Source organism: Kogia breviceps, chromosome 2, assembly GCF_026419965.1.
Source record: "Kogia breviceps isolate mKogBre1 chromosome 2, mKogBre1 haplotype 1, whole genome shotgun sequence".
NCBI lineage: Eukaryota > Metazoa > Chordata > Mammalia > Artiodactyla > Physeteridae > Kogia > Kogia breviceps.
Window position 1 is genome coordinate 94,772,152 of NC_081311.1, and position 144,179 is coordinate 94,916,330.

Sequence of the window (144,179 nt, forward strand, 5' to 3'; positions counted from 1 at the left end):
TAATGAAAAGAATCTGAAAAAGAATATGTACATATATATAACTGAATCACTTTGCTGTATGCTTGAAACTAACACATTGTAAATCAACTCTACTTTGATTTAAAAAAAAAGAAAGGAAGGAAAAGGGAGAGGGGGGAGGGAGGAGGAAAAGAAAGAAAGAAAGAAAGAAAGAAAGAAAGAAAGAAAGAAAGAAAGAAAGAAAGAAAGAAAGAAAGAAAGAAAGAAAGGAAGGAAGGAAGGAAGGAAGGAAGGAAGGAAGGAAGGAAGGAAGGAAGGAAGGAAGGAAGGAAGGAAGGAAGGAAGGAAAGGAAGGAAGGAATGGAGAGAGAAAGAAGAAAAATCACCAAGGGCTTTTGCTTTCTGCTTCCAGTCCTAGATGAAGGTCTTACTAATCCTCCCCTTCTGACCCCACCTGAGTGGAAGACCATGCACCCCTCTACTTGACAGCCGTAGCCTTAGCTTAAGGACTGTGTCTACTGTTTACCACCTCTCCTCTGGCAAAGAGTGTTCGGGAATTTAATAGACACTATCTCCTCCAGTCCTGTGACAGCCTTGTGAGGAAGATATTTGTGCTTCCATTTAACAGATAAGGAGACTGAGGCCCAAAGACAGGGAGGGACTTGCCCCCAGAGCACAGGAGCCTAAGGCAGTTCATTTCGACTCTTTTTTTTTTTTTTTTTTTTGCTTTATGTGGGCCTCTCACTGCCGCAGCCTCTCCCATCGCAGAGCACAGGCTCCGGACGCGCAGGCCCAGCGGCCATGGCTCACGGGCCCAGCCGCTCCGCGGCATGTGGGATCTTCCTGGACCGGGGCACGAAACCGTGTCCCCTGCATCGGCAGGCGGACCCCCAACCACTGCACCACCAGGGAAGCCCCAGTAAATTCAATGTGTAGATACATATTTGGATATATTTGTCCATAAATTCTTTTTTTTTTTTTTTTTTTTTCGGTATGCGGGCCTCTCACTGCTGTGGCCTCTCCCGTTGCGGAGCACAGGCTCTGGACGCGCAGGCCCAGCGGCCATGGCTCACGGGCCCAGCCGCTCCGCGGCATGTGGGATCTTCCTGGACCGGGGCACGAACCCGTGTCCCCTGCATCAGCAGGCGGACTCTCAACCACTGCGCCACCAGGGAAGCCCCATTTCAACTCTTGCTATCTGAAGACCGAGGCTGGGTAAGCTCTTGTCTCAAGTTTATTTCTCATTCAGCCCCAGCCTGGGTGACATCCATGCCGCTGGGACTCTGTTCCATCCAGAAAGGCTCCCCTTAGGCACTGCTGTCTGGGTCACTGCTACGGCCTTGTCCAGAGGTAGATGCCGAGCCTGGCTCTCCTGACTCAGTCTGGTCCACAGACCCTCAGTTGATTTCTTCTTACACACCATGTCCAGTCACTTAATCTCCTCATATGAAATATAGAGACAAAAATGTCTTCCCTATTCACTTCACCGTACAGCTCTAAGGCTCAAACACAGAAGGTGTGTGGGAAAGATTGAAAGCATCCTGCTACAGAATATTCAGGTGGAGCTTTCAAAGGTGATATTTACATGTAATAAACATCAGCTTCCAAAATCAGGGTGTAATACAGACCTCAATGTGACATTTCAAACTTGATGATGAGATCAAGCTACATAATTTGTTGTCAATGAAAATAGAAAAGAACCAAGAATAAATATTAAGAAATTTATTTTTTCAAACTTATGGTTACCAAAGGGGAAAGGAGGGAGGGATAAATCAGGAGTTTGGGATTAACATATACGCATGACTGTATATAAAATAGGTAACCAACAAGAACCTACTGTACAGCACAGGGAACTCTACTCAATACTCTGTAATGAAAAGAATCTAAAAAAGAGTGGGTATATGTATATGCATAACTGAGTCACTTTGCTGTACACTTGAAACTAACTCAACTCGGGAAGTCAAATATACTCCGGTTTAAAAAAAAAAGTTTATTTATTGAAGAAAGATTCCTTTAGAGGCAGTTACTGGGAACTAGCAGTATCACCCATCTGCACAGGGGAGGATAGAGGGGGGCCTCCCACTCACCCCAACAGCTAATGGGCTTTGCCACATGCTTCCTGACAATGGGAACAGAGCAAACCTGGCCGGACTCGTGCCTGGGAAACCTGAGGCCGACTGTGGTGGCAGAATCCAGTCCTGAGTCCGACTGTGGTGGCAGAATCCAGTCCTGAGTCTGGGAAGTGCGTGCAGATCACAGAGCAGATCAAAGCAAGGGAAGCCTGCGGGCCGAGATGAACTCGTGACAGAAATGTTGACGCTGGCTTGTCCTAAAATTGATCCTAAATGAAGGCCTGGGTGGGGGCTCAGCATGGAGACACAGAAGGGTGCACAGGCAGAAGCTGAGGAGTGAGTAGTGCAGCCTCTTTTATCTTTTTTGGAGGTACCGTGAGGCTTGTGGGATCTTAGTTTCCCAACCAGAGACCAAACTCGGACCCTTGGAAGTGAAAGAACTGAGTCCTAACCATTGGGCTGCCAGGGAATTCCCAGTGCATCCTCTTGATAGATAAGCATCTCCCAGGAAAGACGAGCCCAGCAAGGAGTCCCCCAAGATTCCACAGACATGCCCATGAGAACACCTGCTGGGCCAGAGAGCAGAGCCAGCTCCACGCAGCATAAGTCCAGTAAGGATGTCCCTATTCCTGACTTGCCTCTACCCCTACATCGCCACTGGTGGGAGCAGACACAGAAGCTGGGAAGTTAGTGAGGACAGGAACTGGCAACTGTGAGGCCGAACACAGCCCTTCCCTGGGGGCCAGTGTCCGCCGCAGGGCCCCTCCCTGGGCAGAGGTGGGGACCCTACATTAAATGAGGATCAAGCAAAACTGTAATTTGAAAAGATACATGTTTACAGCAGCACTATTTACAACAGCCAAGATGTGGAAACAATCTAAATACCCAATGACAGAGGAATGGATCAAGAAGATGTGGTACATATAAACAATGGAATACTACTCAGCCATAAAAAAGAATGAAATAATCCTATTTGCAGCAACATGGATGGACCTAGTGATGATCGTACTAAGTGAAGTGAGTCAGACAGAGAAAGACAAATACCATATGATATCACTTAGTTGTGGAAGCTAAAATTTGACACAAATGAACTTATTTATGAAATAGAAACAGACTCACACATAGAGAACAGACTTGTGGTTTCCAAGTGGGAGGGCGTATGGGGGAGGGAAGGATTGGGAGTTTGGGGTTAGCAGACGCACACTCTTTTGTTGAGAATGGATAAACAACAAGGTCCTACTGTAGAGCACAAGGAACTATATTCAATATCCTGTGATAAACCATAAAAGAAAAGACTGAAAAAGGATGTATGTATATATATGTGTGAATAACTGAATCACTTAGCTGTACAGCAGAAATTACCACAACATGGTAAATCAACTAACACACCATTGTAAAGCAATTATACTCCATAAAGATGTTAAAAAAAAAATAAAAAATAAAATAAATAAATAAATAAATAATTTTTAAAAAAATTCTGAGGTAGTGAAACAAGCCAGAAGAGCCTGACGAAAGCCACATTGGATGAGGGAGGTAGGGTAGGGATGCTCTACCCCACCTTTTTTTTTAACCATCCCATCGTTGGCCTGGCTTACTACTCAGGTCTCAGTCCAAATATCACCTCCTACAGGAAGCCTTCCTTGACATCCCCATGCTGATTTAAGTTGGCCTCCAAGGAGTTTGATAACAGAATCTCTTTGCTGTGCATGATTATTACACTGCATGCACTTGGCATATGTGTCCTCAGTGGACTATAAGCTCTCGGAAGGCAGGCTATGTCCTCATCACAGCTCTATCTCAGGTGCCAGATACTCAGTCTTCCAAAACCACTTCTATATAGTAGGACGGTAATAGTCTATCTCTCAGGGAATTCTTAATATAAAATGAGAAAATTAGTGTGAAGCACTTGGCATGGCATCTGACATAAAGGTAAAAACTTCATAAATGTCACCTATTTATTTTTATTATTAGTTAACACATTGTTGTGGAGTAGATGGGCGAATGGAAAAATTGGCATCACTATTGCAAATTGGGATACACACGCCATAAGGACAGCCTGGGGGCAGAGGTGAGATGCTGAAAATATGAGTTGTCGATGTCCTTTGCATCTGAATCGCTTTCTATTTTTGAGGCTCATGAGTTACCCAAACCTCATCCAAACTGGAACGTTCACCTCCGTCAAGCGTTTGTCTGCCACAGAGATTGATAGGACTTTGGAAATGCTGGCAGGAAAATGAAATTTCTAATTAACTAGAAAAAGTTGTCATATGTGCATGTGTAAAAAGGGCTTCAGATAAACACCTGCGTTATCTCATCCTCCCAGAAACTGGTCCCCAGCAAAGAGCTGCTTTGCTCCTGCATTTCAGCCCACATTGCTCCAGAATAAATCTATATCCTGGTGAAGATGTACTTGCGGCCCCCTTTCCTGTCTCATTTCTGGTTTTCCTCCTCCGGCATAATGTGCCCTGTGGTCAATGACTATCATCTTCCAACAGGTTCCCTCCCATCCCGGAAGGAGGGCTGGCCCATCCCCCTGTTAATCATGCAGGTGGCAAATAGATGCTTTGAGTGGTCCTGATGATAGTGAGAGGAAAATGTTATCAACCTTCTTTTGGAGACAGGAGGGGAGTTACTGGATGAGAAGCAACTCAGGGTATTGGGTCTCATTGGTGCAGAAAGAAGCCTGGGTGAAGGGAGATATGGGCCAGAAGAGCATCCTTTTGTGATCAAAATCCCAGCAACCTAAGACAGGTTGCCCAGGGTGTACAGAAGTGTAAACTGAAGCCCCAGCTGGTCAGGGGTGAATAAATGTTGGAAACACCAAATAACATTTTCGTGGCTGGTTTTTTATCAGCCATGACTGGTGTGAGAGCAGACTGACCTCATTTCACATCTCATTTCATTTGATGATCGTGACAACCACACAACATCAGGCTTATCCTTGTCCCCGTATGATGGGGAGAACTGATGAGGAAACTGAGGCTAAAAGAGGGTAAGGCCAAATCCAAACGGCTAATGAGTGAAATCTCAGGACACCACGGGCATCTTCTGCCATCAGAACACTAGGTATTTGACCCCGGGAGAGGAATATCTCAAAACAAAAGCTTCCACATTACTATGATGTCCTGGGTACATATCCAGAGAAAACTCTAATTCGAAGAAATACATGCACCCCAACGTTCACAACAGCACTATGTACAATAGCCAAGACATGGAAGCAACCTAAGTGTCCTTCAACAGATGAACAGATAAAGAAGATGTGGCACATACATACAATGGAATACTCCTCAGCCATAAAAAAGAATGAAATAATGCCATTTGCAGCAACATGGATGGACACAAAGATTATCATACTCAGCGAAGAAAGTCAGAAGGAAAAAGACAAATACCATATGACATCAGTTACATGTGGAATTTTTAATAAATGATACCAACGAACTTATTTACAAAACAGAAACAGACTCACAGACATAGAAAACAAACTTATGGTTACCAAAGGGGAAAGGTTGGGAGAAGGGATAAATTAGGAGTTTGGGATTAACATATACACAAGACTATGTATAAAATAAACAAGGACCTACTGTATAGCACAGGGAACTATACTTGATATCTTGTAATAACCTATAATGGAAACGAATATGAAAAAGAATGTGTATATATATAAAACTGAATCACTTTGCTATACACTTGAAACTAACACAACATTGTAAATTATACTTCCATTTAAAAAATAAAATAAAATATATATTTTTTAATTTCTATGAATGATACAGTTATGGTGAACCATCAGAGAAAAATGCAGAGTGTTTGGGACATTCTTTACTTTTGAAGTTGATATTAATGATGACGTTCATGTCTCCAAAACCCCGTCAGAGGCCAAATCCATCCAGGCACTGAGGCTGACACAACCCAGCTGTTCTTTGTTCTCTAACCTCTAAAACCCTAACCTCCATTTTTGTACAAACCTACATTCTTGCATTGGAACAAGCTGGAAAAGCCTGGTTAAAGCCGCACTGTGAGAGGATGGGCCAGGCTTCTCCCTTGTCTGGACCCTCTCTTAACATCTGAATCTAGAGACACCCCCAACCAAAGGACTTCTTTCTCTGGTTTGAGTTGAGCGCTCGGTTTCCTACACCTATTGGGGTGTCCTGCCTGTCTCCACTGAAAAAGGAAAGATGTTTTAAATGTCTTTTTGCAGGAAGGCACCCCTTTCAGACTGGGACCCGAGCTGCAGAGAAATGGCAGACTGCACAGAAACAAGATCCTACCTCCAGAGAACCTCAGAGTGATCATCCACATCCATTTATCCTCCCCCGCCAAGCATGAGGAGGATTTCCCTGCCCCATACGGTTAGACAGGACACACCTGCAGGCCAAGAATAGGGGTGACGAGCATCGTTTAACTCCTGTTGCAGACCCCCCAGCAGTGTCTTCCATATACCAGCTACCAGGAGCCCGGGTGTCTCAGATGGTACAGCTCTATGATTGTGGTGCTTCCATCAGCCTGGATGTGTGTCAGACTCTGGGGATGCATGACATTACACGTGTAGAGTGAGACATAGATAAAAGTTGGCTATGTTCCAAACTACGATTAGGTACCACCTCACACCAGTCAGAATGGCCATCATTAAAAAGTCTACAAATAATAAATGCTGGAGAGAGTGTGGAGAAAAGGGAACCCTCCTACACTGCTGGTGGGAATGTAAATTGGTGCAGCCACTATGGAGAACAGTGTGGAAGTTTCTCAAAAAATTAAAAATAGAGTGGCCATATGACCTAGCAATCCCATTCCTGGGCATATACCCAGACAAAACTCTAATTGGAAAAGAACATCCACCCCAACGTTCATAGAAGCACTACTTACAGTAGCCATGACATGGAAACAACGTAAATGTCCATCGACAGATGAATGGATAAAGAAGATGTGGTATATATATATACAATGGAATATTACTCAACTATAAAAAGGAATAAAATAATGCCATTTGCAGCAACATGGATGGACCTAAAGATTATCATACTAAGTGAAGTCAGACAGAGAGAGACAAACTTCATATGATATCACTTATATGTGGAATCTAAAATATGACACAAATGAACTTATTTATGAAACAGAAACAGACTCACAGACACAGAGAACATACTTGTGGTTGCCAAGGGGATGGGAAGGGGGTGGGGAAGGCATGGATTGGGAGTTTGGGGTTAGCAGATGCAAACTGTTATATAGAGAATGGACAAACAACCAGGTCCTACTGTACAGCACAGGGAACTATATTCAATACCCTGTAATAAAGCATAATGGAAAAGAATATGTATATACAGTGTGTGTGTATGTGTGTGTGTGTGTGTGTGTATACATATATATATATATATATATATATATATATAAATCACTTTGGTTTACACCAGAAATTAACACAGCATTGTAAATCAACTATACTTCAATAAAATAAAAATTTTTTTGAAGTTGATTATGTTAAGCTTAAGCATGGAGACTCGGGGCTTTTTGTTACTTCATTGTAGCCTGGCCTGGCTTGGCTAACATGATCCAGTGGGAGACCTTCTCCCAGGGGCCTCAGAGCCCAAGGATGTTCCCATGATGCCATTCCACATTCTCTGATATAAGAGCTACACAGACACCTGTAATATCAGTCAACACGTTAGGTGACTCATATTTACTATGCTTTGGTAGATGGAGCAGACAACAAGTTCTATCAAATGCAAGTAGTGAGAGCAAAGAGTAAGCTATAGACTTTTTATTCCTCAAGGCAGAGTTAATATTTATCAAGCATTTACTCTGTGCTAGATGTGTTGAGAGTATTATTGCTAATTCCAGCCATAAAGAATAGGTATCATAATCCCCATTTTGCATAGTGGGAAACTCTGGTTCATGGAGACTGGTTTATTCAAGGTCACACCTGGAAATAGGGCTGTAAATCCAGGCATCTCTGATTCCAAAGTGGTTTTTCACTACATGCCATGAGTCTGCCCACTCAATATTCTCTGAAAAAATGATAGATAAGAGATAGAATGTTTGATTAACCGTGCTCTCTGCCATCAGTAGTGGAGTCCAACTCAAAAAAAAAAAAGCTGTAAATGTGCAGGAAAAAGACACATCTCTCAAAAACAACAAGAGATTAAACTAAAAGCACATTGAGAGACACCACAGTGTTGTGGCTAGGATAGCAGGCTCAGCATTTAAAACCCAGGTTACTCTCACTCATGAGCTGTGTGACTTTGGGTAAGTTATTTGACCTCCAGATGCCTCTGTTTTCTTTGCAGAATGGCAATGAGATAGCGCCTGTGTCATTGGTTTTTTGTGAGGATTAAGTGAGCTAGTACAGGTCCAGGATGCAGAATAAAGGTCTGGCACAGAGCCAGGCCTCCAAGACTTTCCCTTCTGTATGAAAGCAGAGTGGAACGAGGGCCGCCAGTGCAGAGTGACCCCAGCCCATTGCTCGCAACGGGGAGCAGCCCATCTCCTCCTCCTCAGGACGCACCAAAACCCCTGCTCCTTGGAGAAAGGATGGATGGGAGGAACCATCTCATGCATGAAGTATAGCCCTTCTCTCCTTGCGAACTGAACCTTGTTTGGAACACGAGATGATTCTGTGCCCAAACCACTAGGCAACGTAAAATCAAGCCCAACTCTTGGTCCACGCTGCTCTTTCAGGGGAGCGCAGGACACAAGGCAGGGCTGGAAGCACACATGTCTGAGGGGCTGCAGGCCCACTTGTCTTTGTGGCCCCCAACCTGCTGTGCAGAGGCTGAGTGCAGTGCCCGCGCTTTCTCGGTTTCATTTTACACCAGTTTTTGCTTCTAGCTCTTCTCTCAAAAGTACCTCTTACCCTCGATTTGACGTGCTTGATGGCTGAGAAAACTTCGTTAGAATGGTATCATGATTATAAGAATAATACTTTGGGATTCTTCTTTTATTAGATTCTTCTTTTATTATTTATATTATCAGCTGAACCCAGTAGAACATGTCACAGATGACGAAGACCTTGAATTTGTATTCACAAATCTCACATTCATGCTGAGAAATCGGCAGGGCTGGCAGAGATGGACAGGAAGTGTCTATATTTTACAGATGAGGAAGCAGACAACTGCACATTCACTTGACTTGGCCAAGCCAATCAGTGAGACTAGCTGAGCAGCACAAGAATCCAAGTTCAATGACACAGAGTCCAAGGTGCACTTTTCAGTAATCATAAGAATGTTCCACAGGATCTGGAACCTCTAAGCCCCAGGAGTGCAGGAAATTGTTCTCTGCAGTATATGGATGTCCACTTGGAAGGAACTCAGTAAGTCTTTGTGGATTGAATGAATGAATGAATAAATAAATCCTTCAGAATGGAGGGAGTGAGCCACATGCAATGAAGCTGTGATGATGTAAAAAAATGTGTCATTCTTCTACCTGTGTACCCCACGGTGAGGGGTGGGCAGGGGGGAGGGATCCATTTCACATCCCTTTAAAATCATGAAAAGACCATTCCCTGGGTCTAATATGGTTCCTTTTAATTTATTTTATTAATATCTTTTTTGGACTGTAATTGCTTTACAATGGTGTGTTAGTTTCTGCTGTATAACAAAGTGAATCAGCTATACATATACATACATCACCATATCCCCTCTCTCTTGCCTCTCCCTGCCACCTTCCCTATCCCACCCCTCTAGGTGGTCACAAAGGACTGAACTGATCTTCCTGTGCTATGTGGCTGCTTCCCACTAGCTATCTATTTTACATTTGGTAGTGTACATATGTCCATGCCACTCTCTCCCTTCGTCCCAGCCTTCCCTTCTCCCGCCCTGTGTCCTCAAGTCTATTCTCTACATCTGTGCCTTTATTCCTGTTCTGCCCTTAGGCTCCTCAGAACATTTTTTTTTTTACATTCCATATATATGTGTTAGCATATGGTATTTTTTTTTCTCTTTCTGACTTACTTCACTCTGTATGACAGACTCTAGGTCCATCCACATCACTACAAAGAACTCAATTTCGTTTCTTTTTATAGCTGAGTAATATTCCATTGTATATATGTGCCACATCTTCTTTATCCCTTGATCAGTTGATGGACACTTAGGTTGCTTCCATGTCCTGGCTATTGTAAATAGAGCTGCAATGAACATTGTGGTACATGACTCTTTTTGAATTATGGTTTTCTCAGGGTATATGCCCAGTAGTGGGATTGCTGGGTCATATGGTAGTTCTATTTTTATTTTATTAAGGAACATCCATACTGTTCTCCATAGTGGCTGTATCAGTTTACATTCCCACCAAGAGTGCAAGAGGGTTCCCTCTTCTCACACCCTCTCCAGCATTTATTGTTTGTAGATTTTTTTGATGATGGCCATTCTGACTGGTGTGAGAAGATACCTCATTGTAGTTTTGATTTGCATTTCTCTGATGATTAGTGATGTTGACTATCCTTTCATGTGTTTGTTGGCAATCTGTATATCTTCCTTAGAGAAATGTCTATTTAGGTGTTCTGCCCATTTTTGGATTGGGTTGTTTGTTTTTTTGATATTGAGCTGCATGAGCTGCTTGTAAATTTTGAATTAATCCTTTGTCAGTTGTTTGTTTCTAAATATTTTCTCCCATTCGGAGGGTTGTCTTTTTATCTTGTTTATGGTTTCCTTTGCTGTGCAAAAGCTTTTAAGTTTCATTTGGTCCCATTTGTTTATTTTTGTTTTTATTTCCATTTCTCTATGAGGTGGGTCAAAAAAGATCTTGCTGTGATTAATGTCATAAAGTGTTCTGCCTATGTTTTCTTCTAAGAGTTTTATAGTGTCTGGCATTACATGTAGGTCTTTAATCCATTTTGAGTTTATTTTTGTGTATGGTGTTAAGGAGTGTTCTAATTTCATTCTTTTACATGTAGCTGTCCAGTTTTCTCAGCACCACTTAGTGAAGAGACTGTCCTTTCTCCATTGTATAGACTTGCCTCCTTTATCAAGCGTAAGTCGACCATATGTGTGTAGGTTTATCTACGGGCTTTCTATCCTTTTGCATTGATCTATATTTCTGTTTTTGTGCCAGTACCATACTGTCTTCATTACTGTAGCTTTGAAGTATAGGCTGAAGTCCGGGAGCCTGATTCCTCCAGCTCTGTTTTTCTTTCTCAAGATTGCTTTGGCTGTTTGGGGTCTTTTGTCTTTCCATACAAATTGTGCAATTTTTTGATCTAGTTCTGTGAAAAATGCCAGTGGTAGTTTGATAGGAATTGCATTGAACCTGTAGATTGCTTTGGGTAGTATAATCATTTTCACAATGTTGATTCTTCCAATCCAAGAATATGGTATATCTCTCCATCTGTGTGTATCATCTTTTATTTCTTTCAACAGTGTCTTATAGTTTTCTGCATACACAAGTCTTTTGTCTCCTTAGGTAGGTTTATTCGTAGTTATATTATTCATTTTGTTGCAATGTTAAATGAGAGTGTTTCCTTAATTTGTGTTTCAGATTTTTCATCATTAGTGTATAGGAATGCAAGAGATTTCTGTGCATTAATTTTGTATCAGGCTACTTTACCAAATTCATTGATTAGCTCTAGTAGTTTTCTGGTAGCATCTTTAGGATTCTCTATGTATAATATCATGTCATCTGCAAACAATGACAGTTTTACTTCATCTTTTCCTATTTGGACTCCTTTTATTTATTTTTCTTCTCTGATTGCTGTGGATAAAACTTCCAAAAGTATGTTTAATTATAGTGGGGAGAGTGGGCAACCTTGTCTTGTTCCTGATCTTAGTGGAAATGGTTTCAGTTTTTCACCATTGAGGATGATGTTGGCTGTGAGTTTGTCATATATGGTCTTAATTATGGTGAGGTAAGTTGCCTCTTTGCCTACTTTCTTCAGGGTTTTTATCATGAATGGTTATGAATTTTGTCAAAAGCTTTTTTTGCATCTATTGAGATGATCATACGGTTTTTCACCTTCAGTTTGTTAAGATGGTGTATCACATTGATTGATTTGTGTATATTGAAGAATACTTGCATTCCTGGGATAAACCACACTTGATCATGGGTATGATCTTTTTAATCCAACAGGAGTCTGTTTGCTAGTATTTTGTTGAGGATTTTTGCATCTATGTTCATTAGGATATTGGCCTGTAGTTTTCTTTTTTTTGTGATGTCTTGGTCTGGTTTTGGTATCAGGGTGATGGTGGCCTCGTAGAATGACTTAAGGAGTCTTCCTCTCTCTGCTATATTTTGGAAGAGTTTGAGAAGGATAGGTGTTAGCTCTTCTCTAAATGTCTGAAAGAATTCACCTGTGAAGCCATCTGGTACTGGGCTTTTGTTTTTTGGAAGATTTTTAATCACAGTTTCAATTTCAGTGCTTATGATTGGTCTGTTTATATTTTCTATTTCTTCCTGGTTCAGTCACGGAATAGTGTGCTTTTCTAAGAATTTGTCCATTTCTTCCAGGTTGTCCACTTTTTTGGCATAGAGTTGCTTGTAGTAATCTCTCATGATCCTTTGTATTTCTGCAGTGTCAGTTGTTCCATCTCCTTTTTCCTTTCTAATTATTTTGACTTGCGTCTTCTCCCCATTTTTCTTGATGAGTCTGGCAAATGGTTTATCTATTTTGTTTATCTTCTCAAAGAACCACCTTTTAGTATTATTGATATTTGCCCCTATAATTCGAATGTTGGTGCACTTAATGTTGTCCCAGAGGTCTCTGAGACTGTCCTCAATTCTTTTCATTCTTTCTTCTTTATTCTGCTCTGGAGTAGTTATTTCCAGTATTTTATATTCCAGGTCACTTATTCATTCTTCTGCCTCAGTTATTCTGCTATTGATCCTTTCTAGAGAATTTTTAATTTTATTTATTGTGCTGTTCATCATTTTTTTGTTGTTGTTTTTTATTTCTTTTATGTCCTTGTTAAACATTTCTTGTAATTTCTCCCTTCTATTTCCAAGATTTTGGATCATCTTTACTATCATTACTCTGAATTCTTTTTCAGGTAGACTGCTTATTTCCTCTTCATTTGTTTGATCTGATGGGTTTTTATTTTGCTCCTTCATCTGCTGTGTATTTCTCTGTCTTCTCATTTTGCTTAACTTACTGTATTTGGGTTCTCCATTTCTTAGGCTGTAGATTCATAGTTCCCATGGTTTTTGGTGTCTGCCTCAAGTGAGTAAGGTTGTTTCAGTGGCTTGTATAGGTTTCCTGGTGGAGGGAACTGGTGTCTGTGTTCTGGTGGATAAGGCTGGATCCTTTCTTTCTGGTGGTCAGGACTGTGTCTGGTGGTGTGTTTTGAGGTGTCTGTGATATTATTATGATTTTAGGCAGCCTCTCTGCTAATGGGTGGGGTTGTGTTCCTGTCTTGCTAGTTGTATTGCATGGGCCATGCACCACTGGCATTTGCTGGTTGTTGGGTGGAGCTGGGTCTTAGCGTTGAGATGGAGATCTCTTGGAGAGCTCTCGTCAGTTGATATTACATGGTGCTGGGAAGTCTCTGGTGATCCAATGTCCTGAGCTCAGCTCTCCCACCCCAGAGGCCTGGCACCTGGCCAGAAGGTCTGGCACCTGGCCAGAACACCAAGACCCTGTCAGCCACACAGCCAGGTATGTGGGGATTTCCTTGCCTTTTGGGAAGTCTGAGGTGTTCTGCCAGCATTCAGTAGGTGTTTGTTGGAGTTGTTCCACATGTAGATTTTTTTAATGTATTTGTGGGGAGGAAGGTGATCTCCACGTCTTAATCCTCTGCCCTCTTGAAGGTCTCCCTCTGAGCAAATCTTTAAGAAAACAAACTTTCTTGACTCTCTCTAGTGGTGGAAGGTGATGACTGAGACTGCTGTCTCCTTTCCGATTGTGTGACTTGACATCCTCCAGCAAGGAGGCCACCCGCACAGATGCCAAACAAATGCTCTCAACCTTTTTTTCCTTTGCACTTCATCTTGTTTCACTTGCTCATTGAGTGCCACTACAGAGGCCTCACACCTGGCCCCTCAGACCAGTGTTCCTCATGCGAAAGGGCTGTGCCAGCACCTCTGGTTCATTTTTAGATGCACATTAATTGCTTTTAAAAATGCATTTTAAGCTCCTCCTTGGCCTTTCCTTTTCACAGCCTCTTTTTCAAAATTATTGGAAAACTGGTCCCCAATTCACTGTCCCAGATTGTCTTCCATACTTTGCTTCATAAATTCAGTTTCTGGTGAAAAAAAATTTGTCAAATTGGCCAAGAGTGAATCCCTGCTGGTGTGTAGAGGTGCCAGGAGGTGGCCTGCAGCCAGCACAGCATTTCTTTGTACGCCAGTGTTTTATCTTTTAATAATTCATGCAGATTTCACATGTCAGTGCCTAACATATCTTTTTGTTTTAATAGAAAAATAACGATATAAAATACTCAGCGGTTAAATTGCTGGACTTTCTCTGCATGCCCTCCACATGATCCCAAAATACCAAATCAACTTGAATGTCCAGGAAGATGTGCTGTGTTGATGTCATACTTTACATGATGTCACACCAGAAGGATGTGGCACCCAGTTTAAGTAGCACAGACCTAGGGTCCAAGCCCAGCCTTCCATGCGTGGCTCCCCTGGCCCTCTGTGCTCTGAATTCTCCCCACCTAGTCACATCTCTCACCCCTCCAAGCTTTATATACCATGACTGGACTAAATCAAGCTTCCTGCATCTCCCTGAACAGAGGCTTATAGAGTGTGGCAACAAAGATATTCAACAGAACCGGGTATTAGGGCCCTGGGCCACAGGCCAGACATCAGAGGAAAGTTACAACCCAATTTGGCCTGCAGTCCATTCCGCACTGGAAGAGTGCCATTACGATGTTCAATCTGCTGTTTGTATAAAACTAGCAGACACCCAACAGCTCTGTACCTTCTCTTAAGAAAAACTGGGGGCCTCGGGAAGCTTCTGATCTCCTGCCATCAAGGGTCTAGTCTGTGCACGCTTCTGCCTCTGGCCCTGAGATGAAACTTTGCTGAATCTTTGTATCATGTTTCACATTTTCCTTTATACAGGCAACACATGATCCTCATCGGACATTTGGAAAATATAAAAAAGGACAATCGCCCAGCGTCCCACCACAGACAGGCAACCAGTATTAACATTTTGGTACTTTTTTCTCCATATAACTCCTACTTAGCTTTAATCATAAAGCATGTGTATTTTATATCACCTGTTTTCAATGCCACATTAGAAAATTATTATTTTTACTAGATAGAAACTCTTCAGTATTCCTCAACTCAAATAATAATTGCTTTCTCATTTCTAAGCCCAAAATGGGGGTGAGCAAAACGTAGTTAAGTACTAAGATGCTCAAGCTGTCTGCCATGGCAGCCAAGCAAACCTGGAAAAGAATTCCTTGACAGTGAGTCCCTTTCTCTGCCTCCAGGAAGAATTTCCCAGCATAGATCATCTCTGCACTGAGCTGACCTTCATCCCTAAAGGTCACCCCTGCCATGCCTGGAGAGTACAACAAGCATCCTTCTCATAGGCTCTCCCGCCCAGCTGTATCTATTAAGCAGCTGTATTCGATTTCCTCTGAGTCTTTGAGCTTGCTTGGGGTTTTTCAGCTACAGAGATATACAAAGGACCATAGTATTCCAGAATATACTTCCAGTCTGTCTGGGATGTATTTAGCAAACTCTGGTATTAACAGTGACAGCTGGGATTCCATGGGACATAAGAATCCTTTTTTTTCTATTGTGCAAAAGTATTATTTCCCACAATGCAGTTGAAAGATAGTGGGGATTAGACTCAAGAAGTCAAGTCCTATCTTTGTTATTATCTGACCCCAGGTCAATCCAAACTGGAGAGGCAGAAGAGAGAAAGCGTTGATCATTACTAATGATGATGACGATGGTGGTGGTGATGGTGATGATGATGATGATGGTGGTGGTGATGGTGATGCTGCTGCTGATGGTGGTGGTGGTGATGATGATGGGGATGATGAAGATGATGATGGTGATGGTAATGATGTTCATGATGGTGATGGTGATGATGACAACCTGTCAATGCCTTGCAGTGGCCAAACTGCCAGAAACACACCTGTAGTTGAACAAAGCTGAGTCCATTGGCTCATGGCACCAAGGGAGTTCGCAGCCCACAAGGAGCAGTGGACATCTCTGTAAAAGGATGGTAGAAAGGATCTGTGACAGGATTTGGGCTCCTGGTAGGGGATTTAAGGGAGGGTCCCAGAAGGGGAGACTTGGCCCTGGACTGGAATCTTTCAGGAAGGAAGGGGAATTTTATCTCTGGCTAACTTGATAATTGTCACCCAGAAGGTGGAAAGAACAAATTAAGGCCAAATAGATGTAATTGGTAAACAAGCCACAGTAACCTAGAATAGCCCTAGGGGACATTTTATCATTTTTGTGGTTTGGACCATGTTCTTCTTTTGTCTTTATTTAGACCTGGCTATGAAGTGATCTTGTTTCTGTCCTGTTTTATCATGGTCACGGAGTGGGCTTATCTGACACTGGTGTTCTGTGGCATCTTTTCTGTTCACAGCTGGCTCTCACTCCCAGGGGCTGCTTTTTCTCTTTCTAACCTTATTAAAGCTTTGCTATCATTATATTTATATTAAAGTAGAGAAATAGAGGCTTAGACGGGCTCAGAAATTTACTCAGGTTTACACAGCTAGAAAATGACAGGAATCAAACAGGGGTTTGACTCCAAAGCCCAATGTTCTCAGCAATCACACAAAACGTCATCATCTCATGATGAGCGCAATTGTGTTTTTTTTAATTTTTTGAGTGGGTCGCACATGTAACATGGTGCAAAGTTCAAAACATAACAAGGGCACCCAGAAAAAAGCAAGTCTCTCTCACTCCCAGCCTGTCCCCCAGGCACCCTGTTCCCCTCTAGGAGGCCACATCCTTCCCATTTTTCTCAGGGCCTCTTATCCAGGACACTGCATTTTGTAGGGAGTAGATGGAGTGAAGCAGTGGAAGAAACAACCAGTGACCTAGGACTTAACACATTGCTTACTCTTGCCCAGCTCTTCCAAAATCTCTTTCACAGGGTTTAAGTAACTCAACAAACATTGATTAAACATGCTTGATTTTCCAGACACTGTGCTCAGCATGAGACAAGCAAATCATGAACTGGAAGGGCTGCTTGCCCTGGAGAGGCTGGTAGTCTAGGGAGAGGACAACCTGAGTGCATCATGGCCGGTGAGCTGGGAAGGATGGTGTCGAAGCCTGTGGGATGCAGGGAAAGACTGATGGAGGAGGAAACTCTCCACCTGATCCTGAAGGATGGCAGGTATTTACCAGGTGCACAAAGGTGAAAAGAGAACTCCAGAGAGAGAGGAAGCAGGATGGGCAATAACATGGAAGCATGAGAGACCACCAATGACTGTGAATGGCTAGGGCACAGGTGCCTGGGATGAGAGGCAAGAGAAAAGGCTGGAAAAGTAGCCAAGGGTCCTGTCATGAGAAGCCTTCTGCAGGACGCTAAAGAGAATGTCATCAGAGTTAAATAAGATAGACCACGTGGAAAGGATTTGAAAAGTTTACAACACACAGCAAAATGCAATGAATTAAATGGGTCACTAGTTTCTGTTCCTTGGTGGTCACTGGTCATGGCTTTTCTCTGAAGATGCTGCTCCTAATCATAGTTACCACTTGTATGGGCACCTATGGAGGACGAAGTTCACAGAGGTCACTGAGAAGAAAGACGGTGACCAACTAGACTTTTGACCCCTCAAGCAGACACTCAGGACACCCGCCCCACAGCTCCATGAGCAAGAACGACTTGACATTCTCTGGTGTCCAGGGTCTATCAAAAGTGCATCTGAGATAAATCATGTTTGAGAAGGAAGACCTGAGGGTCAGGTCATCCTCTCCCACCTCAAAGCATACTCAGCAGCCTTTGTAACAAGCTAGATTGCCAGAAATTCTATTCCTCAGCAGCAACAGTGAAAGTAAATGGGGATCCTCCCCGCCCAGCTCTGCTTGCTATGGGGGCTTTAACTGACTTTGAAAAATATGTCAATGTTCACACCCCAGAGATTCTCATTGACTAGGCCTGGGATCTGCCCAGGCTTTGTTTGTTTGTTTGTTCGTTTGTTTGTTTGTTTAACAAAAATCTTTCTGAATTGGCAACCAGGGTTGAGTATTCCTCCTTTAAAAACAGAATTTGGGGATGATAATGAAGAGCCTTAGTATCTTTTAAGAGATATCACATATATGTGGAATCTAAAAAATACAACAAACTAGTGAATATAACCAAGAAGAAGAAGACTCACAGACATAGAGAACAAACTGGTGGTTACCAGCAGGAAGAGGGAAGAGGGGACAGACACGGTAGGGGTAGGGAATTAGGAGGTACAAACTATTATGTATAAAATAAGCTACATAGATAACTAATGAGAACCTACTGTAGAGCACAGGGAACTCTACTCAGTGCTCTGTGATGACCTAAATGCGAAGGAAATCCAAAAAGGAAGGGATATATGTATACGTATAGCTGATTCACTTTGCTCTACAGCAGAAACTTAACACATTGTAAAGCAACTATACTCCAATAAAAACTAACTAAATAAAATAAGCTATAAACTATTATGTATAAAATAACTATAAATGGAGTATAACCTTTAAAAATTGTGAATCACCATGTTGTATACCTATAACTTATGTAAAATTGTACATCAACTATACTCCAACAAAAAATTTTTTTAATTTTTAAAAACAAGAGCCTGTATACAAACTACCATATCTAAACTGATTCCTCTCTATGTTGTGAAAGTGCCATTGAGGCTTTTTATCCTAAAGACAGATCCTTCCAGGACAGATTCTCACAACCCAAACTCTGTAACCCATCAAGTTTTTGGCCCTGATTTCCAGGAAGCTCCCAGGCAAACTTGACACATCAGAGTACAGGCCTTGGAGTCAGACTATGCCACCTCCTACCTAGGTGACCTCAGGCCAGGGCTCAATGTGCTCACCTGTGACATGAAGGTAATAAATAAACTGTGCAGTGTTATAGTGAGAATTAAATGGAAATGGAAATATACAGAATAGCATATTACCTGACATATACAATCAATATATTCTATCAATAAAAAGCAGTTGGCTTGGCCTATTGATTTGATATAGTCAATCATTTCTGAAATAGAAATTATATGTACCATTTTAAGAATTAAATCAGGACCAAGTCCCAGCACAGAATAAGTGCTTACAAATGTTCATCATTCCCCCCCAAAATAATTGCCCCTGTCAAAAAGAGGCCTCCTGTAGTGGGAAGGGATAAATTAGGAGTTTGGGGTTGATAGATACAAACTACTATATATAAAATAGATAAACAACAAGGATCCAATGTATAGCACAGGGAACTATACTCAATATCCCGTAATAATCTATAACGGAAAAGAATCTGAAAAAGAAAATATATAAAAATAATATATATTATATAATATATATAAAACTGAATCACTTTGCTGTATACCTGAAACTAACACACTGTAAATCAACTATGCTCCAATTTTTTTTTAAATAGGCTTTTTTACCTTGGGGTCTCCTCTAAACCTCCAAACAAATATCAAACATTGCCGTAAAGCTTTCAATTCAGCAAGGCTTTACTGATCCCCTATTATGTGCTAGGACTGTGCCCACTGCTGTAGATGACATGAGAAACCAGATCTCATCCCTGTCCCAGGAGCTCAGATCCAGAGGGAGAGACGGACATTCAAATACGTCACTCCAGGCCAGCCGGACTGCATTCCACCAACTCCTCTCAGAGTCAACATCCCAGGCAGCATCCCGAACAGATGAACGGAGGGCCTGGTAAGGAAGAGTCTCCTTATCCTGCACCGAGGGGATACTTGGCTGTGGTTGAAGCTCTGAGTCTTCAGTAATCTTTTCCTACTAGCAGATATACTAATAGTCTACCAAGCTTTCACTTGCATAACTAGCTACACAGCACAGTCATAGTAGGCAAGAGCAGCCAAGAAGCCAGACATCCCTCAGACCAACTTCTTCATACCAGAGACCAGAAAGGAGAAGTGATTTGTGGAAGGACAGCCAAGTCCAAGCCTTATTTATCATCAAACCCCTATTGCAGTGTTTGGCATGAGGCCAGGACTCAGTCAAAAGGGATATTTGGGGACATGGAGGCGATAGGTCCCCCGCAGGGAGATGGCAGGGATGGGGGTGGGAAAGGCAGCTCGGTTGCAGGGGGAGCAGGAGTGGAGGAGGAGGTTCCAAAGAAAGTCAGGAAGTCTTGCCAGTCACATGATCATGCAGTGACCTGGGTCCTCACTGCCCCCAAGACAGCATCTTCCTTGTCAGAGTCCTATGCAGGTGCCACCAGTTACCCACTGAAGGCCAGATGCACCACGTAAGGATCCATGCCATGTGCAGTTTTAAGAAAAGGTGTCATAATGGATGTGGTACCTATATACAATGGAATACTAGTCAGCCATAAAAAGGAATGAAATCATGCCATTTGCAGCAACATGGATGGACCTAGAGATTCTCACACTAAGTGAAGTAAGTCAGACAGAGAAAGACACATATCACGTGATATCACTGATATGTGGAATCTAAAATATGACACAAACTTTTTTACAAAACAGGAACAGACTCACAGATGTAGAACACAAACTCACGGGTACCAAAGGGAAAAAGGTGAGGAGGGATAAATTAGGAGTTTGAGATTAACATATACACATGACTATATAGAAAATAGGTAAACAATAAAGACCTACTGTAGAGCACAGGGAACTATACTCAACATCTTGTAATAACCTGGAATGGAAAAGAATCTGAAAAAGAATATATATATATATATATATATATATATATATATATATATATATATATATATATATATATAAACTGAATCTCTTTGCTGGACACTTGAAGCTAACACAATATTGTAAATCAACTATACTTCAATAAAATAAATTTTTTTTAAAAAGAAAAGGTGTCATAAAACAGCACCAACCATAGAACGATTGAATTTTAAAAATTATATCTCAGCTCTACCTGTCCTCCAGGGGGCAGCAAACTCCAGCCCGTGAGTCAAATCTGGCACACAATCTGGTTTTGTAAATAAAGTTCTATGGACATGCAACCATGTCCAACAATGGATGTTCTGTCCATGATTCCTTTAGCACAGCAACGGCACAGCTGAGTAGTTTCAGCAGAGACCATAGGGCCCACAAAGCCTGAAATGTTTACTATCTGCCCTTCAGGAAAGCCCCTGGGATAGCCCCCAGTGTGACCCTAGAGCAGCAGGCTTTCTAATAACAAAAGGGCCTTTGCTGTTGTCTAAAGGCAAGCCTTCAAGTTCCCCACGAATCACAAAGCTTCAGCTTGAGGGGGTACTTGGGCATTTGGCAGGAACTATTTAGTTGCCTGCCACAGGCCTGCTTCCCTTTCTTGAAGCTTCTCAACCCTCTTCCCCAGCCCCGAGAAATGTCCACACGTCCAGGCCCAGCCTAATTATCCTTGCTTTCCTGTATCCTTCCCATCTTCCCTCCCCTACCCCTACTCCATCCCGTACACACCATCCTTCCAGGCAGAACTTATCATTCCTTTAGATACAGCCTCAGAGCATACATCACTCTATGATAGCACATAACTTATTACCTTGTTTATATATTCACTTTTATGTGTGTCCTTAATCTATAACCTTTGAAAATAAGACTGTACTTTATTTCTCATCTTCATGCCTTTGGCAGAGTTCCTGGCGTGTGGAAAATTATATCGAAGCCAACTGGAAAGGGAAGAAATCTTAGACATTATCCCGTCGAAATCTCGCTTTTTCGCATGAGGAAACTGAGGCCCAGTGTCACCAGGCTGACCAGTGACAGAACAGAGGCCCCTCTGGAGGTCTCCCTCCACGAAGTCCAGCCCTCACCCCAGCAGACCACAGAGGAATCCACAGAGAGTTGTGTGTGAGTGCAGCGATGGGAATCTTCTCATTCAGTGACATATCCCTCCCCGCTTCCAGATACCCCTCGGCAGCTCTGGCCTCCTGACAGCACCGACAGGAGACAGCGTGATGCGGCCACCTTGATGCACGTGATGGACCAGTGGGCTGCAAAATTAAACTCTTCGTTTTAGAAGCCATTTGTGTTAAGGAAGGGAATAAATACACTAACACCATGACCAGTTTAAAAAAAAGGCACCCAGACAGAGACTTGATTTGACTCTTTCAGGCCAACCGGGAAAATAAGTTTGGTAATTGCAGTTGTCACAGGATGAGTCAGGCGCGGCGACAGAATCAGGGGAGGGGGAGAATGTCCTGGAAGGTGGTGTCATTAGAGGTGATGTGCGGTTGCCATCAGTGGGTGGCAATGTCAGTGTTTCTCTGAGAGAACGAGAAAAAGCATCCTGGATTCAGTCATGGGGTCCCATGAGCACAGATGTGGCTTAGAGTGTGGGGACCAGGGAACAATGGAATTGTTTCATAATTAATGACCGGGCATAACCCCTTCCTGCACTGTGTCTTCATCTCTCTGTGCTCTCCACACCAGGAGCCAGGCCCTCATGTCTCTTGGACCTCATAACCTACCCACAGGAAGGGGGTGCACATGCCCTGCCTCTTCCTGGATAAAAGGATATGAGTGATGTTTCCTCTCTGGTTAAATATTGTTGGGAGCTTTCTCTGTGTTTCAGCACCAGGCTTGGCATTGAATGGTGACTAAGACAGGCAGTTTCTGTCCTCAGAGCCTTCCCAAAGTGTCACCTCGACACACCCCTGCCAGTTCTAAGGGAAGAACTTGGGGGTCAATTGGAGACAGAGGGTATTTTCGAAAAGGCCCTCAAATTATTCTCTACAGGGGCAGATATGGAGACTGGGAAAAGAACTTGTCTTCAAAGCCCAAAGGCATGGAAATAAGCCTCAGCCTTCCAGTTAAGAGATCTCAGACAATTTACTCACAATGCAATATCTTCATTGATAAACGGGAGGAATAAAGTTGCTCCAGCAACTTCGGAGTCGATGGAGCTGAGGAAGGGAGGGGTCGAGTGTAGTTGAGGGTAGTGCCTGGCCCATTTCAGCAGCCAGGTCAGCAGGAAATAGCCACACAGTTGTTACATGAAGGATGGGGTGATGGGAGAGAAGATGCTGAAACACCCCAGGCCCGTGAGATGTCTGTCTAAGGACAGGGCTGCAGAGGATGCTGAGGACCAGGATGAGGGCACAGTCATCCCTGACCCACTAGCACCTGCCAAGGGCCAGGCACACAGCAGGATCTCAACCTCTTTGGCTTGTTGAAAATAAACTTGAGTTTTAGGGAGAAGGTAAATTCCCTCCATTCCCCTCTTTGGAAAGACAACAGGCCCACCACTCACCACCTCCCCACCGCAGCCCCACGTCTCAGCATGGGTGGGACTCGTGTGAACTTTTCTCTGTTGGGTGAAATCAAATTAAGGTGGGAAAGCACAGGCTTTAGAATCAGACTTACTTGGCCCATCTATATAAGTTCTCTGTATCTCAGTTTTCTCATCTACGAAATGGGAATAAGACAATGCTACTCCCACAGGTTCCCTGCCAGGTTTAAGTAACTCAATAGATGTAAAAGGCTTAGCACGGTGTCGGCACATAGCGACCCTCAATAACTGCTGCCCGTTGCTGCCCCTGCTACTGCTGTTGTTAGCTTTCTCTTTTTCAGGTGAAATGAGTATTTCCACCCTGGTTGTGAGAAGCCAGTTATACGTAAGGCCACTCACACAGTGTCTGGTGCCTAGGATGGGCTGACTAAATGCTAGGTATCTTCCTTCAAACAAGTACTGTGGAAGCCCCATATCTGTGCTTGAACTTTGTGGAGAATGTCCAGATCATCACAGGCACCCTGCGGAGCCCTTCAGCCCAGAGGCAGTTCATGTCTGAGGGAAGGACATTGAGATGAGCTTGAAATGTAACTTAATCCAACAGGTGGCCACATGGCTTTCTGTCTTCAAGCGCCCTACGGGAGATAAAGCTCCCTCTCATCACCCACCCTCTGTCTGCAGCCACCCCTCACACCTCGGCCCCAGTCACCCTGCACCATGCAATGAACTGGATCTGCATAATCATTTGGATAAATAGGATGGGCCTTTTTGCTGTTCATTTGTGGGTTGGTTGGTTGGTTGGTTGGTTTGGGGAATAAAGCAACACTGGCCAGGCCTTAGATACAAATGGGTCACTTCTCACCTCTGTTCACATCAACCTTAGCCATGTGCCAAACTGCTTCTTCTCCTAAATAATTAATATAATGATAATATCATTTATTCTCCAGCACTAGTTTTGTACCAGTGTACTGCAACCATGACATCACAAAATGCTCACAAGAGGCCAATAAGTAGACATTATAACATCTCCTGAGAGAGATGGAAACTGAGGCACAGAGAGGCTAAGTAACTTCAAGTTCACACAGCTCCCAGGTAAGTGGAGGAGCCACAGCTGAGTCCAGACGGTCCGACTCCAGGAGTCTTTCACCTACCAGGCTCTTGGCCTTTTCCATGAAGAAACTGGGACTTCATTCTAGCCGAGTCCACATCCCAGGTCACACACCTGTTCAGTGGTAGAGCTGAGACGCAAACACAGGTTTTCCCATTCCAGGACCACACCCTTCACACTCAGCTCTATCTTGTCCTTGAGAATCTGTGCCTGACGGTCCAGTCCAGTTGAAAGGCAGCCAATGGACAAGCTCATGTGGACACATGAACATATGGCCCTTCTACTCTTTGTCCCTGGTCCCTGAGGCTGGCAGTTCCCTTAGGGTAGAATATGGCTTTGGGTTTCTATCCAGGTCAAGAGGGGGTGTCCCAAGGGATTATATATTTTCTGCTGTCATAGCCCTCATTCCATGGGCCTAAGGCCAATGTGGAGATTCTGGTCATTGCTGATCATGTCTATTCATAGCATGCATTCAGGGATGGGAAATTGCCACAGGGTGGGTCCATGAACCTGACCAGTGGTCCACAGCCTTTGGGGCTCCCCAGGAATTAGCATCATAAAAAAGCCAGCACAGAGTAATGCACTAGAGGTCTGGCTATTTCCTTTGTCCATTGACCTGAGCACAGTCACCCTAGTCAACAGACCCAGGAGCTTCTGGGGACAGCTTAGAGGAAGATTTACAGGATGTATCTGTGGCAGTGCAGCAAAGTCCTTCCACAAGGACACCTGTCCTCGCCTCTAAACAAGGAGCTCTGCTCTATTCACAATAGCCAAGACATAGAAACAAAGTAAATGTCCATCGACAGAGGAATGGATAAAGGAGATGTGGTACATATAGACACAATGGAATATTACTCAGCCATAGAAAAGAACAAAATAATGCCATTTGCAGCAACATGGATGGACCTAGAGTTTATCTACTAGGTGAAGTGAGTGAGACAGAAAAAGACAAATGCCATATGATATTACTTATAGATCAGATATAAAAATTGATACAAATGAACTAATTTACAAAACAAAAACAGACTCACAGTCTTAGAAACCAAACTTGTAGTTACCAAAGGGGAAGGTGGGGTGGCAGATAAATAAGGAGTTTGGGATTAGCATATACACATGACTATGTATAAAATAGATACACAACAAGGTCCTACTGTATAGCACAAGGAACTATATCCAACATCTTCTAATAACCTACAAAGAATCATATATATATATATATATATATATATATATATATATATGGGTATATATGTATGTATACCCATATATATACATATATTTAATGAATCACTTTGCTGTACACCTGAAACTAACACAACATTGTAAATCAACTATACTTCAATAAAAAAATTTTTTTTAATTGCTGAAAAGGGTGTTGGAGAACTGAAAGTATAAAATGGGTGCCAGGGTCCCCAGGACTGATTCCCTAGAGGGACTCCCAAGCCTCAGCAGACAGTCATCTTCACAGCTGTGATGTGTTACAGCAAAAGGATGCAAAGCACAGTAAGCAAAGGGAAGAGGCACATAGGGTGAATGCCAGGCACCAACTTCCAGTCCTCCCCCAGGGGAGTCACACAGGACATTGCTAAATTCCCCAGGAAGGAGCTGTGACAGCAGCTGTGAAATGCTGTCTGCCAGGGAAGCTCATCAGAGACCCAGTGCCCAGGGTTTCTACTGGGGACTGGTCATCCTCTGCCTAGCACCTGCCAAAATCCCAGACTCCAAGAGGGAAACTGAGGTTCAACAGAAACCACATGATTTGTGCAGAGACGGGACAGGCACAGGAAGCTGCTCCATCATTTAAGGAACAGTGGGAATCCTCCTGAAATCCAAGTTCCCAGATGCCAGCCAAGGGCCAGCCTTGCAAGCAGGCCTTCCTAAGGACAGCCATCAGGTCTGGTATGTTTGGTATATTCACTCTTTTCTGCACAAAAGGAGCGGGAGGGAGCCAGGATGCTCTGGACCACAAGAAGCATCCGTCACCTGGAGAAAAGCTTGGATCCCCAGAACCAGGAAGTGTGGAGGAACCCCACACCCAGAAGGGGAGGGACCTGTCCTGCTGAGGCTGGTACCTGGAAGGGAGCCCCTGAGGCTAGTCCTGGGGGTGCTGGGGAAAGCTGGAGACTTGAAACCGTGCTGCAGGTGGAGGAGCAAGGTCCCTCTCCCTCCTCCTGACTCCCGCCTCTCTTTAGTGCCTCCTGCTGGTAGAAATGAACAGGGGGCAGCTGGCGAGGCAGAAGCACAGCTTGCAGAAAGCCAGCCTCAACATCACAGAGCCAAGAAGGGTGGATCCTGAGCTGGAAGACAATAGCTTCCTGACTGGCATGCCCTTTATGCTACAGGCCTTCTGCCAAGAGCCTTGTATTTTATCTCAGCTGACTGAATCTTTACAACAGACCAGAGACGAAGGTCTTCTTCTTTTTCATTTTATTTTCCATGATGATTCATCACAGGATATTGAATAGAGTTCCCTGTGCTCTACAGTAGGACCTTGTTGTTTCTCCATTCTCTATATAATAGTTTGCATCTGCTAATCCCAACCTCCCAACCCATCCCTCCCCCACCCACTCCCCCTTGGCAACCACCAGTCTGTTCTCTATGTCTGTGAGTCTGTTCCTGTTTCATAGATTCGTTTGTGTCGTATTTTAGATTCAACATGTAAGTAATATCATATGGTATTTGTCTTTCTCTGTCTGACTTACTTCTCTTAGTATGATCATCTCTAGGTCCCTCCACATTGCTGCAGATGGCATTCTTTCACTCTCTTTTATGGCTGAGTAGTATTCCGTTGTGTATATATACTACTCATCTGTCGATGGACACTTAGGTTTTTTCCGTTTCTTGGCTATTGTAAATAGTGCTGCTATGAACATAAGATGAAGAATTAGGTCTTCTTATCCACATTTTAAAATGAGGAAATATTGGCTCAGAGGGGTTAAGTCAATATTCAAATGTCACCGGGCTGAAAAGAAGCAGGACTGAGTTCCAAAGGCCTTACCTTCTCTACCGTATCACATGGATCCTCAGCCCCCCTGAGCTGTCTGATCACTGGGCAGAAAGACACATCAGAGCTGGAAGGGGAGAAGCATCCTCCTAGCCGATTAGATGGCAGCTGGGCCTGCATGTTCTGATCAAGCACCCAAATACCCTGGGGCCAGAGGTGGGCACATAAGTCTCACCCGGCCTGCTCATCCATGCCCACCACCTGTCCTCCTCTCTCTCTGACCAGCCTCCTCCAGGCACGAGATCCCAAATCCCTCCAGCGGACAGCCAGCCACCACCCAGGCCCAGGTTCCTGGATGTGCATCTCATGGGTAACAGCAAGAGATGCCAAACCATCAGAAGAAAATCCCAAACCACAGTGTCCTGAACACAATCCTCTGATTCTTTGTAAAATGCTCAGGAAGGATTTTCCACGTTCTTCTGTATCAGAGGATATGCTGAGCGTTCCTAGGAGGGGGAAAGTGGGGCCTCAGCCCTCGGTGGGTGTCAGAGGACGTGACCTACCCTTGAGGAAGATGCCCAGTCCCTCCCACTAAGTCAGTCGTAAAACTGTGAACACCACACACAGGCACACAAAGGCCAGCACTGCTGTGGAGATGGAGTGTCTACAAAACAGCCGCCCTGGGGCTTCCCTGGTGGCGCAGTGGTTGAGAGTCCGCCTGCCGATGCCGGGGACATGGGTTCGTGCCCCGGTCCGGGAGGATCCCACGTGCGGCGGAGCGGCTGGGCCCGTGAGCCATGTCCGCTGAGCCTGCGCGTCCGGAGCCTGTGCTCCGCAGCGGGAAAGGCCACAACAGTGAGAGGCCCACATACCGCAAAAAAAAAAAAAAAAAAAAAAAAAAACCAGCCGCCCGGGTAACAGATGCCTAAAGCATCAGCAGTGATGTTATTCTTACACGAGGCAACAGGGCTCCCAACAGGCCTAGGACAACAAAATTAATGGATTGGCAAGCAGGAATCTAATGGACGAGTTCTCAGAATTCCCCAGACCAGCTGACTCACTGCTCACACCCAGGAATCACAGCTCTGGGGGCTGAGCTTTGGGACCCCTTGGGGGGAAGGGAGGGTGGCAGAGAACAGCAGGGGAGACAGACAGGAGGTCAGCCGTCACCAGCACCTTCCGTGAAGCAAGATACCATTTTCACACAAAGCTTCTTTGAACTTCAGTAAAACAAATAGTATTTACACAAAGAGCCTCCGAAAAATAAACCCCATGATGAGAGAGTAAGGAAGCTGATGTCAACCCTGTTTACCCGGCTTGACGGTTAAATCATTTCTTATTGAATTCACGTTTCATGGCCCATTAGAGGCCTGGCGACAGAATTCTCAGGTATGCTTTTGGACTAATGGGTATTTTGCAAATTGTTTTTCTAACAGATTCATTGTTCTCTTTTCTGAGGATCTAAGAACCTTTGCTTTATGTCCTTTGGCCCTGCGCTTGTAAAACAGCAGCAAGCATTTTAATTGAACCTACTTTATTTCCATTATTAAGAGATGCTGTTGTTTTGTATCTTCCTAATACGTTTTTGACACTAATACGAACATGCTGTCATCAGTCAAAATAACACACCCTCCTACGCTTGGTTTTTCACATTTATCAAATACCCTCTGACAAGTGTTTCCTCACCTCCTCCATAAAGATGTGGGCCTCCTTTCATGGACTCAGCAATCCAAAGAAGACAGAACTTCCACATAAAACCTCTGCCATGTATTAACTCTTTTCTCCAGATTTCCCATCTGCTTTCTTGACAAGTGTCAAAAGGGGGGTGGGAGACACGGAGGAACAGCCCAGCACCCTCCAGAGCCCCCCTTCTCTGCCAGGAAGTGCTGGTGCCCACCCTTCCCAGAGGTGGACAAGTCTGGTGAGCCAGGATCCTCCCTGGAACCTTCCCCTAGAGCTACCAAAAAAGTCTTTACTTTCCTGTGGGGATCAGTAAGCTGATAAGACATGGCTGAGATACAAATGAACTCATTTACAAAACAGAAACAGACTCACAGACATAGAAAACAAACTTATGGTTACCTAAGGGAGGGGGATAAATTAGGTCTTTGGAATTAACATATACACACTATTATATATAAAATAGATAACCAACAAAGACCTACTATATAGCACAGGGAACTCTACTCAATATTCTGTAATAACCTATATGGGAAAAGAATCTGAAAAAGGATAGATGCATATATGTATAACTGGATCACTTTGCTGTACACCTGAAACTAACACAACATTGTAAATCAACTATACTCCAATATAAAATAAAAATAATCATAATAATTATAATAATAAAATTAATTAGAAAAATAATATGTAGCTGAAAGAAGCCAAACTGCTTAGTCCAGAGAAGAACCTACTGTACCTCTAAAGTCACAGTCAAATTTTATTCTAGATGTCTCAGTCCTAGGAGCCAATGAATGATCTGATGTGCTCATTAGTGTGAGTTGGGCTTGTCACATCCAGTGAAGGAGCCCATGGTGTCTGCAGCTGGGAATCAACCCATCGGTAAATACTGTTGGATTGCCTTCCAGGAGCTAAGCACCGTGTTCAGCTCTGGGAACCCAGCAAGGGTCCAAGTGGGCATGCTGGACTCTAACCAAGCTACATTCTCAGATGCTCACCTAGCTGGAAGAAACGTCTGTAGCAGAGCAAGGGTGGAAGGGAGAAAAGCAGTGGGCAGCTCCTGCAGTCAGCCAGGTCAGAGACAGGGTGGTGGGGAACACAGCCATCGGGGGGCTGGGGGCAACAGGCTGGCAGATTCAGATCCTGAATGTGGTCTCATCAGAAGGGCTTGGGGAGAGAGAGAGAGAAGGCAAGGAGGGGATTCGGGTTTCCTATTGGGAACAGGTTGATGGTGGGAGCTTTTCCCTGAAAAAATCACAGTATGAAAAAAGATACGGGTGACAATAGACCTGGGTTGGCTTCTACTGAATTTAATGGAATATTCCAAGGAAGATGCCCAGTATGAAGTTGGACAATCTTTGATTAATTAAGGAAGAAGGATCCTCAGAAGTCTATGTCCCCAATACTTGTACCCAGTTCCCACACCACCCATGAAAGTGTTACCAAAAGTGGGGTCTGGCTGCTTGCCGTTTGAAGGACAATACTCAAGATGCAAGGTTGGTGGAAAGGAGAGTTTGCTTTATTTTGGAGGCCGGCAACTGGGCCGGGGTTGGGTGGGAAGGGTAGACTTGTGTCCAAAGGCCGACTCCCCACTGATAATCAGGGGGCAAGAGCTTTCAAAGGGGAGTTTCAGGGGTGTATAGGTGGAGGCAGGGGGCTACATGCAGAAACAGTCAGCTCTGACGGTCATCTTGAAATTGGTCATGCAGTGGTCTGACCAGCCTCATTTTGGTTGTTTTAAGTACAGTTAATCTTCAGTTCCAGGGTTGGTTTGTTCTTATTTCCTTGAGGCCAAGGGATTATGGCAGTTTAGGTCATGGCGACAGGCTGGTGAGCATGTAGTTAACTTCGTCCACTTGTTGGTGGTTCCAGTGTTTACAAGACAGCTCCCAGCATATGGCTCAGAATATTATCTGCAGCCCTTGAGAAGGAACTGATGGTCCTTGACTTGGTTTAATGACTAAACTATTATTATTTGGTCTTGTTTGACTGTCTTCCTGTGGTTCTGCATTCTCTCACCTCTCTGATTAAATTTATCCTTGGACTAAAGTTTTTCTACAGACAAAAGGCAGGCAGAGAATATGGGGTGGGAAGGACCATAGGGTCCTGGTCCGTTTCAAAAGGAGTGAAGAGGACACCACCTCAACCCTATGTGGCATGAAGCCAAGCCATCCCCCTTCTTTCCACCCAACACTCACACATGTTGCCACCATGATCTGGACCCCCCAGCACCCACCTGATCGAGCCTCCCTGGGTAGCCCGAGTCTCTCAAAGTCCCTACAACACAGGTGTGGCCCCATCAAGCCCTTTCTGTGCTCTCAGCTGAACACAGCCCCTACTCTCCACAACCCACCCCCGTTCTAGAGTATTCCCCTCTATTACATCTCCAGGCCAGTTTTCAGCAAAATCCCATATATTCTCAAACTTTTTCTGAATGTGCCCTTCTTTTTGTTCCCACAGTGCTTCCGCACCAACAGGACTTTCAGTTCATTGATTTGATACATCTACTTACTGTCCCTCGACCACCTCATGCCTTCTTATAATCGCTCCCACGCTCACATTCTCAAACTCCTCGCCCATGTTCCCCTCCGTTGTTTTTTGCCCGGCGAAACCTGACCCTCAGGAGATCCTCTGTCCACATCTCTGTACCCACATCCCAGCAGCCGGCTGAATATGGCTGGACAAAAACATGCCCACCGGTCTCACTTCAAGTTCACAATGGTTACTGCCCTCCCTGGTCCATTCACCCTCCACCGACTTGGGGAACCACAGCTCTCACCTCAGACTTGCAGCTCTTCCTTCTCTGCTGCTTCCCATGTCACTATAGGTAGAAGCCAGCAAGACATGTCACAGGCTTCCAGCCACCATCCACTTCTGTACCCATACGCCTTCTGCTTTCCTCCTGTTCCGGGGAGGCTGGGTTCATGGTACAGCGGGTCTTCTGATGTGACACCAGATCACAGCCCCTCTCACCTACCCAAGGGTATTATTCCATCATTGTCCCCAACATCATCAGTTGTTTTACTCTCTAATGGCTCATTTCTATCAGAATATACAGACGTGATGTTATTTCCACAACCTTAAAAAATTAGTAAACACACGTCTTTTGAGAGAAGCCTCTGGCTACCTTCAACTATTCTGTTCCCCTTTTATAGCAAAAGTGAGTCTCTAAAACTATCCCCATTTCCCCTCTGGCCCTCTCGGGACCGCTCTCTACTTGGACTTTTGCCCAGCACTCCGTGGAGACTGCTCTGGTCAAGGGCACCATCGCCTCTACATTGCTGAACCCGAGGATCAATTCAGGGTCCTCCTCTTGCCCGACCTTCCAGCAGTATTTAAGACTCTTTTGCTCTCCTTCTGAACACACTTTCTCCCCTGCTTCCAGTGAAGTGCTCTTTCTGTCCTCAGACTCCCTTTGCTATCTGTCTACACCTGCTCCCTAAGGGATCCCTTCCAGTCTCACCACTTGTCAAGCTATCATCTTCCGCAATTTATATCCCCAGCTTGCCCTCTCCATGGAGCTCCAAACTGGGCTATCTAACCAGCCCCTGGGCTTCTCCATCTGGATCTCTAAAGGGCATCCAGCCCCAAACTCGGCGTTCACTTTCTCCAACCTCTTCCTCCCACCATCCTCCCTGTCTTGGAAATAGCATTTCCATCCTACCAGCTGCTGCAGCCAAGAGCACTGGAATCACACCACACTGTTCACGCTCTCGGACACCCCGTATCTAATCCGCCAGGAATTTCGGCTGGACCTTCCATTGAAGTCGTGTGGAATCCACCTCCCATGTCTGCCACTGCCATCGTGGTGCAAGGACATATTTTCTCTCTAGCCTAGATTGATGCAGGAACCTGATTACTCATCGTTTTCCTCCTTTGTCCCTTGAGGTCTGTGCACCCCCCAACAATCAGAGCATTCACATCACTCCTATCTTTCCCGTAACAGGAATAACATAAGCAAACTCTTTACAGTGACCCATGGGGCCATTGACTAACTGTCTGACCATCTTCGCTGCAGCACTCCCTCTCACATCCTCTATTTCAACTACATGGACTTTCCTGTTATTGCTCAAACAAGCCAAGCATATACCTGTCTTCGGGCTGTTTCATTTGCTATTCCTCCCTCTTAGGATGCTTTTTCCCGATGTCCTCATAGCTCACTCTCTTACTTCCGTCTGGTTGTTCCTCAGATGTAACCTTTTGGGACTTCCCTAGTGGCACAGTGGTTAAGAATCCGCCTGCCAGTGCAGGGGACATGGGTTCGAGCTCTGGTTCGGCAAGATCCCACATGCCATGGAGCAAAGAAGCCTGTGCGCTGCAACTGCTGAGCCTGCGGGCCATAACTACTGAAGCCCGTGTGCCTGGAGCCCATGCTCTGCAACAAGAGAAGCCACCGCAATGAGAAGCCCACGTACCACAACAAAGAGTAGCCCCCGCTCTCTACAACTAGAGAAAGCCCGTGCACGGCAAAGAAGACCCAGTGCAGCCATAAATAAATAAATAAATTTATATATTTTTTAAAAAGTCTTTTCCAAAAGGCCTTCCCAATCATGCAATACAAAGTAACACCCCAACCCCTGCTCTCCCTGTCCCCTTGTTTTGCTGCATTTTTCTCTACAGCACTTAAACACACTTATAGAACATGTGTGTGCTATGTATCTCCTTGTCTATTTCTTTGTTGTCTGTTCCTCCTGAAACCTATCCTGAGCCCCACTCTACTCTGCCTTGATCCGAACTTGCTGTGTGCACAGGGATCCTTGCTGTGTGCGCTGGTTCCTCCCAGGAGTATTTGCATTCTGACTGGAACTGCAGATGCTGTGGTCACAGGTGCAGTATCTGTATCCCCTGCTGGGGAGATATACTTGGGTCCAAAACTCTTCTACTTTTGAAGTCACTGCTGATTTCAACCACAGAGACTTAAAGAGTTCACACCTAAGTCCTCTCCTGGATCTGTGATCTCTCAGCTTGATTACCAGAAAGGACAATCCTTCCCCTCTGTACACCCTTCCATCGGCGCCCTTCGATGGACACCGATAGAGTGTGTACTAGGGAGACAGTTGGGGGATCTCACCTCGGTGCCCTCCTCTCCATCTCCACATCCAGTTGGTTCTGTCCAGGACGATACAACACCGACTGCTCCTTTCAGGTCCCCCCACCACCCCCAGTTTCTCCCTTGAAGAAGGTGGATCTGTGAGAGTCGGCCAGGACTGTTCTCTCTCTCACTCTTTAACTAGGACAGCAGAGAACCCAGAGTCCTTGCTTCCTCCTATATTTCATCACACAGTGTGTTCTCTCTTAAGGCTAAGTTGCTCCCGCTATAAAAATGATTAGTTAATTGGGTGTAGGCAGTGCAAAGAGGAAGGGGCCATGAGCACAGACAGTTGAAAGTGCTTTTCTCAAATTATCTCCATTAACAGTGAGAATAAATTCCCAGGACGCTCTGCCTCCAAGCATAAGTGCTTCTGCATACTCTCTGCTCCAGAGCCTCACCAGCCGTGAGAAGCTTCTTCCTCCAGAGCCTCACCCCAGGAAATCCAGGGCACAGGCAGCAAGAGCTTAATTAGTCACCTTCAAAGCTTGGGTGGCCATATTCCTCAAGTCTCCATCAAAGCAACGAGGCCAGAGCAGGGATACAGTGGACTGATGAGGGACCAGCGCCAGGGTCTCCAGAACACCCCCGAGGTGGGCATTGTTCTTGTGAGAAGCCCGCCCAGGGATGGACCCTCTCGGATCAACTCCATTTCAACTCACAGTCACTCATAAGGCAGGCGAGGTTAGCAAATAATGGCGATTGTCTATTAATTGGCCTTTGTGGTAAGTCAACAGTGAACTGTGGGTGAGCCTGCTAGAAGAAAATTACACTCATCTTTACTCAAGGGAAAAATAGCCCTTTTCATCTTTTTGCAGGAGAAAAGGAAACGAGAAATATTTAAATTAGTTAGTGAGAATGAATAAAAGTGAGGAGTGGATGTAGGGGGTGTGAATGTTTTGCATCTGGTTTAAATGCAATCCTTTATCACACCTCTCCTAATTATGAATTATTATTTTGATTATTATTGAGAAAATGGTCATCAATTGCTAAATTACCATGCTTCACTCACTCCACTGAGAAGAATTTATTTGTACCAGCAACCCTCAAGCTAATTTTGACTTTGAATTTCCCTTGGTATTGCTGCTAAGCATAACACGAAAGCCCACCCCCAGATTAAAGGGATTTGGGGTCGGGGTATCCCTCTCAGTGCCCAGAAGTTGAGGGGATGCTGGTGAGGACAGTCTTACTGACAGCAAGCAGAGTCTTCACTGTAAACATCAAGCACAGCCCTAACCCCCTTTGTTTTCAAGAGCAAATAATGCCTTTGTATTCTAAGCAGGGCTGTTTAGACATTGCATTAGTCCATGTATTTTTAGAAAAAACAAGTGGGCCTTTGCTATCGCCCCCACACGTCTCCCAGATCTCCACTGGCTTCTGTCTGTAAGGCCGGGAAGGAGAGTCTTGCAACCCTGACCAGGATCCTAGACTGAGGTGGAAAGGTGGTGTTACTTTCTGGGAGGATTCTGGTCCAGAAGAGAGAGGGTTTGAAAGGGCAACAAAGTGGAAAGAGCCCTCTACAGGGTCAGGGATACCTGAGTTCAGTATTGATTCCACCTTCACAGCTATGAGACCCGAGCAGGGTCCTCAACTTCTTTGAGCCTCAGCATCCTCACAGGTAGAGTGGGTGAGTAATACCTACTTCACATACCTGTTTTGAAGCTTCACATTACTATATGCATAGAGACTTTTTATAGAGGAAGCAACGAAGGCCCAGAGAGGGAAATAAACTGCCCGTGCACACACAGCACAGTGGTGGTCAAGCCAGGATTAGAGGCTGCCCTTCATTACACCCGTTTCCTGGGCAACTCAAATTTCACGGCTCAGCCACATTCACCCATGGAAAGAAGGATGTACAGCTCAGCCACATTCACCCATGGAAAGAAGGATATAAATTATTTCATTAATAGTTTCTTATATGTTACACATTGAAATGATAACATTTTGGATGTATTTGTTGAAGTGAAACAATAGTTTTCATTTCCCCTGTTTGTTTTTCCTTTTTTGTAATGTGACTACTATAAAACTTTAAATTACTTGTGTGGTTTGCATTAGATTTCTATTGGATGCTACAGACCTAACCCATAATCAGATTTCCTCAGTTGTCTCAGAAATGTCTTTTTTTGCAGTTAAGCAGTTCAAAGAGGCACGTGTAGTTTAGAAAAACTCCCGAGTGATTTTCATAGAGAACCATTGTTCTGGGCTTTTGGTTCAAGAAAAGTGACACTGGATGATGGTATTTGTAGATGATGTTTTGCAGCCAAATGGCACTAGGCCCTCTGGCCACTCATCCTGAGTCCCTTACAGGAAAACTGATTTTGGAGAAGCTCCCAGAGGCATGTGCCTGTTTTCTTACCTAAAAAATTCCATCAGTCTTTATTGATAACATTATTAGAACCACTTTCTTAAAGATATTGCATTCATTGAATATTTATCCACATATACTGGCCACTCTTCTAGGCCCTGGGTATTCAAGAATGAACAAGATAGTGAGATTCCTGCCTTCCTGGAGTTTACATTCTGGTAGATAGTGAAAACCACCAAGATGTGTTTGGCTGCAAGAAACAGAAAACCCTTGACTTAAATGGGCTTAAATAGTCACAAAGTGCTTCTTCACACACCAAGAAGCTCAGAAGTCCCTCGACTCTAGCTGTGGATTCCAGGGGTCCAGCTCTGGTCACCCAGTCTTGCTCCTGTGCTGCTCCAATCAAAAACCTGATTCTGAGGCTGCTTAGCAAGATGCCGTCTCTACCTCCGCATCCCCAGCTCTCAGCTGAACCTCTTGTGATCCCTCTCTGAGCCCTTCTTGGTCACAGCTCTTTAGTCCCAAGTTCTAATAGCTTTTGTCAGCCTTGATGCTTATATCCCTGGTTCCACAGCAGTCGAGAGCAGCGTTAGGGTTAGGGTTAAGTTTGGGTTGGAGTTATGGCTAGGGTTAGGGTCGGGGTTAGGTTTAGCATTAGGGTTAAGTTTCCTAATAAACCCTGCCTCTCCCCTTCCCTTCCTTCTCAGTTCTGCTGGTCTCCCTCCTGCCTCTGCCTTTCTCACCCCCCTCTGAAGAGTTCATTCTCTCCCCCAGCTTCAGCTAAGATGAAACCTCCCAGAGCTGGACCAGGAGCCACAGCCTCGCCCCCACACTCCAGGCCCCTGTTCTCAGCTGCGTGTTGGATGCTTGCCCTCTTACAGCACCGTCACCTTTATCCATTTTGCTGTTCGAAACCTTAGAGTCGTTTTGTGATCACCTTGCTTTGTGGAATGAAGACTAGAGAAGATGGCATTCGGGTGTTTGGTGGCAGGAGGAATGTTGACAAGAGGGTGAAAGTTACATAACACACTGCTCAGCAATTGCCAGCCTGACTGGTGGTGTGTTGCCAGGTATTATTACATGTATCTCGCAAAGCAACCTAAAGGAGATGAGCCAAAAAGAGGCCTGCAAGAACAGAGCCTTTGAGGAAATAAGTCATTGAGAGATCATTCCCGATCCCAATGTGGCAACCAAGGGACACAGGGGACAAGCAGGCTACCTTCCGGCCAAAGCAGCAAGGCAAGGACTTGAGGAATAGAGCCCAGCTACTACTTATTCAAAACCTCAAAACCTCGGTGTCCCTCTTTACATAGTCAAGCTGAGCTAGCACCCAGACAGCAGACAGACTGTGGTCCACACTGCCATGTGGCCATGCCACCTGTGCCGTGACATCCATCCCGAGGGAGCGCTCAGGCCATGAGAAGACCCCGCCTCATGCCCAGGAGGAGTGATCAGGGCCCCAGGCAATTCATGCCTTACCTCCTCCTTCAGCCACTTGGCCCAAGCCAATAGGCCTCTGAAGCTCACATGCCTGGTGTTGAGTGTTCACTTTGCTTGGATCATGAGCTGAGGAGGATTGAAATAACCTGTCCTCCGCCCCCTACCTTGATGGCCCCAAATTACCAAGAGGGCAGTCTAGAGTTCTTGGATAAAATTAAACTCTAACTTCTCTCCCTATAACCCGCTTCCCTTTCTCAAGACCCACATTTCCAATCACCAGTACCGCTTTTCTCCCAGGTTCAAAATCTCTCCCTCCCTGTCCATACCACGTATCACTTCTAGATTTTCACATCTACATCACTCCTTCCTTCCTGGCCGCTTCTCGTGTGATTATCGCAATGGCCACCTAACTGGAACCCCAGCTCCAATCACACCTTTCCTCTCACTTTCTCCAAAGTCTTCTGTGTCCCCTGCTTAATAAAGCTAGAGGTCCCCACTTGCCAGAGGAGCTAACTGGGGAAAAGCATTCTCACAGGGACAGTGTGGCTTCGGTGGTTCTGAGTCCAGGCCAACTGGCAAGTCTGATGTAGACAGACACTCTGGACAGAGCGGATCTTATCAGCCACGAGGAAGCTAAAGTGAACTGGAACCATCTCTGTTGTCAAGCTCATTGCATGTATTTTCTCATTCATCTGCACCAAAGCAAAGACTTACCGCACTTTAAGGAAGAGCAAAAGGAGGCTTGGAAAGGAGAAAAGATTTCCCCAGAATCACACTTTTGGCACATACCTGAGTCTAAATTCTAATCCAGCTGTCTGAGCCCAACGCTGTGGCCTCGACAGAGGACAGGGTGTGATTTTATTCACCACCATATCCCCTCACCTAAAAAGGGCCTGGCACATAGTAGGTACCCTTTGACATTCAGGGGATGAATAACTGTTGGAATGGACCAGCAATGAGGGCCAGTAATGTCCAAAGGGCAATGGATTTTTATACCCAAGAAAACATGAAATGAAGTTGGGCTCCGATGGTACAGGACTTTAAATGTCTCCGTGAGAAATGAGAATTCATTTCTATAGACCAGGGAAAGTCACTGCAGCTTTTTCATTAATGAGCCCTCTTTTCAACAGCTGCACCTTGAATCTGTTACCAAGAGTCTTTAAAAAAAAAAAAAAAAGAAAAGAAAAGAAAACTAACCCGAACGGGAGTCCCTCGCAGTAACTTCATTCCTTGTTAAAATTCTCTATGAACCCTCTTTCTCAAGCAAGAAGTGAAATTACTGATTTTGCTCCTTCTCTTCTGATTTGCACAGATCTGCCCTTTTGAGAGCCACAAATGTGCAGTTGTCATGCTGCCATTAAGTCTTCTAAAATATTGATTTCCAATGTGAATTCCCATCCTCACTTTTTACCTTCAAAAGGAGAAGTATGTCAGCGAAAAAAATCTTACTTCCCCACCCTTTGCTCTGAGTTCAAAGCCACTTGTAAATGCAATATTAAGTTTATGAGCAGCTATTTCAATCCAAACTTTAGAAGTAGGGAAACTGAGACCCGAGAGGGTGATACGACGCGTTCAAGGAGCCATGCCCCTCAGGCCCGCGGGGCTGGGAGCACTGTGTTTTTTGTTTTTGTTTTTTTGCGGTACGCGGGCCTCTCACTGTCGTGGCCTCTCCCATTGCAGAGCACAGGCTCCGGACGCGTAGGCTCAGCGGCCATGGCTCACGGGCCCAGCCGCTCCACGGCACGTGGGATCCTCCCGGACCAGGGCACGAACCCACGTCCCCTGCATCGACAGGCAGACTCTCAACCACTGCGCCACCAGGGAAGCCCCAGATTCATTTCTTGAATGTCTCAGTTTCATGATTCCCCTAAGAGAACAACCACATAATCACAATCACCTTTTAAAAATTTAGTCTGGTTTGATTAGATTTCAGATGCTTGCAACTAAAGAGTCCTTTTTACAGACATAAGGAACTATTCAGAGGAGAGCCTGCCACATACAAATAGGAAGCTACACGTGAGAAACTGATTTAGCACAGAGAAGAGAGTGGACAACAGCGCTGGGGGAGAGAGGGGTGGGTAACAGGAGAGGTGAGCAGAGCTCCACAGAAAAAAGATCTGAGTGTAAAGGCGAATTGGAAAGGAGGGAGGAATGTGTGTGGACACAGGAGCAGGAAGGCAGAGGTGCGCTCAGAGCGGCAGCCGCAGGAGGGCACAGCCCACGGGCATGTCAGCGAGGCAAGAGCACCGGCTTCTTCATGGGGCCAAGGGGGCACTGAAGGCTTTAATTAAAAAACAATACAAATGAATGTGTAAGCAAAGCAGAAACAGACTCACAGATAGAGAAAACAAACTTACAATTACCAAAGGGAGAGGGAAGGGGGAGGGACAAATTCGGGGTATGGGATTAACAGATACTATACATAAAATAGATAAGCATCAAGGATGTACTCTATAACACAGGGAATTATACCCAATATCTTATAATTACCTATAATGGAATGGAATCTGCAAAAAAAAAAAAAAAAAAAAACTGAATCACTGTGCTGTACACTGAAACTAACACAACATTGTAAATCAACTGTATTTCAATTTTTAAAAAAGCAGGAATCACAGTCTGACTGGCGTTCCCAGAGCGTCACTGGCCATCACAGCCCACGGACGGTGCAGGAGGGAACATTCAACACACAGCTCCTGCCTTCTGTTTCTCTCTCAGGCCCGTTAGACTATGAGGCCTGCGGATGAGGGCCGTGCCTCACAAACCACTGAATCTGGCCCCCGAGCACCTGGCATGGAACTGGCACAAAAAATGTTGTTTGCATAAATGTTAACACGTGTTCTACTTATGCAGTGTGGCATGATTTTCAAAGCACGTTCATCAGCTAAGCCTTGTCTGATTGCCCAGATGTAATTCCACTGGGGATTTTTCTCGCTGCTTAGAAATGAAAGCTTGGGGAGTTTAAGTGTCCCACACGAGGGCTCACCTGGGTCTTCTGAGTCCCAGTGCAGTGACCCCCGCCCCCCGCCGTCCATCTCGCTGCTTATCTGTTCCTGCCTGGCCTTCCTTCTACCAGTCTCCTGAAGCCTCAGGGCCAGCAGAGCCAGGTGTGAGCTCTGGGGTCAAGGAGTAGTAAGTGGCCTTAACCAGCCTGAATATCACTTTCTCCAAACAGCCGTAGATACCCCTGCAGTTCTTTCTAATGGAAGTGGGTACTTTCCTTTCATGACACTTATAATTTAAAATAATCTATTTATAGAGTTACCCTATGGTCCAGAGATCCCACTGCCAGGCATATATGCAGAGAAAACTATAATTCAAAAAGGTATATGTACCCCAATGTTCATAGCAGCACTGTTTCCGATAGTCGGGACATGGAAACAACCTAAATGTCCATTGACAGATGAATGGATAACGAAGATGTGGCATATATACACCATGGAATATTACTCAGCCATAAAAAAGAATGAAATAATGCCATTTGCGGCAACATGGATGGACCCATAGATGATTATGCTAAGTGAAGTAAGCCAGACAGAGAAAAACAAATATCATATATCGCTTATATGTGGAATCTAAAAAAACAATTTAAAAGACACAAATGAACTTACTTACAAAACAGAAATAGACCCATAGGCACAGAAAGCAATTTATGGTTACCAAAGGGGAAAGGAAGTGGGGGAAGGAAAAATTAGGATTTGGGGATTAACAGATACACAAGACTGTATATAAAATAGATAAGTGACAAGGACCTACTGTACAGCACAGGGAAGTCTACTCAATATTTTGTAATAACCTATAAGGGAAAAGAATCTGAAAAAGAAAAAGTATATACATAACTGAATCACTGTGCTGTACACCTGAGAAAAGCATGACATTGTAAATCAATAAAATTAAAAAATAATGTTTAGAAAAAAAGAAACGAAGTTTTTGTTTATAATATAGAACAACGAATCCCGTGAGACTGTGACCCTGTCTCACTCTGGGTTTCTGAATAGGGAAGAAAGCAGGGCCCAGCCCGGGCAGGCAGCACACTGACCCCAGAGTGACCAGGGCCTGTGCAGTGTGTGTGGTTGCAAACACGTCCCAGACCCCTGACCCAGGGAAGGAAGCTCCCAGTCCTCAGCATGGGCACGGGGCCCCCAGGGCTCCCTTCCCATCCTCTCCCCGCTTCAGAAAAGCCCACCAACTTCCAGACCCCTCCACGGCCCTTCCTGCCCCTGCCGTCCCGGACACTTGGAAGCCCTCTCCCCCTTCTTCACTCTTTGACTCCTCACACGCCAAGTCCCTCACTGTTTCCAGGTCTCCCTTGCTCTCTACCCAAGCTGTCCATTTGGGAGTGCCCTGGAGTGCACCCTTGAGCCGCCCTCCCCATCTGCGCTCCCTAGGTATCCCTAGGTAACCCCATGCCTCAGCTGTCTCCTCTGTGATAATGACCCCAAACTGCAGGTCTACAGCCCTCAACTTTCTCCCTGTCTGCACCTCCAAGATGGTAGCACCCTGAGGCACATGTGGCCCCTGAGTTCTTGACAGGTGGCTAGGTGTGCCAACTTGAGGTGTTGTGAAAGGGGAAATAGGCACCAGATTTAGATGAACTCATCCCCCCAAATGAAAAATATCTATTTTATTTTGATTGCTATTAAAATTATAGTACTGGGGATATATTGGATTAAATACAATGTATACTTAAATCAATTGCACATCGTTCCCTTTTACCTCTTTAAGGAGCTTCTAGTGAATTTAAAAACCACCTAGGTGGGGCTTCCCTTCCCTGGTGGCGCAGGGGTCGAGAGTCCACCTGCCGATGCAGGGGACGTGGGTTCGTGCCCCGGTCCGGGAGGATCCCACGTGCCGCGGAGCGGCTGGGCCCGTGAGCCATGGCCGCTGGGCCTACGCGTCCGGAGCCTGTGCTCCGCAACGGGAGAGGCCACAACAGTGAGAGGCCCGCGTACCGCAAAAACAAAACAAAACAAAACAAAAAAGCCACCTAGGTGACTCACATTTGTGGCTCACGTTGTATTTCCATTGGGCAGCGCTGCTCTGGAGCACCAGACTGCCTGTCTGCCCCACATCTCTACTTGGACGTCCGAAAGGAACCTCACACTTAAAAGGATGTGACAGAACCCTTGATCCCACAAATGCTTTTTCTCACTTAATTTTCCCCTTCTCGGTACATGGCACCACAATTTCCCCAGCTGCTTGATTCAAAGCCTAAGAATTAATCCTGGGTTCTTTCTTTTCTTCACTCCCTACATGCAACCCATTTGCAAGACCCAGGGGTTCTCCCTCCAAATCTGGGTCCTTCTCTCCCACGCCGCCCCTCTGCCCTCCCCGCTTCCTCCCTCACCCCTGGCTGTCCAGCCTCACTCAGCACCTTCCAGCTGTGCTTAAAATAAACTCCAAGTCCTCATCACAGCCCACGAGGTCTTCCAAGATCACTGCGATCTGGCCCCTGCCCCACTCTTTGGGCTTTGCGTCCCACCCGCCTTGACTCTTGATCATTCACTGGAGGCTGGTGCATGTTATTTTTTCTACCCCAGGCTTTGCCATCATCCTGGTTGACGTCAGCACCCGTGTGGATGACTCCGCAATGGCCTTTTACTCCCTTTCCTGACCTACTTATTTCCAGGGCTCTTTCCTTCCTGTCCCCTGAGGGCAGAGGCCCTGTCTACCATGGACACTGCTGCACCTTCAGGCCCTCGGAGCAGTTCCTGGCCATGGGAAGTACTCATGAATGTTTGCTGAGTGAATAAACGCATACACCCCTCCTTTGAACAGCCCCCCAAAATCTGTGATTGTCCCCATCCTGGCAATTTCCATTCCGTATCTCTTTACCGATCTATCTCCCCAGCCAGACAATGAACTAACGAGGCTAAGGCCAGTTCTTATTTATTTTATCCCCTTACACCTGTCACAGAGACAGGCCCACAAGGGATATTTGGTGAATTCATATTGAATCAAAGTGATCTACTGGGAGTTCTTGACTCAGCTACATTTCTCAGAGCTAACTAGTTGCTACAAGACACACCCTCTCAGGCTTGCCCCCAGGGTTGGAGTTGACCCCGTTTGGGGTGCCGGGAGTAGTCTGTGGGCTGTCGGTGACCTCCTGGACCACAGGCCCCCACTGTGCATGCAGAGGTGGATAAAGCCAGGCATCAAGAGAAAAGGATGGAGCAAGAGTGCTGCCTGCATCCTTCACACCTTTTCACCTCCCGGGTCTGCCCTGTCTGAAGCCCAGCTGCATTCCTGCCCTTGGAGTCCAGAAAGTAGTTCTGTTTCTTTATCCTAAATTCCCCTTTCTTGTTCAAACCAGCTCCGTCGGTCCAGGGCCCTTTGCTCTGCTCTTTGCAACCAAAAAGCCTCACCAGTGCAGGTGCCCAGGGGGAAGAGGAGTCTGGCAGCCCCTGCTCCCCACGTTATTCAAGGTCTCAGGTTTGCAAAATGCAGCTTCTCCCCCATGGAGACTTGAAACTTAGGCAATGACAAGTAGCTCCTCTCTGCAAAAATGTTGGGTCCGAGGCATGGTGGGTGCTTACCTCCTCCTTTGATTAGTGCTGGGACCCAGGGCAAGGGTCCATCCATTGGACGTCAGGCACATTGATGAGAAAAATGCCTGTCTACCTTGGTTTATGCAGCAGGAAGTTTCCTAAAAACTGTATGCAAATCACATTTTTAAAAATAGAGTCCCATTCCCCACTGACTATGGCTGTCTGCTCAGGATGCTTTCTGTTCCTTTCCGTTTTATCTCCAATTGGCAGCAGCAAAGCATCACCCTAGCTTCACATTTCTCTTCTTCCCAAGGGGCTCATCAATCAATCAACAAAATTCTCATTCAGAGTCTATTCTGTGTAAGACATTGTTCATGATCTTTACGGAGAACAGAGAAGGCACCGCCGAATGCTCCATGGGAGCAGCTCTCTGAATACTCTATAAGACCAGGTGAATAGCCCACCTCTTCTTTATCTCTTCTGTAAATTCAGGTTTTCTTCTATCAGGTTTTCCCAAAGAAGTGCTCATGTGTACTGAGCAGCCTATCAGGGTTACCATAGAAATGGAGACTCATAAAAAGATGTTTAGAAACATAAGCCCTTCCCTAAATCCTCAATAACAGCAATCACCATTGTTTGGAGCCATAATTGGGACTATTCAGGGTGAGTTCCGAGAAATAAGCACAAATAACTCACTGATTTACAACTCCTGGCAAAGCAAGAGCAAACTAGGAAAAAGCTAACATGCTTTCAAAACAAGCCATGCCAGGCCAAAATAATTTTCCTTTGTGGCAAAAGAGATACTCCTATAACTAAAGACACTCTGGTCAACCACTCATCTCTCTGTGGTCTGGACTCCCCCCAGGCCCTGTCTTGTTGTCTGTGACATCCAGGAGCCTTCATAACCTGCCTCAGCTCCTACCCAACTTCGGAAGAGACTATCTGAATTCTTTTCAGTTATTCACAATCCACCCGTGCCCACAGAGGATTCTGAGGCACCTCACGAAAGATGATGCAGCACCAAAACGTAAATAGTGACAGGGTGAAGGATCAGAGCAAAGGGCTTACTGGAGAATTTCTGTTTGTTTGCAAGTAACAGAAATGAATTCAAGCTACTTTTATAAGGGGAAAAAAAAAGGAAATGTTGCAATTAAAAAAATGTATACTCAAGATTTAATCTGTGGAACCCAAGAGCTAGAAAGTAACTGGGGCCCAGGAAAGAAAGTACCAGTAACAAAGCTTCTTTCTGGATCCCAGAAGGTATCAGCTGACTGTCCTTCAGCTCTGTTTATCTCATGCACCTGATTCTCTCTTCTTTCTCAGAAGTCTGGCATGCCTCCTGCCCATCCACTTAGCTATCTGCAGCCCCCAAGTCTACTCCTTAGGGCTCAAGCCACCTGGGGAGATGCTGACTCTCTCTTGGTCCAACCCCAGATTCCTAGGAAGAAGTCATCTTTGGTCCAGTTTGTCACAGATGGCTGCCATTTACCTAGAAATTAGTTGAGGTTGGATGTGGGTGTCTTATCTTGGGCTGCCATAACAAAAAGCCACAGACTGGAGGGGCTTCAACAACAAGATTTTGTTTTTTCACAGTTCTGGAGATTGAAAGTCCAAGATCAAGGTGCCGGCATGGTCAGTGTCTGGTGAGACCTCTCTCCTTGGGCTGCGGGCAGATGACTTCTCACTGCATCTTACATGGCCTTTCCTCCATGCCTATGAGTAGGGAGACGGAAAGGAAGCAAGCTTTTGGGTGTGTCTTCTTGTAAGGGAACTAACCTTATCATGAGCATCTCAAGACCTCATCTAAATGAAATTACCTCCCAAAGACCCCATTTCCAAATACCATCACACTGGGGATAGGGATTCAACATATGAATTGAGGCCTTGGGCAGGGAGCACACAACTCAGGGGATAACATTATTCAGAGTCACAACTTGGGGTGGGGGGTGGTCTGCCACCAGCTAGTGTGAGCAGGGCTGCAATTCCAAACATATCCACTACCAAAGTGAAAATAACATAACCGAAGAAACCTTTAGTGCATGGGAAACAGACCATATGGCTCCCTCCTTATGCTAGACAAAGGGCACAAATTTGGCTCTGAGCTCCCTAGCTGCCAAGGTACAAAGGAAAATGAGAGGTGTCTTGAGTTTTCTGATGTGATTAATACAGAACAAATTGCTTTCACAAGTGAGCCCCAGCTTCATCCGCTTATGTGATCTGACAGCAATTTCTCCCGAGTTCACACTGAGGAGACCCTGCGTGGTGTACAGAGGTCAATGTCCTCAGGGGTATCCCTGTAAAACATACAATTATAATCTTCCCTGGGGTCATCTCTTATCCTGACCCTCATCAGGCCAAACCTCAAACAAACAGAGCTCTAGAAAAATGTTCTGCTATTGTCCCCACTTTACAGAAGAGGACGCTGAAGCAGAGAAGGCAATGCACTCTCCCAAGGTCAGACGTCTAGTAAGTAGCAGCAATGAAATCCCCACACACTGACATGAGACAGTGCATTCCCGGTGAACTCTGCAAGAACAAGGCAATCACCTCATTGGAGCTTCAGAAAGTGAGGTCTGGGTTGTCCTCATTCTCCTGAGGCCTTTTCTGGTGACATGATCAGGAAAAGGGAACCAGAAGGACCTGGGACCTGGGACAGAAGATACAGCAGGTGTGGGATAAGTTCTATCTCACCTGTACACAGGTGTGCATTCAAGACAACAGCCAGGTCAGAAGGGTTCTAGGATCTAATGTTAGGATGGGGTTAGGCTAGAGCTGCTGCCAGGCTGTGAATGTCATAGCCAGAATAAAAAACCAAGACATCTCAAAGACGTATGAGGGAGAAGTGATTGATCAGAGATGCAGAGGCCAGGTTCCTAGACCCAGGATGGAAAATATAAGCCCCAGGACCCAGCAGGCATCCAGGTTCTGGGTGGTGGGAGAAAATGCAGTCTGGAGGGGGTCTGACGTATAGGGTAAGCTCCTGGAACCTTCAACAGAGTGCCTTTGAGCCTGTGTGCATTTGGAGAGACTGTCACAGGCCAGTAGCCATCTCAGGGCAGAAAATTTTCAACAGCCAGGAATCAGTGCCAAGGCAGCCTAGTGGCACAGCACAGCATGTGGCTTGGGTGCAGGTCTTCAGCTTTCAGGGGAGATAACACTAAAAAGATGGAAGGTAGACCCCAGGACCATAGAAGCTGGACACTGGAAAAATTACACGAAAGGACTTGGATATTCAGAAAAAGGAAAGACATCCAAGTGTCAGAGCGTGGGTAGAAATTGTTGCCAATTACAGGGAGGGTATAGTAGGTTGAACAGTGGCCTTAAAAAAGATATATCCAAGTCCTAACCCCTGGTACCTGTGAATGTGGCCTTATTTAGAAATAGAGTTTTTGCAGATAGAATTGAAGATTTCTAGATGAGATTGTCCTGGATTTAGGGTGAGCCCTGAATCCAGTGACTGTAGACCTTCTAAGAGAAAGAAGAGATAGATGTGACACACAGAGAGACAGAGGAGAGTAGAGGCCATGTGACTTCAGAGGCAGAGATTGGAGTTATGTCGCTGTAAACCAGGGAAAGCCAAGGACTGCCGGAAGTCACCAGAAGCTGGGAGAGAGGCATGGAATGGATTCTCCCTCAGTCTCCAGAAGGAACCAAACCTCTCGATACCTTGATATTGGACTTCTGGACTCTCCAACTTCCAGCCCAAATAAGCCTCTCTTCTGGGACGTCTTGTTCACCATCCCCAATAAAAATTCATTCCTCACTCCTCTGGGCCATGATGAAAATTCTTCCTCTGCTTCAGAAATAGCATGATACATGGCATTGTAGGTTCCTGTCTTTGCCTCTGCATCTTCTACTGAATAGTTAGATCTCTGGGAAATGTGTCTCATTCACCTGTCACCCCAGTTTTTAGCAATGTGCCTGGCAAAGAGAGGATACTCAACAACGCAAAATCATCAACAGTCAATAGATGCTGAATGAATGTGTGCATAGATGCTTTCAGGATATTTACAATGATGTACTGATGCCCTCCAAAGAGAGATTAAAGGGCCATTTGTTGCGAGTTTTTCTGAGTTAATACCACAGGGTCTGTCCTCCTCCCCCTTTCAGCTGCTCTTTGTCTTTCATTCACTGAAGGCTAACGCATGTTATTTTTTCCACGCCAGGCTTCTCCATCATCCTGGCGATGTCCGAATCCACATAGATGACCCAGCAGGTGGTCCCTTATTCAGTCTGTTGACCTACTCATCTCCAGAGGTCTTCTTTCCCCTCCACCTCACCCCTCCAGCCACCGTCTCCTCCACCTTCCACCTTGCTGACACAACTACTCTCACTCTGAGTTCTTTTTTTTTTTTTTTTTTGCGGTATGCGGGCCTCTCACTGTTGTGGCCTCTCCCGTTGCGGAGCACAGGCTCCGGACGCGCAGGCCTAGCGGCCATGGCTCACGGGCTTAGTCGCTCCGCGGCATGTGGGATCTTCCCGGACCAGGGCACGAACCCGTGACCCCTGCATCAGCAGGCGGATTCTCAACCACTGCGCCACCAGGGAAGCCCACTCTGAGTTCTTAAACTCGAGTTCCTCCCAGGTCATCAGCACTCTCCTTTCTTCACTTACTGATTTAACTTAGTCTCCATGGTCCATGATTTTAATGACATTTTTGCCCATACCCTAAGCTACCTGGCCCATCTGCTTCCTTTTGTTTGCACCATCCAGATAAAACCCAAGCCTGGGAAAACACAACTGGCTGCTAACTCCATGCCTCTGTCCAAGCAGGAAAAGCCAACTAGGGCCTCTCAGATATGCTACGCAGACCCCCCAGCCTCGAGTGAGCCCACAGCCCTGCCAAGAAAACCTACACCATCGTCCGTTTCCACAGTATTTTTTATGAAATCTATCTACTCTTCTCAAGCTTCTGTCCCAGATACACATCCACATTCTTCTCTCTCTTCAGATGATCTTGCCTCCTGCTTTACAGAGAAAATAAATGCTATCAGACGGGAGACTCCTGCAACCAGGCATAGAGACCTGCCTGCAAGAGCATCCATCCCGTCATCCTTCACTCCCAGGACAGGAGAGGAGCTGACACAACCTTCTCTCTATCTGATCTTTGGATACCGCGGCTACCTACCACCTTCGGAATTTTTTGCTATCATTTTTTTTCTTTCAACATTCCCAACCTCTGTCTAATCCTTCCCTGCTTTGATGCATTTGCCCACCATCAGCACCAGAGTCCATCCAGGTCTAGGTGCTACTCATCCCCCACCTCTCAAACTTTAAAGTGGCCACTGCTGTCACTTCTACACACACACCCCACCACCACCATACTCCACAACCTATTCTGATCTGGATCTGATGCCATCATTCCATTGAACTAGTTCTTGCTAATGTCTCTGCTGAAGTCCATACAGCCACGTTCAGTGGACACTTTCTAGGCCTTGTCTCAATTGGCCTTTCAGTAGCATTTGACACTGTCGACCATTTCCTTTTACTGAAATACTTTTCCTTGGGGTTTTATGACCTAACAACCTGCTGCTGCTATTTCTTCCTCTCTAGCTGTACCACCTCCATCTCTTTTGTGGGTTTATCCTCCTCCAGCCTGTGAGTAGTGGAATTCCTCAAAACTTAGTCCCAATCAGTCCCTCTCTTCTTAATCAACACTGTCTCCCATACAGATGGCCAACAAGTGCACGAAAAGATGCTCAATATTTCTTATTATTAGAGAAAGGCAAATCAAAACTACAATGAGGTATCACCTCACACCAGTCAGAAAGCCCATCATTGAAAAGTCTACAAATAATAAATGCTGGAGAGGGTGTGGAGAAAAGGGAACCCTGCTGCACTGTTGGTGGGAATGTAAACTGGTGCAGCCACTATGGAGAACAGTATAGAGGTTTCCTTAAAAAACCAAAACTAGAACTACCGTATGATTCAGCAATCCCACTCCTGGGCATATATCTGGACAAAACTATAATTTGAAAAGATACACACACCCCAATGTTCATAGTAGCACTATTTACAATAGCGGCCATGGAAATAACCCAAATGTCCATCAACAAAGGAATGGATAAGGAAGATGTGGTACATATATATACAATGGAATATTACTCAGCCTTAAAAAAGAATGAAATGATGCCATTTGCAGCAACATGGATGGACCTAGAGATTATCATACTGAGTGAAGTAAGTCAGACAGAGAAAGACAAATATCATATGACACCACTTATATGTGGAATCTTAAAAAAAAGAATGATACAAATGAACTTATTTACAAAAACAGAAATAGACTCACAGACATGGAAAACAAACTTATGGTTACCAAAGGGGACTGGGGGAGGGATAAATTAGGAGTTTGGGATTAACTTATACAAACTGCTACACGTAAAATAGATAACCAACAAGTTATATATATATTATCTGAATATATATATATATATATATATATATATATATGAATCACTTTGCTGTACACCTGAAACTAATACAACATTGTAAATTAACTATACTTCAATTTTTTTTTAATGGTTAAAAAAACCACTGTCTTCTATGCCCACAAGCTTCAATTACCATCAAAACCAAGATGACTCACACATTTATAAAACCAGTCCAGACCTCTTTTCTCAGTTCCAGGTTTTGTGTAAAACTTCCTAATTGACACCTCCCCTTGAATAATCCCAGAGCATCTCACACTCAAGGGATCAAAAACCAAAATTCTGCTCTTCCTCTCCAACCCCCTATTCTGATCTCTTCCAAGAATCAGATCTCACTCAGCAGCATCACCAACCTCCCTGTTGTTTGAGCCAGGAGTGTCGGTGTCATCCTGGCGCCTGCCCCTCCCATGCTCGCCATAGTAAATGGATGACCAAGCCTACTGTGGTCTCTACAGTTCTTGAGACCCCAGCTTTTCTCTGTCTCTGTCAACATCCTGATCCATCTCTTCCCTGGACTGCTACAGTAGCCTTCTCCTCTGGAAATGCTGTGACTAGTGCAATCAGAGTGACTTTTTTTCCTAAATGCAAATCCCATGTCCATCCACCCCTTTCCAACCCCTGGCTCCACATCTATAGTGAGGCATCTATGTCCCTCCTCTGGGCTACCTCATTGCCCTACACTTCTGCCCAGCGCAGGACACATCCCATCTCACTTATAACTGTTCATCATTCCATCACACACACACACACACACACACACACACACGTGGAACCCCTCATTAGCTCCTTGAGCCAGGGACCATGTCATTCTTCTCTGTAGCCCTTGGTGGTGACCAAGAAGGGTTCATGGGAATGAACTAAACTAAAGTGAACTAGATTGAAACTATTCCTTTTTCACAGCAGAAAATTCAGAGGTTCTGGTGTCTCCATGCTGTCGATGGTTCCTCAGTAGTGGCGAACCCTGCTCGGCAATGACTTTGACTGAGGCAGTGAGACAGAATCCATGCCCAGTAGATGTGGCATGAAGATACGGATGGAGAGTATGGGTGGATGGGGAGTGGTAGCCGTGCTGGACATAAGGACATGAGGCATGAGAGCAAGGGTTGTAACTGTACTGACGGTAAACGTTTCCACTTGGATTCTTGGCTTGGCCTCCCCTCCCCGAGTATTAACTTCTATGAGCTCCTGTTCAAAGCAGGCACACTTCTCCTTGGCAGCTGATAGCAGCAGTAATAAGCCACGGTGGCACAGTAAACACTGGCAGGTGGCAGGGAAATGGGCTTCTCTCCCCGTTCAAAAAGAAAGCTCATCTTGGAGACCAAGCAGATGGATGGAAACCACACAGAGCCATGTCCTTCTCAATGAGGCATAAATCTTCCAAAGTGACTTCCAATGACTTTACCCACAGACCAGAAGGGCACAGAGAGGAAGTCTTTGTAGATGTGGCCAATGTTTCTGCCACAGAAGCATCTCTATGGACTTGGCCCTGAGGTTTCATCTAATGATTAGCATCTCATCTCCAGACCACAGATGATGGACTCCAAGGAAACCAAAGGCCCCCAGACAGTCCCCCCACCCTTGGCTGCCCCTCCCCGCTTGGCTCCTATAGCATTCTGAGCACACCTCACTTTGTATCAGTACTTCCACACTGTTTTCTATAACTCTACAAATATCTGTCCCGCTTGTCCTATTAATCGATGCACTTCTCAGGAAATGACACTATGTGTTATTCAGCTCTGCAGTTTTCCAGGGCCCGTCAAAATTCTTGGTACTCAGTAGGAAGCTTGGTGTAATGAAAAGGATAAGCTTTGATAAGATCCTGGACTTGAACCTTTCTATCCACAGGATCATAGGCAAGACATCCAATCTCTGTGGACTCAGTTTCCTCATCTGTAAAATTGTGCACCTGCGTTCAGAGTAAATACAAGAATCAAACTTAGTTTGGAGGGCATAGCTCCTAGCACAAATCCTGACACATGCTAGGAGCTAGGATTAATTGAATTGCACCACTCCCAGGGCTAACTTCCTGCCCCACCCCACTTGAAATATTGAGAGGAAATAAGACTGCTTTAGTTCAGAAATCAATGAAACATTTGATAGTTAAGGAGGGAGAGAGTTCATGCTCACTGAGCATCTACCATGGGCCAGGCACTCTGCCAGAAGCATCTTCACCACAGCCCTGTTGGATGGGCATTATTACTCATCCTTACAGAGGAGTAAGTTGGGGCTCAGAGAGGTTGGGGTGCCTTGTCCAAGATTAAACAGTCAGTGACTGTCAGAGCTGGAGTATGATCCTTGACCTCCGTGACCCTGGAGAGTCAGTTTTCTTACATCACAAAAAACACCCTGTTGTTCGAGCAAGAAATGACCAAGCCTATAGTTTTTGTTTGTTTGTTTCTTTTTATACAGCACATTCTTATTAGTTATCTATTTTATACATATTAGTGTATATATGTCAATCCCAATCTCCCAATTCATCCCCCCACAATCACCCCCCACTTTCCCCCCTGGTGTCCATACGTTTGGTCTCTACATCTGTGCCTCTATTTCCGCCTTTCAGACTGGTTCATCTGTACCATTATTCTACATTCCACATATATGTGTTAATATACAATATTTGTTTTTCTCTTTCTGACTTATTTCACTCTGTATGACAGTCTCTAGGTTCATCCACATCTCTACAAATGACACAATTTCATTCCTTTTTATGGCTGAGTAATATTCCACTGTATATATGTACCACATCTTCTTTATCCATTCATCTGTCACTGGGCATTTAGTTAAGTCTATTGGTTTTAATCTCTTAAGAGTTCTTGATCCACCCACCTACTTTTCTCTGTCTCCACCAACATTCTAATCCACCTCTTCCAACAAGAGTAAAGAAGCTACAAATCCATGAGGCCACTGTCACAGAGGAGGCATGGCTGGGACAGCTCAGCTGGCAGCCCCTGAAGGACACACACACAGTGCCCTCTGGACAGGACAAGGAGGGTGATCGTGCAGCCAATATTCCACTTCTCCTTGACCTTTTGCAGAGTGTTTGTCTGTGGGTTAAATAAGAAAACAGTAATAAGTTACCTATCTTCACCCACTGGGTTTTCTATCTAAATGCACATATAAACATTGAAGTCTCCAGCTTAAAACACTTTAAAGGTTCCCCATAACCAGAGTGCAAGTTCTTTAAGGTGGGGGTCCATTCACTGGTCTCATCTCCCAAAACCCCCTACTTTTCAACGCTTACCTTCGCCACTCCAAGCTTGTAGTTCTCCAAATACACCAAGCTGTTGCTTGCAATTCCTTCTACTCTCACTCCCTTTAACTGATTAATCCTACCTATCCTGAACTGAGATTCAACCCAAGCATCTCCTCCTCCAAGAAGTCTTCCCTGACCTGCCAAATAGGTTGAGCTCCCATTTAACGTCTGAATTTCTCTCTCATCCCTACAACTGCCATATTGTTTTCTAAATGGCTACTTAGACATTTATCTCCTGCATCTAAGTGTGAGCTCTTTTAGGACAGAGAGTATATCTTAATTCACCTTTTTATTTTCATCATCTGCCACCATGGCTCACACATAGAACAAGCTCAAAAAATAGTGTTGAATAAGGAATCACAATTGTGTTCTTTTTGAGAACTAAGCACCCCAGGAAATGCATGAGAAGCTAAAAAAAAACAACAGGGTAGGTGAGAGGAATAGTGTAAACCCAAAACAAATGGAGAATAATTCCATGGTGATTAAATGGACAGCACAAACATCATGCAGAAATGCCAAATGAACTTGCAGTGCTTGATGAGTGGGCTGTATCAGGAAAGGATGCAAGGAAGCGCAGAGCATTGCTCTGCAAAGGTGAGTCCCATCTTTTATTGACCTGAACACCCCTTGTGAAATGCATCCCTCACTTACCCACTAGTCTGGGCTATCTGCTGTGAGCTGCCTTCCAAGGAAGTCCTAGGCTGAGGAAAAAAGGAACTCATTATTGATTGATCCATTGTTCCACTGACAAAAAGTGATGGTCATTAGAGCATGAGGAGTGATATCAACCATCATAAAAAAGGAAGAAAACAAACCATTGACACTGGGGTTTCTTAGCAAAGTCTTTTGAAGAAGAAGGGAGCACAGAGGTCTTAGGAACCAAACTCTCAATCTGTGCAATGGGTATAATAACAGCCAATCAGTGGTGTGGTTATGAGTGTTAAATGTGATCATGAATGTAACGTGCCTAGTCCCGTGTCCGGTACACCCAACAAATAGTAGCTACGACTGATGGGTCAGTTATTTTTTTTTCTGGAAGCTGAAATCCTCTAGAAAATGTTTGTTGAATTTGGATGCGAGGAGACAAGTAAACAATGTTTCTCCAGTGGAGTTTTCACTGGTGTATTTGTTTTCTCTGAAGCGCCTCTTTTATTTAATCCTGATATTATTCCAGTCTATCTATTACAGCAAATAGTCTTAAGAAGGAGGCTTGAATTCAGAAATAAATTGTACTCACAGATCATGCCTTAGAATGTGCATTATTAGTGTTTAACTGGCAAAACCAGATAGAGAAGAGTAATGATCCCATTGGAAAAAGCCAAATTGGATTTTGAAGACATTTTGATTTGCCCACTTTTTCTTTTTCTTCCTGGCAAAGGGAAAGCAAAAATTAAATGGCTCTGCCTATGGTTTTTTGTGCTTTACAACAACTCCAGAGAGCCTCATCACTCCCAATCTCGTCAGCTCTGTGGTTCCTTTTCTCCATTATTGGGAGTGGCTCAAGGAGAGAGTGTATGGAGAAAATAAATCCTCCTATTTGCATCAAGTAATGTGAATATATGACTGCAGCCCTTCTCTCTTAGAGCTGAAAAACAGCTACCTATTTCTTCAGAATAGAATCTTATTGTTTCTCAATTATTTATCTGTTCCTCACTTTGCTCTGAAATGCAACACTGCCAAACTATTCTAGATGATTAAGGGATTCAGATAAAAGGGCTACCAAAACAGAGCAATGTCCCAAAATAGAAATTAAATCCATTTATCCTTGCCCCACCTGACAAAGGAATTATGCTAGATGGTGTGATTTTTACTTGCACACAGGGGGAAAAGGAAATGTAAACAAAATACTAGTTCAAGTCCTCCAGCCCCCCTTTTCATTGAACCCCTCAGAGTTCTCTCCACCCCCCAGCGCCTCCTTGAGTTCCCATCACCCTCATGAGTGCTCTCCTGCTCTCCAGGAAGGACAGGTGTTGCAGAAAACCAAAAGTTCAGCCAAGGCTCCTGAGTTCCTTCGTCCAATTCACAGGCAAGATCAAGACAGAAACCATGAGAAAAGCTGGAGGCAGAAGGCAGGCCACCCACAATGGGACACAGAGGAAAAGACAGGGCAAAAATGAAGCAGGGGCATCCTGGGAAACTCCCCACAGAAAGAGCTGGATGCCGTGACTTGCTTTTATTGGTCACCCAGAGGAAGATGTGGCTTGGGGAAGCAGGCAAGGTCACAGGGATTAAGTTTGTCTTAAAGATAAAGAACCTTATTCCTTCAGTGCCCTACCACCACTGTGGGACTGGGGTCATTTTGAAGCAACTCTTCCCCTACCCATTTCTATGGCTTTAGTCTAATAGTTTGAGCACAAGTTACAGAATTTCTTTCCAAGCCCCATACCAACAACCAAGGCATATGGTAACTGTTTCTTCCTTGGAATCATTAGTTATTAAAGAATAAGGACATCAGAAAATATGTTCATACACATAAACCCACATGAGCAAATATCTTTGAAGCTTCAAATGTACTTATATTGTCCAACCAAATATGCATATACTTACATTCCAAAATCTAGCCACAGCTATACACGGTAATACCTCAAACTTCAGACAACTTTATGTCTCCAGAATGCAACTAGAGTTAAGAGGCAAAAAACCCAGGACCTTAAGAAGCCAAGATAGTAAACATTAATATAAGGTTCCTGATTGCCCCGCATACCCCAGGAAGTCTAAGGATCTAGTCCACTGAGTAGGAGACCTGTGGGCCTTGGGAGGAGTGGGGAAAGGACAGCAAAACTCTCACTTCTTCAAAGCTCTGGAGGTAGGTGGCATTACAGAATTTATATTCTAGAGGCTAATAGTAAACCAAAGAAGGGGGTGTGCTCGTCACCAAATCCAAAGTTCATTTCTCAAAAGAAGACATACAGATGGCCAACAGGTACACAGAAAGATGCTCAATGTCACTAACCATCAGGGAAATGAAAATCAAAGCCACAATGAGATATCACTTCACACCTGTTAGCATGGCTATTGTCAAAAAACATAAGATGACAAGTGTTGATGAAGACAAAAAGAAATCAGGACCCTTGTGTGCTCTTGGTAGGAATGTAAAGTAGTACATCCACTATGGAAAACAGTATAGAGATGCCTCAGAAATGTAAAAATATAACTGCCATATGATCCAGCAATCCTATTTCTGGGTATTTATCCGAAAGAACTGAAATCAGGATCTCAAAGAGATGTTTGTACCCTCATATCCATTGTAGCATTAGTCACAGTAGCCAAGACGTGGAAACAACCTATGTTCATCAATGGATGAATGGATAAAAATCTGTTATAAATATATATATATATATATATATATATATATATGCACGTGTACATATATAATGAAATATTATACAACCTTTAAAAAGAAGGAAATCCTGCCTTATGTGACAACATGCATGAAACTGAGGCATTATGCTAAGTGAAATAAGTCAGTCACAAAAGGACAAACACTGCACGATTCCATTTATCTGAGGTACCCAGAAAGTTAAACACATAGAAGCAGAAGATGGGATGGTGGTTGCCAGAAGCTGGAGGAGGGGGAAATGGGAATTGCTATTTAACAAGTACGCAGTTTCAGTTATGCAAGATGAATAAGTTCTAGAGCTCTACTGGACTACATTGTGTCTGTATTTAACAATACTGTAATGTACACTTGAAAATTTGGTAAGAGGATAGATCTCATGAAAGTGTTATAATAATAATAATAATAAGTTCAGCCTGTAGGGGATGCCAGGAACCAAGAGATGAAGGCAGCGGATAAACATTCCAGGCAGACACAAATAGGGACCAATCAGTTGAGCTGCCAAGAGGGAGTGGGGTCCTAGGTGAATATGAAACCCAGAGCAGTGACCCAGGTGGATAAAGAGTATTTGCTGCCCAGTGCCTATGGGTGAGCAGCCTGGATTTCTTTGTATTTAATTTTTGATAGTTTGATTAATAGGTGTCTTGGTGTGTTTCTCCTTGGAGTTATCCTGTACGAGACTCTCTGTGCTTCTTGGACTTAATTGACTATTTCCTTTCCCATATTAGAGAAATTTTCAACTATAATCTCTTCAAATATTTTCTAAGTCCCTTTCTTTTTCTCTTCTTCTTCTGGGACCCCTATAATTCGAACGTTGGTGTGTTTAATGTTGTCCCAGAGGTCTCTGAGACTGTCCTCAATTCTTTTCATTCTTTCTTCTTTATTCGGCTCTGGGGTATTTATTTCCACTATTCTATCTTCCAGGTCACTTATCTGTTTTTCTGCCTCAGTTATTCTGCCATTGATTCCTTCTAGAGAATTTTTAATTTCATTTATTGTGTTGTTCATCATTGTTTGTTTGCTCTTTAGTTCTTCTAGGTCCTTGTTAAACGTTTCTTGTATTTTCTCCATTCTATTTCCAAGATTTTTTATCATCTTTACTATCATTACTCTGAATTCTTTTTCAGGTAGACTGCTTATTGCCTCTTCATTTGTTTGGTCTGGTGTGTTTTTACCTTGCTCCTTCATCTGCTGTGTATTTCTGTCTTCTCATTTTGCTTAACTTACTGTGTTTGGGGTCTCCTTTTCATAGGCTGCAGGTTCATAGTTCCTGTCACTTTTGGTGTCTGCCCCCAGTGGTTAAGGTTGGTTCTGTGTGTTGTGTAGGCTTCCTGGTCGAGGGGACTGGTATCTGTGTCCTGGTGGATGAGGCTGCATCTTCTCTTTCTGGTGGGCAGGACCGTGTCTGGTGGTGTGTGTTGGGGTGTTTGTGAAGTTATTATGATTTTAGGCAGCCTCTCTGCTAAGGGGTGGGATTATGTTCCTGTCTTGCTAGTTGTTTGGCATGGGATGTCCAGCACTGTAGCTTTCTGGTCATTGAGTGGAGCTGGGTCTTAGCATTGAGATGGAGATCTCTGGGCGAGCTCTCGTTGATTGATATTACATTGGGCCGGGAGGTCTCTGGTGGTCCAATGTCCTGAACTTGGCTCTTCCACCTCTGAGGCTCAGGCTTGACACCCGGCCAGAGCAACAAGACCCTGTCAGTCACATGGCTCAGAAGAAAAGGGAGGAAAAAAAAGAAACAATGAGAAAAATTATAAAATAAATTTATTAAAATAAAATTTTAAAAAATATTATTAAAATTAAAAAGTAATTTAAAAAGAAGAAGAAAGCAACCAAACCAATAAACAAATCCACCAATGATAACAAGTGCTAAAAACTAAACTAAGATAAACATATAAATCAGAAACTAGTCAGTCACATACAGCAAACCCAAGTCCATAGTTGCTCCCAAAGTCCACCGCCTCAATTTTGGGATGATTCATTGTCTATTCAGGTATTCCACAGATGCAGGGTACTTCAAGATGATTGTGGAGATTTAATCCACTGCTCCTGACAGCCTGGGTTTCTTTAAACGCCCAGTGATGGAACACACACAGAGCAAGAGCCCCAGGCCTTCCTGGGAATCTGTCTCAGACTTTGAAATGTAGGAGAAGAAGCTAGGGTATCTCATCTTCCTGCTTAGAACAAATTAAAAGCAGCAAGTTGCCAGTGAAAAGCATTAAGCTGACAATGTTATCCATGACCCCAGCAGCAGGGGGCAACAGCTGGCAATATAACAGAAGGAAAGGAGATGTCCTAAATTAATAAAGCACATCTCCAAGAACTCTGAGCACACTTGTATGTTTAATCCCAACCCAACGACTTCTTAGGGCCCTTGATCAAATCATTTAACCTCACAAGCTTCAGTTTCCTTGTCTGTAAAATGTGTGTAGTTAAAACCTGCCCAGGTGGCTGTTGTGAGGATTTAATGAAACATGAATCTGAAAAAAACAGTTGGTGCCTTGCATAGAGAAGGAGCCCCAAAACACTGCTTCCCCTGCCTGCTCCCATGGTATTAATCTGAGTCTGCTGCACAGCAAAGGATTTGGCCCCTTTCTGCTCTTCCAGAAAATCAGGGGAGAATGTTCCTATCTCCTTATATTGAGAAGAGTAGATTCAAGGGGTAAGCCATTTAGACATTTTAAGATACCAGGGATGGCACTCAAATGGAGATTCGAGTGTAAGATGTCTTGGACACCAAGAACAAATAAGCAATAGAAGGTTGTCATCATAGTTATTATTGTGGTGATCATTGTCATCATTGTTGTTGCTGTTGCTTTGATATTCTGGAAGAGCAGATGCTTCACAGGCTTAATGAAAAGCTCCGTGGTTGGAGTGTGTGGGTGCGTGCAAGAATGAGGGAGTGCTGGGTGGATGATAAAGTCAGGGAAAGAAGCAGCAGGAGGAGGCAAAGGTGCAGACCTGTGAATCTATATGGCAGCTCAAGGCTCCTGTTCAATGGGGATGGAGTTTAAAGAAGGCAGTGCAGGAGATGAAGCCGATGTCTTAGTCCATTTGGGCTGCTAGAACAAAAACACTCTAGAGTGGGTGGCTTATAAACAATAGAAATTTATTTCTCACAGTTCTGGAGGCTGGGAAGTCCAAGATCAAGGCACCAGCAGACTCAATGTCTAGTAAGGGCTTCCTGATTCATTGATAACCATCTTCTCCCTGTGTCCTCACATGGCAAAAAGGGCAAGGGAGCTCTATGAATTCTCTTGTAAGTATGCTAATCCTGTTCATGAGGGCCCCACCCTCATGAGATTATCTAAATCTAATTACCTCCAAATACCATCACCATGGGGCTAAGGCAAGAGCCAATGAATTTTGGAGGCACATATTCACTCCATGGCAGTTGGAAGGCAGAAAATGCCGGGTCAGAGCGGGCCATGGATCATGCTACAGAGACTGAGCTTTAACATAGGACCACTGAAACAGGTCAAGTTTTCACCTTAGAAACGTCATTCCCTAAGGCAAGTCAGCTGTGGACTCCCAGGGAATGACCTTTTTTTGCTCTTTAGAAGAGCACTGTCTAATAATAAATATAATGTAAACCATGCATGTAATTTAAAATTTTCTAGTAGCCACCTTATTTTAAAAATACAGGTGAGGTTGATTTGCATAATATATTTTATTTAACTTAATATATCCCAAATATTATCATTCTAATATGTGATCAAATGTTAATAAATAAACATTAAAAATTATTGCTGAGATATTTTACCTTTTTCACCATACTAAACCTTCAAAATCTGGTATGTAGTTTACACTTACAAAACATCTCGATTCTTATTAACCACATTTCAAGTGCATAGCTAGCTGGCTACCATATTAGACAGTACAGGTTTAAAGCAAGAAAGACTATCCACTGGTGATCTGGGTTAAGCAAGCATTTTTGGAGAGATTTTTCATTGGTTGGAGAAAGCATTGAAAAATCATTATGGGAAAGCTGGGTAAGAGATAGATCAACCAGATCACTTCACCAATAAACCCTAGCTTACTCTCATGGAACTTTAAGAATCTTTACATGATTTGCCATACACCTTACCTTCTGTCAAAACAAAATGACATTCCCTGGTGCCATGGAGAATGCAGGAGCCTGGGAAATGAAGCATGATGGAAATGATGCTGAAGAGACCGGTCTTCAAGAGTGCTCTCTGGGTCTGTCTCAGCTGGGACCTCCACCAGGAGGGCACTGAGGCTCAGGCTACTTGTGCCCACTAGCGACCTGGGAATCCTGCTTGGTGCTCTATCCTGGTTCCCAGGATAGAACTGATCTTCTTCCCAGAGAAGTATTCAGTGGGTCCCTGGAGGCATTTCTTCAAGGGAACAATAGCCCGGTCATGACCAGCACCCTCCAGGAACACTTGAATCTGTCCTTACACCCCCATGAGAATCCCATGAGGGAATTTGGCACTTAGGGGGCGCAATGTGCCTTTAGGGCTCTTGTTCCTTCCCCTTGAATTACAAACACTCAGTAAACACCTGGTTTCCATAACCAAACTCTTAGTAAGGAGGTCCTCAGAGTCTTTCAAATCTGCTGTTAGAAAAACAGACAGACAGAAAACACTCTCCCCGGAGCCCAGAGCTTTCTGAGGGAGGGTCTGGTGCACTGCCTCTCCTCTGGGGGCAGCCAGAGATAATACACGATGTGTTTTTTGGGACCTACCTGGGAGGATAGTGACATTTTCTTCTTTTTCCTCCTCCAAAAGCAGATCTATAAAGACAAGCATTCTTCTTGGGAGAATAAAAATATTGTGTACTTTTATTTTGTCTCCACTGTATATTTTGCCAGCACAGGTTAAAAAGGCAAAAGAGGAAGAGAAAGGACAAAAAGACAGGCATGAGGGATTTTATGGAAGAAAAGCAGCTGATAAACATGTGAGCCACACTCAGCTCTTTGATTGTCCCTGTCTGGTCTGAGGAGATAGCAGAGGCACCTTACACTCTTTGATGGGGGAAGTAGTTTCATCATGTGACCATTTAGCCCCAATTAAGCAGGAATTCTAAGCTAGATATTTCCCTCCTAGCAGGACACAAAGAAGAAGAAAAACGGTGTTGTGCCCAACCCCTGCTGCCTGTGTGGGCACCTTCTCCTCCCCATCGCTAACTCACTTCCTCCAGGACCTGATCCAGACCCATGGCTTTAAATACCATCTACATACGGGTCATTCCCCAGCCCATATCTCCAGCACCCTGCCCACCCTCCCCATTGCCCACCCATCTGCTCCCGCCTGTGTTTCCTTCTCATCCCGCACAGCCAGTGACTCAGGCTTACGCTCGTAGAGGTACCTTTGACTCATCTCTCTCCCTCATCCCACATCGAATCCATCAGCACAGCCCGGAGGCTCAGAATACGTCTGAGATCTGACCATTCTCATCTCCTCCTCTGCTGCCACCCTAACCCATCTCCATCTCTCACTGAAAGGCTTTCTGACTGGTCTCCTCACTCCCACTCTTGTCCTCTAAGATCCACTATCCACACAGCAGTAAGACGGATCCTTTGAAAGCCTAAGTCAGATGATGTCATTCCTCTACTCAAAAGCCGTCGGCTCCCCAGCTCCCATGGAATAATATCAGAGCTCTTGTGAAGGGCTGCAAGCCCTCTGGCAGCTCCCACTCAGCTCCAGCCACAGTGACCTCCTTACAGGCTGTCTAGGAAGGACACCCTGTTCCCACCTCAGAGCCTTCACACTGCAGTTCCTTCTGACTAGTCCCACCACAGACCTTCATATGACTAATCCTCGTTTCATTCAGTTCTCAGCCCCAAAGTTGCCGCTGCAGAAGGCTTTCCTGGTGAAGCCCATCCAATATTGCACCTTCACCAGACCCTGTTCCCTCACTCTGCTTTATTTTTCTTTGTAGCATTACAACTACCTGACTTGATATTCTATGTTTATCTGCTTACCTATTTATCATCTGTCTGCTCTCACCAAAATGTAAACTCTGGGAAGGTAAGGACTTGTCTTATCCACTGTTATATCTCTGTACCTAGAAGAGTGCTTAGCACAAGGGTGATCAATAAATATTTGTTAAGCAATTGGATTGAATTCAGCAAATTGCCTCATAGGCAACTCCTTTGAAATTCTTGGTCCCAGGAAATGGTAAGTTGAAGGCTGGAATTTTCTTTCAAAGATTTTTCATTTATTTGGAAAAGCAAAACCTGTGTAAACTTGACTCCCCTATAAAATTATTGGGTATTCATTTACTCGAAAAATTTTCCTTGGGTGCCTGTTATGTCCTAAGCACTGTCAAGTTCATCCCAGAAGGCAATTTTTTGAAGATGGAGGAGAAGAAGTACAGAGAGAAATGAGGCCCAAAGAGGTCCCAGCAGACAGATGGAGGTCCAGTGATTCCTTCCAATATCAAAGAACAGCTAGAAGTGTCACCTTTGTTGCCTGGTGACAAGGATGACGTGTAGAGGTGAGCCATGGACCAGGGTGAAGGAGGTAACTTGTGGGTTGCAAATTCTTCTGTGTAGCTGCACTTGCAATCCCAGCTGAATTCACAGCATAACCGGAAGCCACTCGAACACATTAAAGGTCTCCATGGAATGCATGGCCCTGCGGCCTAAATCCTGCCACCAGCAAGGCCTGTGACTATGAAATCCAAGTGTGACGGTCACAGGCAAGAGGTCGGTCTCCTGACATGATGATTTCATCTCACACAGCGCACTTTGGGTTTATTCTCAAGGAGAGTTTCCAGTCAGGGCATCAGGGTGGTAGAGGTCTGGAACACTGTCACTCACCTCTCTTTACCTTTAGTTCTAATCGAAAGGTAATAGAGTTTAACAAAGGCTTGAGGAAGAAAGGAATTTGTCTTACTAATGTTACCCTTGCCCAGTAATTTCTAGAGGTCAGAGCTCTCTGGAAAGACAGGGATCGAGGCCCAGCAGAGAGTTTAGACCAAGGCAGGGTGCCCCCCGCCCATAACTTCTCCAAACCTGGGTCCACCCCAAGTGTGGCAGGAATGTGACTCCCCCCAGCACAGCTCACTACAGGGCTGCCTCACACCTCATCTGGTTCCATGGCCTTCATAACATGCACATATTTGTTGCTGGCGCCTAAATATTCCAAGTATTCTCTAGTCCAGACCACAGCCCTGAGCTCCGAATTCACACCCAACATCTCCCCTTGGACATGTAACAGGCAGGTCCCAGATGAACCTGCTCCTCCACCCCAGGCTTCAGTAAATGGATGTCCGTTCATCCAGTTGCAGAGACAAGAATCTCTGTCACTATTTTTTTATTTTTATTTTTATTGGGGTATAGTTGATGTACAATGTTGTGTTAGTTTCAGGTGTTCAGCAAAGTCAATCAGTTATATATATACATATATCCACTCTTTTTTTAGATTATTATTATTACTATTATTACTATTACTATTACTATAATTACTATTATTATTATTATTACTCCACATTGAGTAGGGTTCCCTGTGCCGTACAGTAGGTTCTTTTTAGTTATCTATTTTATATACAGTAGTGTGTATATGTCAATCCCAGCCTCCCAATTTTTCCCTCTTCCCCTCACCCCCTGGTGACCATAACTTTGCTTTCTACATCTGTGACTCTACTTCTGTTTTATAAATAAGTTCATTTGTATCATCTTTTTAGATTCCATATGTAAGCGATATCGTATGATGCTTGTCTTTCTCTGTCTGAAGACTCTCTGTCACTCTCGTCCCTTCTCTCTCCCTCGCCCCTCACACCCCATCTGACAATCACTCCTCTGGGCTCCTCTTTCAAAACACGTCTAGAATCCAGCCACCCCTAAGCATCTTACCGCCTCCTTCTAGGGCAACTCTGCAGAAGCCTCTTAGGGTTCTCTCTGCCCCAACCCTTGCCCCTAAAATTAACTCTTCACGGGGCAACTGGATTTAAACATAAATCAAAATATGCTTTATTTCCTCTTAAACCTTCGAATGGCTTCCCAGTACAATCAGAATAAAATTCAAACTTCCTGCTGTGACCGGCAAGGTCTGTGGGACCACTTGGGCCTCCCAAGTGGTCTGGGTTTATCACCCACTAACCTCTTCCCTGACACTTGGGTCTTCTTGTTGTTTCTTGAACATACCAAGTTCATTTCTCCTTCAGGGTCTTCATTCTTGTTACTCTTCAACCTAGAAAAATGGTCTCCCTTTACACAAATGTTGCCTCATCAGAAAGGCTTCTCCAACATCCTATCTAAAATAGCCACTTAACCTCAATTTGCTCACTTTAGGTCTTCAGCCTGCCTCATCCTCCTCAAGAACTTTGTAGCATCACTACTTAGCATAACGACGTATGTTTTGTAGGTTTATTTATTGTCTCCCTGATGAAATGTGAGCCCCATGAGGACAGGTCTTTCTCCTTTCAGGAGATTCATCTGCAAGTAAGAATCTCCATCATCAGAGACAAGGGGAATGGACATATATTGTTACTTCTGCTATAAATGAGCCCACTCTGACCTCAGACCTCTGCACCATTGCTCACTTTTTTGCTGTCAGTCACCCTGAGGTCTTGAAAAGATGAGGCAGAATGGTCATGTATTTCCTTTTGAGAGTTGGTTTTTGGGTTTTTTTTTTTTTGCCACACCGCACAGCTTGCAGGATCTTAGTTCCGGAACCAGGAATCAAACCCATGCCCCTGCAAAAGCAACACAGTCTTTTTTTTCAAACATGTTTATTGGAGTATAATTGCTTTACAATGTTGTGTTAGTTTCTGCTGTATAACAAAGTGAATCAGCTGTACATAGACATACATCCCCATATCTGCTCCCACTTGCATCTCCCTCCCACCCTCCCTATCTCACTGCTCTAGGTGGACAAAAAGCACAGAGCCGATCTCCCAGTGCTATGCGGCTGCTTCCCACTAGCTATCGATTTTACATTTGGTAGTGTATATATGTCCATGCCACACTCTTACTTCATCCCAGCTTACCCTTCCCCTCCCCTTGTCCTCAACTCCATTCTCTAGGTCTGCATCTTTATTCCTGTCCTGCCCCTAGGTTCTTCAGAATATTTTTTCTTTCTTTTTTTTTTTTAGATTCCTTATATATGTGTTAGCATATGGTATTTGTTTTTCTCTTTCTGACTTACTTCACTCTGTATGACAGTCTCTACGTCCATCCACCTTGCTACAAATAACTCAATTTCATTTCCTTTAATGACTGAGTAATATTCCATTATATGTATGTGCCACATCTTCTTTATCTGTTCATCTGTCATTGAACACTTAGGTTGCTTCCATGTCCTGGCTATTCTAAATACAGCTGCAATGAAAATTATGGTAGATCACTCTTTTTGAATTATGGTTTTCTCAGGGTATATGCCGAGTAGTGGGATTGGCTTTTTGTCTTGTTTATAGTTTCCTTTGCTATGCAAAAGCTTTTAAGTTTCATTACGTCCCATTTGTTTATTTTTGTTTTTATTTCCATTTCTCTAGGAGGTGGGTCAAAAAGGATCTTGCTGTGATTTATGTCATAGAGTGTTCTGCTTATGTTTTCCTCTAAGAGTTTTATAGTGTCTGGCCTTACATTTAGGTCTTTAATCTATTTTGAGTTTATTTTTGTGTATGGTGTTAGGGAGTGTTCTAATTTCATTCTTTTACATGTAGCTGTCCAGTTTTCCCAGCACCACTTATTGAAGAGGCTGTCTTTTCTCCATTGTATATTCTTGCCTCCTTTGTCATAGATTAGTTGACCATAGAGGCATGGGTTTATCTCTGGGCTTTCTGTCCTGTTCCATTGAGCTATATTTCAGTTTTTGTGCCAGTACCATACTGTCTTGATTACTGTAGCTTTATAGTGTAGTCTGAAGCCCAGGAGCCTGATTCCTCCAGCTCCATTTTTCTTTCTCAAGATTGCTTTGGCTATTCAGGGTCTTTTGTGTTTCCATACAAATTGTGCAATTTTTTGTTCTAGTTCTGTGAAAAATCCTATTGGTAGTTTGATACAGATTGCGCTGAATCTGTAGATTGCTTTGGGTAGTATATTCATTTTCACAATATTGATTCTTCCAATCCAAGTACATGGTATATCTCTCCATCTGTTTGTATCATCTTTAATTTCTTTCATCAGGGTCTTATAGTTGTCTGCATACAGGTCTTTTGTCTCCTTAGGTGGTTTATTCCTAGGTATTTTATTCTTTTTGTTGCAGTGGTAAATGGGAGTGTTTCCTTAATTTCTCTTTCATATTTCTCACCATTAGTGTATAGGAATGTAAGAGATTTCTGTGCATTAATTTTGTATCGGACTACTTTACCAAATTCATTGATTAGCTCTAGTAGTTTTCTGGTAACATCTTCAGGATAATCTATGTATACTATCATACCATCTGCAAACAGTGACAGTTTTACTTCTTCTTTTCCTATTTGGATTCCTTTTGTTTCTTTTTCTTCTCTAATTGCTGTTGCTAAAACTTCCAAAACTACATTGAATAATAGTGGTGAGAGTGGGCAACCTTGTCTTGTTCCTGATCTTAGTGGAAATGGTTTCAGGTCTTCAACATTGAGAACGATGTTGGCTGTGGGTTTCTTATATATAGCCTTTATGTTGAGGTAAGTTCCCTCTATGCCTACTTTCTGGAGGGTTTTTATCATAAATGGGTGTCGAATTTTGTCAAAAGCTTTTTCTGCATCTATTGAGACGACAATATGGTTTTCTCCTTCAATCTGTTAACATGGTGTATCACACTGATTGATTTGTGTATATTGAAGAATCCTTGCATTCCTGGGATAAACCCCACTTGATCAGGGTGTATGATCCTTTTAGTGTGCTGTTGGATTCTGTTTGCTAGTATTTTGTTGAGGATTTTTGCATCTATGTTCAACAGTGATATGGGCCTGTAGTTTTCTTTCTTTGCGACATCTTTGTCTGGTTTTGGTATCAGAGTGATGGTGGCCTCGCAGAATGAGTTTGGGAGTGTTCTTCCCTCTTCTATATTTTGGAAGAATTTGAGGATAGGTTTTAGCTCTCTTCTAAATGTTTGATAGAATTCGCCTGTGAAGCCATCTGCTCCTGGACTTTTGTTTGTTAGAAGATTTTTAACCACAGTTTCCATTTCAGTGCTTGGGATTGGTCTATTTATATTCTCTATTTCTTCCTCGTTCAGTCTCAGAAGGTTGTGCTTTTCTAAGAATTTGTCCATTTCTTCCAGGTTGTCCATTTTATTGGCATATAGCTGCTTGTAGTAATCTCTCATGATCCTTTGTATTTCTGCAGTGTCAGTTGTTACTTTTCCTTTTTCATTTCTAATTCTATTAATTTGAGTCTTCTCCCTTTTTTTCTTGATGAGTCTGGCTAATGGTTTATCAATTTTGTTTATCTTCTCTAAGAACCAGCTTTTAGTTTTATTGATCTTTGCTATCATTCCCTTCATTCCTTTTCATTTATTTCTGATCAGATCTTTATTATTTCTTTCCTTCTGCTTCTTTTGGGTTTTTTGTTGTTGTTGTTGTTCTTCCTTCTCCAATTGCTTTAGATGTAGGTTAGGTTGTTTATTTGAGATGTTTCTTATTTCATGAGGTAGGATTGTATTGCTATAAGCTTCCTTCTTAAAACTGCTTTTGCTCCATCCCATAGGTTTTGGGTCATCGTGTATGCATTGTCATTTGTTTCTAGGTATTTTTTTATTTCCTCTTTGATTTCTTCAGTGATCTCTTGGTTATTTAGTAGTGTATTGTTAATCCTCCACGTGTTTGTATTTTTTACAGATTTTTTCCTGTAATTGATATCTAGTCTCATAGCGTTGTGGTTGGAAAAGATACTTGATATGATTTCAATTTTCTTAAATTTACCAAAGCTTGATTTGTGACCCAAGATATGATCTTTCCTGCAGAATGTTCCATGAGCACTTGAGAAGAAAATATATTCTGTTGTTTTTGGGTGAAATGTCCTATAGATATCAATTAAGTCCATCTTGTTTAAAGTATCATTTAAAGCTTGTGTTTCCTTGTTTATTTTCATTTTGGATGATCTGTCCTTTGATGATAGTGGGGTGTTAAAGTCCCCTACTATGATTGTGTTACTGTAGATTTCCCCTTTTAAGGCTGTTAGCATTTGCCTTATGTACTGAAGTGTTCCTATGTTGGGTGCATAAATATTTATAATTGTTATATCTTCTTCTTGGATTGATCCCTTGATCATTACATGGTTTCCTTCTTTGTCTCTTGTAATAGTCTTTATTTTAAAGTCTCTTTTGTCTGATATGAGAATTGCTACTTCAGCTTTCTTTTGATTTCCATTTGCATGGAATATCCTTTTTCATTCCCTCACTTTCAGTCTGTATGTGTCCCTAGGTCTGGAGTGAGTCTCTTGTAGACAGCACATATATGGGTCTTGTTTCTGTATCCATTCAGCCAGTCTCTGTCTTTTGGTTAGAGCATTTAATGCATTTACATTTAAGGTAGTTATTGATATGTATGTTCCTATTCCCATTTTCTTCATTGTTTTGGGTATGTTATTGTAAGTCTTTTCCTTCTCTGTGTTCCTACCTATAGAAGTTCCTTTAGAATTTGTTGTACAGCTGGTTTGTGGTGCTGAATTCTCTTAGCTTTTGCTTATCTGTAAAGTTTTTAATTTCTCCATCGAATCTGAATGAGATCCTTCCTGGGTAGAGTAATCTTGGTTGTAGGTGTTTCCCTTTCATCACTTTAAATATGTCCTGCCACTCCCTTCTGGCTTGCAGAGTTTCTGCTGAAAGATCAGCTGTTAATCTTTGGGGATTCATTTGTATATTATTTACTGCTTTCCCCTTGCTACTTTTAATATTTTTTCTTTGTGTTTAATTTTTGATAGTTTGATTAATATGTGTCTTGGCATGTTTCTCCTTGGATTTATCCTCTATTGGACTCTCTGTGCTTCTTGGACTTGATTGACTATTTCCTTGCCCATATTAGGGATGTTTTCAACTATAATCTCTTCAAATATTTTCTCAGTTCCTTTTTTTTTTCTCTTCTTCTTCTGGCACCCCTATAATTCGAATGTTGGAGTGTTTAATTTTGTCCAAGAAGTCTCTGAGATTGACCTAAATTCTTTTCATTCTCTTTTCTTTTTTCTGCTCTGCAGTAGTTATTTCCACTGTTTTATCTTCCAGGTCATTTCCATTCTTCTGCCTCAGTTATTCTGCTATTGATTCCTTCTAGGTAATTTTTAATTTCATTTATTGTGTTGTTCATCATTGTTTTGTTTGTTCTTTAGTTCTTCTAGGTCCTTGTTAAATGTTTCTTGTATTTTCTCCTTTCTATTTCCAAGATTTTGGATCATCTTTACTATTATTACTCTGAATTCTTTTTCAGGTAGACTCCCCATTTCCTCTTCATTTGTTTGGTCTGGTGGGCTTTTACATTCCTCCTTCATCTGCTGTTTATTTCTCTGTTTTCTTATTTTGCTTAACTTATTGTGTTTGTGGTCTCCTTTTCACAGGCTGCAGGTTCATAGTTCCTGTTGTTTTTGGTGTCTGTCCCCAGTGGCTAAGTTTGGTTCAGTGGGTTGTGTAGGCTTCTTGGTAGAGGGGACTGGTGTCTGTGTTCTAGTGGATGAGGCTGGATCCTGTCTTTCTCGTGGGCAGGACTGCATCTGGTGGTGTGTTTTGGGGTGTCTGTGAACTTATTATGATTTTAGGCAGCCTCTCTGCTAATGGGTGGGGTTGTGTTCCTGTCTTGCTAGTTGTTTGGCATGGGGTTTCCAGCACTGGAGCTTGCTGGTCGTTGAGTGGAGCTGGGTCTCAGTGTTGAGATGGAGATCTCTGGGAGAGCTTTCGCCGTTTGATCTTATGTGGTGCTGGGAAGTCTCTGGTGGACCAATGTCCTGAACTCGGCTCTCCCACCTCAAAGGCTCAGGTCTGACACCTGGCCAGAGCACCAAGACTCTATCAGCCACACGGCTCCTTTAGACTGGGAAATATCCAGGAAAACTAAGAAACTCAAGAAGCATGGAGTTTTAACCCCTGGACCACCAGGGAAGTCTTCTTTTGAAAGTTTTAAGTAGGAATACTTCTTACTGCTACCAGCCAAAGCTGAAAAAAACCTCATCCCTAAACACCAATTTCTATGAAGATTTTTATTCCTACCCAACAAAACTATAGGTTCAAAGAAACTGTCATAGAATTGTTGAATTTAAGGTATATTTGTATTTCAGTCCAGCTTCTCCCATTTTGCAGATGAGGAAACTGAGGCACAGAGGAACGATTAGTTCAATGTTTTACGGTGAGTCAAGGCCAGAGACAATGCAACAGCCTTGCTTCCTGCCTGCAACCAAAGCTCACTCCACTACCAAGTTCTTCACCTGCCTCTGAGCTTGTCCTGGGAGAGTTCCTCAGCTCTAAATTTGAGATAACTGGCAGATTCATCGTTTTGAGTAAAATATTTCTGTAACACCTAGAACTGAAGGCCATTTTGCAAAAATATGATGCATACAGTTTACTCCTTCACTGGGCATGCAATCCCTTGCCCAAGCCTCACTATTGGAACTATATTCAATATCCTGTGATAAACCATAGTGGAAAAGAATATGGAAAAGATGAATATGTATGTGTAACTGAATCACTTTGCTGTACAGCAGAAATTAACACAACATTGTAAATCAACTGTACCTCAATGAAATAAATTTAAAATAAATAATTAAAATAAAGTTTTCTAGTAGTCACATTAATGGGAATCAAAGGAAGCAGATAGGGTGAAGGAAGAGGGTGCCATGATTGGTTGGTGATGGGGCTGCGGTCGCTGGAGGAGCCTGCTGAGTGTGGGATTCAAGCCAGTGCTGGGCTTTCTCCATCCATGCTTCCAGGCCATGGGGGGCTGCACAGGGCAGGGAGGCAACTCAGCAGAAACCTGGATTTGGTTCTAAGAGCCGTGGGATTGATAAGGCTTTACCAGAAGTGATCTTGGGACTGACGCGAAGCGAGGCTTGGAGGGGAAAGGAGACCGGTTCCCGGGGGGAAGGGGGTTTCCCGCAGAAAGGGGCGGAGGAAAAGGTATGAAAGTGGCGTGGGAGTGCAGGGTAGGCAGCGGGTGGTTGCCGCTGGTCTGTTCGGAAAGCAGCGAGTGCCCACCACGAGTTCAAGGGGAGAGCCCAAAGAGTGGGAGTGAGAGGAGTCCAGGGTTACCTTTGGGCAGTCTGGAAGAGTTAAGCCAAAGGACCATCGCGCAGCCCCAGAGGGCTGGGGAGGGGGGAGGGGGAGGGGGAGGGGAGGGGGGAGGGGGAGGGGAGGGGGAGGGGAGGGGAGGGGGGAGGGGGAGGGGAGGGGAGGGGGGAGGGGGAGGGATTCTGGAAGTCAGGGCAGCCAAGAGCGAGGAGCATAGGGTGCAGGAGATTCGCTGTGCGGGCAGTACAGGGGCAGCTTGGGGGCATCTGGTGAGTATTGCTTAGGAGATCTTGGTTTGGAGTTTTCTACAGTCTTGCAGTCTTGCCCCCGTTGGGTAGACTCACACCACTCGCCTTTGTACTAGAAACGGCGTCTCCTGGGGCAAAAGGAAGGAGCCAGGATGGCCTGGGCTCTGAAGCTGCCTCTGACGGATGAGGTGACTGAATCCCGGCTGGTGCAGGGCTCTGATGCTAGACTATCCGGGATTGGCCACAACTGCGTGCTGGTGCCGATAGCATGAGTGATGTCCTAGCTTTGCACATTTTTAAGCAAGAAGAGTCAAGTTTGCCTCCAGACAATGAGAATAGAATCCTCCCTTTTCAATATGTGCTTTGCACACTGCCAGCTGTGAGACTCCATGAGGAAACCCTGACATATCTCAATCAAGGCCAGTCTTATGAAATCCGAATACTAGACAACAGGAAACTTGGAGAAACTACCAGAAATTAATGGCAAATTGGTGAAGGCTGTGTCCCATGACAGACGGCTACCATACACCGAACACCAGCAGCTGGAGGGCTGGAAGGCTGGAACCCACCTGCAGACAGCATTCTTGATATCCCAGTGTCTGTGGCTATAATCGATCCTAGGGCTAATCCAAACCAACTAAATACAGTGGAGCTCCTGTGGGACCCTGCAAGGAGGACATCTGTCTTTATTCAGGTGCATTGTATTAGCACAGAGCTCCCTGTGAGGAGTCATGGTAGAGAGAAGGGAGTGCCATTTCGAGTACAAATCGATACCTTCAAGGAGAATGAGGACGGGTCATATACTGAGCATTTACACCTAGCCAGCTGCCAGATCAAAGTCTTCAAGCCCAAAGGTACACGCAGAAAACAAAAAGCAGACAGGGAGAAAATGGAGACACGAACGCCTCATGAGAAGGAGAAATATCAACCTTCCTATGAGACAGCTGTACTCACAGAGTGTTCTCCATGGCCAGAGGATCATGTATGTCAATAATTCCCCATCACCTGGCTTCAACAGTTCCCATAGCAGTCTTTCTCTTGGGAAAGAGAAATGGTTCACCAAATCACCAGCCAGAGCCCCCTGTAATCACAGATAACCTCCTGCCAACAACCACACCTCAGGAGGCTCAACAGTGATTGCATCGAAACCGTTTTTCCACATTCACGAGGTTTTTAACAAACTTCTCAGGGGCAGATTTATTGAAACTAACTAGAGATGATGTGATTCAAATCTGTGGCCCTGCAGACGGAATCAGACTTTTTTTAAAATATAATGCCTACTTAAGTTACTTTTTAATTTGTTTATTTATTTTGGGCTGCGTTGGGTCTTCGTTTCTGTGCGAGGGCTTTCTCTAGTTGCGGCGAGCGGGGCTACTCTTCATCGCGGTGCGCGGGCCTCTCGCTATCGTAGCCTCTCGTTGTGGAGCACAGGCTCCAGACACGCAGGTTCAGTAGTTGTGGCTCATGGGCCCAGTTGCTCCGCGGCATGTGGGATCCTCCCAGACCAGGGCTCGAACCCGTGTCCCCTGCATTGGCAGGCAGATTCTCAACCACTGCGCCACCAGGGAAGCCTGGAATCAGACATTTTAATGCATTAAAAGGCCAGATGGTGAGCCCAAGGCTAACCATTTGTGTTTGTCAGGAAACCTTGTAGCTGAGGAGGCAGCAGCAACAGCAATAGAAGCATGAGGATGGAGACTCAAATACTGTCTCCGTTGACCATGCCATCTACCTAGAAGAACTGACAGCTGTTGAACTGACAGAAAAAAATTGCTCAGCTTTTCAGCATTTCTCCTTGCCAGATCAGCCAGGTCTACAAGCAGGGGCCAATGGGAATCCATGTGCTTATTAGTGATGAGATGATACAGAACTTTCAGGAAGAAACCTGTTTTATTCTGGACACAATGAAAGCAGAAACCAATGATAGCTATCTTATCATACTGAAGTAGGTGTGGGACATTCCGTCCTCAGTGGCTGCTGCTTCTTTCACCTATTGGAAACTCCCCTCTTGAAGGGGGTCGCAAGTGAAGCTTTGAAGGGCTGCAGGAACCTGACCCATCTGACTGTATGTGGGGGAGTCCAGGCCTTGGAGGTAGAATCCCAGGCATCTGTGTTGGTCCAAGCTCTTGGGGCACACACAGATTACTGCCCAACATAAATTTCTGCAACCATTTCTTATTTTAAATTTCTGGACCCTATTGTTGATGAATATCAGTAGAAACTCCACATCATTTGAGGTGTGTGGGGGGCATAATGATGATGATAATTGTGTGGTGTTTAATGGAAAGATGTTACATTTTGTGATATGGAGCCATGTAATTTTTTTTCTAACATAAAAGCAAACATCTGTATTCATAAGACTAGATCCTCAATCTTTTTTTGCCTCTGAAAACCTCATCAAAGAGAAATACAGAGAAAGAAGAAAATTCTTCTTTTGATTCCCCTGTAATTCTATGACTAATAGTAACTTTAGCTAACATTTATTGCACATTTAGTTGTGCCAGGCAGTGTGATAAATTCTTTAAATGGATTATCTTGTTTAAATCCTCTTAATAGCCCTATGGGAAGTGGGTAATAATGATCCCTAATTGAAGATGAGGAAATGGAGACATAGAGTGGCCAAGGAGCTTGCTGAGTAACAGGCAGCTAGCAGTTAGTGACACTGAAATGCAAACCCAGGCGGTCTGGCTCTTATTAACTGACATTCGTGACTGCCACCCTTGCAGTCCTCTGTGCTTGCCACCGTTTCTTACCGTGGCTCTTCTGGTGAATTGGATATAACGCTGAGCGAGAACGGAGGAATTAACACCAGAAGGGACAAACCACACCTAAATAATGATGAACAAATCAAGACCTACAAAAAATGAAAACATAGACACTTTCAAAGCATCATCAGTTATCAGATTCACAGAATTTGAGGTGGTGAAAACTAGGGATTATCTGTAACTCCCCAAATTCACTGTTCTTGAATGACCTTCTCAAACTATTTATTAATGAGTTAGACTAACATCTGCTTTCTGTTTCCCCTCTCTGCTTCTTCTCTTGGTCTAGAAAGTTCTTTTACTCATGGATCATTCATTTATATAAGCTTTACAAGAAATTCATTCCCATCCTGTTTGCATTCTTACCATATACTTTAGTTCTTCCTGACTGTGATTGTGTGCTCTTGTGTGTGTGCATGTGTAAGACTATGGGTCTTTTTTCACATGTAAAGTTTTATCCAGAAATCCCTGTACACATTATGCTGAGGTGAAAAATGATAATGTTCAAAAGATTCTGTATTGGCTTTGGATCTGTGTGTGTGTGTGTGTGTGTGTGTGTGTGTGTGTGTATTTTTAAAGCATCTGATAAACTTTAAATGTTTTTAATACAGAACTTTTCGTTCGTTAAAATCAACCTTCAAAAAAAAAAGCAGATAAATTTTTTTAAAATATGTGATTCCACAGCAGATGAATCTGTTTCAAATCCTGCTCCTCCTATTATTAATTGTGTGACCTGATGTAATTTTTTAACTCCCCTACAAGATACAGAACACTCTGAAAAATATGACCCTTTTATAATAGATTTTTAAATATGGAAATAAATACACCCTGTTAGACCCTGTTGACTCTATGATGGACATGCTCACCCTTTCTTTAAAAACATTCCTCTTCTCTTAGAGCCAGGACCTCTCACAGCCACTGCCAGTCAGGCAGCAGTGGTGAGGTTTCTGTAAAGAACGTCCATTGGCACTTTCTGGTAAGGCCAGGAAAGGGCTGGCACGAAGCATCTTAGAGTCTATGAAATATTCTAAATTCGTCACTAAGTGTATATACATTTATTCTAAAAAGAATCAAAGATACATTACCTCCAGGAGAGGAACAGAAAATGGGAGAGGAGGCTTTCACTTCTCATTCCCTTCCACCATGCATGGTTTGACCTCTTCAACCTGAGAAATGCATTCAATCATAAAGGAGCCATTTGGGGCTTATTTTCTCCTTTGTACTTCTGTGGCTCTAAAAAGGCTTAAGCAATCTTAATTTATTTTAAGTGGAAGAATAAGTGAAGTAAATAATGAAGTGAATTATGTTAATTTTTGATATTTCTCTCATCTTCCTTGCATTTGAGAAATTGGGGAAAGTTTCTAAGGATCTGAAGAGAGACAAAAATTCATGACAGTGTAGTGCAAGGAGCACTGGGCCAGAGATGGGAGACAGGAATGGACAGCACCCCAAATCAGCAAAGCTGCAAAGAGATGATTACATTCATATACTGCTGGTGGCTACCAAATTTTGAACTACCCTTTTGGAAAACCATGTGTTAAAATGTAACAATTAAATATTCATGTCTTTGACCCATAGACTTCACTACAGGGTTTTTATTGTGAAGAAACTTTCTATAATACTTTAAAAACTCCGGGCATAAAAATATTCCCATAATTTCTTTTAATAACAAAAATAATTGGCAATACCTCAAATTTACATCAATAAGTTAATATTTAAGTAAGATATGATACATCCAGTGAATAGAAATGAATCCGTAATAACATTATTAAAAAATATAACCAGATTAAATTTTACAAAGCAAGATATAAAATTGCATATATAGTACAATTTGATCAAAGAAGCAACATTTTTTTATGCAGAAAATTTAATGTTGAAGAAACAGCCAAACAAACTCAAACAGGGAAAATATATGGAATAAGAAAGACAAACACCCTAAATCTAGCATTCATCCATTTATTCATTCACTTATCCAGCCACTGTGGATTATGCACTTTCTTTGTCCTTCATGCTGTGTTTTGAACTGAAGTATAGTGGTGAAGAAAACACACATGATCCTTGCCCTGAAGAGGCTTATGACCTAGTAACATACAGATCATCCATTTTCCTACGGAGTTAGCAGAACAAAGGCATAAAAGTAAAATCAAGAGATAATGGGAAAAAAATAAACTAACTCAAAAAGCTAGAAGAATAGTGGTGAAATAAAACTGAAAGAAAGAAAGAGGGGGAGTTGCTAAACGTAAAAAATTAAATAATTCATTTCAACCACCAAAAGCAGCATCAGTAAAAGAACTTGCTTTGTGAAAAAACCCATAATATAGACAAACATTTCACGACGCGAATAAACAAAAAAGAGACAAACAAAAGCGTAAAACTTTAAGAGTGCAGGACCTCCTGCCTGTCAGGAGCTTGTATGTGGCTGCTTCTGCCCTCACAATGAGAAAAGGGCGGAACAAATTGAGAATCAACAGCTCCTCTCAGGTTCATCAAGAACTGAAATCATGGGCAAACTGCTGCTCCAAAACAGGTGAGTTCGGAGAGTCACAACTTAGTGGAGCATAGACCTCCATGGGAACCAGCACTGGGCAGGAAAACAAACTGCAACTGACGAATGCTAGGGGCTCAGGGTGGCACATTTGAGAGTTAAATACTCCAGGGAGGGACACGTCCCACACTTTTATGAGTTTTAACTCCAGGAGCTCTCCCAGCTTCTCACAGTGAAGCTTGGAGAAGAATCCCCTTACAACAGAGGGAGGGGGAAAGCAAGCATTTTGAAATACTCCCAGAGCATTCTGTTCTTCTTCACAAAATATTACTATGAGAAAGGACTTACGATCACAGGCATGAAATGGTTATTTGTTTAATATAAAAGAAAACTATGGGGCTTCCCTGGTGGCACAGTGGTTGAGAATCCACCTGCCAATGCAGGGGACACGGGTTCATGCCCCGGTCTGGGAATATCCCACATGCCGCGGAGCGGCTGGGCGCGTGAGCCATGGCTGCTGAGCCTGCGCGTCCGGAGCCTGTGCTCCACAACAGGAGAGGCCACAACAGTGAGAGGCCTGCATACCGCAAAAAAAAAAAAAAAGAAAGAAAGAAAACTATGTATACTTGTATGATAATGTTTTAAAATCTGAGAAAAATACCTAGGAACAAACCTACTTAAGGAGACAAAAGACCTGTGTGCAGAGAACTATAAGACACTGATGAAAGAAATTAAAGATGATACAAACAGATGGAGAGATATCCCATGTTCTTGGATTGGAAGAATCAACATTGTGAAAATGACTTTACTACCCAAAGCAATCAACAGATTCAATGCAATCCCTATCAAACTACCAATGGCATTTTTCATAGAACTAGAACAAAAAATTGCACAATTTGTATGGGAACACAAAAGACACCGAATAGCCAAAGCAATCTTTAGAAAGAAAAATGGAGCTGGAGGAATCAGGCTCCCTGACTTCAGACTATACTATAAAGCTACAGTCATCAAGACAGTATGGTACTGGCACAAAAACTGAAATATAGACCGCTGGAACAGGATAGAAAGCCCAGAGATAAACCCACACACATATGGTCACCTTATCTTTGATAAAGGAGGCAAAAATATACAATGGAGTAAAGACAGCCTCTTCAATAAGTGGTGTTGGGAAAACTGGACAGCTACATGTAAAAGAATGAAATTAGAACACTCCTTGACACCATACACAAAAATAAACTCAAAATGGATTAAAGACTTCAATGTAAGGCCAGACACTATAAAACTCTTTGAGGAAAACATAGAACACTCTATGAGATAAATCACAGCAATATCCTTTTTGACCCACCTCCTAGAGAAATGGAAATAAAAACAAAAATAAACAAATGGGACCTAATGAAACTTAAAAGCTTTTGCACAGCAAAGGAAACCATAAGCAAGACGAAAAGACAACCTTCAGAGTGGGAGAAAATATTTGCAAATGAAGCAACTGACAAAGGATTAATCTCCAAAATTTACAAGCAGCTCATGCAGCCCAATATCAAAAAAACAAACAACCCAATCCAAAAATGGGCAGAAGACATAAGTAGACATTTCTCCAAAGAACATATACAGATTTCCAACAAACACATGACAGAATGGTCAACATCACTAATCATTAGAGAAATGCAAATCAAAAGTATAATGAGGTATCACCTCACACCAGTCATCATCAAAAAATGGCCATCATCAAAAAATCTGCAAACAATAAATGCTGGAGAGGGTGTGGAGAAAAGGGAACCCTCTTGCACCTTTGGTGGGAATGTAAATTGATACAATCACTATTGAGAACAGTATGGAGGTTCCTTAAACAATTAAAAATTGAACTAGCATACGACTCAGCAATCCCACTACTAGGCATATACCCTGAGAAAACCATAATTCAAAAATAGTCATGAACCACAATGTTCATTGCAGCTCTGTTTACAATAGCCAGGACATGGCAGCAACCTAAGTGTCCATCAGCAGATAACTGGATAAAGAAGATGTGGCACATATATACAATGGAATATTGCTCAGCCATAAAAAGAAACGAAATTGAGTTCTTTGTAGTGAGGTGGACGGAACTAGAGTCTGTCATACAGAGTGAAGTAAGTCAGAAAGAAAAATAAATACTGTATGGTAACACATATATATGGAATCTAAAAAAGAAAAAAAAATGGTTCTGAAGGACCTATGGGCAGGATGGGAATAAAGATGTAGAGAATGGACTTGAGGACACAGGGAGGGGGAAGGGTAAGCTGGGATGAAATGAGAAAGTGGCATGGACATATATACACTACAAAATGTAAAATAGATAGCTAGTGGGAAGCAGCTGCATAGCACAAGGAGATCTGCTCAGTGCTTTGTGACCTCCTAGAGGGGTGGGATAGGGAGGATGGGAGGGAGGGAGATGCAAGAGGGAGGATATATGGGGATATATGTATATGTATAGCTGATTTACTTTGTTATACAGCAGAAACTAACACACCATTGTAAGGCAATTATACTCCAATAAAGATGTTTTTTTAAAAAAGAACATTGTATGTTAATTCTATCTCAATAAAACTGGAAAAATTCAATAAAATAAAATAAACTACAGATTAACTGCCCCCCCCAAGTTCTCCCAGCAGAATGAAATATGGGTAGCACTGGCTCAACTGAGCTCAAAAATGTGAGTTTTTACAAAAATATAAAAGGCTTCAGCTCCTCTCTACACAGCCTGTCTTCCTCAACTCACCCCCTTTCTCAGGTTCAGAGCAACCTACATTTCTTTTTTTAAAAAAAATTTATTTATTTTTTATTTATTTCTGGCTGCTTTGGGTCTTTGTTGCTGTGCACGGGCTTTCTCTAGTTGCGGTGAGCGGGGGCTACTCTTCGTTGCAGTGCACGGTCTTCTCATTGCGGTGGCTTCTCTTGTTGCAGAGCACGGGCTCTAGGCACACAGGTTTCAGTAGCTGTGGTGCAAGGGCTCAGTAGTTGCAGCTCGTGGGCTCTACAGTGCAGGCTCAGTAGTTGTGGCTCACGGGCTTTGGTGCTCCACAGCATGTGGGATCTTCCCCGACCAGGGCTCGAACCCGAGTCCCCTGCATTGGCAGGCAGATTCTTAACCACTGTTCCACCAGGAAGCCCTAACCTACATTTCTTAATAAGCAGGGGCTAGTATCAGAACAAAAACATAAGGTGAGCTCCCAGTTGGGAGGTTTCTCTTCTTGGGGATGTCCACATGCGCTGACAAACCAGCACCTGGAACTAGCATCCATCCTTCTGATTTCCTGGACCAGGGCAAGGTCACAAACCCTAAACATTCCTGCTCTAACCAACCACACACTAATCACAAAAGAAAAGACACTGAAACAAGGATCTCAAATTGGTGTCCCATTGAACACCTGGGTGGAAAGATGATATATGGAAAAAAAAAAAAGAGTAAGGAGGTTGGGTGTCAAATGACCTTGAGAAGGAAATTCTGCAGACAGTAGTCCCCTCTGCTGTTGGCAGAGTGCATTAGCATACAAAGTCTCCTATGATCCTACCATCCTGATTAACAGGGTTCTACCCAAGTTTATTTGGACACAGAACTCCCTTTTCTGTGTAACTTTACTTAAACTCTTGTGGAACTAATGTTTCCCTGAGCAGTTTGGGTGAAGTGCTATTCTAATTTTTTTTTTTAATGCAGGCTGTTTCTGCCAAGAATTACGTCTCACAAAGGAGTCACTTGAAGAAAACCTAAAGAGACAGAGAGAAGGAGAGAGAGAGAGAGAGAGAGAGAGAGAGAGAGAGAGAGAGAGAGAGAGAGAGAGAGAGCAGTCCAGGCTATTTAAGTACTCACCGCAGCCCTGGCTAGGAAATCTCATTTCTTTTTGTGTATCTTTAAAAAAAAAACCCTCTGCAAATGTATGTGCTAATTTTGTTTACACTAACCTCTGCATAGTGTATGCATCTGTGTACATTCGTGTGTGAAGGGGTTCCTGAGAAGGAAGGGTTCCCCGCAGTGAAGGAAAACAAGGCTGCATTCAAACCACCTCAGAAAGAATCACAGCTAAAAATGCTGCCTGCTGGGCTTTCAAACCATGAATTAAAAATTAGAATTAAAATGCAATATCTTGTTGTTTTTTTTTTTTTTCCTTTCACAGCTAATTAGCTTAGGAGCAGACACAAGCCAAGCTAACCAGGAAGAGAAATCATGCTTTTCACTCCGAGGAAATTCTGCGGGCTTGCCTTATTCTGCTTGAAGACTCATGCCACTTGACTGTGATGAGGGGGTTTGACGTCTCCCAACAGAACTGCCCCATCTTCAGTCCCTCTGCACCTCCCGCATGTCACTCCTGAGAGAAAACCCTGTCCCTGACAAAGACAACCCAGAAACCAGCTCAATAAGTCTGCATCTGGTCAGCAAGGACAAAAATCCACGGCTGTGACTCTAAAGCCATCTTGACCTCAGACGGAGTTTGAATTTTAATTGTATAGCATTGCAAGTGTCAACTGAAGCAAACACAACCTAAAAGTTGCAAGTTCAGTTTTATTCGGGGACTTTACTGAGGACTATAGCCTGGGAGACAGCCTCTCAGTATCTCTGCATAGTTGCTCTGAAGAGGTGGGGGAGAAGCCAGAATATATTGGAGGTTTTCACTAAAAAAACCAACAACAAAAAAAGCAAGATAGAAAAAAATGTACTACTAGAACATCAAAAAATTACTGCTAATTGCAAAAAGCAGACAACTCAAATACATGATTTTAGTGCTTTTCTATGTATGGGAAGATGCAAGAGTCTGGGCTCAGTGAAATTATGGCTTAGATGTGCATCTTACTATCTAGGGCCAATATCCAAAGCAAAGAATGCATCCTGGTTCTTTCCATCCCGAATTCCTCTCAGGGTGCCCCATTGGGGCAGTGGCTGCTGTGGCTGATGGCTTGATCCTTGTGGAACTGGAGCTGCGGGCAACGTTCCCTGTCCACACAAGTGTGAAAACAACTGCACAGAAAACAGGGGGCAGACCCTCGGCCGAGCACTTCACACACATCTCTGAAAGGAGAGCATTAGGGTCCCATGCTATAGATGAAGAAGTGGGGGCTTAGAGGCACAGAAAACTGCACAGCTTCACACAGTGAGTGAGCAGTGGGTAGCATGGGAGCCCACAACAGGTGGTACCTAAATCTGTATTCCTCTCAGTGGACCAGAAAACTCCTTCCTAGGCTGACCTTCAGGTTGCAGCTCTGATCTCCCTTGGCTTGGCCCTTGAGTGACAGAGACTCAGCCTTAGCAACAAGTCAAGTTGCTCAGCCCCAGAGCTGGACTTGTCCAGGCCTATGCCAGTTACTAAGGAATGGTCTCTCCTCCAAGTCCACCCTCTACCCTCTACCTTGTGACACCAGGACTGGGACTCTGCAAACGGCATGGCAGTTTTCCTTTGTCAGCTGGCTGCTGCCCACAGGTAGCCGCTAGAGGGAGACCAGAAGATGCGAGTCCGGGAGCAGAGATGTGCTCTGTCCTGCTGGCTGGTCCCAGCCGGTATTGCCCGAGGAAGGGCCCTCGTTTCAGCAGTGGAGGCGGTTCCAGGCTTTGGTTCACTTGGGCACATACAGAACCCACCTTGTTGTCACCCCTCCAGGTGCCAACAAGGCAGTGGTCTCTGTTCAGAGCTCTGAGCATCCCAGAGACTATCCTCTGAGCTTCGAAGGTTCAAAGGCATCAGCTCCAGCTGGGGTACACCCAGCTGTGCAGGGCCCCTTCTCTAACCCTATCCCTAACCCAGTGGATTATGGAACCCCAGTATCTCCCTTTGTCCCTCCATCCTTAGCAGTGGACAGTGCTTTTTACCTACTCACCTCTGTCCTACCTCAGTGTTTCCTTTCTGCTCCTTTACTGCCCTCCGAGACCTGTATATAAAACTCCCCAGGGCTTCCCTGGTGGCGCAGCGGTTGAGAATCCGCCTGCGCGTCCGGAGCCTGTGCTCTGCAACGGGAGAAGCCACAGCAGTGAGAGGCCCGCGTACCGCAAAAAAAAAAAAAAAAAAAAAAAAAAAAACTCCCTATATTAAATTCCTTTTGTGAAAAACCTAGTGTCATTTCCATTTTCTTGACCTCACAGAGGGCTCAACTCCTGCCATCCTCTAAGCATAACTGACCCCCAACATGAAATCAAAACTTCAGACTCCCTGAGAGAAAATCCTGCTGCCTTTGCTTATGCACAGCACGCCTTTTCAGAACAATGTTGTAGCTTTCATCCTACCCAACAGGGAATCTTTCACAGGCCCCAAAGCTGAGGTCACCCAATGCTGCTGCCCAGTTGTTATCTCAGCCCCATTAGGCTGCTGGCCTCGGGCCTCGCCTGCAGCTCCCCGGGAGAAGTTCCACCAACTTCTAACTTCTCTTGGCAGTGTAAGAGCCTCACTTCTACTGACCTTGGCTCATGGGTGAAAAGGGGCTGAAACGTTCTGCGTGGCAGGAAGGGATATGGCAGGCCAGCAACCAGAGCACTTAGAGGAATTCTGCATGTAGGAATCATACAGACTTGGTGGAGAAAGAAGAGAAAAGGAAGGGGCTTGTCTTTCCACATGGCCCAATAGAGCTCTATCACCCTCCATCACCATGTCTCCCTCTCCCATTAATTATATCATGACCCTTTATCAACCATGTTTCTTTTTCCATTCATGGGATCTGACACATAGGAGATGCATAATCGGTATCTGCTAGATTTTAAAAATTAAGGAGTTAATGAAGCAATGCTACCAAGTTGCTTCCAACCCAATGAGGCTGGTAGAAAAGGTGAGGTCCAATTTCCAAACAGAATTGAAATTCCAGGCCCCTGATCTGTTGATACACAGACTGTTTATAAGCTGAATTGTATTCCTTCAAAATTTCTATGTTGACATCCTAACTTCGATACCTCAGAACGGGATTGTTTTTGGAGACTGGCCTTGAAAGAGGTAATTAAGGTGACATGAGGTAATATGGGTGAGTTCTAATGCAATATGACTGGTGTCCTTATAAAAAGAGGAGATTAGGACACAGACACATGAGAACACAGCAGAAGGTGGCCCTCTACAAGCCAGAGAGAGACCTCAGGACAAACAACCTGCTGACACACTGATCTCTGACTTCTAGCCTCCAAAACTGCGGGAAAACACTTCGGTCATTTAAACCACCCAGTGATATTTTGTTACAGCAGCTCTAATAGCTAATAAAGAGACTGTATATTCCAAGTTAAAATCCAGGACCAAAGTGAAGTAAATCCATGAAGAGATATGTCCTTCAGAACCTCATGAATTGAGGTGTGCAGAATGGGATACAAGATGTGTCTACTTTATATGCTGAACCAACTCTCAACAAAACTTAGTTCCTGAGGCTGAACAGAGATCCGAGGTGAACTCTCTCCACTCGGGAAGCAACAATAAGAGACAGGACCTGGGACAAAGTCCCCAGTGCTTGGAACTCCCATTCTCCATCCCTCATATCCCATTTCCTGGCCCCAAAGCTACACAGGCTGCAAACTTTTTCTTTCCCTTTTAGCTTTGGTTAAAGTACTTCATTTATCTGAACTTCCAATAGTCCTATAAAATTGCGAAAGTAAAATCTACTTCTCAAGGTAATTGTCTTGATTATATTTGAAAGGACTTTACAAATCGTGGAGCACAAGGACCATAGTAGTCAATATTTACACGATTATAATCACATTTCAATGCAAGAATGTGCAAAAGCCCTTATCCTTGTTTTTCTTTATCTCAGCTGATATGAACGGTCATTCTCAGGAAGAATTGTCTTGGTTGGCGTTCCCCCAGAAGCACAGCCTGAGATAAGCATTTAAGTGCAAGGAGTTTATTTGGGAAGTAACTCCAGGATACCTCAGCAGGGGAGTGGAGAAGCGGGGCAAGTCAGGCAGGACTGCCTTTAACAGGAGCGCTCTCAAACAAGCCACCACTGTGGGCGATTGGACCCCCGGAAAGCACACACCACGGGAAGCCAGGCGTATTTAAACACCCACTTCCCTCACTCATCAGCTAAGAGGTGCTCTCAGGGGCTGTCAGTCTAACATTGACAGTGAGCAGACCTCACTCTGGTCACCCAGGAAAACCCTCCAGCCAAGGTGCTGGCAATTTGAAGTGAAACCCAAATACATTATAATGATAAGTCTCAAGAGGCTGTGAACCTGTACCTGAAGAGCCATCCTTGGTAAGCGGTTTTGCTCAAAGTGCATTTAATGTGACTTTGAAACATAAAACAATTGTTCCATCTCTTATGAGCCAAATATCATAGACCAGTCCATAGATCCATATACACTACATATTTTTCTGGTTTGAACATCCCTATACAACCCTCCTCCTCTTTGGATTTATGCTCTAAGGCAGTTGTATCTCAGCGAGGGGTTCCCTTGAGTCTTACTGAAAAACCAAGCCCTTCCTAGCAAGGCTCGTCCTCTTCATCCGACCATGGAAAGTTCTTTGAGGACTCACTCTTACGGGTCCCTACTGGTCATACACGCACGTGCTCACACCCACACACATGCACCATACCGTACCAATGCAATTATTAAAGACAGTTGTCAGGAAAGGACAAGCATCCACTGTAGTAACAAATATCCCCCAAATCTCAATGGTTTCACACAACAGAAGATTACTCCTTGCTCAGTCCTGTAAAGGGCTGGGAGGCACCCAAGACTTTGATGATTCAGGCTGCTTTGATCGTACGGCTCCATAAACTCATGGGACTCTTCCAAGCACAGGGCAGCAGGAAAAGGAGACACTCAGAGAATCACACATGGGCTCGTTTCTACCTCAGCCCAGATCAACACTCCTTGTGGCCACCTTCATTTCTTGGTCCAGAAGTAGTCACAATCTAACTGCAAGGGTCAGAGAAGTGTAATTTCCATGTGCCCAAAAAGGAAGGGAAAACAGACATCAGTACACACCAGTAATGTGTACCCATCACTCGCAGGAAGTGGTCTTGTGAGAACCCACCAACTACACAACCACAATACGGCAACAGGGCAAATTGGGTCTCCCTCAGGCCCTGGGAGACCTAGTCCAGAATCGAGAAGGTGGAATCAGTGTTGCTCCAGGGCTAGGCAAGTTTACCAAATTGTTCTCTACAAATTCTTATCATTAAATAAGCCACATATGACACCAAACCCCTTTGTCCCAGAATATGTTGCTATTCACTCAATTGATGTGTCATCTATGTCATTCAGATGACTTGTCTGAGATAGCTTTGGTGTATTCCAGTTCCAAGATGTCCTAGCGAATGCCCCAAGATGCCGGGAGCTCACAAGGAGATGGGAAGGGAGTCCCCAGGATAAACATGTGACGAGGGACAAGTGCCAGTCACAGGCAGGCTGACTTCAGACACACCCTGGCAGGCTGCCTGCTTGTGACAGTGTTAGAAGGGATCTGGGCCACATCCAGCATTCCACTTTGGAGCTAGACCTCGGTGCTTATGATGCTAAGAGGACTTCGAGGTACCAATGAAATCCCCCAGGACTCATGAACCAGTGAGACTTTGTCTTGTTTAAAGTTATCATAAGACCCCAAAGAGAGGCTGACGGTGGGGTCCTGGCCCGGGGGGAAAGTACTCTAGCCACACGGTAGGAACTAACACAGATTCAGTACTTAGGAGAGCAATCTCAAGAGCCTTATGACAAATCAGTGTTGCCAAATTGAACGGAGCTGTTGAGCCATTGGTCTGGTTCCTGGTGAGCTAGTCGCAGGTCTTTTCCTACTTGGAAACCTTTACTTTTATAAACATAAAGGCCTGGGGGAACCTCGTTGTTTACCCTAATGATTAAAATAGACTCTTGGCCTGCATATTCATTGTCTTTACTTCCAAGCTGCTTCAAAAACAGCTGAATATGGAAACATCAGGCAAGCAGACCCTGCAGCCTGTTCCCAGGCGAGGAAACCACGTGCATCACATGGAGGAATTGGTCCAGGAGTCCCTGAGGATGGAGACAGCAGTCTCGTCCCAAAGGGAGTATGGAGACAGCTGCACAGCCTCTGAGAAGTACCCTGCCAGACGGGTGCTGGTCTGGCGGTGGCAACACTTCTTACTATTTATTCCTTTGGAAATATGTAGCTGTTTCAGCTGGGGAGATGCAGGCTCAAAAACTCAGCCCCACTAATCCGCCCTTATACTCCCTGCTGCAACTTTTCCTGGAGAGAAACTGTCCGTCAAATATCAGGATGTGGGCTTCCCTGGTGGCGCAGTGGTTGAGAATCCGCCTGCCGATGCAGGAGACACGGGTTCGTGCCCTGGTCCAGGAAGATCCCACATGCCGCGGAGCAACTAAGCCCGTGAGCCATGGCCGCTAGGCCTGCGCGTCCGGAGCCTGTGCTCCGCAACGGGAGAGGCCACAACAGTGAGAGGCCCGCATACCGCAAAAAAAAAAAAAAAAAAAAAATATCAGGATGTGACTTATCCAATCCCCTCAAAAGGAAATCTCAGCCTGTTGGCGGTCAAGATGCCACTGGATGATGGGCAGGGCAGCTTCTAGGCTAGTATGGAGTCATTTGCTTTAAAAGGCTGCCTTACATTTACAGATGGCACTTAGAAACATCGATTTATATCAAGTAATAAAATTTTAATTAACACTCTAATTTATAAACCCTGCACATTGTGTGAAATAGAACATAAACCCAAAATGATCATTCCTTCAGTGCTAGAGAATTATCCACTTGGCTAAAACAATGAATTCACCCATTTAATACCTTAATTCAGCCATAGTGGATGCTTTCTGGGCTTTGGGGAGGAACAGCGTCCCTCAGTGTGTAATTCAAAGATTAACTCTCCCCTCCATCCCTGAACTGGATACACTGAGTCTTACCTGAGTCCACACAAGAAGAGCCACGTTTTTCCTTGTGTTGCAGCAAGACCCTGCTGGCAGACTGGCATCCAGAGAGGCAGGTGTTCAAGCCCCTGTGTTCAGGTGTGCTGAGGATGTTGGGAAACTGCACAAGTAAGTTGGGATGGAGCAAGCTTCCCCCCAACCCCATCACTCTGTGCGGAGTTGAGGCTGCATCTCTTAAATGCCACGGGCATTTGTTGCCACCGGTTCCCTTTCTCTAACACTCTCTTGTTGCCTTTTCTTTGGGCACTCATGTAACCAAAAACACAGTCTACAATGGGAGGGAGTGCAGAAAAATAACTATCACGGCATCAATAACCCTGTTAGGAGCTGGCTTATTTCAGACTTCGGAAAGCTGTCTGAAGAACAAATCAATAAGTGCTTCTTCCCTTCCTGACATCCAGCAACAATCATGTGCCATTCGTGAGTTATAAGAAACATCAGTCACTTTCTAACAGTCAAGGAATTCTAAATTTTGCTTTCACCGAGATACACCTCAGCCGTAAATGGAAAGTCATTTTTTAAAACAGAAGAGCAGTTCATCCTTTGAATACGAGATGAATACCTAATGCATGGTGGCGATGTGATGGTGAAAACTCTTCAGTTAATCCAGTGATGTCACCTCAGCAATTTCACAATGACTTGAAGTTCGTCCCTGCAGTTCCAGAAGCATTCCTCCAGACCTCCAGTTTACTGAGACAATGCCCCTAAAAACACTACCATCGTCACGTTTCCTACCTGAGTTTACTTCTAAGGACATGTGAAAGCATTAGAAAGCGAATCCCTCTTTGGTTCTCTACCTGTGCAAAAAGTGCATCTTGCTTCTAAATCCTATTACGATGGATACAATCTTCTATGAATATTTTTCCTAGAAGAAATATGACTGAGTATCCTTTTAATTTTCAAACATCAAATAAGCAAAGAGCTCTTTATATATTCTCCTATGCTGTATAATTAGAAAAGCACAGGAATTCCCCATGCTTCTCAAATATACTGTCCCTGCAAGATGCTTCAAGTCCAATCTTCAGCAAGGCGTATCTTTGGTTAGGCATTGTCTTTTCCTGCTTTTCCTAAAATGAAATAATCTTAAGAGGTATAAAATTAGTTCCCTAACAGTGAAGTTTAGCTGAAGAAATGCATACTAGTGTCTGCCCTGTGCTGGGCCCAAAGGGGTGAAACAAATACAAACTGCTTCTCCTGGAGAAGCTCATGGTCAGTGGGGACACGGGCACAGATGGTCCAGAACCGCGTGACTTGAGCAGCGAGTCCTGGCGTGAAATAGCCCTGGCTGGACAGCGACTAGCTCTTTGGTGGGGTGAGGGAGGAGCTTCAAAGTAGAATGAAGACCAGCTAGGATATTTTTAGGATGGCAAAAGTTCAACGGGCAGACAAGGTGAACAATGCTGTTCAGAGAAGGAGCCGCGGGGGCTCCTCTCAGATGTGAAAATCCACAGAGTGTGTTGAGGAACCATGATTTGTTTGACCTTGTCTGGGGCTTAAATAGGCATGAGTTTTGCCAGAGCTGTTTCATGGGGTGTAGCAAAATTGGGATGTGAGCTGGGTGGGGGAGGAAGTGCTGAAAGAGGGAGAAGAATCCAGAACAAGGGGTGAGGTGGGGTGGGGTGCTCACAAATGTCCCCAGGGTCACAGGCAACTGACCCTCACGTATGTGTGTGTGTGAGAGAGGGAGAGAGAGACAGAGACAGAGACAGAGAGAGGGGAAGGGAAGGAGGAAGGGATGGATCACAGAAGCATAATAAAGTCAGAGCCAGAAGGGAGTTTAACCCATCCTTCTCCCAGCAGCACCACACGCCCACTTCCTAGCTGAGGCACTGGGCACACCGGGGCCACACAGCCAAGCTGGAAGCTGAACCTGCGTCTGAGTCACCCTCCCCGGGGCCGCAGCTCTCTGTTGGGCTCAGCTCACCTGGTGCTCCCTGGGCACACACACCTGGGAGTCGGCTGGAGCAGAGGAAATCACACAAGGCCTGTCCCCCCAGCTGGTATGACAGAAGATGTCAGAACCTGCAGGCTGGGGAGATGAAGGGACAGATCCGGCCCCTGAGAAGGCCTTCCAGAAGCAGGGCCTGTGGCGGGATTGTGAAACGGCTAGTTCACTTTTGCTCCTCCTGGGTGTCTGCTACAGCCCTGAGGCTTAGGGTTGGGCTGGACCGGCCGTCACCCAGAGAAGGCACGTGCAGGACCACAGGCAGGTGCCGAGGACGGGATGGATGCCCGGGATGTCTAGCTGTTTTTGCTTCATCAGTACCAACAGCTGGTGCCCACTGGAAAGTGTCCCATCATCATTCCATGCTCTTCCTGCTTCGGGCCACATAAGATCACTCCCCACTGGGCCAACCCTGGATCCCGGGGACCCCTGCCAGGCTTGCCCCGGGCCCACAGTGAGGACAGGTTGTCACTCTACACCAGCCCCAGCCCTGGGTTTTCTCTAGAGTGGCCACATCCAATAATACACTGTCCAACATGGTAACCACTGACCACACGTGGCTTTGAGCACTTGAAATGTGGCTGGTCCAAGAGTAAAATGCCAGATTCAAGACTTAGTACCCCCAAAATAGCAAATATCTCATTAATATAATATAACATGTAATATAATGTAACCTCATGACATGTTGAAAAAATAATATTTTGATATACAGGCATACCTTGGAGATATTTCAGGTTCAGTTCCAAAGGACCACCATAAAGCAAATATTGCAATAAAGTGAATGACATGAATTTTTTGGTTTGCTGTTGCATATAAAAGTTACGTATACACTATATACACTATATGTAGTCTATTAAGTCTAAAAAAGCATTATGTCTAAAAAAACAATGTGCATACCTTAATTAAAACAATGCACATACTGTACTGCTTAAAAATGCTATCCTCTGCGCCTTCAGCGAGTCGTACTAGTGACATCAAAGATTTCATAACAAGTGTAATCATAATGAAAAACTTTGAAATATTGTGAGAATTACCAAAATGTGACACAGAGTCAGAAAGTGAGCAAATGCTGTTGGAAAAACGGCACCGAAAGACTCGCTCAAGGCAAGGTAGCCACAAACCCTCAATTTGTAAAAAGGCGTTAGCTGCAAAGCGCAATAAAGCGAAGTGCAATAAAACAAGGAAGGCCTGCATTGGATTAAATAAAATATACGTCGTATTTAGTTCTGCCTGTTCCTTTTTCCTATGTCCCTGTGGAGACTAGCAGCTTTAGGGCTATGCCCGTGCCGTTCAGACTGAGTTTCTACTGGACGACGCTGCTCTGGGGCATCCAGTTCTCACTTCCCCAGCTCCTTAGCTTCTTCCCCAAAACCTCTGAGCCCTGGCCCAGGATATGCTTGATGTCCGGCCGAGTGTGAAAACAGACACTGATGTGCACCAACGGATCACACCGGGTGGGCGGCAGAAGCCCGTGTCACTCCTCCCGGTGTCCTAACATGGGAACTGAGTAGGGTGACCCACGAGGAGCACCCCTGGGGCCCCGGCCAGCCCCATGGACCCTTCTCTTCCTGGCTTCTGCCGAAGGACTCAGCCTGCCTTTGTCTCCCCGTTCAGGCTATCTCCATCTGCTCTCTTCCTTGGAGGCGTCTCCCCCTAAGACCAGCTGATGAGTAGAGCCCAAGAGTCCCCAGCACCTCCTTTTCTTGCGGTCTTCCAATCATCTACAAGTCCGAAGGAGGAGAAATTACACGGTGTGAAGAGCCAAGTGTTGGCCTCAGAGCCCCAGGTGGTGGGCTGCGGTCCGGGGTTCCCCCCCGTAGTTAGTCGTGGGGCCCCGGGCACACTGCATCACCTCTGAGCGTCAGTCTCCCCCGCTGTCAGGTGAGCGCTCGGACCGCTGTGTGGCTCTGATGAGAGGGTCCCGTAGGACCTGGCGTGGAGCCTGCTTCCGGGGAGGCCCTTCAGACCTGAATCAGAAGGAGACGCTTCATGAGACTTCCCTGGGGGTCCAGTGGCTAAGACTTCGCCCTCCAATGTAGGGGGTGCGGGGTCGATCCCAGGCCGGGGAGCTAAGATCCCACATGCCTCACGGCCAAAAAACCAAAACAGAAAGCAGAAGCAATGTTGTAACAAATTCAATAAAGACTTAAAAAATGCTCCAGGGGCTTCCCTGGTGGCGCAGTGGTTGGGAGTCCGCCTGCCGATGCGGGGGACGCGGGTTCGTGCCCCGGTCCGGGAGGATCTCACGTGCCGCGGAGCGGCTGGGCCCGTGAGCCATGGCCGCTGAGCCTGCACGTCCGGAGCCTGTGCTCCGCGATGGGAGAGTCCACAGCAGTGAGAGGCCCGCGTACCACAAAAAAAAAAAAAAAAAAAAAAAAAAAAGCTCCACATTAAAAAAAAAGAAAATCTTTTTTTTTTTTTTAAAAAAAGGAGATGCTTCAGACCTTTGCAGCCCAGAAATCAAAGGAAGGTGGAGGAGCCGACTCCATGGGGAATGCGTGAATGTGGAGGAAACGGAGAGCTGAGCATCCTGCACTTGCCTGGGAGACTGAGGGGTATCAGCCCGACTCAGAGTCCGTCCTTGCTGTCACAAGATACTCAGACCAAGACTTGATGCAAAGGGCATCTCGATGAGCCGCAGGGGACAATCGCGTGGAGAGGGGAGGAGAGGAGAGCAGGAAGTAGAAAGGTCACGAGAGGCAAGATAGGAGGGAATCAAAGAGCACTTTTTGCCTAAGGCTGGCCCTTGGTGTCACAACTCTAAAAGCAAAAGCACTGACGTGAGGCCAGCAGGACAAGCACGTCTCGGGTGCTGATCCAGGTTTTATACGGTCAATATGAGGGGTGAGGGCATGTATAAAACCAGCACACTAATCACGCAGGACCCATGGGATGCTGTCAGAAAGCAAATGCTATTTTTGCCTCTGATACCTCTTGCCAAATTTATGAACTTGGGTTAAGGCTGGGTTGGGGGGTGTTCCTTTCCCTGCCCCTGGGCAAAAGTGTAGGCTATCGGAAGAATCTTCTTAGGATATAAAATGTTCCAGGACAGCGAATTCTCAAACACAGTCACAATGCAGAAATCAGAATGCCTGGGCCCGTAGAGTAAGCAAAATTTGGAGCCTGGGTGAAGTTAACTCTTTCCTGCTCCAAAGCGGATGTGCTGGGGGTGAAGAGCACATGAGGGAGGTGCCGGGCCTCCTTTTCTGCCCCTCCTGAAAACCGGCCCTGCTGTCCCATTGGAGCCCAGATCAGGAGGCCCCTCCCCACCCTCAGAGTGGAGGGAAAGACAGGAAAAGTGAACTGGGAGGATTTCCTGCGGCCATACTGTCACAGGATGGATTTGCCCTCTCTGGCGGGGAAAGGTCTAGAGCTGCATCCTCTTTGATGGGTGCCTTCATGACTTCTTTGCCGTCAGGTGCTGTGGCCTTGCCAGTGCCTCATCCTGCGCCTGGCCAAGCCGCCCGGCTTCTGGATGTCCATGGACCCACCCCACACTGACTCTCTCTGGTGGAATCCACCACTCCCCAAGGTGGTCTTTGGGGCAGAATATTAAATGGCTCTGGGCCAGCCCTGCCTTCAGGGGGCTCACTTCCTCTAGGTCATGAGAAACAATCTCACAGCCTGTGTGCTGAATATTCTGGAAACCAAGATTGCCTGACTGCAGCCGCCCTCACTAGCTCTCATGTACCAGCTGGACAGTTGACCCACGGCCATGGCCGTGTCTACAGGAATGAGGAGGGTGTCACAGCTCCCCCTGCTGCAGAGGACACAGACTTGCAAGTGCCCTGCTGAGTCCCTTTCTTGATCTAATTTGAAATGGGAAATTAAGGTTCTTTGTCAGTCGGGACAAAGAGAGGTGGAAACATCGCCAGGGAAATCCCTCTCCCCAATCTTCTGTCTGTGCTCTCTGGACATTTTTACATCCTTAATATGGGTCCAGAGTTCAAGAATCAGTCACAGGGACTTCCCTGGTGGTGCAGTGGCTAAAATTCCACGCTCCCAGTGCAGAGGGACCAGGTTCAATCCCTGGTCAGGGAACTAGATCCCACATGCAGCAACTAAGAGTTCACATGCCACAATTAAAGATCCTGCATGCCACAACTAAAAAAAATCCCACATGCAGCAACTAAGACCCAGTGCAGCCAAACAAATAAATAACTAAATAAATATTTTTTAAAAAAAGAATCAGTAACAGACATAGAAAACAAACTTATGGTTACCAAAAGGGAAAGGAGGGGAGGGATAAATTGGAAATTTGGGGTTAACAGATACACACTACTATATATAAAATAGATAAACAATAAGGACTTACTGTATAGCACAGGCAGCTATATTTAATATCTTATAATAAGCTATAATGGAAAAGAATCTGAAAAAGAATATATATATATTTGTGTGTCTGAATCACTTTCCTGTACACCTGAATCATTATAACTCAACTATACTTCAGTAAAAAAATTAAAAATAAACAAAATGAACCTGATAATAAAATTAAATTTAAAAAATAAAATAAAAAATAAAACTATTTTTTAAAAAAGAATCAGGTTGCCAGCTCTTTACCACCTACTTTAAAATTTTGCAAGGTCTTCTTTGTGGAATGTGTCATGTATTGCCTTCAAGTCTCAAAAAGAAACTGAGATCAAAAGAGATCCATCTTCATATCTTGCTCTTTATACTTATATATTTCCTCCATCACTTCCATAAAGGATTTGTAGCAACTTACTATGTATACAAATTCAGTAAACTAGCATAGAAATACAACTTTTAAAAAATCAGAATCAGAAAAATTGGTGAAATAGTATAACCAGAATACTCAGGGAAGGATACTTTATTGCCATACTGTCATTAAAATTAGTCTGCAAATGTGGTGCCGAGCTTCCTGGCAGTCAAAGCAAGAAGGGATAGTATACGAATTATTCCATTTACATTTCTATGAGAGAAAATCTTAGCGCTTATTTGAAAATAAAATAAAGCAAAGTTGTTTTTCAGCTCCTTGGGTCAGAAGGAATGCCTCCCCCAGACCTTCTTGTACTGGAACTAAGTGAGGAAAGAAAAATATCTGTGACAACATCTCTACAATTAACCCAAACTTCATCTCATGGGGAGCAATTCTTAAGAGGCCACAAAAAAAGGGGTCTGATACTACGGCTCAGTACTGAGGATATTATATTAATGATTTCAAACATGCATGCCAAAAAGACATTTCCTGCTATGGAGGAAAAGAACTGTTTTGGTCCAAACTGCACCTATGAAAGCAACTCATTTCAGAATGTGCATCTGAGGACAGGCCTGATGAGCCTTTGGGGTGTGAGGGATTTGTCACTGGCGAGGGAATGAATATGGATTGCTGGATTATGCAAAAACAGTCTCATGATTCCCCAGCCATGGAAGGAACAGCAAGTGACTTGCCAGTGTTTGGTCCTGACAGCCCTTGTCAGAGGATCTAAACTTTTCTCAATGAGCAAGAAAGCCAAAGACAAATCCAACCATGAAATATCACCAGAAGCCCCAGCTGCCTGGGAAGGAGATGCGAGGTATGGGGGGAGGGGGGGAGTGATGCCTCAGGGCCAGCGGACTTCACTGCTCCACTGCCATCACTTGGGAGGGGATCAACCCCAGGTGCTGTGCTGATGCTCCGTGACAGCTGTCTGGACCCTGCTCCTCAGCCCTCCTGTTTCCCCGGCACCTGCCCCATGGTGCCCACCTGCCAGGATGGCACCCTGTCTGGTAGAATGGACAGAAAAGCTCCAGCCACTTGGTCTTGCCAGTTAAATCCAGACTTAATAGAAAGAGGCAGAGCGTGCAGTCCCTGCTGTGCAAACTGATGGCTCCAGTGGCTCAGAACCCAGCTGAGCCTCACGGCACAGAAGCAGCTGGTTATCCCAAGGAGACTCAGCCATCCTCCCGCTGCTTGAAGAAAGAAGCACAAAATAAGGACACTCCACTTCCAGAAACTTCCAGAGAAGCTCATGCATTCCATTTGTGTGGTGATGGCATCCAACCGTACAACTGTGCTTAAAGCTTGGAGCAAAGGGATCCTTACAGTGTGGCCAAGGCCTGGGGCCCTGCGCATTGGAGAGTCCGAGTATTTGCTGATGGACTGTATCTGCCTTGCGGGTCTGTTGTGAGGAGGATGAAGTGGAAAGAGGCATGTGGTGCCCTCAGCATGACTCCTGACACATAACAGGGGCCAAAGACCTTTTCATGTGACCACGTTGCTGAATAAGCAGGATTCTGGGATGCAATCATAAAACTGCCCCCCTGCCTGTTCAAACCCCCCAGAGAGTCAGTGCCCACACACCCCATTTGTCGTCCCCTCCCCCAGTAGACAGAGGCCCCTTAGCTTCAAGCCACAAATACACTCTCAGTTCAGTAGGAAATATGCCCAGTTCCCTGTAATAGTCACAGACTTCATTCTCAGTGAAAATGGAAGCTCCCTTTCCCCCAGCTCAGGCATGCTGCTGGCGGGGGGCAGGAGGTAGAAAAGGAAGGTGAGGAGTTAGGTGGGCTTCCCTCATTCTCCATCTTTCCCCTCTGTGACCCCATCAGCCTTGCTAAGTAAGGTGTCTACCCACTCGGGTGCTGGAGCTGGGGAAGGGGGGAGCTGTGAGGGGGCAGGGAGGCCCCTGTTCCAGCATCAGATCTCTCCGGGCTTGGCCAGGGTTTAGAGACAACTCTCTCATAGGGATCATGCATGGATTCTTCAGAGATCCCTGTGCCTCAGAGGAACCTCATACCTCAAATTCCCTTGACAGGAAAATGCATCTTTTTTCAGCACCTCCTCAGTCTCAGGGCACCTGGAGGTACCCCCAGCAGCCTTCCGCTGAAGGGCCACTTCCCCACTGGTCCCATCACGCACCAGACTCTCCCACTTGTTCTGTGTGCATGGCCGACATTTTAGTCCCCTGGAAACACCCAGTATTCCCAGTTGCCCCAGCACCCTTGGAGGCTGCCCCCAGTACAGCCACTCCACTCTGATCCTCCTGCAGAATGTTTCTTATTGTTTTCTTTCTGATCATGTAAGCATCTTTCTACAACATTAGGTTGGGAGTTTGCGAATGGACTGCATAATCTTCAGGGTATTAAATCCTTCCACATGCAAGAGAAAAGGGAATCCTCCTAAACTGTTGGTGGGAATGTAAGTTGGTACAGCCACTATGGAGAACTGTATGGAGTTTCCATAAAAAGCTAAAAATAGAGTTGCCATATGATCCAGCATTTCCACTCCTGAGCATCTTTCCAGACAAAACTATAATTTGAAAAGATACCTGCACCCCAATGTTCATTGCAGCACTGTTTACAATAGCCAAGACATGGAAATAACCTAAATGCCTATTGAGAAATGAGTAGATGAAGAAGATGTGGTACATATATACAATGGAATATTACTCAGCCATAAAAAATAATAAAATAATGCCATTTGCAGCAACATGGATGGACCTAGAGACTGTCATACTAAGTGAAGTAAGTCAGACAGAGAAAGACAAATATATGATATCACTTATATATGAAATCTAAGAAAATGATATAAATGAACTTATTTACAAAACAGAAACAGAGTCACAGGCTTAGAAAACAAACTTACGGTTACCAAAGGGGAAAGGTGGGGGAAGGGATAAATTGGGAGTCTGTGATTAACATACACTCGCTACTATATTTAAGATAAATAACCAACAAAGACCTACTGTATAGCACAGAGAGTTCAGTATTCTGTAATAACCTAAATGGGAAAAGAATTTGAAAAAGAATAGATATATGTATATGTATAACTGAAGCACTTAGCTTTACACGAAACTAACACAACATTATAAATCAAATATACCCCAATATAAACTAAAAATTAAAATAAATAAATGTTAATAAACAATAATAAATAATAACTGCTGTACAGTTTCTTCTTTACAGCAGTAATTAACACAATATTGTAAATTAACAATACTTCAATAACGAAATCCTTCCACATACAATCAGTTAAATATCTGCACCATGTGAACTCCATTTAAGCATGACATTCATTTCTCAAGGGGACCAGTGGGAATATGAAAAATCCAGTGAGTCCCTTGGACAACCACCATAACAGGTAAAAGAAAACAGCTGACTTTATAAAGCTAAATTGGTTCAGTTTTTATGGCTGTTTGATTGCTTGTGTTGCTGAATTCATTCGTACCTATTTGCATGTATACACGACTATTCTGAAGGACAACAAGCAAAAGAGGTCAGCCAGGGTCCCTAAAGAAGAAAAGAATTCCCAATGGACAGATTCCTGGTAAAGACAGCCGAGCCTCTGGCAGAACTGTGAGTGGGGGTGGAGAAGGGTGTCTACAGGCAGCACTTGCTGCAGCATTTTCAGGGCTCAGTGCAAAATGAAAAAGAAGGGCCCCTAGTTCAAATATTCGAGACAGCAACAACAGAGCATTGCACCAGCACAGGGCAGGAAGCTGGCCCATCTGCAGCACAAAGAAGGATGCTGACACTGGCCATGTTTTCCTTCCCCTTCCCCATGCCAGCAGCTCCAGAAACTCACAGAGACGCCAAAAAAAAAAAAAAAAAAAAAGACCCGAACTCTTAAACAAAATAATCCAGCTTCGAGTAGAAACATTACTTGTCTTTTTATAATTTTTCCTCAAATATAAACCTTCTAAATGGAAAACAATACACTACTCAGCACTGTATTGAGTGCTTCACTTTAGTATCTTCCTAGCCTAATCTTAGAGTATTTTCACTGCTAATTAATACTTTTTTGCTTTTTATTCATGCAGAAAGAATCAATACTTTAATTACAGACTGCTTAATAATATTCCTTTTTCTGTCCTTTAATGGAACGATCAGTTTATTTAGATGCAAATGTCTAAGGAATTTTATATCTCCTGGAGCCATTTCTCTTTTAAATCCTTTCAGTGATATAGTTGCTTTAAAGCAATAAGCAAGCCAATGAGATGTAGCGTGAAATTACATGCCATCTTCAGAGCTTTTGTAATTAAATAAAAATGTGTCACTTATAAGGTGATAATTCTTGATCAGTGGGTTTTCTGAAAGAGATTGGTGACTTTATGAATTAATTGGTATTGATATCATGTTCTGGAAGCATCACCAGGTTGTAGAGAGGTGGGGAATTCTTCTTTGCTAAAAGTAGTGGCCATTCTTCTTGACAATGGCAGGCAGTAAAGTGGCAAAAACTCATAATGTTGGAGCCAGTCCGACCTGGATGTGAATGTCAGCTGACATCTCCCATTTGGGTGACCTTGACCACTCACCCAATCTCTCTGAACCTGAATGATCTCTTTTGAAAAATATAGATAGTAGCAGCTCATAAGTTGTTGGAAGGATTAAATGGGTTTACACCATACCTAGCATGTTAGTATTTTTATATTGTTATCAGTGACACCAGAGAAAGACAGAACACTTAGATCTCTCTTAAATACGGTTCCTAACATGTTTCTCCTGAGGGAAATTATAATGATTACTGTGGCCCTGGAGCACAGGAGTTCCAGTGAAGCACTAAATACAGGTTTTTGCAACACCATATCATGCAATTTTCCAGGATATGGTATATATATATTTTCTTCTTGTTTTTCAGCATAGGTCATTTTCAGCGATAAAGAGAAAAGCATTCAAGGGCAAAACCATTTAAAAGCATGTCTTTATTGCCAAAAGGAGAGGAGGGATAGGAAATGGGGACAGTGGGGCCCACTCCTGACAAGTCTCGGCTTTACGTGCAATGACCGGGGGAACCAGTCCTTGCTAAGAGTGAGATGTTGTCTCTCATTTTAATCTCTTTCTTTCTGTGAGTTTTCTTGGAGATTCTCTAACCCAGTGGAGCAAAGCTGAGTTTTGTTTTAAATCTTCAACAACTGAATGTGATCATCTCCATCTGGGCAGGATCACAAGTTCAGTAGGAGAGGGCTGGAGAGGCCCCGTGGCAGGCACACTGTCCTCTGGCTGTGTTTGGTTTTGTCCTGGGATCACAGCCATGCTGAAAGCTGAGAGCATCTCCCTCTGGAAGAAATGGGACCTGGGCAAGAGCAGAGAGATGCAGCTGAATCCTCCCTGATGGGTCTCTGCCCTGGACCCTCCATCCTCAGACACTCCTCCTGCAATGGATGTGTGGTTATGGCTCCAGACCCTGCTCACCAGGCAGTTTGAGGCTGGATGTCCTGGGGTGCCAAGAGGGCACAGGGACCAGCTGGAGGTAAGGGACCAAGTCACCTAGGAGACTGGACAAGGACCCCAAATCTGAACTCACAGCCCTGCCTTCTCTGAGTCACATCTGCCTATCAACTAACACTTCCAGTGGTGAAGCTGGTTAAGTTAAACTCCCCCAGCTCTTCCACTGCCCAGTGTGTGACTTGGGGAGTTAACTTTGGTCACTAAGTTTCTGTTTTCCTGCCTACCTTTTTATTGTTTTTAATACCATGAATTTGGATTGGAAGAATCAATATTGTCAAAATGACTATGCTGCCCAAGACAATCTACAGAGTCAATGTGATCCCTATCAAATTACCAATGGCATTTTCCACAGAACTAGAACAAAAAAAATTTAAATGTGTATGAAACACATAAGACCCCAAATAGCCAAAGCAATTATGAGAAAGGAAAACAGAGCTGGAGGAATAAGGCTTCCTGACTTCAAACTATATTACAAAGCTACAGTCATCAAAACAGTAAGGTACTGGCACAAAAACAGAAATATAGATCAATGGGACAGGATAGAATTTCCCCATCTACCTTTTTAAACAGCCCTCCTCACTTCTTGCAAACCCACTGCTCTGTCCACATCTTTCTTCCGCTGTCCCTGCCCCCCCATGCTCACACCTCTCTACTTGGTCACATGCTTTTAACAGCTGGGACACTCTCTGAAGGCACCATCCTCTCTGGACAGTGAAGTCCTACCTGTTTTCTGAAATCCATCCATCTGCTTCTCTCAGGAAGTCTATAGCTCCTCCTGTAACTCACAGAGTCCTGTCTCTGGGTGCCAGGCTCTGTTCAGTGGGTTCATCTGGTTCTGTGGAAGCCCTGCCTGCATGGTCAGGTGGAATCAGGAACCACATCCTAGGATTGTTCTGCTGGGTTTCACATGGTGTCTGTTAGATGGCATGTGCAGATAAGGGACAGCAGCAATGGGAGAGACCTCCTGGGCTGAGAGGGTCCAGATGAAATCCAAGATGGGGTGGTCACCCTCACTACTCCCTTCCTTCTGAGAGGCAGGAGGCACGATAGACTGGTGTCCATCATCTAACTGCCCAGCAGCTGACTCCACCCCATCACTCATTGGCTGTGCGGTCTCAGACACATGAACTGAAGTCATTAGGAGTCAGGCAGTGGACATCCTACATACCATGAAAAGGACAAGCTCCACAGTCAGGCTCACTGATTTCGGAAATTTCCACTCTAGGCAAGGGGAGCAGGAACACGCCAGTGCCCTAAAGGAAGAATTAGACATGGTCCTATTGACCCTCAACGACACTGCAGCAAATTCCTGGTGTTATCACATAGGTCGGGACAAAGGCCATTCCCACAAAATGGATTTCTGCCTAAAAGGAAATTGAGACATTTGCAGCTATATGGATGGACCTAGAGATTATCATACTAAGTGAAATAAGTCAGACAGAGAAAGACAAATATCATGATATCACTTATATGTATAATCTAAAATATGACACAAACTTATTTACAAAACAGACTCACAGACATAGAGAACAGTTGCCAGCAGGGAGGGGCTGGGGAGGGATGGATTGGGAGTTTAGGATTAGCAGATGCAAACTATTATATAGAGAAGGTCCTACTGTATAGCACAGGGAACTGTATTCAATATCATGTGATAAACCATAATTGAAAAGAAAAAAATAAAAAGGGGCATTGATGGCCTTACCTAGAATTCTACTGAGGAAACAAGATCTGTCTTATTTGAAAATTAAGGGAGGATAAAACCTGTCAATTCCCCCTTTAGAATTGCCTCCTAAATTTAAAAAAAAAAAATTACTCATAGGTACTCAAAAGCCTGAAGACCATCCTTCCATCTTTATCTTTGACTGCCACTTCACAAACCTGGCATTCCCATTAAAAGGCTCTTTCATAAAAATTGGCTTTCAGAGTAGATTGATGAAAGGGGCGCTGGTGATAGATGATGCTGTCCTTTGTAGCCAAAGCCATTTCTGTTGCTACTGCTACAATCAGCAGCCACAAATGGGCCCATAAAATCAGCGATGTCCTTTGTGCCCCATTCAGGCCAGACACCTGGGACCATCATAATCTCATCCCTGACCATCTGTTGACAGGGACTGGTCCTGTGTATAATTCAATCAACCAGCCAACAGACCAGAAAGTACGTGCTGAGCCCAAAGTATGCTCAGATCTGTGCTGGGAATGGCAGGATGCTGAAGTGGTATATACATCCATTCCCAGATATTCACAAAGGACCCATGATTTCTCTGGCACCCACCTTTCTAGATACCAGGAGACAGAGCAGTAAATGTAACCAAAAGGTTACAGTCTAGTGGGAGAGTCAGGTGATAAGGAGTAAACAATAAATAAAGAGATTATTTCAGACAATGGTGAGTGTTATGGAAAAAATTCAACCAGGTAATAATGTGGTGATCAAGGACAGTGTGATGGGGAAGGTGGTATAAAAGTGGGTCCTTGCCCACAGGGGGTTACATTCTAGTGGAGGAAATCACTTGACTCAACAACAGTTGACTCAACAACCCTAACCCTAACCCTAATGCTGACCCTAACCCTAACCCAAAGCAATATAACTTAATGTAGTTGAGACCATCAGGGCTGTAAACTCCATAGGCAGGGACGGGAGACAGAGATGGTGACATCATCAGAGATGCATCCTGGAGGAGGAGACCCTGGAGTAAGAGTTACCAAAACCCAGCATCCTTCATGAGCCAGATCTTACTCTACCCATTTTAGCGATGGGGAAGCTGAGACTCGGAAAAATTGACTCGCCCAAAGTTGGCTGCTGGTCAATGATGGTGCCAAGTCTTGGCTACCCAATGCTTATGAAAATCTGATGTCATTGGGCTTCAGATGAGCCCACAGCATCCATACGTTTGAGAACAAGGTCCCAAGCATTATCTTTCCATGCTTCAGATGGCAACTAAGACCAGAGGAGTTCTCCTAGAAACGTGGAGTCTCTCTGTAAAACCTGCAGCGCCAGCGCTGGGATCCCCCTTGGCTTCTGTCAGGCTTAGCTGGCTGCCTTCCCTGCAGTGTCTGAGCTCACCAGAGTGACAGCTCTGCAGCTTCTCAGCTGGCAACAGCAGTGGCAGCTTCAGGTGATAAAACAGACAGGGACAGAGCATGTCAACGAATCTCCAGCTCCACTGTCATCACTAAACACACATAACTCTCCCCCAGCCATCACACACCAGCTCCCAGTTATCAGGGAAGGTCGTGGGCCCAAGAGCTGCATCAGCCAACGGAGGACAAGACGGCACCATGGTTGGCAGACGGACGGCCTGAGCAACCCAGGGAACGGGACTTTGGACGCTTAGGGTTTGAGGTATATTTTACTTCTCCCTGTTTTAAAAATCAACTTCACTGAGTTATAACTTACACACACTGAAACACATCTATTTTTTAACAAGTTCAATGAGTTTTGACAAATGTACACAGCCACACACTCAAGGATGGGAGTGCTTCCAACAGGTCCACCCATAAAAGGTCCAACCCGCCCAACAGGGATCTCACCACCTGAATGGGGGCCCAGGGAACCCTCTTGGATGTTTGTGAGCAGATAGTTTCAACAATTTATCCCTGATGGACACTGTAAGATCTGGGCCACCTAAGGTCCCTGAGAAACCAGGCAGCCAAAGGTCTGCATTCATCCACCAGTAGATAGGAAAGGCCTTCCCAAGCCCTGGCTACCTGAGAGGCAGTGCAGTGAGTAGGCAAGAGAGCTATAACTCTGGAGCCAGGCTGCAAATCCCACCCCACCTCTTTCCCATGCCTCAGCTTCCCCTCCCTGGGATGGAGAGCATTCAGCACCTCCTTATAGGGACCTCATGAGATCCCCTGAGGTGTGTGAGATGCTTGTAAGCATGGCATAGCTTAAGTAGTGAGTGTTACATAAATACTACCCTTATCTGTGGTTCCAGGGATGGACAGAGGGTGATCCAGTCATTACACAGGCTGAAGGGAAGAAGAAACAAAAGGCATTTGGTCAGGAGAGAATGATCGCCTTAGTGGGTTGGGTTCTTGCTTCCTACTTAACCTTCTTCAAAGAAAACATGGGCTCTTCATTTGGCTGTTGGTGTCCAAGTTATAGAAAGTTAGAGGTGGGTGGATTCGGACATGCAGTAGACACCAGAGGTGGGACCTCATCCTTGGTGGCTACACCTGAACGGGGCCGCCTGGAACCCTGCTGAGAGGATTCATGTCCTTTGGTAATTCCTCTGTCTCAGAAGCCAGACCAAGGCTGGGTCAGTCATTCTCTGGCCACACCCAGGAGGGGTCACAGAGCCCACATCCTGCAAGCAAGTTTGAGGGGGAAATTCCCAGGATTGTATGGACTGGATAGATCCTCCAATATGGCTTAAAGTATAAACATGACACAGGGCCATGGTTCACCCCCTCACAGCTACACCTAGATGGACCCTGGCTCTACCCAAGAGCAAGGTCTGGAGGAGGAAGCCAATGTCGTCCAAACAGGGGAGGTTCAGGGTGGCCCACAGCCACCAGTGAAGGTGGGGTGCACACTCAGTGCCCAGACATCCAGAATCTAACCCCTCACAGACCATTCCTCACTGTGGACATCTCAGCCCACGGGTCGGTCTGCCTGTTATGAGCTCGGAGGCCAGGGACCTTATCCTTCTGTACCCTTAGCATCCAAAGAAATACTTGACACAAAGCAGGCCCAGCAAATGTTTATAGAAAAAATGAACAAGGGGAAAATAAACTAAGATGTCTCTAGTCCATCCTTACCTATGTGTGTTTATGTCAGGAAACAATGACACAGGCTACAGTGTCACCAGGACGTTGGCTGGTACAAAGCAGGCATCAACAAATGCTTGGTGAATTAATCTGGGTTAATGAGGGTTCTTCTGTGAGGTACCCATTTCTAGAATTTCCTCAGTGGCTGAAGAATACATCTGGGAATTCTACTTAAAGTATAGAAGTGTTGTTAGAAGTTTAGTATACATATCTCTGCTTTAAATATTTCCCTTTGCCACTAAAGTTGGCTTCTCTCATCAAATACTATGGGGAATATGAGACAAATTAAGATCACTGGTCATTTGTGTGTAATATATTAGAGGCTTAGGAAGTGTTTTATCTGCTTCTTGCTCTCTCTTTGCCTTGGCTACCAGGAAGCTTAGCACCAATGTGCAGTCCATAAAATTTGAAATTCTCTATTGCCCTATATGTTTCTATGTGCTGACCTTACAGATATTTATTTCCTTTCCTACCCTGATTATCTCTCTTGCCTGATTTCCTCATCTATTTTTCTCTTATTTTTCTGTAAGTCTCCTCAAGTCTTTTGATAAATAAGTAGATAGGTAAATAGTAGATATACATATACATGTATGCATATGTAAGTTTATCATGTCCAGATACATTTTATAACCTCTCACAAAACTAATTCAGATTGTTCTGAATCCCTGATTCTATGGTTTATAGAATTTCAAAGCCCTCTCTCTCTCATTTCCACCGAGTCCCAGGAAAACTTCCGATGAGCTCCCTCACTGATGTCCATGGGAAATCCAAATTACCCCCTAGCTTTGGTGAGTTTAGTCAACTTTATCAAAGATCTGGGATTCAGGGGTCAGTTCCCATGGGGAGCTGTTGATAACCCGCTGCTCACATGTTCTGTTACAAGCTGAATGTTTGTATCCTCCCCAAAATTTGTATGTTGAAGCTCTAACCCCTAGTGAGACTGCATTTGGAGACTAGGCTTCTAAAGAAGATTAAATAAGGTCAAAATGGTGGGGCCCTGATCTGATAGGATTAGTGCCCTCATAAGAAGAAAGGTCAGAGAGACACTCCCCCCTCATAAGGGCACACGAGGAAATGGCAGCTGCCAAAAAGCCAGGATATGGGTCCTCCCCAGAAAGTGAGTTCCCTGGCACCTTGGCCTTGGATCCCCAGCCTCCAGAAGTGTGAGAAAATAAATGTCTGCTGTTTAAAGCACTGAGTCTGTAGCACTTTGTTACAGCAGCCCAGGCAGACTAATGCAGGCTCCATCTTCATCTCTCCTTCTACCATCTCCTTCTCTAGGACCTCCCCTCCTCATATTCTTCCTTATTTTTGCATGTCAGTTCAACCACTGCATTCAGGTGGTTGAGCATGAAGTCTACCCCAGGAGACTTTTTGAAGTAATTCTTCCAAATGAATACAATGTTCTTCCTGAATGGAGTTCTGGTGCATACACTTGTCTCTGCTTCCTGACCTGTCATTAGGTAAATCCTGTTACTTCCATTTCGACAAGAATCTCACCTGGAGAAGCCCAGAGCTCTCTCAGTCCAGTTGTCACCCGGACCTTGGGGTCTGAGTAGCAGTGGATGTGTGGGAGGGGCCAGATGCACAAGGCTCTCTCCCAGGATCAAGTAATATCACCCAGTTAAAAAAGCTCATCAGCATGCAAAGACTGCCTAAAAAATATGCTGTTTTGACCCCAGCATCTACTTAATGATCTAAGAGCAGTGTGGACACATTAGTTCATAGGATACAAATGGACAGAAATATGTGGAAATGTAGATTAGCCAATAATAGACCATCCTGAAGAGCTGGGCATACTTGGAATTGTGTGCAGAAAATTGCTCTTATTTTCTCATGGATTAGGGAAGAAATAAATATAATCCATCATTTTTCTAACTCATAGCAAGTAAGAGTGGTAGAAATAACTCAAAATAAAGCTGGCAATGGCTAACATTGCACATGGTAAAATTTGACCCAGAAAATTGGACTTTGTAGAATTAATGACCACAAAGAAAACTCACAATGGCAGAAGTCATAATCAGTAAAATTTCTTATTAATAATAAATCTGGCCAAACAATTAAATCTCTAGCAAAAACAATTGCATGAAAAGAATTGATTTAGATAAAAATAATTTCAGAGAAATAAAAGTGGAAACAATTGGAGGCAGTTTAACTGCACTTCATAGAAAATTGACCAAGAAATTAAATTGGATAATAGGGTTTAATCTGAAAAATATATTTTCAATGAATATTCTTCAGTATGGGTGTAATTCTTATTAAAATATTTGCATTCAAAATACTGAGTGTAGGGAAAGGAGGATCTGGAATGTTGTCCCCGGGCCCAGATACAGACAAAGTAGACATGTTTGCATTCACGACCACATCTGAAGCAATGCTCTACACTCAGTTAAAAGTTGTAGAAACAAGAACTATTTAATTATCTAAAGAGCAGGTAGCTCTGCCTCTTTGGCCTGCTTAGTCAATACACTGCCCTTCCAGATACATATTTATCTCTTGATACCATTTTTTTCTTCCTGGCCCAGCCAGAAGAGAGCAAAGACCATTACCACCACCACCAGACACCCACCCACAAAACCCAATGTCTCCCCCACACTGGGATGCCCCATTCAGAACAGAAAGTGGTTCACATTTGTCAGCTAGGATTCTCTTGAACGTAATATAAAAGTCTAGATTTTTGAACTGTATGGAGGTGGCAACAGCTGATTATGCGGCACCTGGGAATCACTTCATTGTTGTTTCAAAACACTTTTCAGTTTTGCTGTTGAAAAAATTTGTTCAAAAGGGGGAAAGAATCTCCATACTGTTCTCCATAGTGGCTGGATCAATTTACATTCCCACCAACAGTGCAGGGGGGTTCCCTTTTAGGCCAGGAATAAAGATGCAGATGTTGAGAACGGACTTGAGGACCCAGGGGGGAATGGGGAGCCTAGGACATTGTGAGAGAGTAGCACTGACATATATACACTACCAAATGTAAAATGGATGGTTAGTGGGAAGCAGCCGCATAGCACAGGGAGATCAGCTCGGTGCTTTGTGATGACCTAGAGGGGTGAAATAGGGAGGGTGGGAGGGAGACACAAGAGGGAGGAGATATGGGGATATATGTATACATATAGCTGATTCACCTTGTACAGCAGAAACTAACACAACATTGTAAGGCAATTATACTCCAATAAAGATGTATAAAAAAGGGGGGGAGGATAAGTGATTCTTAAGTGTTTTCCCTATAGACCTCATAGAAACCTCACCCGATAATCAGCATTATTACTTGTTTATTTATTTTTGGCTGCCTTGGGTCTTTATTGCTGTGTGCGGGCTTTCTCTAGTCGTGGAGAGTGGGGGCTCCTCTTTGTTACAGTGCACAGGCTCTAGGCACGTGGGCTCAGTAGTTGTGGCTCACAGGCTTAGCTGCTCCGTGGCATGTGGGATCTTCCCAGACCAGGGCTCGAACCCGTGTCCCCTGCATTGGCAGGCAGATTCTTAACCACTGCGCCACCAGCGAAGTCCCTTATTACTTGTTTAGATGTCTGTCCCTCTCCATGAAGAGCTGGGTGGATCTCCAGCCAAGAGCCATGTCTGACAGAGAAGGAACATTCACCTGTGTTTTCTGAGTGAACAGGTGAGATCAAGGGCCCAAAGAAACTGACAGAAAAGTGAATAGATTTCCTTTCAAAATAAGAATTTTACAGTTTTAGCAGCAGGATGGGAGACCCACACCATTTAGAACTCATGCATAAAACAAAGAGAAAATGTTCAAGTGAATTAAATCCATTGCTTAAACCAGCCAGAAGCAGTTGGCCACTTGAAGGCTGAAAGTACCAACAGGAGGACAGTTTGCTAAACATCCACATTCATGAATGTGTGCCCAAGTATATAACGTGCATGATCCCACAGAATGGCAGCCCACCTCTAGGGCAGCCCATTTCACAGAAAGTGGACTGGATCTCAAAAAGATAATAAATCTAATTCATGGTTGTCAATCGCAGCTCTGCATGAGAGCAAGAGGGGTTTTTCTATAAGAGTTGCTCAAGCCCCATCCCATTGAAGGCTTTGACTTGGTGAGTCTGGAGTGAGTGAAGGCATCTGTGATGTTTAGAAATCTCCCCAGGCAGCGCTGATGCTCTGAAAGGTGGGCACAGCAGAATCACCTGGGGAGCCTTTAAAATGCCACTGCGGGGGCCTTGCCCAACCAGTCCAATCAGAATCTCCAACAGGAGCCAGAACTTGGGGATTTTTAACGGCCAGTGTGAGTGCTCTTGGGAACCAAAGCCTGCACTCTTTCCTCTGCATCATCTGTGTTCCTGGGCTGAAGGAGTGATGCTGTCTGCTCCCAGAAAGAGTCCTTGGCCATGACTGCATCACAGCTGCATAAATCCGGTGTTTAGCAGCAGACGCTGCTGTCTGTGTCTCTGAAGAGAATCTGAAGGCGCTAACCTGTGAGGCCCTGCAGAGCAGGAACCATGCCGCATGCATCTCGGTGCCCTGAGCGGATGCCTTCAATTGTTCTTAAACACTGCCATTCGCCACAGACATTCCATCACAAGCCTAATAGGAGCATCGCCATAAAGTAAAGCAACGTCAGCTCCCTGGGAGAGATGGGGGAACAGGAGGCCCTGCTACTTGCTCCAGACAGCCCCATCCGGCTCTCAGGGTCCTGGGTGAAATCTGCTTCTGAAAACACCACAATGCCATGAGCCAACATGGAGCCATGCTTACAGGTTAGGCTGACCCATCCTCATGGCCAGCATCGCCCCAGTACACCGCACGGGCAGAGCCAAATGCCTGGCCCACCACCTGGCGGGAGGTGACAAGAAAACCCTGGATCTGCCCTCCTTTATCTGGAGGTTTCACGTGGTGCAGATGGCTGTTGGTCGGGCTGCGCCCTGGAACCTCATGCTGACAGTGGGTTCAGGTTTCCCAAACTCTTTGGAAAGTCAGTTCTCTCTCTTCCAAGCCTCTGTTGGAGAAGCACAGAACGTTTGAGAGTGACAATAGAAACTGAGGGGCTGGGCGTGCTTTCCTCAGGGTTGGCTGGTCATCTTGAATGAGGAGTCACCAGGCACCAGCACCATCAGGACCTGCCACCTGCAGACAGGGTGCAGGGCCCCGGGAGCGGCTGTGTCAGTGGCACCCTTCTAGGTGAGATGTGCACAGTACCAGAGAGGGGTTACGTTAGCGACCAGGAAAGGGACACCAGGTCACAGGCCTGGGTCAGACTCCACCGCTGCTGTCTGCTAGCCATGACCTTGGGCAGATGGCCTTCTCTGCACTCTGTTTCTTCCTTTATGCAAAGGAGATTGGGATACCTATCTCATAGCATTGCTGTGACAATTAGGGGAAGGTGGCAACAGGCCCAGCGCATAGCAGGTGCCTTACAACAGCTCTTAGCTCTTAGCATCACCCTGAGATGCTCTGTGCTCAGTGCCTGCTCATGAAATATCTGTTATTTAAATGAATGAATAGGTGGATGAATTCATAAAGAGGAACTTTATAAGGAAACAACTCTGCTGAGAAAGAGAGAATACCCATAGCCCAGTTAGTAAGTAGAGGTCAAAATACAGAATTTTAACACTGTGGAAAACAGTAGGGAGGTTCCTCAGAAAACTAAAAATACAGTTGCCATATGATCCTACAATCCCACTCCTGGGCATATATCTGGACAAAACTATAATTCGAAAAGATACATGCACCCCAATGTTCATAACAGTCCTATTTATAATAGCCGAGACATGGAAGCAACCTAAATGTCCATCGACAGATGAATGGATAAAGAAGATGTGGCACATATATACAATGGACTACTCAGCCATAAAAAAGAATGAACTAATGCCATTTGCAGCAACATGGATGGACCTAGAGATTATCATACTAAGTGAAGTAAGTCGGACAGAGAAAGACAAATACCACATGATATCACTTATATGTGGAATCTAAAATATGATACAAATCAACTTATCTACAAAACAGAAACAGATGCACAGACATAGAGAACAGACCTGTGGTTGCCAAGGGGGAGGGGGGAGGGGGAGGGATGGATTGGGAGTTTGGGATTAGCAGATGCAAACTGTTATACAGAGAATGGATAAACAACAAGGTCCTACTGTAGAGCACAGGGAACTATACTCAATATCCTGTGATAGACCATAATGGAAAAGAATACGAAAAAGAACATATATGTGTATAACTGAGTAACTTTGCTGTACAGTGGAAGCTAACACAATTGTAAATCAACTAGACTTCAATAAAGTAAACTTTTAAATAAAACTCCAGAATTTCAGAATAAACTGCAGCGGTCATTTTCTTGGTGCCAACTCTCCATGAGGCAGGGATCTCACAACATCCCCTCAACCATCCAGAGCCCTTGTGTCGATATTATTTATCGATTAATCAGCTGGAGAAACCAAAGCTCCTTATGCGTTGGTCTTGTGTGCTCCATCAAGCTCAGGTCTACAGGGCTTGGAAGGAATGGACATGCCCCCAGCACCCCATCAAGACTCCAGGGGTCTGGCTTACCTGCTGCATATACACGTGTCTGACATGACTTAAGCTGACGTCATGTCAGCCTCCTGGGTGCCTAATGCACAGGCGACACTCAGACACCAGCTAACCACCAGAAGGTTGGGTTACAGATACTCTATTCACTTACTCACAATCACAAATACTTTTTGGATTTCCACAAGATACCGGGCACTATTCTCTGTGCTGAAAGTACAGATCAATGGCCTGTCTTCCATGGATTTTACATTGTAAAGGGAGGAGACATAAAATAAGCTAATAAGTAAGTCTAAAATGGGTTGGGTACTGATAAGTGCCATCTAAAAAGAACCAATTTGGGGAGATGGAAAGTAATGAATTGGGTCGTGTCCACAGAATGGGTAACCAAGGCCTCTCTGGCAAGGTAGCTTTGGGACAGAGATTTCAGCACGGTGAGGACACGAGCCAGGAGGCTGGATCTGGGGAAGGTGGGGATGTTCAGGAGAAGACCTGGGCTTCATTGTCTGTGGAGAGGAAGGAAGAGGCCAGACAGGAAAGCACGGAGGATGACAGGTGGGGCCTCAGAGGCCCAGCAGGGACTTGAGATTTCCTCGGAGCTAATAGGAGCCTCTGGAGGGCTGGACCAGAGGAACGGAACCATCTGCCATGGAAGGTTTGGTCCGACTCCTCTGTCTGCTATTTGGGGGGCAGTCTACGAGGGAGAAGGAGGAAGGCAAATAAACAAGCTATATCATCAAGAACTGTTGTTGGAATTTGAACATATGAATTTATTTAATCCTGGTAACAACACTATGGGGGGCTATTGTTTTCCTCATTTTATAAGTTGGGAAACTTAGAAACAGAGAGGTTAAGTAACTTGCTCAGTAACACACAGCCGGGAAGCAGTCAAGCCAGGATTTAAAGCAGGCAACTTGGTTCCTGAGTCCTTGCTGACAAAGCTTGTGGTGTATGGACCCATCCAGCATAACCCTCTGTGGAGCATCAGGCAAAAAGCTCTCTTCCTAACATGGATAAGTGATAACTCCTTCATCTAGAAACTCTCTGAGTAATAAAAAAGGTAACTAATAACGACCTACTGTAGAGCACAGGGAACTCTACTCAACACTCTCTAATGACCTATATGGGAAAATAATCTTTAAAAGAGTGTAGATATGTATATGAGTAACTGATTCACTCTGCTGGACACCTGAAACTAACATAACATTGTAAATCAAATATACTCCAATACAAATTTTTAAAAAATCCTTGAGTAAATATATAGACCAAAAGAAGTCTAGTGTTTGTTTATCTATCTATCCCTATATCTCTTAACAAATACTTTGCTAAGGCTCAGCTAAGAAAAGAGTATATTAACATGAGTTAAGCTTATGACATCTTATTCCTAGGAGATACATATGAAGCAGATATTCATCCCCATTTCACAGATGAAGAAACTGAGGCTCCAGCAAGTTTAAGTAACAGGCCCACGGTAGGGACTAAGATCTTGTTCTTACTCTAAACACTGTTGCCTGCACCCTCCATCTTCCCAATAGTCCTTGAAAGAAAACACACACTGTGTTCTCATAGGATGGGGGGAAGATTCCATGCTAGACAACCAGATAGGAGGCTTGGGCCAGAAGAATAAATGGAAAAAATGTGGGGACTCTATATTCTGGGAGCAAAAATATTTAGTGTTGCCCCAAACCTCCATGCCTGGGAAAGTGATACTGCCCCTATAAAACAAGGTCAAAGGCTGTCAACAAACTTTTCCCATTGGTGAAATCCAAAGGGGGGACCAAGTTTGGACACCCTCAATGCTAAGTGAGAGGAGAAGAGAGTTCCCAGTGAGTCTCACTGTCCAGGGGGAGCTGCACGTGGGGACAATTCAAACCACACTTCTGAAGTGATGGGCTCTGAGCTGTCAACACGCTCAGATGGGGAATGAGCAAAGCTCAGTAGGCTGCTCCCCTGACAATGTTTGACCGAGGTGCTGCAGCTGCTGAATATGCCAACAAACTGCTGGCCACATCTGGAGAGCAGCCTGGAAACCAGAGAGGAGATATGACCCCTCCCTCCTATAAAACTGCAGTTCCCTCACCTTAAGTGTGATAGAACAAAGCTACAGAAGGTCAACTGCCCAGAGAAATCCAAACCTGGGTTTGTTATAGTCAGCATTTCCTGAGCCCCAAAAATGTGCCAAGAACAACCTCAGAGATTTTCTCATCATTCAGTCCTACAACAACTAGATTAAGCGTGTTTTATCTCCATCTGATGTATGCTGAACCTGAGGCCAAGAGAAGCTAATGATGTCCCCAGGGCCACATAGCTGATAACTGGTTAATTCAAGATCCAAAGTTCAGCTCCTTAGATTGCAAAGCCATAGTCCATTCACTTTGCCAGAGGTCAGCCCAACTCCACACATCAGCTCTTCCCCACATGTCCTCCTGCTAGCGTGCAGCTTTACCTGCCTAGTGGTGCTTCTCACCCCTCCTCAGCACACCCTCCCCTTCAGCCAGGTGGCCAGGTGACAGTCTCTTTCCCAAAGCCTCTAGGCTCCCTCCCACATTGCAGGCCTTGCTACTCCTGCTGCTCACTATCCCACAGGTGACCATGACCACTCAGCCCCAATAAGCCACTATCCCCCGAGCACTCAGGAGCACCATCCACAGGGTCTGGCAGCCAAACCTCAAGCACCAATTGACTACAAGAATCAATGCCCATATCACCAAAAAGAACACAGATAACTAAAGTTGGAGAGGATGTGGAGAAAAGGGAACTCTCCTACCCTGATGGTAGGAATGTAAATTGGTGTAGGCACTATAAAAACCAGTATGGAGTTTCCTCAAAAAACTAAAAATAGAAATACCATATCACCCAGCAATTCCACTCCTGAGTATATATCCAAAGAAAACAAAAACACTATTGGAAAAAAATACATGCACCCAAACGTTCATAGCAGCATTATTTACAATTGCCAAGGTATGGAAGCAACCTAGGTGTCCATCAAGAGATGAATGGATAAAGATGTGGTATATATATATGGAACACTACTCAACCATAAAAAAAGAATGAAATGAAATGTGGCCATTTACAGCAACATGGATGGATTTGGAGAGCATTATGCTAAGTGAAATAAGTCAGACAGAGAAACACAAATATGGTAGGATATCATTTATATATGGAATCTAAAAAGTACAACAGACTAGAAGAAGAAAACAAAAAAGAAGCAGACTCACAGATATAAAGAACAGACTAGTGTTGGTTGCCAGTGGGGTGAGGGAAGGGGGAGGGGCAATACAGGGGTGGGGGAAATAAGGGGGTTATTTGGGGATTATATGGAATCATGTGTGTGAAAATTGTAAAGCACTATAGAATTTTAAAAGTCTTCCATTCAGAGGGAAGACAGCAGAAGCAAGAAGGACTACAACCCTGTGGAACAAAAACCACATTCACAGAAAGACAGACAACATGAAAGGGCAGAGGGTTATGTACCAGATGAAGGAACAAGATAAAACCCCAGAAAAACAACTAAATGAAGTGGAGATAGGCAACCTTCCAGAAAGAGATTTCAGAATAATGATAGTGAAGAAGATCCAGGACCTAGGAAAAAGAATGGAGGCAAAGATGGAGAAGACGCAAGAAAGTTTAACAAAGACCTAGAAGAATTAAAAAAAAAAAAAAAAAACCAAACACCTAGAAGAATTAAAGAACAGACAAACAGATGTGAAAAATACAATAACTGAAATGAAAAATACACTAGAAGGAATCAATAGCAGAATAACTAAGGGAGAAGAATGAATAAGTGACCTGGAAGAAAGAATGGTGGAATTCACTGCCACAGAACAGAATAAAGAAAAAAGAATGAAAAGAAAGGAAGACAGCCTAAGAGACCTCTGGGACAATATTAAACACACCAACATTTGCATTATAGGGGTCCCAGAAGGAGAAAAGAGAGAGAAAGGATCTGAGAAAATATTTGAAAAGACTATATTCGAAACTTCCCTAACATGGGAAAGGAAAGAGCCACCGAAGTCCAGGAAGTGCAGAGAGTCCCAGGCAGGATAAACCCAAGGAGAAACACGCCAAGACACATAGTGCTCAAATTGACACAAAATAAAGACAAAGAAAAATTATTAAAAGCAACAAAGGAAAACAGACAAATACTATACAAAGTAACTCCCATAAGGTTAACAGCTGATTTCTCAGCAGAAACTCTACAAGCCAGAAGAGAGTGGCACAATATATTTAAAGTGATGAAAGGCAAGAACCTACAACAAAGATTACTCTACCCAGCAAGGATCTCATTCAGATTTGACAGAGAAATCAAAAGCTTTAGAGACATGCAAAAGCTAAGAGAATTCAGCACCATCAAACCAGCTCTACAACAAATGCTAAAGGAACTTCTCTAAGTGTCAAACACAAGAGAAGGAAAGGACCCACAAAAACTAACCTATAACAATTAAGAAAATGGTAATAGGAGCATACATGTCGATAATTATCTTAAACGTGAATGGATTAAATGCTCCAACCAAAAGACACAGGCTCGCTGAATGGATACAAAACAAGACCCATATATATGCTGTCTACCAGAGACCTAATTCAGACCTAGGGACACATACAGACTGAAAGTGAGGGGATGGAAAAAGATATTCCATGCAAATGGAAATCAAAAGAAACCTGGAGTAGCAATTCTCATATCAGACAAAATAGACTTTAAAAAAAAGAATGTTACAGAGACAAGAAAGGACACTACATAATGATCAAGGGATCAATCCAAGAAGAAGATATAACAATTACAAATATATATGCACCCAACATACGAGTACCTCAATACATAAGGCAACTGCTAACTATAAAAGGGGAAATCACCAATAACACAATAATAGTGGGGGACTTTAACACCTCCCCTACACCAATGGAAAGATCATCCAGACAGAAAATGAATAAGGAAACACAAGCTTTAAATGACACAATAGACCAGATAGCTTTAACTGATATTTATAGGACATTCCGTCCAAAAACAGCAGATTACACTTTTTTCTCAAGTGCGCATGGAACATTCTTGGGTCACAAATCATGCCTCAGTAAAGTTAAAAAAATTGAAAACATATAAAGCATCTTTTCTGACCACAATGCTATGAGTTTAGAAATAAATGACAGGGAAAAAAACGTAAAAAACACAAACACATGGAGGATAAACAATACGTTACTAAACAACCAAGAGATCAATGCAGATAACAAAGAGGAAATTAAAAAATACCTAGAGACAAATGACAATGAAAACATGACAATCCAAAACCTATGGGATGCAGTAAAAGCGCTTCTAAGAGAGAAGTTTATAGCAGTAAAATCCTACCCCAAGAAACCAGAAACATCTCAAATTAATAATCTAACCTTACACCTAAAGTAACTAGAGAAAGAAGAACAAACAAAACCCAAAATTAGGAGGAGGAAAGAAATCATAAAGATCAAAGCAGAAATAAATGAAATTGAAACAAAGAAAACAATAGCAAAGATCAATAAAACTAAAAGCTGGTTCTTTGAGAAGATAAACAAAATTGATAAAACATTAGCCAGACTCATCAAGAAAAAAGGGAAAAGACTCAAATCAACAGAATTAGAAATGAAAAAGGAGAAGTAACAACTGACACTACAGAAATACAAAGGATCATGCGAGATTACTACAAGCAACTATATACTAATAAAATGGATAACCTGGAAGAAACGGACAAATTCTTAGAAAAGAACAACCTTCTGAGACTGAATAAGGAAGAAATAGAAAATATAAACAGACTAGTCACAAGCACTGAAATTGAAACAGCTATTAAAACTCTTCCAGCAAACAAAAGCCCAGGATCAGATGGCTTCACATGTGAATTCTTTCAAACTTTTAGAGAAGAGCTAACACCCATCCCTCTCAAACTTTTCCAAAAAATTGCAGAGGAAAGAACACTCCCAAACTCATTCTACAAGGCCACCATCACACTGATACCAAAACCAGACAAAGATACTGCAAAAAAAGAAAATTACAGACCAATATGACTGATGAATGTACATGCGAAAATCCTCAACAAAAGACTAGCAAACAGAATCCAACAACACATTAAAAGGATCATACACCATGATCAAATGGGATTATCCCAGGGATGCAAAGATTCTTCAATATATGTAAATCAATCAATGTGATACACCATATTAAGAGAGTGAAGAATAAAAACCATATAATCATCTCAATAGACACAGAAAAAGCTTTTGACAAAATTCCGCACCCATTTATGGTAAAAACTCTCCAGAAAGTGGGCATAGAGGGAAACTACCTTAACATAAAAAAGGCCATATACAACAAACTCACAGCAAACATCATTGTCAATGGTGAAAAACTGAAAGCTTTTCCTCTAAGATCAGGAACAAGACAAGGAGGTCCACTCTGAACACTATTATTCAACATAGATTTGGAAGTTCTAGCCACGGCAATCAGAGAAGAAAAAGAAATAAAAGTAATACACATTGGAAAAGTAGTAAAACTACTAGAGCTAATCAATGAATTTGGTAAAGTTTCAGGATACAAAATTAATGCACAGAAATCTCTTGCCTTCCTATACATTAACAAAGAAAGATCAGAGAAATTAAGGAAACAATCCCATTCACCATTGCAACAAAAAGAACAAAATACCTAGGTATAAACCTACCTAAGGAGACAAAAGACCCATATGCAGAAAACTATAAGACACTGATGAAAGAAATCAAAGATGACACAAACAGATGGAGAGATATACCATGTACTTGGATTGGAAGAATCAATATTGTGAAAATGACTCTACTACCCAAAGCAATCTACAGATTCAATGCAATCCCTATCAAATTACCAGTGGCATTTTTTATAGAACTAGAAAAAAATACACAATATGTATGGAAACACAAAAGACCCCAAATAAACAGAGCAATCTTGAGGGGAAAATCAGAGTTGGAGGAATCAGACTCCCTGACTTCAGACTATAGTACAAAGCTACAGTAATCAAGACAATATGATACTGGCACAAAAACAGAAATATAGATCAAAGGAATAGGATGGAAAGCCCAGAGATAAACCCATGCATCTCTGGTCAACTAATCTATGAAAAAGGAGGCAAAGATATACAATGGAGAAAAGACAGTCTTTTCAATAAGTGGTGCTGGGAAGACTGAACAGCTACATGTGAAAGAATGAAATTAGAACACTTCCTAACATCATACACAAAAATAAACTCAAAATGGATTAAAGACGTAAATGTAAGACTGGACATTATAAAACTCTTAGAGGAAAGCATAGGAAGAACACTTTGACATAAATCACAGCAAGATCTTTTTTGACCTACCTCCTAGAGTAATGGAAATAAAAACAAAAATAAACAAATGGGGCCTAATGAAACTTAAAAGCTTTTGCACAGTGAAGGAAATTATAAACAAGATGAAAAGACAACCCTCAGAATTGGAGAAAGTATTTGCAAATGAATCAATGGACAAAGGATTAATCTCCAAAAATATATAAACATCTCTTGCAGCTCAATATTAAAAAAACAAAGAGCCCCATCCAGAAATGGGCAGAAGACCTAAATAGATATTTCTCCTAAGAAGACATACAGATGACCAAGAGGCACATAAAAAGCTGCTCAACATCACTAATAATTAGAGAAATGCAAATCAAAACTACATTGAGGTATCACCTCACACCAGTCAGAATGGCCATCATCAAAAAATCTACAAACAACAGGTGCTGGAGAGGGTATGGAGAAATGGGAACCCTCTTGCACTTTTGGTGGGAATGTAAATTGATACAGCCACTATGGAGAACAGTATGGAGGTTCCTTAAAAAGATAAAATTAGAATTACTATATGACCCAGCAATCCCACTACTGGGCATATACCCAGAGAAAATCATAATTCAAAAAGAGACATGTACCAAAATGTTTATTGCAGCTCTATTTATGATAGCCAGGACATGGAAGCAACCTAAGTGTCCATCAACAGATGAATGGATAAGGAAGATGTGGCACATATATACAATGGAATATTACTCAGCCATAAAAAGAAATGAAATTGAGTTATTGGTAATGAGGTGGATAGACCTGGAATCTGTCATACAGAGTGAAGTAAGTCAGAAGGATAAAAACAAATACCGTATGCTAACACATATATATGGAATCTAAAAAAAAAAAAAAAAAATGTCATGAAGAGATTAGCGGTAGGATGGGAATAAAACACAGACCTACTAGAGCATGGACTTGAGGATATGGGGAGGGGGAATGGTAAGCTGTGATGATGTGAGAGAGTGGCAGGGACATATACACACTACCAAATGTAAATTAGATAGCTAGTGGGAAGCTGCAGCATAGCACAGGGAGTTCACCTCTGTGCTTCGTGACCACCTAGAGGGGTGGGATAGGGAGGGTGGGAGGGAGGGTGACACAAGAGGGAAGAGTTATGGGAACATATGTATATGTATAACTGATTCACTTTGTTGTAAAGGAGAAACTAACACACTATTGTAAAACAGTTATACTCAAATAAAGATGTTAAAAAAATAAATTAATTTAAAAAAAAAAAAGACACATACACCTCAGTGTTCATTGCAGCACTATTTACAATAGCTAGGTCATGGAAGCAACCTAAATGCTCATCGACAGACAATGGATAAAGAAGATATGGTACATATATGCAATGGAATATTACTCAGCTGTAAAAAGGAATGAAATGGGGTCATTTGTAGAGACGTGGATGGACCTAGAGACTGTCATACAGAGTGAAATAAGTCAGAAAGAGAAAAATAAATATTGTATATTAACACATATATGTGGAATCTAGAAAAATTGTAGAGATGAACCAGTTTTCAAGGCAGAAGTAGAGACAGATATAGAGAACAAACGTATGGACACCAAGGGGGGAAAGTGGGGTGTGGGTGGTGGTGATGGGATGAATTGGGAGATTGGGATTGACATATATACACTAATATGTATAAACTAGATAACTAATAAGAACCTGCTGTATAAAATAAAATAAAACAAAATTCAAAAAAATAAATAAAATAAAAAATCTTCCATTCAATAATAAATAAATAAATAATAAATTAATTAAAAGAATCAATAGAACAGTTAATAATTTGCTTTCTTGTATTGGTCTCCTATTGTTTCACTTTCTCCATAAGGTTATGACATCTGTGAACTCTGACAGTGAAGAAGGAAGAGGTGACAAGTGGCAGCGGGCAGCTGTCTGTCACATGTGCCCAGACCTCTGTGATTCCAGGAGTTGACCACACTGAGAGGAAATACAATGGACAAGTAGAAAGTGTTGGTCTTTTACAGCCAAGGAGGATAGAGACTGGTCAAGCCTATAAAGCAGCAAGGGAGGGAGCTGAGGGGTATTTATGGGCTCCTGTATCCTCAGAAAAGTGGGGTGGCCTGTGGATACACACCAGAGCTTCACACCCTCAGACTCATCCACCCACCAGGCCAAGTTGTAAATAAAACTGAGCAGATGTGCCTTTAAATAGCTCCTATTTGTATTACTCCAATGATCCCATGGAAGGTAGGTACAGCACCCCTGTTGAGGTAATACTTGGACTAACAGAATTACAGTGTAAATCAGAAAGAAATGAACACCATGGCAGAGTGGACAAGAGCCCAAGTTGCTGCCCTTGAATCCTGGCTCTAATGTACTAACTGTACAAACAAAGGCAACTTCTCTGTACTTCACTTTGCTCATCTAGAAAGTGGGTTTAATAAGATTTAACAGGAGTTGACATTGGTTAAGCCTTTTCACAAGTTCCTCTCACATAGCTAGCATTCAATGAAGACTGTGTATTGCCATTTTTTGTTCTATATTTTCTATGCAAGAAAAAAAATGGTTGTGACTTTTTTTATTATCCAAGTTGAAGAAAACTATTCACACCAAGCTTGACCTGATTTCTCTTTTTTTTAATTTATTTATTTTATTTATTTATTTTTGGCTGCAGTGGGTCTTCGTTGCTGCACTCAGGCTTTCTCTAGTTGCAGTGAGCCGGGGCTACTCTTCGTTGTGGTGTGCAGGCCTCTCATTGCAGTGGCTTCTCTTGTTGCAGTGCACAGGCTCTAGGTGCGTGGACTTCAGTAGTTGTGGCTTGTGGGCTCCAGAGCACAGGCTCAGCAGTTGTGGCACATGGGCCATTGCTCCACAGCATATGGGATCTTCCTGGACCAGGACTCGAATCTGTGTCCCCTGCATTGGCAGGCAGATTCTTAACCACTGCACCACCAGGAAAGTCCAACCTGATTTCTTATATTTCAAAACTGTTCACTCACATTTAAACTTTTAACTTGTGTGAATGTATTTTTTTACTTTATTTAATGGAAGTATAGTTGATTTACAATGTTGTGTTAATTTCTGCAATACAGCAAAGTGATTCAGTTATACAAATATATATACATTCTTTTTCATATTCTTTTCCATTATGGTTTATCACAGGATATTTAATATAGTTCCCTGTGCTATACAGTAGGACCCTGTTGTTCATCTATTCTATACATAATAGTTTGCATCTGCTAATCCCAACCTCCTTGGCAACCATAAGTCTGTTCTCTATGTCTCTGAGTCTGTTTCTTTTTCATAGATAAGTTTATTTGTGTCATATTTTAGATTCCAATATAAGCAATATCATATGATATTTGTCTTTCTCTGTCTGACTTACTTCACTTAGTATGATAATCTCTAGGTCCATCCATGTTGCCACTAATGGCATTATTTCATTCTTTTTTATGGCTGAGTAGTATTCCATTGTGTGTGTGTGTGTGTGTGTGTGTGTGTGTGTGTGTGTGTGTGTGTGTGTATATATCACATCTTTATCCATTCATCTGTTGATGGACATTTAGATTGCTTCCATGTCTTGGCTATTGTGAATAGTGCTGCTATGAACATTGGGGTGCATGTACCTTTTTGAATTATAGTTTTGTCCAGATATATGCCCAGGAGTGGGATTGCTGGATCATATGGTGGTACTATTTTCAGTTCTTTGAGGAACCTCCATACTGTTGTCCACAGTAGCTGCACCCATTTACACTGTGTAAATGTATTTTGAATCAGTCCCAAAATGCATTGTACAAATAGACATCTTCTCATGTTGGAATTCCCATCTCATCTGTGGGGAGCAGCCAAATGCCATTTGCTAACAATCCCCACCTCAGTGGCTGAGCAGTGGCTGTCATCTCCCACACATGCTCATTGTACAAATTCTCATGTGCACATCTGTGGCAACATAATGGAAAATAAGAAAAATCAAAGCATGTTTGTTCACTTACTTGATTCAATAAAAACACAAGAATATTCTGTAAAATTTTCAGTCGAGCATCACATCAGCATTGGCCTCATGACTTGTTGCTGATGCCAAATTTGCCATTCAAGGAAGGCACATCAATTTATTTCTGGGAACATGTTACAGTGTTCTTACATCAGGAGATCCAAGAACAAGGTGCCAAACTGCTCTGTCAGTGAGAATTGTCACCTAAAGCACTAATTTTTAAAAAATAACAGTAATAGAAAATAAGGCTCAGGAAAAAATTAGACTCCGAGAGATTAAGTAATCTGCTTAAAGGCACACCATCATTTCTATTTCCAACAAGACTGAGCTACATAACTCAGAGATTAAGTAATCTGCTTAAAGGCACACCATCATTTCTATTTCCAACAAGACTGAGCTACATAACTCAGAGATTAAGTGATCTGCTTAAAGGCACACCATCATTTCTATTTCCAACAAGACTGAGCTACATAACTCAGACCAATCTTTCCTTCAGAGACCATTAAAAAATCTGGACAAAAGAAAAAGAACAAAAATCTTGTTGAACGTGCTGATCCACTAACAGATAGTAAGGCTTATTTGGTTGAGCCCAGCATTCAAGGTGACTTTAGCCATGGAATATTTGCTGGTCAAGCTGAGATAGACCAAAGCCTGAGCTGTACCCTGAAACTTGTGGAACAAGCAGCGCAAAATTATGGGAGGAAATCTAGGTAAACCACCCTTCACTTTGGTCTGGGAGGGGCAAGAAAGCACTATACCCTAGGACTGAGAGTAAACTGGATGTTAACCAACTCTTTCACGGACAGCAGTCTGGTATCACATCACCTGATGGCCCAAAAAAACCTCAATTTAGGTTTAAATGAATTTAGATTAAGATGGCCCAAAACAAGTAGTCCCTCTAGACTCATGATGAAAGCAATAGAAATCCTCTCCAGATGTAGAGAATAGCATTGTAGGCCTCAAGTTATTTCAACAAATAAATTTTCATTGCAATGTCCAGGATATAGTCAAAGATCACTAGGCACATGTGAAGACAAACACCATGAGCTAGCAGAAAAACTGGACAACAGAAACAGACCAACAGAGACTCCAGATATTGAAATTATCAGATACAGATTATGAAACAACTATACTTAAGTTCAATGCCATGAGCCAGGCTTTAAGGTTTCACAAAAAAATCAGGATATCTAAAAAGTGTCATCATAGATTTTTTTAAGAGTCAAATAGAAGTTTTGGACCTGAAATATACAATAATTTAAATCAAGATTTGAATGAATGAATTTACAAAAACTTAGATATAGGTGAGAAAAGACCATCCAGAATAAAACACTGTGTTACAAAGGGGGAGGGGAATAGCATTTTTTTTAATCCAAAATAATTTGAGAAAGAACAAAGCAAGAAAAATAGGACAGGATAGGCAAATAACTAGCACATCATGAGAAGGTAGATTTAAAGATAAATATAGCTATAATTTCAGTAAATGTCAATAAAAAAATGCTTCAGTTAAAAGACTAAGATTATCATACTGGATTAGAAAGTTTATATTTTATTCTACTTAGAAGAACTGCATCTAAAATGAACAAAAATACAAAAAAGGTTGAAAATTAAAAATGGTAAAGGGTATCCATGCAAACACTAACTAAAAGTAACTAGTGCAGCTATATTACAAGAGCAAAAATAGAATCAGTGGCAAAAAAGCATTATTAGAAATGAAGAGGATTATTTCTCAATAAAAACAGGATCAATTCAGTAGGAATTATAACCATTCTAAATTTGGATGCACCTAATAACATGGCCTCTAAATATACAAAGCAAATATTTACAGAACTATAAGGACAAACAGACACATTTATAAGATAATGGCAGATGTTAACACACTCTCTCAGTAATTGATAAAATTAGCATACTTTTTTTAAGTAAGGCTATAGAACAATTTGACCTGATTAAAACAAACATACAAAATATAGCACGTAACGACTGAAAACTTTTAATTTTTTAATTGGCTATACTGTGATCCACAAAGCAAGTCTTTACAAACTTCAAAAGGTTAAAATCATAAAGAGCTGCACTGTGCAATATGTTTCTCATGAGACACATATGGCTATTCAAAATTGTTAATTAAAATTAAATAAGATTTAAAAGTCAGTTCCTCAGTCACGCTAACCACATTTCAAGTGGTTAGTAACTATATGTAGCTAGTGTTTATTTGGAATTCTCAGTCTTTTTTCAGTTGTCTCTATAACATTTAAACCATGTGAAAAAATTTACTTAGCTGTCTCTTTACCAACAAATGTATTCTTTAGTAATATGTGCTTTGTCTGTCTTCCCACCTAGAAGTATATTCTGTGAGGTCAAGAACCATATTTTTCATATTCACCCTGGGACTAACTTAGTGAAACTTCACTGAATTGATTAATTAATTAATGATTCTCTATTATATTTTCTTATAATATAAACTGAAGTTGGTAGATTGAATGGCAGAACCACTCATGTCAAATAAAAATTTCAAAAAAAAAATTCTTAGAGAGAGAGAAGTGGAAAGTTATTTCACTTTCTCCATTGATTATACATTCTAGAAATGATTTGTGTGGATTAGTGCTTCAATTTTGGATCTAGGAAATTATACAAATGTCTGAATGTAGGGGGCTGAGGCTCTGGAGTCACACCTGCCTCAATGATCTAAAATTCCTCTCTTTTGGTATAAAGTTGTTCAGAAAAAACTCATACTATTCTTTTTCCTCAGAATAAGGTATGGACTCTATCCACCAAGATCTTTAACAGTGACCCAGAGTTACCAATGAAAGCAGGCATTCCTGTCAGCCTGAGCATGTCATGTTGTCATTGGAGCGATTAGAAATGGGGCAGAAATAAAATCAGAAGTACCTTGTGTACCATCCTTTATCTTGAAGCAATTAGAGGGCCACCAGAAGGTTCTAAATAAAGAGGAGATGGCCTGGGATGCCCCAAATGTGAAGAAGAGCTTTGACTAATGGTTGAATTTTGGAGGACCTTCCAGCTTCCCTGAACTAGGTGCAAAGGTCACACTTTTTGCTTCACTGCCCCCATTTCAGAGAATGTTGGTTCCTGTGGAGAAGGGTTTCCCTACATGTAAAAAGTACACCTGTTGCCAGGCTTGGAGAATGGCATCACCTGCTGCCATGACACCAACAGACATGAATAAAATCTCCTAAGATTTTAAGCAAGCCAGATCAGTCTCTATCTTGCAAGCCAGATCAGTCTCTATCTTCTTTATAATAGTTATTCATAAAGAATCATTAACCTCTTATCATATGGCAGACACTGCTTTGGGTGCAGAGGTTTCATCCACTAACTAGACAGGCAGGATGCCTGCTTTCACGGAGCTTGCATTCCAAAAGGAAGCATAGCCAATAAGCAAGCACACAAACAAATATACAGAGTAATTTCAGACAGAGATAAGTTCTACAAAGAAAATAAATCAGGTGACTTGGGACATGAAAGTTGAGGGAGATGAGCTGGGGAGAGGATTAGCTATTACTAAAAAGGTAAAAAAGGAAATAAATAATGCCATTTGCAGCAACATGGCTGGACCTAGAGATTATCATACTAAGTGAAGTAAGTCAGACAGAGAAAAACAAATATCATGTGATATCACTTATATGTGGAATCTTAAAAATGAACTTATTTACAAAACAGAAACAGACTCACAGACATAGAAAACAAACTTATGGTTACCAGAGGGGATAGCGGGAGTGGTGGGAGGAGATAAATTGGGATTAACATATACACACTACTACATATAAAATAGATAAACAACAAGGACCTACTGTAGAGCACAGAGAATTATACTCAGTATCTTGTAATAACCTATAATGGAAAAGAATCTGAAAAAGAATAGATATATACATATGCATAACTGAATCACTTTGTTGCACCCCTGAAACTAACAGAACTTTGTAAATTAACTATACTTCAATTTAAAAAAATAAGTTTTAAAAAAAGGTAAGATTTGAAAAAGAAGGTAATGTTGACCCTGAGAAGCCCTCGAGCAGCACTCTCCAATAGAACCTTCTGTGAGGATAAAACTGTTTCACAGCTGTGCTGTCCAATATGTGACTACAGAGCACTTGACATGTGGTTAGTGCACCTGATTTTTAATCGATTTCATTTTGATTGATTTAAATTTCAATACCTCATGGACTAAGTGGCTTCCAGATCTCGAAGCAAGGCCTTCTATCAAGGGAAGAGCAAGTGCAGAAGCATCCACGGTGGGAGGGGACCCTTTGTGTTTGAGACAGAAAGCCAGCCTCCCTGAGCTAAGGAGCACCCAGGAGAGAGGTCGGCAGCCACCATACTGGGTCTTGTCTTATGCACTGGGAGGGGTTGGGTTTCATTGTAAGTAGAATTGGAAGCCAGTGGGAGGGTTTAAATGGAGGAACAACATGATCTGATTACCTAAGACAGGGGTGGGCAAGCTTTTCTTTTTTAACTTTATTGGAGTAGAGTTGATTTACGATGTTGTGTTAGTTTCAGGTGTACAGCGCAGCGAGTCAGTTATACATACACATATAGTTATTCTCGTTCAGATTTTTTTTCCCTTATAAGTTATTACAGAATATTGAGTAGAGTTCCCGGTGCTATACAGCAGGTCCTTGTTGATAATCTATTTTATACATAGGGGTGTGTGTATGTTAATCTCAAGTTCCTCATTTATCCTTCCACACCACATTCCCCCTTTGGTAACCAAAAGTTTGTGGGCAAGCTTTTCGTAAAGGGCCTGAGAGTAAATATTTCAGCCTTTGCACATCACACAGTCTCCATCACAACTGCTAAACTCTGACGTTGTAGCACAAAAATTGTCATAGACTAACTAAAAACAAACGAGCATGACTTTATGTATAACAATGGGCAGCTGTAGTTTGCCAACCCCTGACCTCAGATCCTCCTAGTAAACACTGCAAGCAGCCTAATCCATACTCTCTGTTGCCTTCATCATTAATAACAGAACCCCAAATTTGTTCAAGGTAACAATACACTCAGCTAAAACTGCTCACTATCCCAGATCCCCTTGAAAATAGGGTTGTCCATGAGACTCAGTTATGGCCAATGAGATGTAAATGGATATCTCCAGATAGGGCTTGGAAAGGAGCTTTCTAAGATGGGCAGCCTCAGCTGGCATGCTTTCATTCAGCCTTGTGTGCTTCTTTTCTTCTTCCTGTATGGAACTCAGATGGATTTGGAACAGACATCTGTGTACACAAGTCAACATAAATAAGAACGGAGGCTACGTGCTAAGGATAGCAGAGAAAAATATACAGAGGGTCTGGTTTCTGGCACATTGCTTAGCAGCTGTACTAGCCATGGACTGACTTCCTCCACATTCAGGCTTTTCTAACTGGATACATTACTTCCAACTGAATGCCTTCCTAGCTGATACACAGAGATCTTCAAGATAATTTGGCTACCAACATGATGGGGCAGAGATGAGGGTAGAGGATTGTCATGATGTTAATAAGAGATTATCTATCATAAGCTACTGCCGTGTAACAAACAGCCACAAAATCTCTTGGCATACAACAATAAGCATCTATTTGTCATGCATCTGTGGTCCACTGGGGTGATTCTGATATCTTGGCTGTGCTCAAGTTGGGTGCAGGTCTGCTACACATGGCTCTCATCCACATTGGGTCAGCTGACTAGCCAGGGCATGTTCTTTCCATGGTGATGGCCTAGGAAAAGTGGGGTGAACAGAACAGGCAAGGCTTCCTAAGTCCTGGACCTGTCACTTCTATCCACATTCCACTGGCTAAAGTAAGTCTCATGACAGTCCAACATCCAGGACCAGGAAAGTACATTCCACATTTCATTGAAAGAAACACAAATTTCAGGGCAAATGGCATAGATAAAGTGAGGGGTGAAGAACTGGGGCCAAGAATGTAATACCCCATAGACAGAGAACACGGAGAAGGCAGAGCCAACTGGAGCAGATGCTTTGGTCACTTTGTGAAATCTTGCTGAGCCCTGGGGAATCTCTTTGAGAAAAGTTAGCTCTCAAGACTTCTTGCTGGATGATGGAATAGGAATTATGCCTTTCCCCTTCAAACATTCACATGTTCTACCCCCAAAACACCCATGACTCCCAGAAATCTTCTTAAGAATTCTATATATTCAAACAATGGTTTCCAGACCCTAAAATAATATATGTGGAATAGTCATGTTCTGAAATTAGAGTTGAAGTAAGTCAGAAAGAGAAAGACAAAGACCATATGGTATCACTTATATGTGGAATCTAAAATAGGACACAAACGAATCTATCTATGAAACAGAAACAGACTCACAGACATAGAGAACAGACTTGTGGCTGCCAAGGGGGAGGGGAGGGGGAAGGATGGATTGGGAGTTTGGGATTAGCAGATGCAAACTATTATATATAAGATGGATAAACAGCAAGGTCCTACTGTAGAGCACAGGGAACTATATACAATATCCTGCAATAAACTATAATGAAAAAGAATATGAAAAAGAATGTATATTCATGTATAACTGAATCACTTTGCCGAGAAGCAGAAATTAACACAACATTGTAAATCAACTATACTTCAATAAAATAAATTTTTTTAAAAAGAAATCAGAGTTGTACTTTCCGTGGGATTCTTTCCATTAAAAAAAATAGTAACGCTACAATAACCTTAACACTAACTTTTAGTAATAAAGACCCTTGCTTGTGTTTGGTCTTAGACCAGCCGGGATACAGGCAGTCTGGAAATGGGATCCCAACGATGAAGATGATGTGATGATAATAACTAACTTACGTATATTTAGCACTTGTAGAGCACTAGATGCCAGGAACTGTTCTAAGCATTTGCAGCTTTAATTAATGTAGTCCTCTCAACAACCTCCTGCAGGAGGCACTAGGAGTACCACCAGTTTTCAGATGAGGAAACCTAAGGCACAGAGATGTTAGCTACCTTGCCCATATCACATGGCAATGAAGTGGCACAAATAAGATTTGGACACAGATAGTCTGGCCTCAGAGGCTGTGCATGTAACCACCACTTTAAACTGTTCATTAAATGAAAAAACAACCCTAAGACACCCATGGAATAGGATCCACATTAATTGATTCACATTCGTGGGCATCCCTTACTTATTCAAAGCAATGGAACTCATTTAAATCAACAGGTCTATGTAAATCCAGGAACGCCACCTGTGAAAACTGTAGTCTCTTCCTCCTTTTCAGGAAGATTAGGATCATTAAGTTCTAGAGACTCTGATAGTTTAATTAAAAGGCCACTGTAGCATGGGAATGTTTCATTTGGGAGAGCGAATTACCACTTATTAGAACATCCCAAGGGGGACCAGCCTGGTGACGGCTGATCAGATGTTTGGAAGGATGTCATTGTTGGTGGCTGTAATTCTTGGACTTGCAAACGCGTGCTACGGCTCAGCACCCCACGAGCACCTGGGAACACAAAGTGGCAGTGGACAGCAAGCTTTCCACCCCTGCAGAAAGGTTGATTTATAAAGAAGTTGGTAACATATTTCTGCAGGGGAAAAAATGCAAATCTAGGAGACCATATACAGGGCTGCGGTCAGGCACTGTCTCCCAGGGTAACAGGCCCCTTGTTGGGTGGACAGTGGGGATGCCGGGCTGGAATGGCCCCTGGAAGCTGGACAGCCCCACCCAGTGGAAGAGACAGGGCTGAAACTGTTATTTTCACACCGCTTGGAAACAGACATCATGGGATCTAAGAGTGCAGAGAAGGGACGGTACCATGCCTGGAAGGGGAGGGGAAGGCACAGCTCTCAAGGTCGGCACAGCTCTCAAGGTCAGCACAGCCCTTCCTTCCTGAGACAGAAGCGGCACCAAGCTGGAAACATCTTAAGGGCAAAACTTGTTCTATAAACGGACATTGTTTTCATGATTCATTTTGCTCCTTTTGACTTCACAAAATCAAACGGCTTCGAATGCAAGAGAGCTGAAATCATGGCAGCCAGGCCCTTCGATTGTAAGTGAGAAAAACAAGGGAGGTCGACTTCCTAAAGTAAGAATAAGATACTAGACTTACACCAGCTCTCTCAACGCTGAGCCCTTTAGCTATTTACTAACCTTCCAGTGAGTTAACTTGAACCCTACCTTCCCACGCTTGCAGCCCTAAAGTATGGTATTTACAAAGAGTCTTCAATAACTCGTGCTACGTGGAAAATGTTACAAAATTATATGTGCAAAATAATCTCAGCTATTGTGTGTGCTGAACCAACTGCCTGACTTTGAAGAAAAGCAAGAAATTGGATAAACGGAAGGGAGAGGAATATTGTAGATTGGTAGAGACATGAGAACGAAATACTGATGCAGAAATGAGCCTGGTACACAAATAGCAATGGCGGCAAAAATGTCGGGATGCTGTAGAGATGTTAATGGAGTAAAACGGGTGCCATGGAGGTAGGGACAGGCTTAGGACTCAGCCAGATGTGGATTTAAATCCTAGCCAGCTATACCACCTAAGATAAATTCTTAACTTCCGAGTCCCACTTGCTCACTGATTTCTTCAGCAAATATTTCTCAAGCATCTGCTATGGGTAAAAATAAGAACTGGTTGGGGGGGGGGCACAAGTTAGGAGGTTGGGATTAGCAGATATAAACTACTATATATAAAATAGATAAACAACAAGGACCTACTGTAGAGCACACGGAATTATACTCAATATTTTGTAATAACCTATAATGGAAAAGAATCTGAAAAAGAATATATATATATATATATATATATATATATATATATATATATATATATATATATATAATTGAATCACTTTGCTGTATACCTGAAACTAACACAACATTGTAACTCAACTATATTTCAATTTTTTTTTTAAGCAGAAAAAAAGAGAACTAGAGAACTAGAGTCTATAGAATTGGCTCAGTTTTCCCCACTAATCAAAATGAATACAAGAATACCTACCATGCAGAGTTACTGTGACAACACTAATGAAGCACCTGGCACATGACTCATCACACACACTTGGTAAGTGGTCCCAGTTGCTTTAGGCTGGCACTCTAGGTGGAGGTCCAATATAAGAATTCACGGAGTTAGGGTGGATTCCTACAACTCAGAAAACGTTCAGTAAAAAACAAAAATGAGGTGAGTCTCTCCCCAGCACCTTGTAATCCCCCAGCCCCACCCCTGTCATGTACACAGGCCACAAGTTCACAGCAAAGGATTTTCAAGGACATAATAGGAGCTGGTGAGCAGCAGACAGAAACACAAAGCTGCCTATTACACTAAGCCACTTCCCATCCTGAGAGATCTGGTGCCATCAGGGAGAGCAAAGTCTCCAAGTCAGGCAGCCAGTAGGCCTTTTCTAGATGGGCAGCCTTTCATTAGTAAAAGGATATGAAGGAGAGGCAGCATTTTTTTTAAAGGAAGAAAAACTGTCAGTAAGAAATAACTGACTCTAAACTTCACAATGAGCCTCAGTATCTTGGCGCTAAAGTCCAGGTTTCAAAGAATGCCTGCCTTTTGTTTCCAAAATGCGACGCCATGAGTGTCCTACACAGAGAAGAAGAAAAGGTCTCCAAGGAAGGGCAATGTTTGCCAACCTTTCAGAGAATCCAGGCGTCTAAAGTGGCTCATCTGAAATTGGAGAACCAACCAATTTGGATGTCAAGGTTTGGCTTATGAATGAATGGTGAAGAGAAAGATGTCCCCAGGATGGAAGAGACATTCAAAGAGAATTATAGACTTTCAAAGCTGGGAGGAACGTCAGTCTTCAAAGGGTTGAGGCAGCTGGGGGAAACCAGAAAAGTGAAGCAACTTGCCCAGAGGAACCCAGCTAGAGAGGACAGTGTCTTAGCTTGGGTTCCCTGGAGAGCGAAGACTTGGGTGCAGGCCACCTGTGCTGGGGGTGATCCCAGGAAACAAGGGCTGGGGAGACTGAGACAGGGAAGGAGGAAAAGCCAAGCAAAGATGGCATTGCCAAGGTCACTGTTACAGGCAATGGGAACTCCTAGTCCAAAAGGACCCCCTGAGAAGTACATACAGTGTCCCTCAGGATTATTTGCCAGGAGGATGAGAGACAGGAGCATTGGTCTGGTCAGGTCCTGTCCCCGGTGGTAAAGGATTAATCCTGCAGGGCTTAACTCCCCTGCACATCTGCACACACACTGCGTGTGATTGAAAGAACCCTAGGACAGAAGGCCAAGTCAAGGAGCACATTCTTAAGGCCAGACACCATCAGCAGAAACAAAATCAAAGCCTGCACAGAACTGTCCACCCCTGTTGTGGCTGAACACAGAGGTGAGGTCAAGAGGATGCAAATTGGAGCACCAGTGGCATCTACTAAAAAGAGCAGATTTTGAGCTGATCCCATAATGTTAATGCATATTCTGTGGGTCACAGGTGTATGACAATGACCTGAACAGTTTCTGGAAGACTAAGGAAGCCCATGCTCCTATCACTACCATCTAACCAGATACTCTAGGTTCTAACCAGAAACTCAAGGTTCTAACCAGAGACTCATTTACATGTTGCCCTGAAGACCAAAACTGTAAAAAATCCACCATGTAATATTCCAACTCTACCTTGAGGTCACAAGGTGATCTTGAGTGCTGTTAAAAGGAAACTCTGAGTTCCTTGAAGGCACAGAAAATACTGTGTCCTAACAGGATGTTGAGATAGATAGCTTTCACCACTAAAGCACCCTTCCAGCCAGTTTTTATGTCAATACGTAATAGAGCTCTGAAAGAAAATGGGTCAGTTCTAAAGGAACATTTAAGCAGCAGACCTCAGAAGCCCAGAATCAATGCTGCCCTTTCCTTGTTAGGCTGTTCCTTACTTCTTCAAGGAAATTCCGTTGACAAATTAAATATAGGACCAGTGAAGTGTCTGGGAATGTCAAAAAAAAAAGTGACAGGAGATGCCAGAAATCTGTCATATCCATTTGCAACGATGCATATTAACAACCAAACAAGGCCTGGCATTCAATTTTATTGTTCCAGGAAGGCTGCCGGGTGCTATGCCATGCCTCTCAAACTTAGTTGGGCAAACTCCCAGGGAACACAGCTGCATGCCAGGGGACTGCAAGATGCTCAATAAGCATGCATTTCTTCCAGGAACATCTATTCTGCTTAAAGATATCAGCAGGTTTTATAGCTAAAAGGAAATGTGATGGAGTAGAATGGCAAATTGATATTAATTTTTATGAGAAAATGTAGAACTTTTAAGAATTTTCATACTGTTATGGACAATTTGGGCAGTAGCCCTCAGGCCCCCTAGGGGTACGAATTCACTCTCCTCTGCCCATAGAGTAATTCTGATGGAAAGGTTTAAAAATCACTGGTGAGGGAAAACAGCTCTCAGGCTCTAGATTCAAACATTTTTTTTTCCTACAGAGTCATTTGGGATGAGTTATTTAACTTTTCTAAGCCTCAGTTTCCTCATCTGTTAAAGGTGGATAATAATGCCTACTTCTTGATAGGATATGTATATATATGTAATGGAATACAACTCCACCATAAAATAGAATGAAATAATGACGCTTGTAGCAACATGGATGGACCTAGAGATTATCATACTAATTGAAGTAAGCCAGACAGAGAAAGACAAATACCATATGATATCACTTATATGTGAAATCTAAAATAGGACACAAGTGAACTTATCTACAAAACAGAAACAGACTCACAGACATAGAGAACAGACTTGTGGTCACCAAGGGATGGCAGGCAGGGTTGGAGGAGGGATGGAGTGGAAGTCTGGGATTAGCAAATGCAAACTATTATATATAGAATGGATAAACACAAGGTCTTACTGTATAGCAAGGGGAATTATATTCTAATATCCTGTGATAAACCATAATGGAAAAGAATATGAAAAAGAATGTATATGCATGTATAACTGAATCATGTTGCCATACAGCAGAAATTAACACAACATTGTAAATCAACTGTACTTCAATAAAATATATTAAAAACTAATAATAATGCCTACTTCTTAGGGTTGTTGGGAAAATTAAATGGAACAGTATGATAAAATGACTAGAATACAGTGAGTACATAATAAACACGTCTAATTCCTTATAAGATGGAAGCAAATGGAAATTCAAATAGATTCAAGAAGGGCTTAAATAGCAGAACAATGGCCGCTCTGTGCACTAAGGGTCTGTGGTAGCCTGATTGCATTAATGGTCCCAGCTTTAACCCTCCCATCCCCACATTCCCACCCTTTGCTGTGTGACCTTGTGGGGCCCTCCTACTCTGATTCTGTGCTTGGCCATATGACTGGTGTCTTAGTCTGTTTGGGCTGCTGTAACAGGATGGTTATAAACTATAGAAATTCATTTTTCACTGTTCTAAAGGAAGGGAAGTCAAGAAACTGGCAGAATTAGTAACTGGTGAGAACCCACTTCCTGGTTCACAGACCCCAATCTTCTCCCTGTAACCTCACAGAGCAGAAAGGGTGAAGGCGTGCTCTGGGGTGTCTCTTATAAGGAAACAAATCAAATTCATGGGGGCCCATCCTCATGACCTAATCACCTCCCAAAGGCCCAACCCCATAATAGCAGCACATTGAGCATTATGTTTCAGCAGATGAATTTGGAGGGGGACTCAAACATTCCGTCTATAGCATCTGGCTTTAAATAGTGGGATGTAGGGGTACCTGACACAAGCAGAGGCCTTAAAGGTGTCTTCACTCTGAACTTGGTCTGCTTTGCCATTTCCCACCACCTGGAGAAGGACATGGTCGGGGTAACCTGCTGAAACAGAAAGCACGGGGGAGTAGAGCCCAGCCATCTCAGTGGTCCCAGCCAAGGCCTTTCTGGATAGGCCAATGTCCAGCCAGCCCCTAGGAATGTGGGCCAGCCAAGCCAGGGTCACCTGGCCAGCCTGCAGCAGACCCCTGACACAAGAGCAAGCCCAACCAGTGAGCAAAATAACTATGTATTATTGAGGGCCACTGAGCTGTTCTGGGTGTTTGCTACACAGAAGGGGTAATACGCAGCTGACCCAGTGTTGTGGCTGAGTTGTGTTCCCCCCAATATTCATATGTTGAAGCCTTAACCCTCAGGACCTCAAAAAGTGACTGTATTTGGAGATGGGGCCTTTAGAGAGGTAGTTAACTTAAAATGAGGTCTTTAGGGTTGGCCCTGATCTGCTGTCACTTGTGTCCCTATAAGAAGAGGGAGCCACCCGGGGCTCACGTGCACAGAGGAAAGACCACGTGAGAACACATTGAGGAGGTGACCCCCTACAAGCCAAGGAGAGAGGTCTGGAAACAATGCTTTCATAATGGTCCTTAGAGAAAACCAATATGGCAGCACTTTGATGTTGGAGTTTCAGCCTCCAGAATGCTGAGAAAAGAAATTTTTTGTTTAAGCCACAAGGTCTGCGGTATTCTGCTGTGGCTGACCAACACACTATGATCACTAAGGCTTGGACAAGAGGCAGACACTTAGATGAGACAAGGGGCGGGTACTTTACTTGTGTCACAGCTCTGTGTGATGGGCTTTGGAACCCTGTGTCCAGGTGAGACATCTCAGTCTGGGAGGCAGACAAGGGTGAAGCCAGAGAGGTGGGCCCTGGGCGTTCAGAGGGGTCTCCAGGCTGGTGTCCTTTTCATTGTGCATAACGTGACACAGGTGACACATAACGTGACACAGGTGAGGTGTGGTGGACAGTTCTACCAACACTTTTACCCTTGTCCCTTGTCAAGATGAAATTCCCATCATGTTTTTAAGGACATAATTTGCCTGCCAAGAGTGAGAACATATCAAACTTTTACTTAACTGACCATTGGAGAATCCAGCAGAAGGGCACCCCCAAGAGCTTTGTGCAATAATTGCTGTAATAAAAATTGCTGTAATAGAAGTTAAAACTAAAGACTTTTAAAATAGAGCAATAATTGCTGTGATAAAAATTAAAACTAAAGACTTTTAAAATAGTATTTTAAAATAATAATAAACCCATTACAGCTTAATGTAAATTACAAATAACATACTTTTATGAAAAATAACTATTTTCCAACAAAAAAAATTTTTAGTGAGAAAAGCAGGCATGGTTTACATTTTTGTAAATTTCCTTTGATGTCTGGCTTAATAGAACACAGCTGGACTCTGTTACTACATGTCATTTTGGTTGAGTAGACAAAGGAAATCCAACCTCACCCAGATATGCTGTCAGAACAGGGAGATTTAATAACCCTTAAAGGGTTATTAAAAACCCAGGTATTTTAATAACCCTTCTAGATCATTCTGGATCATTTTCTTTGACACTTCACTAAAACTAAACAAGTGGTCATTTCTCCTTGCAAGGTGTGATGAGCAATATGAGTAACTTTTGTTCTGAAACCACATCAATAACTTTTTGTATTGTTACAGTCAAATCCCTTGGTCCACCTTATACTTTAAATGGATATTTTACCCATGCATTATTTTCTCATGATTGGTCATTTAGGAAATGCTGATTCAGTGAATTCTACAGATCTTCCAAATGTTGACACACTTCATTATACTATAGTGAAAAAAAAATTCATTAATATCACCACTGATTTTGTCAGTGAAACAGATTTTTTTTTTTTTTTTACTGTATGTGGCAGGAAGTATGCAATAACGAGGGCTATGATTTGCGCTAAGGTACGAGCCGTTTTACCCACTATTGGTTTTCTCCCATGTGCAAATGTCAACCCAGCAAAAAATGCAAATAACATCTTCATGGTATCATGAAAATAGTTTTGAGCTCACAGACACCCTGCAAAGGTTTTGGCATTCCCAGGGATTTCCCAGCCCACACTTTGGGAAGTACTTCTCCAGCATGATGCTGAAGAGATAGGCTGTCATCTTTTTTACTTGTCTCCAAGTTTTAGCTCATATTTCTTAATACCTCTGACTTTCACAAAAATAAACAGAGATCATACAACCAGCGTTGGTGTTACTGACCAGGGTTTTTGGCCTCCTTAATCAATAGAAATTGATCAGAGGCCAGACAAGAAATGCAGGCAAGGCTTTACTGGGGCCCCTGCTGCAGCAGGGGGGATCAAAAACAAGTAACAGTTTCCCTTGTTTGCTCCCTGAGAGGGGGCAAGCTGGTTTCTTACATGGGGTGAGGGTAGGGGTGTGTCCAGGGGTCAGGCCGGAGGGGTGGCTTAGGTATTTTGCCCACCCCTTAGGTGGTGTTGAATGCAGGGGGCATGCGCAGTGCCCTGCTTTTGCTCCCAGATCTTCAGAAGTGGCAGTTGGATTTTTGGTCTTTTTGTCCATAATTTGCCCCAACTGCACATGCATGCAGTTATTTTTAGTCTCTTATAGTTTCTTTGTATTTTGTTGCTTGGAGACATTTGTCCAGGTGCAAGCACTGCAGCAAAGGGTTCCAGGCCCCAGGTCCCAGCCTGTCTCATTGGGAGCAGGGGAGGGTGAGGGTTAGGGTTAGGGTTAGGATTATGGCAGGTGAGAGGGGGAGGGTTGCATGGCTGTCACTCCCTGAAGTACGAAATATGTAAGCGAGACCACTCTGAAGAAGGGAAATTGCCTCCCGATTTGGCTCTGCTGGATAGAGTGTGACACCAAAAGCAGGCATTAAGTCAGGGAAATCTCCCTGAAAGCAGATCTGACTACCCAAAAGCAAGTGGGGCGGGCTCACAAGTTTTTAACTGCAAACCAATGTTCATTTACCATTAATCAACAAAGTTAATTAGCAGATAATCACTGCCCCTTAGGGTATGTGTTACTCAAAGTTCTCAGCAGATAATTCATTTCAAAACAAAACAAAACAAACAACCCAACTCTTCAGAAATTAGTGTGAATGTAGTCTTTTTTCTCCACCTTGTAAATAGCATACAGATACTTTTTCCTTCAGGATGTCTAGGCTCCTAGGAGCCCCGGGCCCCACTTTTTCTAGATGGAGTCCTGAGCATGGAGTGGGTGGGGTTAAGAGCATGTACCAGTCAGCCAATCATCGACCAAGGTTTCCCATGCCACAAGATCCAGACAAAATGCTGAGCAAAAACAGACCTGGTCCCCACTCAAGGTCCAGTAGGAGGGAGGCTTTCAAGAGAGAGCCACACAATTGAATGAGCAATTAGAGCGCCCTGAGGGAAAGGAATGTGGTAAGGTGAGAATATATATTTTTTAAAAATAATGGAGGAGGGATGGAGTGGGAGTTTGGGGTTAGCAGATGCAAACTATTACATACAGAATGGATAAACATCAAGGTCCTACTGTAGAGCACAGGGAACTATATTCAATATCCTGTGATAAACCATAATGGAAAAGAATATGAAAAAGAAGATATATGTATGTGTGTATGCATAACTGAATCACTTTGCTGTACAGTAGAAATTATCACAGCATTGTAAATCAGCTATACTTGAATAAAATATTTTTTTAAAAAAAACCATCTTGGAATTCCCTGGTGGTCCAGTGGTTAGGACTCTGTGCTTCCACTGCAGGGGGCAAGGGTTCAATCCCTGGTTGGGGAACTAAGATCCTACAAGCCACGCAGCTCGGACAAAAACAAACAAACAAAAACCATCTTGGCCTGGAAGCAAAGTCTCCTGCTCTGTTATCTGGAGACTGGGTAGGAGCTCATGGTCACAGGCTGCTGGGGGCACCAAGAGACACAGGTGACGAGGCCCTGTATCAGCACAGAGGAAGGTGCACCAACGTTGTTAAGAAGCACGGGAGTGAGGGAAGGTGAAAGTCAGACCTGATCAATTGAAGAATGTGGATCGTTACACTGAGAGCAATGGACAGCCAATGAGGACTCTTCAGCAGGGTCTGGTGTCATGATTCAATTTGCATTGAAAATAACACCGAATATGCAGTGTGGCGGATGGTGAAAGAGCCACCCAAGTGAAATAAGGAGACTACCAAGGACATCACAGATGTCAGTGAGAGGGACCAGGGCAGTGATGGCAGAGAGGGAAACAATGGTGCATCCCAGGAATGCTGAGTTGACAAAATCAGCCACGACTTGGTGGCAGAAAGGATTTGAAGGTGCAAAGAGGGGGAGGTATAAAGGTTAACTCCTAGCTCGTCGGTTTCTGTAACTGGATGGATGTTATACCCCCAAACTGATGGGTCATTAGATGGAGGTCACCCCAGGAAGAGCTGGGCTGCACACAAAGCAGCTGGGGTGTGAGTCCCACACTCCTGCATGGGGCCCTGACAGCACCTCCCAGCATCCATCACACCCATCTCTTATGACACTCAGATCCTTTCAGTGTGAGTCTGGGGACAGTTCCTCCAGGATCCTGGTGGGCTGCTCTGCCAGGGGAAAATTCAGAAGAGTTAGTAAGGTTAGTGGAACCAATCAGAAGCCCTGTCGCAGCATCTGACCTCGGGCCCCAAGTTGAAACTCATCATCCCCTCCCCACCAGCCATTCTCGATTTTCCTTACCTCGGTCCACACTTCTGCTGAACTTGGTACCTCACCTGGTGGCATGACCCCAGTGTCATTCCCGAGGGGCCTGAGCCCCCAGTCACCATGCCCTACCCAGGCAGAGTTGGTGCACTGGTCTTGTCCATTCACTGCTATCACTGGGCAAAGGAATGCCAAGAAGCCCCAGATGGATAACCTGAATGCCACACAATTCCTTCCAGCCTCACTACATAACAGTGGTCCTTTCCACTCCTGATGATCAATGTTAATCACCTCTACCAAGATGGTGGCCCCTCGCCTTGCCTGTGGGTGTTTTCACACAAGTAGCCAAAGTGCCCAGGTGGCAGCTGTAGTTTGCTGGCCAATGGGAACCTCATCGTGTCCTGTGGTAGAGTGTTCCTCTTTGGGGGACCAGGACCTTGAAACCCACAGAGCCCAGATTTGCAGATACAAGAAACCAAAATTCCCCGACTAGGTCGCTGGGTGGGGCCACGCTGGCTCCCACTCCTTGTTGTATATCATTCCCAGACCATTGCCAAGGGGTTTCTCATCAGCTGAGGCACCCCCTGAATGAGGTGACAGTGGATGGTTTTCTGCAGGCAGCTTTCCCAGGAGCTGGCTAATTAAAGTCCTTCATTGCTGGGGTGGGGGTGGGGCCAGGATTGGACACTGCAACACAGCACCCAACACAAGCAGTGGTTAGAAGAAACAAATGTATGGCTATGTGTAACTGAGTCACTTTGCTGTACAGCAGAAATTAATACAACATTGTAAATCAACTGTACTTCAATAAAATAAATTAAATAAATTAATTAAAATAATGTTTTTTAAAAAAAGAAGAAGAAAGGGAGAAAGAATGGGTCCAGCTGTGAGTATATGTGGATGTGCAATGGTGGGAAAGTCTGATGAATTCACTTTTCTCTGAGAAGAGACAAGATGCTCTGCTCAAATTGGGGCAGGGGGAGAGGCTGTTTGTGGGACAGTGCATTGTCCTGAGAAACTTGGTGATATCTCTGAGACCAGTAATCAAGAATTTATAGTAATATCAATTTTGCTTTCTTGGAGATGTGGCTATGCCATGTTTTTGCAGGTGGGGTGAAAAAAATTGCCACTTTCATGCAGGGTGAGTTTTGCCCAGGGAAAGTCAGAATATCAGAAAGGCGTGCGTGGGAATCTAATCTCTTTCAGAAGCGAGCAGATGGATTAGCAGAGGGCAAAATAGTCAGCGGCACGGAGGGCCTGATAAGACTGAAGAACCAGCGTAAAGGGAATCATTAAATGAGCAACCAGGGAAAAGAAAGTTTTGATCAGACAGCAGGAGGCTAGAATTAGCAAAACTCTGGATGTGGAGCAATTTCTTTTTTTTTTTTTTTTTTTTTTTTTTTGCGGTACGCAGGCCTCTCACTGTTGTGGCCTCTCCCGTGGCGGAGCACAGGCTCCGGACGCGCAGGCTCAGCAGCCATGGCTCACGGGCCCAGCCGCTCCGCGGCATGTGGGATCTTCCCAGACCGTGGCACGAACCCGTGTCCCCTGCATGGGCAGGCGGACTCTCAACCATTGCGCCACCAGGGAAGCCCAAGGATGTGGAGCAATTTCTGGTGAGCTCTATCATGTGACCAGTCAGGGGCTGGCTGAGGTGGAGTAGGAGAAAGAATTACAGGAGCCAAGGGAGTGACCGGTGTATCGGAAGGGCCACCTGCATGGATGGGGTACTCACTCAGGACCTGACAGACCTGGAGTTGAGATGACAGAGCAGTGCCACAGGCCAAAAGCTTCTGCAAAAGGGCAGAGTGGCCAGAGGTGTATCTGAAACTTGATATCCAAAAAATGACAACAAAGCATTTCACATAAATTATTTGATTTGACTTCCACAAAAGCTCTGCAGGATAGGCAAGAGTGTTACTGAACCAGTCTTGGGTCCACTCACCCACACGCAGTAAAGCCAACCTACTGACACTGGGTTGTGGTGAAGACAAGTACAGCGTTTATTGCAGGCGCCAAGCAAGGAGAACAGGCAGCTCATGCTCAAAAGACTCAAACCCCCCAATGGCTTTCAGGAAAGGGGTTTTAAAGGCATTTTGGAGGGAGGGGGCTGCAGGGTACGTGATCAGTTTGTGCACAATTCTCGGACTGGCTGGCCTCAAGGTGAAGTTTCAAGCATCATCTACCTTCTGGTTTCAACCAGAAGTTGAATCTAGTGTCTATGGTTTCAACCAGTCTAGGGTCTATGCTGCTGTGATCAGTAATCTTCATCTGGTGGGGGTCTTCTTCCTATAAAAACAACTTAGGAATCTGTGTCAGACCTGTCTCTGTATCTTTCAGGGAACTCTAAGTTTGGTGACTCTGAATGTGGCTGACTTATAGTCTAAATTGTTACCGGTTCCCCAGCCCAACAGCTATTCTTTGTTTCTACACAGAATGTGAAGGAATCTTCACATTCCTAATAATTAACTTTTTTTAATAGATCTTTATTGGAGTACAATTGCTTCACAATGCTGTGTTAGTTTCTGTTGTACAACAAAGTGAATCAGCTATACGTATACACATGTCCCCATATCCCCTCCCTCTTGCATCTTCCTCCCTCCCATCCTCCCTATCCCACTCCTCTAGGGGGTCACAAAGCACTGAGCTGATCTCCCTGTGCTATGTGGCTGCTTCCCACTAGCTATCTGCTTTACATTTAGTAGTGTATATATGTCCATGCCATTCTCTCACTTTGTCCCAGCTTACCCTTCCCCCTCCCCATGTCCTCAAGTCCATTCCCTATGTCTGTGTCTTTATTTCTGTCCTGCCCCTAGGTTCTTCAGAACCTTTTTTTTTTTTTTTAGATTCCATATATATGCATTAGCATACGGTATTTGTTCTTCTCTTTCTGACTTACTTCGCCCTGTATGACAGACTCTAGGTCCATCTGCCTCACTAAGCCAGCCTTTAGAGACTGAAGGGAGGCCTGGGAGACTAAAGCTTTTTACTTCAAAGGACAGGGATGCAGACCAGGACACGGTTTCAAGGGCACTGTTTCCTCTGCTTGCTGCCAGGAAAAGGAAGTGCTCCGGGATTAGATGAGCTCCCAAGGACTGGGACTGGAGACCTCATCAGAGGACCCTGCTTCGTCTAGAAAGCTCTCCTGACCCCCACAGAGAGGGGTGACCACTCCCTCCATGGGCCCTTCCTTACTGCTTCTAGCCCACCAGGCTCCCATGTCCTTCTTTGTCTTCTGTCCATCAGCAGTGAGGCTGGTCGTGGTAGAAATTGTGTTTCACGTGGCACCATGCACTCAATATGTATTCAGGGAAGGAATTCTGATGCCTGGGTCTATGCTTTCTACCCCTGGGAGACAGAATCTGGGGTTTGGCC

The 144,179-nt window shown here is 43.7% G+C and overlaps 1 pseudogene; it reads left to right on the top strand.

Moving 5' to 3' along the window:
- Positions 1-72,855: 72,855 nt before the first annotated feature.
- LOC131750687 (alpha-globin transcription factor CP2-like) lies at positions 72,856-74,653 on the top strand (annotated as a pseudogene).
- Positions 74,654-144,179: the final 69,526 nt, after the last annotated feature.